This window comes from Bos taurus, chromosome 1 (genome assembly GCF_002263795.3).
Source record: "Bos taurus isolate L1 Dominette 01449 registration number 42190680 breed Hereford chromosome 1, ARS-UCD2.0, whole genome shotgun sequence".
Taxonomy (NCBI): Eukaryota; Metazoa; Chordata; class Mammalia; order Artiodactyla; family Bovidae; genus Bos; species Bos taurus.
In genome coordinates this window covers 81,133,498-81,277,676 of record NC_037328.1, presented here as the reverse complement: position 1 = coordinate 81,277,676, position 144,179 = coordinate 81,133,498, and the positions used below count along the sequence as shown (strand labels likewise).

Below are 144,179 nucleotides of genomic sequence, written 5' to 3'. Positions count from 1 at the left end.
ATATGGATTGAAAGACATCTGTAGGTTGCCTTGGGTAGTATGGCCATTTTAACTTTATTAATTCTTCCAATTTGAGAACGTGCACTTTCTTTTCATTTCTTTGAATCATCTTCAATTTCCTGTATTAAATGTTTAGTAGTTCTCAGCATAAAAGTCTTTCACCTCCTTGATCAGGTTTATTCCTAAAGTATTTTTTTATGCAATTTAAAAAGGGATTTTATTTTTGTTTTTACATTTCCTTTCTGATATTTCATTGTTAGTGTAAAGAAATGTAACCCATTTCTGTATATTGATCTTGTATGCTGCTACCTTGCTGAATGACTGAGTTTTTTAAGTGTAATACAAATCTTCTCAGACCACATCAGCATGCCAAAGTGAGAAGCTGAATGAGTGATTACAAAACAGTATTTGATGCTCAACCAGCTAAATTTCCCGAATCCTCTCCCCATGCCCAGCCAGCCCTAATTCCTCCTGATAATCCAAGAATTTTTCTAAGGAGGTGTCCTCACTTGCTTCCTCTTTATGGCATTTCTCTACCACCCCTAGTCAGGACCATGGGAGCTGGGGCCTCTGACTTAGACTGCATAGCTTATCTTTCAGTTTTTTTTTAATTTATTTTTTATTTTATTTTGGGCCCCAAGACATGCAGGATCTTAGTTCCCCGAACTGTGCCCCCAGCAATGTAAGTGTGGAGTCTTAACTACTGAACCACCTGGGAAGACTAAGTAGTTTAATTTCATGTAATCCTCACCACGTCTATAAGAGGGAGATATTACAATCACTGCCCCCCCCCCCCCATTTTATAAATGAAGAAACTGAAGTTTAGGGAAATTTTACAGTGTCCAAGAGGTAGGATTGGGATGGTCATACTCTAAAGCTTTGGTCATGTGTTGCACAGCTTTCTAGTTGTGTATTTACTGGGTTGAGTTAATTACACTTGGAAGTAAGAAGCAGACATAGGCAAGGGAGTGCACAGCTGAATGTTGAGAGCAGAGTCCTGCCCATTCTCTCATTCTTGTGGCTGGGCAGACCGAAAAAGCAAACTCTTCCTATCAAGGGGACCCTAAATAAATGTTGAGACATAAGCTTAGGATGCCTTCAAATTACAAAGAAAACGGCATCACTGACTTCTGTTTGAACACCTAGTCTCTTAATGGGTTGCTACTTGCCCTGGTAGGGATTAGCTTAGTTAAAAAGCTAACTTTTTTCCCGCACAGGACGAGATGGTTGGATGGCATCACCGACTCAATGGACTTGAGTTTGAGCAAGTTCTGGGAGATGGTGAAGGACATGGAAGCCTGGCGTGCTGCAGTCCATGGGGTCACAGAGAGTTCGACATGACTGAGCGACTGAAAAACAATGTGGTGGTCATTTAGATTGTCTCCAGGTGTTTTTTAAATACAAAAAATGCCATGGATTATTTATATTCCTTGAATTATATATTGAAAAATATATTGATTATATTCCTTGAATATAAATCTTTGTAATGGCACTGAGAACTCTCCATATGGCTAGGGTAAAACTATATGTAGTGTAGGATAGCAGAGGTATCATATATCTTTCTTGTGACATGAAATGGAAAGATGTGAATGATCAACTCTTCCAGTCTGAAGCAACTCCAGAATTTACCTCTCTGTTTCCTTGTGAGTTATACTATACAGGAGGGTGGGTGGGAGAACTGCTTCCTCTCACAAGGATGAACAGGCAGGAGTAGGTGATAGGAGCAGGAGGGTGGAGGGAAAGGCAAGGGGCAGACGGGCTGCAGGCAAGGGGCAGGTTACTCCCTGTTTTGGTTCCATCTTCACAGCCTTTTGGCAGAGGGCTCCAGGTAATCCTGTGCTATCTGCTGTTTTCAGCTCCTCTTCATTTGTGATGCAGAGTTTGTGCCCTACAGCTTTCCCAGTGACCTAACTCTACCAATTATTCTTTCATTCATTCAACAAATATTTAACCTGCACCTGCCATGTGCCAGATATAGTTGTAGGCACTGGAGATATATGCAAGTGAATAGAACAAAAACAGCCTAGCTCTGGGGAGCAGGGAGCAGAAATAAACATATGAGCAAATAAACATGCCTGTAACATGTCAGGTCATAAATGTTATCAAGAAAAATAGAGTATGGGGGGAAGGAGAGAGCCACCTTTAATCCACAAATGTGTTCAAGTCTTTCCTACTGAAATAAAACTTTATTGTACCTTATAACCACAGTCCACTCTTACTTCCTTTATAGCAAATTTCCTTAAAGGCGACATCCACATTTGCATTTGTCATTTCCTCAGCTCCCAGTTTCTCAACCAGCTGCAGCCCCAAACCCAAAGGTCCAGTTCTGAGCTCATTTCCCCCTGAGCCCCACTACTGTTCCTCCACTGCCAACCCCTGCAGTTGGCAGAGCCATTTTTAGTCCTTTCTCACTTTCCCTTCCCCCATCCAATCAATCATAAAGGCCTTCTTACTTTACTTGCTGAATGTCTTTCTCTTCACCCCCATTGTCACTGCCTCTGTTGGCTTGCTAGGGTTGCTGCACCAAAGTACCACAAAGTGGGTTGATCAAACTACAGAACTTTATTATCTCATGGTTCTGGAGGCTGGAAATCCAGATTTTGGTAGGTCTGATTCCTTCTGTAGGCTGTGAGGGAAGGATCTACTCCAGATCTCTCTCTTAGGCGTGTGGATGGCCACCTGAACGTTCACATGGCTTCTCCTTGTATTTTCACATTGTTTTCTTTCTGTGTTCAAATTTCCCACTTTCTCTTGATTGATTGATTGGCCATGTTGTACAGCGTGTGGGATCTTAGTTTCCTGACCAGGGATGGAACCCACACTCTTTGCAGTGGAAGCACACTCTTAACCACTGGACCACCAGAGAAATCTCCAAAATTCCCCTTTTTATAAGTAGATCAGTCATATTGGATTAGGCACATTCTAATGATCCCACTTTACCTTGACTGGACCTCTGTATATACTCTCTCTCCAAATAAGATCACATCCTGAGGTGTTGGGAGGTAGGACTTCAACCCAGGAATCTTGGAGGGGCACACTTTTACCCCAAACAGCGCCTCCATTCAAGCTTTTGTCACTTCTCAACTGTATCATTTCTTATTTGTCTCCTTAGGGGAGACCCTGCTTCCAGCAGCATCTTCTTTCAATCCATCCTCCTCTCTGCTGCCAGAGGATCACCTAAACCTGCGGTGGCTGCCAGGATAAATCCACAAACCGGCCCTCTGTCCTCTGCCTTCTGCCATCCTTCCCAGTCTTACTTCCCACCACTCAAGTAGCATTTTTGCAGCCATCTGGAGCCCTTCGTCATGATTACCCTGCCTGTGAGCTTGACTGTGTGTGGCTCCTCCTGCCTGGGATGGTCTCTCTTCCTACTCTCACTAACTGAACGCTTCATGGGGTCTTCAGGCCAGCTCCAGCGACATCTTTCCTCAGAAGCCTTCCTTAACACCCCCATTCTGGGTTTTGTGTTTTCCCTCCAGGACCTACGTTCCCTCTGCATTTCTCTCTGCTTTTCTTTTACTTACTAGTCTGTCTCCCTTACCAGAGCCTCTAGTTCAGTGCCTAGTATACCAAAAGTACTCACTACACATTTGCTGAACACATGAGTAAGTGAATAAATGAAACCTCCTTTAGAAAATTGCAGTGTCAGAGTGAGTTAGTTAGGTGGTGATAACAAAAGTTTTTACAAGGCAGGGACAAAGTCAGCGGTGGGTGTGGTAATCAGAAAGGTTTAAAATTCTCACACGCGACAGAAACTGCATTTCAGCTGCTGTCGCGGTTTGGAGGAAAGTACTGCTACTGCATTGATTCTTTGTTTGGTAACATGACCAGCAAGAAAATAATTGCAGTGTTTGGAGCAACAGGTAAAAAACTTCTTACTTTAAAAGTGTGTGCTGACTTGGCTTACTTTCTTGTTTTCCTGTTTTTAATTTCAGAGCCTGCAAGCATAAACTGAACAAAGAGCCCTTTGGAGAAAATTGAGAAAAGTCTATCATTTGCTTGCATTTCTGATGTGGTAAAGGGGCAGGGTGATTTGACTTGATTTGTTCAGAAATGATCTCAGAGGCACAAGGACATCTGACATAGTGTCTTGTTCTTGATCATGGGCTGATTTGTTGGTGTAAGTCTCATTTCAGCACAAGTTATCCGCTACAGACTTTTCTCCACTCGCTTCCTGACAAACACAAGGAGCAAATGTGAGAAGGCCATGGGCATGCAGAAGATAACTGCGTCCTGACCAGTACTGGAAGGACTCTGAAAGGACGGAGTGGGTGGGGATTAGGAGAACGCATGCCCGGACTTCTCTCATGCACAGCTGCCCGAGCCCTGAAACTGGCATTTCTGCTTCCACTCTGCCTCCCTCACAATCTGTTCTCCAACAGCTAGACCCATCTTTGCCAATCTTTCCAATCAGCTCACTCTCCGTCTGTCAGTTCTCATTCCTGCCTTTTGATGATCTATTTGAAACTTCAGATCATGGCAGGTCTCGGCTGAAAACCCCGTAACAGCGCCCCCTACATCACTCAAGTGAAACGAAAGCCCGACTATTGGCCTGCAAGACCCTTCTCGCACTTCCTCCTTTGCCATTCTCCCTCTGCCACTCTGCCTGTTCCTCACACTCCCAACTTAAGGCCTTTGCACTGGCTGCTCCCTCAGCCTAGAATAATCTTCCTTCCTTCGTCACCCACGATGTTTTCTCTCTCATGTCTTCCAAGCCCTCTCCATAACCGCTCTCCAGACTTTCCTTTTTTAATATGGCAACTTCACTCCACCCTGCCACCGTCTGACTCCCCTTCCTGCTTGATTTCTTCCTTTACCATCTTCTCTCCATACTAGGATAGAAGCTCTATGAGGACAGGGGTTTTGTCTGAAGGGAGGCAAGTGCTAAAGTGGGGAGAAAAGAGAAGTAAATTATCAAGAAACCAACAGCCATGGGCTTCCCAGGTGGCTCAGTGGTAAAGAATCTGCCTGTCAATGCAGGAGACACCAACCAGTTCAACCCCTGGTTTAGGAAGACCTCACATGCTGCAGAGCAACTAAGTCAGTTTGCCGCAGCTGCTGAAGCCTGTACCCTCTAGAGCCCATCTTCCGCAACAACAGAGGCCGCCAAAATGAGAAGCCCTCATACTGCAACTAGAAAGTAGCTCCCACTAGCCTGGACTGGAGAAAGCCCATACAGCAGGGAAGACCCAGCACAGAAGCTGCCCACATTGCCCCCAAAACAACTCCAAGAGCCAGGTATGACACTGACTTTAAAAGGAAAAAAAAGGCAATCAGATGAGGGGATGATTGTATATCGTATTAGGGCAATAGTGAAGTTGTTGGTTTTTCCTGAAAGAGATGAGAAATCACTGAAGGGTTTTGAGCAGAGTTGTGACATGATAAGACTTGGTGCTAAAGTTTCATATTGGCTTCTGTTTGGTGAAGAAGCTGTAGGGGGCAAGGGCTGAAGCAGGGAGACTTATGAGGCTGTTGCCCTAAACCAGGCATGATTGACAGTGACTTAGACTAAGGAGTGGTCATATCCCAATATGTTTTACGGAGCATTGACTTGGTTCCCTGATGGGTCAGATATCAGAGGTGAAGAATGACTCCTAAATGTTCTGGCTTGAGCAACTGAAAGAATAAAGTTGTGATTCACTGAAATGGGGAGGACCTGGAGGCAGCAGGTCAAGACAAGTCAGGAGCCCTGTTTCAGTCTCTTTAAACTTGAGTTGCTGCCTAGGCATTCAGAGTAGAAGGATGGTAAGAGCCTTGGGAGTGGCTCCTAAAGGAATCAGGTTAGAGGTGTTAAAGTTGAAGAAAGTTGACTTGCAGTTGGCTGAGGAGGTGTGCTGATTGCTTTACTGCCCAGTTTTAATCCTTTGTTCAATAACCTTGGATTTCTGGGTGTGTGTTTGGGAATTTGGGAAAGGGTTACTAGTTTGGCAGATAAAAATACAAGATGCCTAATTAAATGTGATAGGGAAAGTGTTAACCGTTACTTGTGGATGCGTTTGCATGTCAAACTCTTGAGCATCATCTCCAGTGTCTGCCATTAAAATGTTGCTCTCTTCATGGACTCACCTGCAAGGGAGCACAGCCAATATGGCTGAATTTGTCCCCTGGTTAGAGTCTTAATGAGACATCAAAGTGGGTGTGATTAGGAGAGCCAGTCCTGGTTTTGGTTCAACTCCTTTTATTTTTTCATACTTGTCCATATCGCTTGCTTCTCCATTTTATGTGGGTCCAGGCAAAGACTGTCCATCTGAAAGCTGAGAATGCAGAGCACAGAGGTTTCATTATTTGTACTTCCTTCATTCACTGATTCTTTCATTCAGTAAACAGATATTGAAAGCTTGCAGTGTTCCAGGAACTAATCTCAAAACATGATTGGCAAACGGGGATAAAGAGTAAACAATTTGTCTCCAAGGTGAACTTTAAGTTACAGTACAGTCATAAGGAAATAATTACAACAGTCAGTGTTTTGAGTTGCACCGTGTCCCTCCCCAAGTTTGTATGTTGAAACCCTAATCCCTAGTACTTCTGAATGTGACAGTATTTGCACATATACAATGTGTTATTGTATTGTTAAAGAGGTCATTTAAAGAGGTGGTTCAGTAAAGTGAGGCCATAAGAGTGGGCCACAGTCCAATCTGACCGCTGTTCTCTTGAGAAGAAGGAAGTTTGACACAGAGACACGAGGGGCTCAAGTGCGCACGGGAAAGCCCACATGAAGACACAGTGAGCAGCCTCTCTTTTCACAATCCGAGGAGAGAGGCTTCAGGCGAAATCAAGCCAGCTGAGGACACCTTGTTCATGGACTTCTGGCCTCCAGGGGTGTGAAAAATATGGGTTGGTTAAACCCCCATTCTGTAGAATCTGGTTATGGCAGTTCTAGCAAACTAATAAGGTCAACAGATTTTTTTAAATTGATTTTTAATTTTTATAGAGGCAGCATTTCAGAAATAGTGTTCTCAATGTAATATCTTCTCCAATCTCTGAGGATATTAATTCTTTAAAAATTTTCTTCTGTTCCCTGCCTTTTTTTATCTTTTCTTTTTTATCGGTTTGTTTATTTTCGTTTTACCTTTCATGCTGGAGGCTTTCCTCGAACATCTGATGAACTTTGGCTATCCATTCATATTCAGTACAAGAGCACAAAACTGGCTAAGGATCCAAAGGTAAAGTCCACTGAACGGCAGGCTGACCGGATTATCAATAATCTATCAGTTGGGGTACCCCCAAAAAGAAGTGCCACACTCTCTCAGAGAAGTTGAGAAAATTTAGTAAAGATGGGAAAGAACAGAAAGACCAAGTAAGCAACACAAAAGGACCAAAGGATAAGAGAGATGACCAAACCCTGGGAAGAGCAGCAGTGTGAAGGGGTCACCTCTGCTCCAACCCTTGGGTCCCCTGTTGATGCTCTCCTCTGGCCAGACCCAGACTGAAGGCAAAAGAGCCCACTGATGGAGTCCATACAGGGCAGCCTCTCAGGGAGCTAGGCAGGAGAGAGAACGGAAGATGTTTTTTGAACCACACACACAAAATTCAGGACAGATATGGGACCAGTTTGATGGAGGATCCCAAATATCAGTGAATGTGCAGAGTATGTGGCACCCCCCCCATAGGACATTCAGTAAATATTTGTAAAGTGGGTTAATCAGGTGAGTGATGATCATATCATGAACAGTCTTAAACATCATAAAAAGAAACTTCTGCATTTTCAACTTTAAAAAAAAAATAATAGAATAGGAACTTCTTTTGAAAGTAAAACTCTATGAAGAACCTAAAAAATGAAACCTATGACCGGTTAAGGCTTCTCTTGTGGCTCAGATGGTAAAGAATCTACCTGCAATGTGGGAGACCCAGGTTTGATCCCCAGGTTGGGAAAATCCCCTGGAGAAGGGAATGGCACCCATTCCAGCATTCTTGCCTGCAAAATTCCATGGACAGCGGAGCCTGACCAGTTAAAAGTAGAATTGCTCAGTGGACTCTGGGGTGGAGGCTCTGGTCCCCTGCTCCCCTGGCCTCCCTGTTGCCTCCGGGCTCCCCCATTCTTTCTCTCCTCCATGGCTTCTGCTAAGCTACCTCTGAGAACGCTGTGAGAAACCTAATTTGAAAACCACTCTTGCAAGCCATGGGAATGCCTCCTGAAGTAGTTAGAGCAGCAGTTTTACTCTGAGTAATTGGATTCCTTAATCAGCTTCTTTTAGTGAACATTCTTCCTGATCCTTTCTGTATTTTTTCTTCCCCAATTCTGCAGGAGCTCAGGGCGGCTCTGTGGCCGGGCCATGTTGGAGGGCAAAAAGTATGTGGTGAGAGCGCTGACCCGAGATGTGACCCAACCAAAGGCGCAGGTGCTCCGGGACCTTGGGGCCGAGGTGGTTAAAGGGGACCTGAATGACAAAGCATCGGTGGAGGCTGCCTTGAAAGGAGCCTATGGGGCCTTCCTGGTAACCAACTCCTGGGACCATTTCAGCAAAGAGAAAGAAGTGTGTCAGGTGGGACCCACGTTCAAGCCCTTTCTTTTTTCCTGCCTGGCCATGCTCCCCTCCCTGGAAGGGGGTGGGCCTCACCCCATCACTTCCCTCTGGCATTTATGAAATCCATGTACTTCAGGTGGATTATTAGGTGACTGTAAAATCAGTGTCATGTGACATCTGTCCAGAGGTGACCTTGGAGATCTGAGAGTGGTCGTGTAGTGAAGCCAGCTTTTAGAGCCTCTGATTCTTACCGTTTGTTGTCGATGGCATGTGAGGGTTGGCAGCAAGGACATCCCATGAATTAAGGTTACTCTGAGAGTGAAATGGGAAGAACAAAATGGAAGGACTATGTTTAGACTTCCGGCATAGAATTTGGAAATGAATTAGCAATGGGTACATAAGAAAAGAAGTAAGCAAACAAGCAAATGAGCCACAAGGATGAACTCCAGGGAAAATGAAAATTTGTAGAAAAGGTGAATGTGACCATAAAATATCGCGTGGGTCTGCTTCACCCATGTTAGCACTGATGAATGATGTAGCCCCAAATATGATATTCTGAGGATGAAAAAAAGGCAGTTGTGTATGTATGTGATGGTTATGGTGGTGGTGGGCTGTATGTGTGAGAATACTGTTGTGCTGTTGTTAAGATATGTCCAACTCTTTGCGACCAATGGACTGTAGCCCACCAGGCTCTTTTATCCAGAGGATTTCCCAGGCAAGGATACTGGAGTGGGTTGCTGTTTCCTTCTCCAGGGGGTCTTCCCTGACCCAAAGATCAAACTCGCTTCTCCTGCTGCATCTCCTGCATTGCTGGTGGATACTTTACCACTGAGCCACCAGGGAAGCCCATGTGAGAGAGACAGAGAGAGGGAGAGAGAGCGCTGATGATGAGGCTCATCTGTTATAGTAGAAATTTAGTAGATGATTCCTTAAACTGAGAAAAATCGAGAATTAGCAGTATAAACATGTTATTTAGAAATAAAAAGCAGCTAAAAGAGATGAAAATGAGCACGTAGAATATCAGGAATGAGCCCATAGAATTTCTGGAAAGTAGTTATCACCATGGGGGTACAGCGAACTTTTCTGTCATTAAAAGATCTACTTATAGTAGTATTATAAGATCCCTTCCCCTATGCCAGTACTATTTGCAAATTATACATAAGTTTAAATAGAAAATATGAAGATTAGATTTTTAAAATGTAATGAATGGGGTCAGACTTTTTCAGAAATGGTAAAATTCAAAAAAATTAAGAGCAGGATTGAACCATTTTAGGAATGTCTGTTAATTACGTCACTTACAGCTTGTCTTTAAGTGATAAATTTAGGAAGGGCTTATTTTAGGAACTCTGAGTTCTAATTCTGATATTCACTCACTGTGGAATGTAGGGGTACAAGTCATTTCTCTGTCTCACTTTCTCAACCTAAGCCAGATTAGTTATGTCTTCTCTGTCTGGTATGGGGTTTTGTGAGGAAAAGAAGGAAAAAAGAGAGAGGGAGAGGAAGGATGAAGGAGCTTTGAAAAAAATGGAACTAAAACTACAAAAAAGAAAATATATGTACATCCATGCATGCTTGTATGTGTGTGTGTGTTTATAAAAACCAATTATATACATATATATCTCCCTCCATTTTGCCCTCAGTATCCAAATGGTGAACAGATATACTCTATCATCAGAAAACATCACACACTGCTTTCTCAGGTATCCCTGAGCTTCTTATATATATATATATAATGTGGTAGTGGATCACAGAGTACTGAGCCCAGAGGCAGGGGCCGGATTCCTTACTGTTTGCACCAGAAGATGGGTTCAGCATTTTGACACAATGGAGCCTCTGCTCCTGGATCCTGGTGGCCTCTCCTATGATCTGAGGCTGGGAAAATCCCCTCCAAGGAGCACAGTAAGAGAAAGGCGGGTGGGTAGAGGACCCAGAACCAGCCCCCCAGTCTGCATGCAAATTCAACCTTCTCTATAAGGCGTCTACCTTTGTCCCTCAGGGCAAGGTGGTGGCTGATGTTGCCAAGAGCCAGGGTCTGAAGCACGTGGTGTACAGCGGCCTGGAGAACGTCAAGCGCCTGACAAACGGCAAGCTGGAGGTGCTGCACTTTGACGGGAAGGGAGAGGTGGAGGAGTATTTCTGGTCCATTGGCGTTCCCATGACCAGCGTCTGAGTGGCAGCTTACTTTGAAAACTTTCTTGGCCCATTGAAACCGGTGAAGGCCTCTGATGGAGATTACTACACCCTGGGTACGTGGAGGGTTGGAATGAAACTACCCTGACACCAGCTTTCCTGCTGCCCAGCCTCCTATTCCCCTCCTTCCTCTCTCCGCATGCCATCCGAGTGCCTGCTGTGTGGTTGGCTCTGGGTGAAGTGCTGACAGGGGCCCAGCATTGTCCTAGATTTCCCGGGAAGCTGGATCTTGGGCTGGAAACACCAAGGATTACACTTCCTGTCTCATCCAGCTGACGCTCCTCATATAAGCAGTGAGCCATGTGGCCTCAGGCCTCAGTTTCCTCATGTCTAATAGGAAAGTTGGACAAGATGACTTTCCCTTCTAGCTCATCTCTCTGCCCTTCTGTGGCCACAGGGAACACATTCTTCTCTTGACCTGGATCTCAGGGTCAGAATCCTGAGAGGGTCCATGGCCACCCTGAATGCACCCGAGCTTGTCTGATCTCAAGCTAAGCAGGATTGGGCTGGTTAGTACTTGGATGGGAGAATCCTGAGAGGGACACTGACTCCCTGGGAACGGGTTTCCAGCCCTGCCTGCAGAGTCTGGTTCCATAAGTCTGGTCTGGGGCCTGCAAGACTATAGTTCTAACCAGGACTCCTGGTAATTCCAATGCTGCCAGTCCACTGGCCAGCACTCCCCTGCCCTTTGGGGACATTTTCTTTGCCCATAGTCCAGGGTGGCTCTGTAGCATGGAGGGAGTGTGAGAGAATCAGTGACTGCAAGTCAGTCTTTCTTCCCTGCCGAATAATTAAGACTTACCAGGGACGTAACTCGTGTCAAAGTAGATCTGAGCCTGGAGTGCCTGCCACATGTCACGGATGACTTGGGTAATAGTTCAGCAGGTGACCAGATAAGTATGTAAATGTGATACATCGCTTCACCCCACTTCCCTTCTTCCTATGCCTCTACCAGATTTCAGAAGCCTGCACACGTGACATTTCCCAGGTTCTAAGCTAGGATATTATAATCTATGAATTAGATTGGCCCTAGGTGAAGAGGTGATGCTTTAAACTTCTGCTGGTATCCAGTCCCATTTGAGTTGCCTACATTTGTAAAAGGAAATGGCAACCCACTCCAGTGCTCTTGCCTGGAGAATCCCATGGATGGAGGAGCCTGGTGGGCTACAGTCCATGCGGTTGCAAAGAATAGGACACGACAGCGACTTCACTTTCACTTTCACTTTCTTTCATGTTTGTAAAACCCAGCCTCAGGTATCCCTGAGCCTCATCCTCTCCCTTCCGTCAAGCGCCGCCCCCTCCATAGGGAATAGCTCCCTGCCACCACCCCGCCCCCACCACACACACCATGCTATACTATGCTAAGTCACTTCAGTCGTGTCCGACTCTGTGCGACCCCATAGACGGCAGCCCACCAGGCTCCGCTGTCCCTGGGATTCTCCAGGCAAGAACACTGGAGTGGGTTGCCATTTCCTTCTCCAATATATGAAAGTGAAAAGTGAAAGTGAAGTCGCTCAGTCGTGTCCGACTCTTAGCGATCCCATGGATTGCAGCCTAACAGGCTCCTCCTTCCATGGGATTTTCCAGGCGAGAGTACTGGAGTGAGGTGCCATTGCCTTCTCCTACACACACACCATAGGGAATATCTAGCATTTACTGAAGACTTACTGGGTGTTTGGTGTCTGTTTCACAGATGGGGAAACTGAGGCACAGATAGATTAACTTTGCCAAGATCAATAGTAAGGTAGAACCAGAACTTGAACTCTGGTAATCTGACTCCAGAACCATACTCTTTTAATGGAAAAAAAAAAATTGTTTTTTTTTGGTCTCACAATCAGGCAAGTGGGATCTTAGTTCCCCAACCAGGGATTGAAATCGTGCCCCCTGAGGTGGAAGTGCAGAGTCTTAACCACTGGACCACCAGAGAATTCCAGAACCATATTCTTTCTTTTTTTGCAGTCAATAAGAAATTTACTTGTTTTAAAAAAATCCAAATGCCAGCATTGTCCAGAAAAATTTAACAGGTTTATTTATAATTGTTATAAAGTTGAACTGATGAGACTTGTTCACTGAAACATTCTGACATTCGTTAATGTTTTATGTCCCACATTTATATTAAAAATTCGCACACAAATGAAAATGGAAAAACTGCCAATACCTCATTTCTGTCCCCTATTTTTCCATTTGCAATCATATACTTAGGTACCTTTTGACCCCATGGAAAAAAAATATCTAACGTTCAGAACTACCAGTAGCAGGAAGAAGATAATTTTTTTTTAAAGACTGAAATGTTTACCATCTTAGTGGATTCTTAAGCACGTTCTCCACATATGCGGCATGCTAGCTGGATGTCTTATGGCATAATTGTTACACGTTTGGCATAGCACACAGGTTGGTGTCTTCAAAAAGGCCAACAAGATAGGCCTCATTTGCCTTCTGCAAAGCACCAATAACTGCTCTCTGGAAGCGCAGATCTGTTTTGAAGTCCTGAGCAATTTCCCACACCAGATGCTGGAAGGGGAGTTTGTGAATCAGAAGTTCAGTGGACTTCCGATAACGTCTAATTTCACGGAGTGCCACAGTACCAGGCCTGTAAAGATGAGGTTTCTTCACTCCTCCAGTAGAGGGCGCATTCTTGCGAGCAGCTTTTGTAGTGAGTTGCTTCCTCTGTGCTTTACCGCTGGTTGATCTGCCTACATACGAGCCATGGTATAGAGACCTTACTTAACCCTTTCTTCTTTGGCTGGAGCTAAGCGAGCTAGAGGCGACGCTGGCCGGCTGCGAACAGAATTCCAGAACCACTGTCCCTTAGCATCTTTTAAACTCAGCCCAAGAACTTCAATCTTCAAATAAAAGCAAACCTCAGAGTCAGAATAGACTTGATTCTGAATGCCTCAAAAACAGAGACTGCCTTTTTACAATTATAAGATGTAATTTATTTATAATATAATTTATTTATATTTATAAATTTATATATTTTATAATTATAATTTATATTTATAAATTTATATATGTTATAATTTATGCAGAGGAATGAGCAGACATTTTGCCTACCCAGATATCAGGTAGGAGATTAATTTTGCTGAAAAAAGACAAACTGTGACATTTAGTTCCTGGCTGCTAAACCTTAAGTCACTTTTACACTGGACTGGACTTCAGAGACCTTGACTCTTGTCCTGGCCTGTTGTTTTCTAACTGTAAGGCACTGGGTGAGTCAATAGACTTAGATTCTTCAGTTTAAAAACCAGCAGTGCTGGGGCTAGATCACGTCCACATTGGGTTCCAGCCTCAGGAGTGTGGGCTTCTGGGAATCTGTGAGAGGCTGTGCCCACCCGTAGGAAGGGCACAGAATTCGGAGTGATGGATGAGGGCTTGAGTTCTGCTGCTTGCTGGCTGAGTAACCTCAGGCAACTCCCTGATATTGCTATGTTTCAAGGTTGTTTTGAGGATTAAACCAGCCAATATGTTTGCTAACTGATTCATTCAATAAATATTTGAAGGCCTCCAACGTGCCAGTCACTTACTTTACTTTACTGGGGATTCAGTAATAAACCACTCAAAGCAGACAAAGCTCTGCCCTCATTAATGGAGAAGGCAATGGCAGCCCACTCCAGTACTCTTGCCTGGCAAATCCCATGGACCGAGGAGTCTGGTAGGCTGCAGTCCATTGGGTTGTGAAGAGTCAGACACGACCGAGCGACTTCACTTTCACTTTTCACTTTCATATATTGGAGAAGGAAATGGCAACCCACTCCAGTGTTCTTGTCTGGAGAATCCCAGGGACAGCGGAGCCTGGTGGGCTGCCGTCTATGGGGTCGCACAGAGTCGGACACGACTGAAGCGACTTATCAGCCCTCATTAAGCTCATATTCTGGTCGAGGAGGTAGACAGCAGAGAAGCATAATAGAGAAGTAAAATGTATTATATGTTAGAAAGCGATAAGTGCTCTAAAAAAATAAGGCTGAGTAAAGTGTATGTGGAGTGTTAGCAGTAAGCGTGGTGTGTGAAATTTAAATTAGGGGATTGGTGGGCTTCTTTGAGAAGGTGACATCTGAGCAACTTCTGATAGAGGTAACTAACTGGCTTTGTGAATATTCAGGGGAAGACATTTTCAGGCAGACAGAATAGCCAGTGTGGTTGGATCGGAGCAGGTTGGGGGCTTGGGGAGAGGGGAGTAGGAGGTGAGGCCAGAGGTAGTAGAGGGTCTGGTCCTGTAAGCCATGGTTTTTCTCCTGAGAGACACAGAGAACCATTGGAGGGGTCTGGGCAGATATGACATGAGCTAACTTTAGTTTTTACAGAATCACTCTGACTTTTGTGTTGAAAAGAGACTGTGGAAGGGCAAGAGTGGAATTGGAAATAAGGGGCCCAACTTTGCAATAAACCAAGTCAGAGATGGTGGTGGCTTTGTTGTTCAGTCGCTGAGTTGTGTCTGACTCTTTGCGACCCCATAGACTACAGCACACCAAGCTTCCCTGTCTTTTGCTATCTCCCAGAGTTTGCTCAGATTCGTGTGCACTGAATTGGTGATGCCATCTAACCATCTCATCCTCTGCCGCCTCCTTCTTCTCCTGCCCTCAATCTTCCCCGACATCAGCGTCTTTTACGAGTTAGCTCTTCTCAGATGGTGGCTTAGACTAGGGTAATGCCAGTGAGGATGGTGAGAAGTCTTCAAATTCTAGACACTATGAATACGACTACAAAAAAAAAAAAAGGATCTGGGGTGGGAGACAAATGTCAAGGTTGAATCTAAGATTTTTAACTTCAGAAACTGGAATCATAGAGTTGCCATTAACTGAGAAGGAAGTCTGTAGCAGAAGCAGGTTGTCCAGGAATTCATTTTGGGGCACAGTGAGTTTCTAATGTCTTTTAAACATTAAAATGTAAAATGTCATTAAACATTTAAGTAAGGATATTGAGTAGGACATGGGACAAATGCATCTGGAGCTGAACAGAGATATTGGGGTTTTTACACACAGAAGATGCTTCAGTTCAGTTCAGTTGCTCAGTCGTGTCTGACTCTTTGTGACCCCATGAATTGCAATACGCCAGGCCTTCCTGTCCATCACCATCTCCCGGAGTTCACTCAAAATAACATCCATCGAGTTATCTCATCCTCTGTCATCCTCTTTTCCTCCTGCCCTCAATCCCTTCCAGCATCAGAGTCTTTTCCAATGAGTCAACTCTTTGCATGAGGTGGCCAAAGTACTGGAGTTTCAGCTTTAGCATCATTCCTTCCAAAGAACACCCAGGACTGATCTCCTTTAGGATGGACTGGTTGGATCTCCTTGCAGTCCAAGGGACTCTCAAGAGCCTTCTCCAACACCACAGTTCAAAAGCATCAAATCTTCGGCACTCAGCTTTCTTCACAGTCCAACTTTCACATCCATACATGACTACTGGAAAAACCATAGCCTTGACTAGATGGACCTTTGTTGGCAAAGTAATGTCTCTGCTTTTCAATACGCTATCTAGGTTGGTCATAACTTTCCTTCCAAGGAGAAAGCGTCTTCTAATTTCATGGCTGCAATCACCATCTGCAGTGATTTTGGAGCCCCCCAAAATAAAGTCTGACACTGTTTCCCCATCTATTTCCCATGAAGTGATGGGACCAGATGCCATGATCTTCGTTTTCTGAATGTTGAGCTTTAAGCCAACTTTTTCACTCTGCTCTTTCACTCTCATCAAGAGGCTTTTTAGTTCCTCTTCACTTTCTGCCATAAGGGTGGTGTCATCTGAATATCTGAAGTTATTGATATTTCTCCCAGCAATCTTGATTCCAGCTTGTGCTTCTTCCAGCCCAGCATTTCTCATGATGTACTCTGCATATAAATTAAATAAGCAGGGTGACAATGTACAGCCTTGACGTACTCCTTTTCCTATTTGGAACCAGTCTGTTGTTCCATGTCCAGTTCTAACTGTTGCTTCCTGACCTGCATATAGGTTTCTCAAGAGGCAGGTCAGGTGGTCTGGTATTCCCATCTCTTTCAGAATTTTCCACAGTTTATTGTGATCCACATAGTCAAAGGCTTTGGCATAGTCAGTAAAGCAGAAGTAGATCTTTTTCTGGAACTCTCTTGCTTTTTCCATGATCCAGCAGATGTTGGCAATTTGATCTCTGTTCCTCTGCCTTTTCTAAAACCAGTTTGAACATCTGGAAGTTTACGCTTCACGTGTTGCTGAAGCCTGGCTTGGAGAATTTTGAGCATTACTTTACTAGCGTGTGAGATGAGTGCAATTGTGTGGTAGTTTGAGCATTCTTTGGCATTGCCTTTCTTTGGGATTGGAATGAAAACTGACCTTTTCCAGTCCTGTGGCCACTGTTGAGTTTTCCAAATTTGCTGACATATTGAGTGCAGCACTTTTACAGCATCTACTTTCAGGATTTGAAATAGCTCAACTGGAATTCCATCACCTCCGCTAGCTTTGTTCGTAGTGATGCTTTCTAAGGCCCACTTGACTTCACATTCCAGGATATCTGGCTCTAGGTGAGTGATCACACCATCGTGATTATCTTGGTCGTGAAGATCTTTTTTGTACAGTTCTTCTGTGTATTCTTGCCACCTCTTCTTAATATCTTCTGCTTCTGTTAGGTCCATACCATTTCTGTCCTTTATCGAGCCCATCTTTGCGTGAAATGTTCCCTTGGTATCTCTAATTTTCTTGAAGAGATCTCTAGTCTTTCCCATTCTGTTGTTTTCCTCTATTTCTTTGCATTGATGGCTGAGGAAGGCTTTCTTATCTCTTCTTGCTATTCTTTGGAACTCTGCATTCAGATGCTTATATCTTTCCTTTTCTCCTTTGCTTTTCGCTTCTCTTCTTTTCACAGCTATTTGTAAGGCCTCTCCAGACAGCCATTTTGCTTTTTTGCATTTCTTTTCCATGGGGATGGTCTTGATCCCTGTCTCCTGTATAATGTCATGAACCTCCGTCCATAGTTCATCAGGCACTCTATCTATCAGATCTAGTCCCTTAAATCTATTTCTCACTTCCACTGTATAATCATAAGGGATTTGATTTAGGTCATACCTGAATGGTTTAGTAGTTTTCCCTACTTTCTTCAATTTAAGTCTGAATTTGGCAATAAGGGATTCATGATCTGAGCCACAGTCAGCTCCTGGTCTTGTTTTTGCTGACTGTATAGAGCTTCTCCATCTTTGGCTGCAAAGAATATAATCAATCTGATTTAGGTGTTGACCATCTGATGGTGATGGCCATGTATAGAGTCTTCTCTTGTGTTGTTGGATGAGGGTGTTTGCTATGACCACTGCGTTCTCTTGGCAAAATTCTATCAGCCTTTGCCCTGCTTCATTCTGTATTCCAAGGCCAAATTTGCCTGTTACTCCAGGTGTTTCTTGACTTCCTACTTTTGCATTCCAGTCCTCTATAATGAAAAGCACATCTTTTTCGGGTGTTAGTTCTAAAAGGTCTTGGAGGTCTTCAAAGAACCGTTCAACTTCAGCTTCTTCAGCGTTACTGGTTGGGGCATAGACTTGGATTACTGTGATATTGAATGGTTTGCCTTGGAAACGAACAGAGATCATTCTGTCGTTTTTGAGATTGCATCCAAGTACTGCGTTTTGGACTCTTTTGTTGACCATGATGGCTACTCCATTTCTTCTAAGGGATTCCTGCCCGCAGTAGTAGATATACTGGTCATCTGAGTTAAATTCACCCATTCCTTCTTTACTAAGAAGATGCCTGCTGCTGCTGCTGCTAAGTCACTTCAGTCGTGTCTGACTCTGTGTGACCCCATAGACCGCAGCCACCAGGCTCCCCCATCCCTGGGATTCTCCAGGCATGAACACTGGAGTGGGTTGCCATTTTCTTCTCCAATGCATGAAAGTGAAAAATGAAAGTGAAGTTTCTCAGTCGTGTCCGACTCTTAGCGACCCCATGGACTGCAGCCTACCAGGCTCCTCCATCCATGGGATTTTCCAGGCAAAGTACTGGAGTGGGGGTGCCATTGCCTTCTCCAAGAAGATACCTAGTAAATGGTAGTTCTTTTTTTTTTTTAAATCAATACCCAGGTATTATGATATTTTCTCAAACAAACCTTATAATTGCATAGATGGTAGCGACTCAGTGTTACATGGTGTTCCCATACCTTTTGTTTAACTGGTTGATTAAATCAGATTGACGGGACCTACCAAGGATGTGACATAATTAGCTATTTTTATCTTTTTATTTTTTAAACTAGCACTGCCAATGGGGGATGTACCAATGGATGGTATCTCGGTTGCTGATATTGGAGCTGTCGTCTGCAGCATCTTTAATTCTCCAGAGGAGTTTGTGGGCAAGGCCGTGGGTCTCAGTGCAGAAGCGTTGACCATACAGCAGTATGCTGATGTTCTGTCCAAGGGTTTGGGGAAAGAAGTCTGAGATGCAAAGGTGAGTTTTTAAGAAACATAAACATGATCACAGGAGGTCACATCCCACTAACTTATAAATTCTGGGAGACTTTTCACAGATTTGAGCAGGGTTGATCTGAGGCTATCGGAAGAAATTGGAGAGGATTCCTGTTCCATGAATCTGTCTTCATCTGTTGGTGCATCTGAATCCTACCCTTAAGACATTATTGCTTTGGCTTCAGATTAATCAGCTTATTAAAATGCAATTCCTTTTGGGTGGAAAGAACTTAGACTCTGAAGACCAAGGTACAACGTTCTCATATACACCGTCCTATCCCTCCCCTCCCAGGGACTCATTGCTGATCAGGCCAGTGTGCCAGAGTTAGCCATCATCAGGCAAGGCACTTAGCCTCTCTGAGTTGTGGCCTCCTCATTCACAAAGTGGATGAGAGTATCTACCTGGGGCGTTTTGTGAAAATTGGGGTATATTCAGGGAGCTTAGGCTAGTGTTTGGCATATAACAAGCATATCTCAAGGACCTGTTATATACCTGGTGCTACCTTTGAGGACGTCACAGCAGAGTTGGGGTGAAAATCTCACACATGTGACGTCACAGTGATCAGACAAGAGCAGAACGCTGTGGTGCTTGATTGTGTTGCCCACACTCTCTGCTCTACGGGCGGTCAGAGAGGGTAGGAGAAGGTTTCACGGAAGGAGTAGCTTCAAGGTGGTCCTTGAGTCTGGGCAAGACTGCGTATGGGTGAAGGGAGCGATAGAGCTGGCCTGACAAGTTCTAGAATCAACAGGAATGAACTGGAGGCAGTCTGGGGAAGTGAGCAAGTCCTGGTTCTGCCCTTATCCCTCTGGGGACTCTTGGGAAGTTACTTAACTTCTCCATGGTTGTGTGTGCGTGTTCAGTCATGTCTGACTCTTTGCGACCCCCTGGCCTGTAGCTCACCAGGTTCCTCTGTCCATGGAATTCCCCAGGCAAGAATATTGGAGTGGGTTGCCTTTCCCTTCTCCAGGGGATTTTCCTGTCCCAGGGGTGGAACCCATGTCTCCTGAGTCTCCTGCATTGGCAGGCGGATTCTTTACCACTGAGCCACCTGGGAAGCAGACTTAACCTCTCCAGACTCCCTTAGTTGATATGTTAAAGAAGATTAGTACACCTGCCATAGGCTTGTTGCGAGGATGTGGTGAGACCCATGTGGGAAAGGCTAGCATTGGGTCTGGCATTTAGTAAGCCCTCGATAACGAACTGGGTTGGAATGGCCTGGGCTTGAGTGTGGCCACGACAGACCTTTTATGGAGAAGTGAGGGCAATGGTTCATCCTGAGTGCTTCCAGCCATTTCTCCAAGCAGCTGTTGTCCGAGGATGGAGAGAGAACAGTGTTTCTGAGAAGGAAGTGTGCATCTGTGTGTGCCTGGCCTGCACACTGTCGCATCTGAAAGGAGGACCCTACCTTCCCTCAGGCTGGCAGGCATCAACTAACACGGCCCTTTGCCTCTCCTGGCTGCTGTTCTCCCATCTGTGAAAGGAGAGTGTAGTCTGGATAGTTTCTCAGGTTCTGCCCAGCACTGACATTTCTCCAGAGCAGAGAGAGTCCCTTCCTTTTTACAGAGTTCGAGTCTGCTTTTGCAAATTAGGATTGATTGGAACACACCCACACTTTCGTTTGTGTATTGCCTCTGGCTGGTTTCAGGATACATTGGTAGATCTGAGCAGTTGTGACAGAGACCATATGGCCTAAAAGCCTTAAATATTTATACCTAGCCCTTCAAGAGTAAGTTTGGTGAATCTGATCTAGAATGTTTCCTAGAGTTAGGGGCAGAGGGTTGGTTTTCATTTTCATCGCATCTCTTGGGCCAGTGAATCTTGAGAGGCTGTCTAGACTCCCATTTCACCTGTTCAGGTACTGGCCCTGTGAGGAGGCCGACAGATATTTTGGGGAGAAAACTATTGTAGGTATCAATCCAGCTATAAAACCACATTTGGGGATCTTACTGAAAACCACTCAAATTTCATGGAGAAAATGTTACTCCCAAGCCCAAGAAGTCATCACTCATTCAAAAGATGTACTTATGAGAACATCTGCAAAGTCATCTATCCCTGGGTGCAAATTTACTATTTAGTGACTGACCCCTCTCCTAGTACTTTGCATTTGGGTCTTGTATTCATTTTGTCTGTGGGGTCTGAACTCTATAAAGAAGAAGGGGCTGCTGCTGCTAAGTCGCTTCAGTCGTGTCCGACTCTGTGTGACCCCATAGATGGCAGCCCACCAGGCTCCCCCGTCCCTGGGATTCTCCAGGCAATAACACTGGAGTGGGTTGCCATTTCCTTCTCCAGTTCTTAGAAACTACTTTGACTTAAAGCCACTGGTGCTTGTCTGGAGTAGAAAAAGGCTTACAGGCTGCGGTACTCTGGGGAAGGATGCATGTGGCCACAAGGTGGCGCTCCAGCCCTGGCAGTCTGACTTTCCCTGTCTGTTCAGAAGGTCGCTGTTTGCTTAATTTGCTTCAGTGACTACCCCTTCACCCCCGACCCCACTCCTGAACTCCCCAGAATAAACTCCCATCAGAAACTCTGATCTGGCTGAAACTGCCTGTCTAACTCCAAAAGGGACAGTGTTCTCTCAGAAAAGTGAGACACAACAGAGCAAATCTCTTTTCTTCAAAAACCTGCAGAAAAGAATCCCTTATTTTCCTGAGGAATATTAGTTACCAAAGTTACAGGATGAGAGAGTAACTCAAGGAGACAGACATTTTAGAAGTCATCTTCATGCTTCTTTGATGGTGTTCTATTTTCAAATTCACTAAAATTTAAAAATGTTTTCTGATTTCAAAAATGAGAAATGCTTATGGCAGAAAATACAGAAATTTATTTTAAAAAAGAATATAAAAGTCACATTGTTTAATCTATCAGAGATAGTAACTGTTAAGATTTGTACATTTTCTTCTAGTCTTTTCCCAATATATATGTAATAAAATTAAAACAACATGCCAAGTACCGTTTTGTATCTGGCTTTTTCACTTGACATTAAATTATGAGCATATATTTCTATTCAATTTTTTAAAAAATATTGACTGCATAATATTTCTAGTGTAGATGTACCATAGTTACCATAGTTTATTTTACCATTCCTCTATTTTTTGGATATGCAGATTGTTCTTGATTTTTCATTATTATAAATGGCATGACAGTCATTGTTTTATATGAGTTTGCACCTGTCACATTATTCTAAGGCCAGATAGAGGTTAGAGTTTTCGGAGCGAGGTTAGAGTTTATTGCTGGAGGCTAAAGACTGATTATATTGGATCCAATAGTTAGAAATGTTCTTAATGGGAATCCCATGGTGATCCAGTGGTTAGGGCTCTGAGCTTCTCCTGAAGGGGGCAAGATTTTGATCCCTGGTCAGGGAACTAAGATTCTACATACCATGTATCATGGTCAAAAAAAAAGAAGAAGAAGAAAGAAAGAAGGAAAGAAATGGTCTTAGTTGATGCAGATGGCGTCACTATAGATCCACTTAGTGTCAGAAGGGTTTTGCAGAGGGTGACAGAGGGTGACTCAGTGGGTGTGTGATGGGCAGTGTTTGTTGGGCCTGGCCCTGGCAGAGGCTGCATGGCTGAAGTTCAGATGCTTGTTTCCAATCAGGAGGGAAGGATGGAGAGTCTAGTGCCTTGATGCTTCATGGAGGGCTTGATGGGTTGAAGATCTCCAAGGAATGCTGAGGAATCCCAGGAGGAAATGTATATGAAAACTAGTCAGATAAAGGGGCTATACACCCATGGTACCTTATCCCAAGTGCTTGTGGCCAGAAGCAATTCAGCTTTCAGAATCTTTCAGCTTTTAGATGGGTTTATGTCTGTATCACCATCAGGGGCTGGGGCAGGACCCTATAACCAAACATATCAATATCTCTGCAGAGAAAGACAGGGCAATTTCCACTAAACAGGATGAAGACTATAAATAACTTCTCATAAGTTTAGATAAGGTTTTGCCTCCAAATTGGTTCAGGAAAGTCAGTATGTTGCCAAATTGCCCATGAAAAAAATTTCAGTGTTTCTTGGGTCTTGGGATTAGGCAAAAGAATTTGGATTTGTATCATCATGAAAGTGAACAAGTTCTTCTCCAACTGCTTTAAATGAGGGCTATAACATTTCCTGTTGTTTCTTTTCTTTCCTTCTTTTTTAACTTGTTCTTAAAAGATCACCCCAGAGGCTTACCAGAAGCTGGAATTTCCTGGAGCAAAGGAAATGGCCAACATGTGTCGGTTCTATCAAATGAAGCCAGACCGTGACATTCAGCTCACCCACCGACTGAATCCCAAAGTCAAAAGCTTCAGCCAGTTCATCTCAGAGAACCAGGCAGCCTTGAAGAGCTCCTAAACTGTTCACACAGGCCTCTGAGAATGCAGTGTTCTTCCTCCCAGATCCTGGTCTTCTCTAGAGCACTAAATCTATGTTTATAGAACAGATAGCTTAGAATACAGTTGTTGTACCCTGAAGGCTTCCCTGGGTTGGGTGTGGGGCGGGGGCCGGGGCGGGCGGTAGGACGCTGCAGAGCTGATTGACGCAGTAATTGACCCACAAGTAACGTTCCAGCTGCTAATAAAGGTAGCACACTTGTCAGGCTAAGTGAGAAGCTCCCAGCCTGCCACCCTTTGTAGTTCTCTCTTCCCAACCAACAGCCATGTTGCCTTGAAGTCTCCGGCCTGAGCAACTTGGAGCTCCTTCCCTCTCACAAATCAGTGGGGATGGGGGGACCCTCAGCTTTCTCCTTCATAAGTGACCTTGAGGCCTGTTTCTGGAACTCTCATAGACAACTCCAGTTTTTTCAAGCGCGTTGTCACTTCTCTGTGAGGTTTTAAGTGATTTTAATTTTCTTAAAAATCTTTGTAGAGGGTTTTCTGGGGAACTCGGTGTTCAGTGAACAAGTGTTGGAAATGGAAATTCAGTTTTGCTTCAAGGTTGGAAGCTCATCTCTGATTCAGTCATTAAATCAGCTGTTGAATCATCACTCAGTTACTCGTCTTTTCACTCACCCACCCCTCATTTATCCATCCCACAGCTTTCTTTTCAGCACCAGCACCAATGGTACATTTGTAGGCCTTGCTCCCCTCCTGTTTTCTTATTGGAGTGGTCCATTCTCCAAAGGTTGCCATGGCCCCTTTTCAGTTTGTGGTTGGGTTTGTGTCATGCCAGGGCAAGAGGGGGGCTATGTCACTACTTAGCGACAAGTGAAGCCCAGAGCCTGTGCAGTGGGTAAAGTCCAGGAGCTTGAGACCATGTCTGGCAAAAGGTAGTAAAGTGGAAAAAGAAGGTGATGGAAGTGCCCCCAGGGTGTCCTTTTCTGTTGCTAGCTTAGCATTTTTCTTTTTTTTTAGCTTAGCATTTTTCTATCCCATATTGTAATTGTCTTGCTTACTAGCCTTCCTCTTGACTGTGAGAGATGTGGACCCCTTTTTACCCCAGCACCTGGCACATGGTAGGCGATCAATAAATGTTGATTGACTAAATGTGTGCATAAAGTTAACTGATCATACCATTACAAGGAAAGGGAAATAAATAGGTGCATGGGTTGGAGAGTGGTGAGAACCAGCAATTGAAACTTAAAGTGCAAGAGGCTGTCCACGTCCGGGAGAGGGCTTGACCCCTACTACTCTGGGGCAGGTAGCGGATGGGGCCGAGCAAGGACAGGGTGATGGTGCCTGTGTGAAAGGGCACAGTGGCCTGGGACCTGGCTCAGAAGAGGACACTCAGCAATGCCAGACGCCAGCCTTTCTGTCTCTTAAGGCATCCAGTGGTGTTTGTTGAAAATGATGGAGGTTATTGCAGACAAATTTTGATTCTTAAGGGGAAATCAGTCAACTTGAGGACCATGCTCCTTTCTGAAGGGCACTCTCCTTATTCCCCAAGGGAACAACTCGATTTGGCCTAAGTTATCAACCCTGAGAAATGGGTATGGATAAATTTCTAAAACAGGAAAAGAAAAACAAAGCCCTAAACTAAAAATAGATGGCTTATTACTCATCTAGTGGGCCAGGCAGGAAGAATGGCCACTGCTTCCTAAATAAACCTCAGCATCCCCTAGGTGGAAGTGTCTGTAGGCCAGCGGGTCCCCTGGGCTCCCTGTGTGTTCACTGGGGTGGCAGGCTGGTTCTTTTAGCCTTTGGTACAAGGCTAGGGTAACTCTGGGCCAGCCACACGCTTATTCCTGGAAAGCCCAAGAAACCCATTCTGGGTTTAAAATATTTATTTATTTATTTGGCTGTACCAAGTATTAGCAGCAGTACATAGGACCTTGGATCTTTTTTGCAGCCTGTGGGATCTTTAGTTGCGACATGCAAGCTCTGAGTTGCAGCACGTGGGATTTAGTGCCATGACCAATGACAGAACCGGGTCCCCTGCGTTGGGAGTGTGGAGTTTTAGCCACTGGACCACCACAGAAGTCCCCCTTGGTGGATTTAGAAGCAAACTTTACAGTGGCTGATCTGAAACGAGTCTGCCTTTTAGAGATCTTGTTTGCATCTCCATCTCACACAATTAATAAAGGGAAAGAGCTGTTAACGTTGGCCTAAAACATTTTGACACTTGTGGACAGTAGATGAAGGGCTCTACTACCACCCCTGCCCCTTTCCTGCTATGATCTCCAAGCCTACGGAGAGAAAAGCTTCCCTTCCAAGTTTCTCAGAGAAGAGACTTGGGGACCCACAAGAGGCACAGCAGGTGGAAATGAGCTATGCACCTTAGGAAATGCAACCACCCTCTGTGGTCCAGGGAATGGGGTGGGTAGGGGTGAGGGTGGAGATGCAGGAACAGAAGGGGTGCAGGGGGTGGTATCTCTCTGTGATTCTATAAATGTTCCTAGAAACGTTGGCTATAAAGTCACACAATGCTGGGTTTGACTTCTGTCTGTGCCACTGACTAGTTGTGTGGATTTGGCTTCAGTTTCCCCATCCTCACAGGCGCTGCTGGGCTCCGGCTACAAGATTAAAAGTGGAAAAAGCACTTTGGATAGTCTTTGGCAGATAGTCAGTGCTCACTAATTATTATTGAGAAAAATTCCTGCCCTCATCCCCTTTGGGCTTCCCTGGTGGCTCAGATGGTAAGGAATCTGCCTGCAATGAGGGAGATCCAGGTTTGATCCCTGGGTCTGGAAGATGCCCTGGGGAAGGGAATGGCAACTTACTCCAGCATTCTTTTTTTTTTTTTTTTAATTTTTCTTTTTTTTTTACAGTACTAATTTTTTTTTTAAATTTTATTTTATTTTTAAACTTTGCAATATTGTATTGGTTTTGCCAAATATTGAAATGAATCCACCACAGGTATACATGTGTTCCCCATCCTGAACCCTCCCCCTCCTCCCTCCCCATACCATCCCTCTGGGTCATCCCAGTGCACCAGCCCCAAGCATCCAGTATTGTGCATCGAACCTGGACTGGCAACTCATTTCATATATGATATTATACGTATTTCAATGCCATTCTCCCAAATCATCCCACCCTCTCCCTCTCCCACAGAGTCCAAAGACTGTTCTATACATCAGTGTCTCTTTTGCTGTCTCGTATACAGGGTTATTGTTACCATCTTTCTAAATTCCATATATATGCGTTAGTATACTGTATTGGTGTTTTTCTTTCTGGCTTACTTCACTCTGTATAATAGGCTCCAGTTTCATCCACCTCATTAGAACTGACTCAAATGTATTCTTTTTAATGGCTGAGTAATACTCCATTGTGTATCTGTACCACAGCTTTCTTATCCATTCATCTGCTGATGGACATCTAGGTTGCTTCCATGTCCTGGCTATTATAAACAGTGCTGCGATGAACATTGGGGTACACGTGTCTCTTTCCCTTCTGGTTTCCTCAGTGTGTATGCCCAGCAGTGGGATTGCTGGATCATAAGGCAGTTCTATTTCTAGTTTTTTAAGGAATCTCCACACTGTTCTCCACAGTGGCTGTACTAGTTTGCATTCCCACCAACAGTGTAAGAGGATTCCCTTTTCTCCACACCCTCTCCAGCATTTATTGCTTGTAGACTTTTGGATCGCAGCCATTCTGACTGGCGTGAAATGGTACCTCATAGTGGTTTTGATTTGCATTTCTCTGATAATGAGTGATGTTGAGCATTTTTTCATGTGTTTGTTAGCCATCTGTATGTCTTCTTTGGAGAAATGTCTATTTAGTTCTTTGGCCCATTTTTTGATTGGGTCGTTTATTTTTCTGGAATTGAGCTGTAGGAGTTGCTTGTATATTTTTGAGATTAGTTGTTTGTCAGTTGCTTCATTTGCTATTATTTTCTCCCATTCTGAAGTCTGTCTTTTCACCTTGCTTATAGTTTCCTTTGTTGTGCAGAAGCTTTTAAGTTTAATTCGGTCCCATTTGTTTATTTTTGCTTTTATTTCCAGTATTCTGGGAGGTGGGTCATAGAGGATCCTGCTGTGATGTATGTCGGAGAGTGTTTTGCCTATGTTCTCCTCTAGGAGTTTTATAGTTTCTGGTCTTACGTTTAGATCTTTAATCCATTTTGAGTTTATTTTTGTGTATTGTGTTAGAAAGTGCTCTAGTTTCATTCTTTTACAAGTAGTTGACCAGATTTCCCAGCACCACTTGTTAAAGAGATTGTCTTTAATCCATTGTATATTCTTGCCTCCTTTGTCAAATATAAGGTGTCCATATGTGCATGGATTACTCCAGCATTCTTATCTGGAGAATTTCATGGACAGAGGAGGCTGGTTGGTTACAGTCCATGGGGTTGCAGAGTTGGATATGACTGAGTGACTAACACTCAACCTTCTTCATATAGCACTCTGAGTTCGGGGGTACCTATGGGATACTAACCTGCCATGCACTCATGGCCTCCTGGAGTGCAGATTCATCTCGCTCTCCCCGCCCTCTGCCGGAGGTCTGGCCCCTGCTGCCATCTCCCTTTACTGACCACTAGATGGCAGGACGAGTCTAGCATCTAGCATGGGAAAGGGTCCCTGCAATCTCATCGAAGCTGGCTTCTTCACCAGCATCCATTCTCCTGCCCAGGGCACACTTCCAACTCTGATGTCCCACTAAACTGCACAAGGGGCAGAGACGATTCCCCGAAAGGAATTCGGGGCACTGTTAGGAAAAGGAAGTGTCTACTGGACCAAACACTGTGCACTCTCCAAAGCAGCTGTTCCCTGGCAAGAGTCAGCTCCTGGAGTCCTCGCAGAAGTGAGCAGGAAGGCAAGAGCATAGACTTTAAAACTCCCCAGAGTATAAGCTGTTAGACTATTTCTGAAGGGCTATTCAGCTAACGGTTACAAGAGGACTAAAAACGTGCACACCCTTTGACTTGGCAATGCTTCTAGGAAACTATTTTAGGTAAATAAACACAAATACAGATAACAATTAAATTTCCAGGATTTTATATGAAACTGTTGCTCATGAGTGAAAAAATGGAAATAAGCTAAATGTTCAGCATTAAAGGAATGGATAATTTAATTATTGAATAGTTTTAAAGTTCCCTTAAATTTTAAATTCTTAAAAGCTAGAATTTGTAAATAATTTTACTGGAAAAAACTTATTATGTTTCAAGTGAAAAATGTTGGACTTCCCTGGTGGCCCAGTGGTTAAGTGGTTAAGTGCTTAAGCAGTGGTGGCCCATCTGCTTCTAATGCAGGGGGTCCCAGGTTTGATCCCTTTTTGGCCAATTAAGATCCCATATCTGCAGAGTGTGGCAAAAAAGAAAATATTGTATGTAAAATAATGTTATACCTAGCTTAATTCCAGTTGTGTAAAGTATGCAAGTATATGGTAAAATATTGAGAGGAAAACCACCAAGACATTAAAAGTGGTTTTCGTTGAACAGTGAGATTTTGGTTGGTTTCTACTTTCTCCTTTTAAGTTTTCCCTTTTTTCCAGGTTTTTGTAATTAAAATATGTTAGACATTAAAATTTTGTGTAAAAAAGTTCCTTTTAAAGTTTAACAAATATCATAGATGATCTTAATTCTTCCTTATGTTATGACAACTATAATAATTGTTATTTACTATGTACTAGCCACTTGCCTGGAAAATCCCATGGACAGAGGAGCCTGGTAGGCTGCAGTCCATGGGGTCGCTAAGAGTCAGGCACGACTAAGCAACTTCACTTTCACTTTTCACTTTCATGCATTGGAGAAGGAAATGGCAACCCACTCCAGTGTTCTTGCCTGGAGAATCCCAGGGACAGAGGAGCCTAGTGGGCTGCCGTCTATGGGGTCACACAGAGTCGGACACGACTATAGCGACTTAGCAGAAGCAGCCACTATGATAGGAGCTGTATGAACATTCTTGCACTAAATCTTTACACAAACACTATAAACAAGATTATCTTTCTCATTTTACAGATAAAGAAACATATTTTGAAGAGTTTAGGTAATTTGCCCAAAGTCACACATTACTAGGTGGCAGAGCCAGGATTTAAATTCAGGTTTGTATGTATGCAAAGTCTGTGAGCTGTCCTGCATATCAGGACTTTGATCAATGCAATTCTCAACTTAAGAAAGAACTGGGTCATCGAATTCATTCAGAATTTAGTTGTTTGGAATTTGGGGCATATTTTTCTCTTAGAAATACTGTCACAATGCTAACCCACAACACTGTATAAAGGCCAGCCTCCAAAACCGGTGAAACCACATTACTCATTTACTGTGAAACCACAACTTTTGATAAGGTGTTTCTTGCTAACCCTTTCCCCCAGATGTACAAGCAAGTGAGTATAGGGGTGAGGACGAGGCAGTACTTGGGGATGTCATGAAAAGGCTGTCTCAAGCTGTATGTGTGAAAAAGGAGAAAGCAGACTCAAGGTGTGACCCAGGGTACAGCAAAAGCCATGACGTCTGAATGGCTGACTGTGTGAGGCATCCAGGATAGGAGGGGTGGGCCTGAGGGACAAAGCCCAGCCTAGAAACCTGGGAACCCTCAGGAGGGCTGGCTGTGTCAAATCCAAATGTTTCCTGGAGCCAGGCAGGTAAATTTATGAAGCAGCCAGATGTAACACGATAAAGGACGCTGGGAACCACAGCAGTGAGAGCCTGGGTGACCCAACTCCAGGGGTTAAGAACAGAATTTAGGAGAAACACAGTGTCACCAAGCATCATTTCTTCAACTGTTCCTAACATGATGGTTTTCTGACTTTAGGGTTTAATAGCTGAATCTTCCTATTTTGTAGAAGGAGAGGTACCTGGTGAGGCTATAAGGACAGATCATGAGAGGAAGGAGCAGAAACAAGACTCTGGGGTCTCCGCTTTGTCAATGGGGAAAATGTCAAAGGCAAGGGCTGTGGGGGTCAGGGAGGAGCTTGTTGGCAGTAACTGCTCCTGTTTGTATGTCATTACAAATGAAGCTTTCTCTCATTGCTTCCAGCAAAATTTGGCCATGGGGGAAGAGAAAGAAGAAAGGAATTAACATTTGTTGAGAGCCACACAGTTTCAAAATCATCTCTTTTAAGTCTTACTATCTCCCTGAAAAGTTGGTATACGTGGCAAAGTCTAGCTAGATGTTTACCAAACCTGTTTCCTCATCTTCCTGGGCACGCAGCTGGACCTCATTTCTAAGTGTTCTCTGCAATTCATTGCAGTGATAGATGCTAGCCTGCAAGTGGAAGGGATGCAGTGTGTTTCTAGGCCCAGAAGAAAACCTTCCACTTGCCATAGTCCTACATTTTCTCCCACCTACCTTTGGCTGGACATCTACAAGGCTGGTGACCTTGAAAGCCGTGCTTAGAAAATGGTGAAGTCAGATAAAGAAAGGATGCAGGCACCTATCTCCTCTCTTGGAGAAGAGCAGCCCAGAGACCAGGAAAACCTGTTGTGGACTTTCTGAGCATCAGAAATCAGTTTCTATAATGTTAGAGCCAATGAACTCTAACTGTGTGTGTGTGTGTGTGTGTGTATCACAGCCACTAGCATTGCTTTAACCAATACAGCATTTTAAACACCCATTTTACAGATAAGTAAAATGAAGGTCAGAGAAGCCAACTAATTTGCCTAAAGTCACAAACTGAAAATGAAAGAAGTTGAACCCAGGTTTATCCTGTTCCCAAGCCCAGGCTCTTTCTATAAAAACATACTGCTTCCAAGAGAAACGATAAATGCCACAGTCATAATTTGTGATTTCATACCTTATTTTAACCAGCACACCCACCCCCCAAATCTGATGGGTGCCTCCAAAATGCAAGCGAGTGGGAAGAAATCATGTATGACTCACCAAGATCTCGCTCTACCATCAAGTTGCAGAGGGGGCAAGGCACAGGCAGGTCCCGGGTCTTTCTCCTGAGAGCCAGGCCGGCTGCTGGCAGAGCAGCGTGGGGCCTGACAATCCCGGGGAGGTTTTTCCATTCCCAATAGCGCTCTCGCTTGGTCCTCTTGTTCATTAACATCTGTGTCCCCTCCAATTTGGGCTCTGGCTTGAACTCTGTGAACTGCTCAAAGAGGCTCTTGCTACCTCTTTGTTCAGACAGACAATGGTTGCAGTAACAAAGAGGAAAATCAGATGCAGGTGAAAGTTTATTTTTAACGTTTCCGAGGCCAAATGGGGATTTCACATGAAAATCAGAGCCCTCACTTCCGCCTGCTCTCTCCGAAAGTGGCTGGGGTGCTTTGGGCTGGCCAGGACTCCAACACGCTTGGATCTTTTCCAAGCAAGTGCACCATGGATGAGGTAGATGGTTCAGTCTTTCTGGGGCCTTCGTTTGGCTAGAAATAGACATTTTGTTTGAAGATGGTGTTCAGCTTTGGCTGACAGAATGTGATAAGCCTAGGAAAGCAGGCATGCTGCTCTGGCCACCCAAATACATGAGGTTTCTTTACATTTTAGTCAAGTCAGACTGAAGCCTGAAAAAAATGTGTAATAAAGTGAAAATTCTTGGAAATCAGTAGATGAAAAGCTCCCTTCGAAGTGGGCCCCTAACTCATCCCTCCTCTGTGGCTCCCCTAGAGGCCTGCAGGGAGCAGAGGCTGGGAGGCTCCTGGGAGAAACGTGAAGGGCCATCAGAAGTAGCTCTTCAGGGCACACCCACATTGTGCAAAGAGCTTGACTGTGTTGCCTCCTCATGTCATCTCGGGAGGTAAGAGTTATTGTCAGCTGTGCTTGATCGATGAGCGGACTGGCTCTGAGAGGCGATGAGCCAGCCCAGTAGTTGCAGATCACACCTGGGATTATACGACTCCAAACTCGCACACCTTTGGGCAATTGTCTACAGCAAAGGAGGCAAGAATATAGAATGACTGCAAAAACCATCTCTTCAGCAAGTGACGGTGGGAAAGCTGGATAGCTGTGTGTTAATCAACGAAATTAGAACACACCCTCACACCATCTGCAAAAATAAACTCAAAATGGTTTAAAGACCAAAATATAAGACGTGACAACATAGAAGAGAATGTAGGCAAAACATTCCCTGAGGTAAATCTTAGCAATGTTTTCTTAGATGGGTCTCCCAAGGCAAAAAAATAAAAGCAAAAATAAACAAATGGGACCTACTCAAAAGCTTTTGCACAGCAAAGAAATCATCAATAAGTTGAAAAGATGACCTACAGATTGGGAGAAAATCTTCGCAGACAATGCAGACAATAAGGGGTTAATATTCAAACATACGAACAGCTCATACAACTCAATATAAAAAAAAAACACAAGAACAAAAACAAATCCCAACAACCCAATCAAAAAATGTGCCAAAGACTTAGACTTTTTCCAAAGAAGACATACAGGTGGCCAATAGGCACATGAAAAGATGTTCAACATGGCTAATTATTAGAGAAATATAAATTAAAACCACAATGAGGTGTCACCTCACACCAGTCAGAATGGCCATCATCAAAAAGTCTACAAATAATAAATGCTGGAAAGGGTGTGGAGAAAAGGGAACCCTTCTACATTATTGGCAGGAATGTAAATTGGTGCAGCCACTATGGAGAACAGTATGCAGCTTCCTTAAAAAACTAAAAATAGAGTTACCATATGATCCTGGGTATATATCAAAAAGACCCAAAAACATTAATTCAAAAAGATACAGGCACACCCATGTTAACAGCAGCACTATTTACAATAGCCAAAACATGGAAGCAACCCAACTGCTTATCAACAGATGATTGGCTTAAGAAGTATGCTGTGTATATGTGTGTGTATATGTGTATATATGCATACACGTGTGTGAATGCTCAGTTGTGTCCGACTCTTTGTGACCCTATGGACTGTAGCCTGCCACGGTCCTCTGTCCATGGGATTCTCCAGGCAAAAATTTTCCTTCTCCAGGGGATCTTCCCGACCACCCAGGGATTGAACCTGCTTCTCTTGTATCTCCTGCATTGGCAGGTGGATTCTTTACCAACTGCGCCACCTACTGTGCGTGTGTATATATATATGTATGTATAATGTATATACACACACAATGGCGTATTGCTCAGTCATTAAAAAAAGAATGAAATATTATCACTTGCAGCAAAATGGATGGACCTAGAGATTGTCATACTAAGTGAAGTCGGACAGAGAAAGACAAGTACCGAATGATATCACTCATATGTGGAATCCAAAAAATAATGCCAGTGAATCTATACACAAAACAGAAACAGACTCACAGACATAGAGAAAAAATTTATGATTACCAAAGGGAAAAGGGAGGGAGTGGAGGGATAAATTAGTAGTATGGGATTAATAGATACAAATGACTATACACACAATAGATAAGCAACGAGGATCTACTGTAGAGCACAAGGAACTATAACGTATACTTTATGATAGACTATAATGGAAAATAATCTGAAAAAATATATAACAGAATCACTTTGCTATATACTTGAAACTAACACAATACTGTAAATCAACTATACTTCAATAAAAAAAGATTACTTGACTCCAAAGTAAATTTTCCCCATTGACCCATAGTGAGGACAAGCATTAGCTTTTTTTTTTTTTTAATTCTTTATTCAATTTGTTACAATATTGCTTCTGTTTTTTTTTCTGTTTTTGTGTTTGGGCTGTGAGGCATGTGGGATTTTAGTTCCCCAACCAGAGATCAAACCCGAGTCCCGAGCATGTGAAGGCAAAGTCTTAACCTCTGGACTACCAGGGAAGTCCCACTTTATTTTCTTTTCCCTGATTTTTCTACCCACCAGAAAAACATGCAGAAATGGCTCTGTGCTTGCACTCTCTGGAGCCCCAGCGGTCATAGTTTTCTTGCAGAAATGAGGAAACCAGAAGTTGTGAGTTCATAGTAGCCGTGACTGTAATAGAGTGTTTCAAGAAAACAAAACAAACGCAAAACGGCTTGGTCTTCTTTTTCACTAAATTCACTTTACATTAAACTGGCCTTCGGGTACAAACTGGCTTTCCTTTCGGATGTCATTCTTTCACTGGCAGGTCTTGGGTGGGGTGTGGATTGAGGAAGAAAGGAAGAGGAGAACAAGCAGTCCCAAGGGCTAAGAGGTGCCTTCTTTTAGGACACTCAATGAATGTGCCTTCTTCTTCTTGCTTGTATTTTTTGTTTTTCTTTGTGAAGCAGGGGAAAGGTGGGGTGACCACCCAAGGAAAGGGAAGAGCAAGGATGGGCATCATGAGGAGGTAGGGTGGAAGTCCAAGTTTGGGGAGGGCCAAGTGCGTGTGTGTGTGCTGTCTCTTCAGTCATATCCGACTCTACGTGACCCTAAGGACTGTAGCCCGCCAGGCTCCTCTGTCTGTAGGATTCTCCAGGCAAGAATACTGGAGTGGGTTGCCATGTCCTCCTCCAGGGGATCTTCCCGACCCAGGGATTGAACCCATGTCTCTGCATTGTAGGCAGATTCTTTGTCGCTGAGCCACCAGGGAAGGCTGGGTAGGGGCAAGGGTTGCCTGTAAAGCCAGCTCCATGAAGTGGGTGGGGCTGCCTGAGGCAAAGCTGACAGCTGGGGAACACTGTTACGTCAACGGGGGTTATTGCCATCTACCTGCTTCCTCTCTGCTCTAAGCACCCCCGACTGTCAGTCCCTCCTGCCTCCTGGTGCTAGCTCCTTTCCCAGGAAAGAGGCACTCACTGAAGGTCACCAAACTGGTTCTTCCCAAATCCCCAACTCCAGCCAGTACTTTTTTACCACATAGTGCCCCCTATTACACCATTTTCCTCACCGGCAACTTTTGTGAAGCTCAGCAAGGGCAAAGTCACTGCTGAATCTTCTCTTACAAGCTAATTTCTCCTTCTTTTTTCCCATTTTAAAAGGGCCATTGCCAGTGACCAGGAACCCTGGAATGGAGTCCACATTGACCCTTCCTTTCCCAGGAACTCCCATAGTCTCATTCACAAAATCCTATCAGTCCTGTCTCCCCCATGCCTCTTGCATTTCTTACTTCTTTTTACTCTTTCTGCTTCCATCCCGAGCCAGCATCTTGTATCTGACTCTTGCATCTGCTCCTTGGCTGGTCTCTCTATAGACTCTTTCCTCTTCAGACTATCATCCCATATCTATTTATTATTCATTCATCAAAAGTGTATTTATTGAGCACCCACAAAGTGCCAGGTAATGTATTGGACACAAGATATATCAGGGAGTAAGACAAACATGGTCCAGTTGCAATTGTCAGGCAATTACAGTGCCTGAGGGTGAGTGTGTTGATGGAGCGGGTACAAGCTGCTAGGGAATGCCTCAGGGAGTCCAAGTCCAGATGGGGAGAAGTGTTAGGGAGGTCTGCACACTGCTGCCAGACTTATTTTCATAAAATAACAATTTTATCCTGTTTTAACCACAATGGGCCTCCGATTACTTTTGCTCCTTCAGGTCTGCAAAGGGATGAATGTTTCCTAACCCTCAAATTCATGTGTGGAAACTCTAGCCCCCAGTGTGATATTATTAGGAGGTTAGGGCCTTTGGGAAGTGATTGGGTCATGAGGGCGGAGCACTCAGGAAAGGGATTAGTGCCTTTGTAACAGAGACCCCAGAAAGCTCTTTTGCCCTTTTGCTGTCGTGTGAAGACACAAGGAGAAGTCAGCAGTCTGCAACCCAGAAGAGGGCTCTCAGCTGAAGCTGACCCCATGGGCTTGCCAATCTCAGACTTCCAGCTTCCAGAATGGGGAGAAATAAATTTCTGTTGTTTATAAGCCACCCAGTCTTTGGTACTTTATTGCAGCAGCATGAAAAAACAAGGTTCAAACTTTGCACACAGAGATCCTAAGCCCTCCCTCTTCAGCCCAGCCTTATCCCCAGGACTCTGCTGGCAGAGGCAGCAATCATAGCCATAGCAGAATAGAGAAGCTTCCTTGTGACTATATACGCCTCAGGTCCTCTTCTAAGTGCTTCTCCCACGCTCATTGTCACCGCATTCTCTTGGAGGGCGACACAGTTCCTATCGCTAGTGTCTCCTCATTTACAGGTGAGGAAATGGAGACATGGAGAGGGGGCTAAATGGCAGAATCTGGGTTCAAATCTTGGCCATGTGGCTCCAGGTCTGACACACGACCACAATGGCCCTGCCTGTGGAACTCGGCCCCATGGATCTTAGACTTTCTATCAGTTCAGTTCAGTCGCCCAGTCGTGTCCGACTCTTTGCAACCTCATGGACTGCAGCACACCAGGCCTCCCTGTCCATCACCAACTCCTGGAGTTCACTCAGACTCACGTCCATTGAGTTGGTGATGCCATCCAACCATCTCATCCTCTGTTGTCCTCTTCTCCTCCCACCTTCAATCTTTCCCAGCATCAGGGTCTTTTCCAATGAGTCAGTTCTTCACATGAGGTGCCAAAGTATTGGAGCCTCAACTTCAGCATCAGTCCTTCCAAAGAATATTCAGGACTAATTTCCTTTAGGATTTACTGGTTTGATCTCCTTGCAGTCGAAGGGACTCTCAAGAGTTTTCTCCAACACCACAGTTCAAAAACATCAATTCTTCAGTGCTCAGCTTTCTTTAAGGTCCAGCTCTCACATCCATACATGACTACTGGAAAAACCATAGCTTTGACTAGATGAACCTTTGCTGACAAAGTAATGTCTCTGCTTTTTAATATGCTGTCTAGGTTGGTCGTAGCTTCTCTTCCAAGGAGCAAGCATCTTTTAATTTCATGGCTGCAGTCACCATCTGCAGTGATTTTGGAGCCCAAGAAAATAAAGTCTCTCACTGTTTCCATTGCTTTCCCATCTATTTGCCATGAAGTGATGGGACCAGATGCCGTGATCTTAGTTTTTTGAATGTTGAGTTTCAAGCCATTTTTTTTCACTCTCCTCTTTCATTTTCATCAAGAGGCTCTGTAGTTTTTTTGCTTTTTGCCATAAGGGTGGTGTCATCTGCGTATCTGAGGTTATTGATATTTCTCCCAGCAATCTTGATTCCAGCCTGTGCTTCTATGATACACCCTAAATTCCCCTTGGGGGCTTTTCCCCTGGTCCTCTCTCTCCCAGGAAAGCCCTTCTCTCTCTTAGCAACCCCTCTGGCTTTTTCAGAACCACCCTGTATAGGAAAAGAGCTAAGTCTGGACTCAGTTCTGTGTTTCAGTCCCAGTTTCCAGCCGTCAAACCCCTTCTTCTCCCTGACTCTCAGTTTCCCCTTCTCTACAAGGGGAACATTACTGTCCTCCTCCCAGGGCCTTTCTGAGCACGATGTGAGAATAACATATGTGAGTGAGCTTTGCAAACTCTGAGCCCTATGCAAATGCAAGGGAGTTGACAGCATTTTCACCTGTTTCCCAAGGTAAGACAATTTCTGTACAGCCTGTACTTCATTATAATGACATTTGATTATATATTCCCTTGGGCGCATGCCTTCATCTTTCTGAACTTCAGATGCCTCATCTGTGAAATGGGCATAATATCTGCAGCCATATTGGATGATTGTGGGAATTAAATGCAACAGTGTTTTTTTTTTTTTTTGCAACAGTGTTTTTAAAGGATTAGACACACAAGAATGTGCAATGTTTATCTCCCAAACCTTGACTTTTCTCCAGCTGTTGGGGCTAAATTGTTTATGTCTCTAACTAGAAGAAGGCTGTCCAAAATCATTCCTTCTCTTTCCCTCCACAATTTTTTTTTTTTTAATAAAGGAAAGGCACCTGTCTCCTTGGAGCTTCGGATTTAATTCAGCATCAACATTTGGAATATTTATTTACCAAAGAAAAATACTTTCCATGCTCCTTTTGACCATGTCGCCCAGATGCACCGCCACCGGCGACCCAAAGCCCATTCTGAAGCAAGAGCATTTTGTGAGCACAGCAGTGCTCTGTGACCCTCCAAGTGCTTGTTCAGCTGAAATCACTCGTGTCTGGCACAGACCTTCTCTTTTCATTTTGGCAGAACTTCAGGGAGTGAAAAGCTGGGTTAGTGTTAGGGCTGGGATTAGAAATTGAGACTCAACAGATCATACTGTTAACACTTCTCCTCTTTGCTAACTTTATGAAGTTCGAGAAAAGCTTTCTGGGGAACGCGACACCAGCTTATTTGCCAAAAGCTGACATGGGCCAAGGAAGATGTAGTCAGCATTTGGAATCTCCTTGCCTTAGAATATAACAGCCAAGGAGGGAAGAAGGATGCTGGGGAGCTGGGAGCCGGGGGCTGAGGGGGTAGGTGTGTGGAAAGGAATTGGAAAGATTCAGGATGCTGAGCGGGCTTGGCTCCTTGTGATTCCACCCCCACAACACAACATCTCTTAAGCCATTCCTTCCTCTCTTTCTCTAGCTCAGCCCCTGTCCTGGTCCTCATCACCCTTACCAGCAACAGCGATACTTTCTAATCTACCTCCTTGTCCCTCTTGTTCATCCTAAACACGGTTGCCAGTTTTTATTCCTCTGCTTAAAAACATTCAAGGCTCCCCAGTGCTTATTAAACAAAAGCCCCACTTTTAGGTGAGTGCTCAAGCTCCCCTGTACCCCCACCTTCAAGCAGGCCCCAAACTGTCCCCTGACCTCATCTCATCCCTCATCCTCCACAGAGCCTCAAACACCAGCTAGGTAGACACGTGGTTATCCACTGACTTGCCAGTACAGTACCTTCCAACCTTCCAACCTTTTGAGCTTTTCCCCAGGCTGGTCCTTCTGCCCGGATGGCTCAATCCTAGTTCCCACCTTCACCTGGATTCCTCTGCAGGCTCCAAGACTCAGTTCAAGGACGGCTCCTTCTACAAAGCCTGTCTCAGCTTCTCCAAGCAGAGCTGACACCAGCTCCTCTCTGCTCCATGGGACAGTGTACTGCACTTGTTCACGTGCACCACTGCGGGGCCTTGAAACTGGACTAGACCTTGTCTGTGTCTCCCCCACCCTCACCTAGTGCCTTGTTCGGCTTATACTCTGTTACTTGGGTTTATGAAAGCTGATGAGACAAACTCCCACGATGCCAAGGAGAAGCCAGAGAAGTACACTGAGTTTTTGGCTGTGTCAGGCTCATGGGTTCTGCCTGTCCTAATCTCCAGAGCAGTGCAGTGTGCTAGGGAAATGCCTTCTCGTTTACTCTGGGTTACTGCTCCCTGAGAACATGTCTCCAAGACAGTGTCCCAACTGGCAACTACTCCAGCTCAGTTAAGCTCCTGGAAGTGATCCCTAGTATGTGGCAGACCCTGTGTTTGACTCTGGGGACACACAAGTGAGTGTGATTCTGTGCCTGCCATGGGGGTCCTCACAGATAGACACATACATAATTTCAAGACAAGACAGAAGCTTGATGGTATGCTCAGTCCAGTCTGGGAGCATCAGGGTAGGCTTCTTAAAGGAGGTGCTACTGGACTGAACATTAAAGAATGTACAGGAGTTTGACAGGCAAAGACAGTGAGTCTAAACAACACAGCCTCAAGCTACCATGAGCATTCAGGACTGAAGGTTTATTGGTGGGGTGGGGAAGAGGATGACAGGCAGAGAGAGACAGTGACAGAGAAGATGATGGCATTTGAGCTGGACTTACAAAGATGAGAGTTTTGGATGTATAGAGATCTGAATAGGATAGAGGTTGAAGGACAATCTGGGCAGAGGAAGAGCTTGAGCCAAAGCATGGAGCATTGATGTAACTTGCTTTAAGTGGTCAACTCCAAGAAAGTTATCACTGGAAAAGACAAAAGCTCTAATTTGAAAAGATACATGCACCCCAATGTTCACAGCAGCATTATTAATAGTAGCCAAGACATAGAATGAACCTACGAGTCTATAAACAGTTGAATGGAAAAAGAAAATGTGGTGTGTGTGTATATATATATAATGGAATATTAGTCAGCCATAAAAAGAAAGAAAGGATGCCATTTTCAGCAACATGGATGGACATAGAGATTATTATACTAAGAGAAGTAAGTCAGACAGAGAAAGACAGATATTATATAATATCATTTATGTGGAATCTAAAAAATAGCACAAATGAACTTACTGGGTGGAGAGCAGATAAGGCCTTCCCCAGTGACTCAGCAGTAAAGAATCCGTCTGCAATGCCAGAGGTGCGGCTTCAATCCCTGAGTTGGGAAGATCCCCTGGAGGAAGCCATGGCAACCCGTTCCAGTATTCTTGCCTGGAGAATTGCATGGACAGAGGAGCCTGGCAGGCTATAGTCCATAGGGTCACAAAGAGTCGAACATGACTGAAGTGACTCAGCACAATAACAGATATATTATACATATATATACTTTACATTATATTCATCTTCATTATGTACAAGAGGCCAAATAAATTTGTCATAACTTATCTAACCAATCTCCTATTATTAGAGACTTTGGATGTTTTCAATTTCTTCTATGATAAACATCTCTGGATATGAAGTACTTTCGCCCACATTTTGAGTTATTTCCTTAGAATAAATTTCCAGAAGTGGAATTACAGGGTCACAGGATACAAAGTCTTTTATGGTTCTTAATACATTTTGCCAAATTTCTTTTAAAAGATTTGTACCGATTTACACTGCCACCAGCAATGTGTGAGGGTGCCAGTTTTCCCACATCTTTGGCAGCTTTGGACATTTTAATTAAAAAAAAAATTTGTTTTGCCAGTTTAATAGGGGAAGAACTTTACGTTGCTTTAATTTGCATTTTTATTACTTTGCCTAACATTACTTAATAAATGTTTCCCATGTTGCTTCAATGGTCTTAATAAGCTCTTTTATGATCACAAAACTTTTTGATGGTTGGGATTTGATGACTGAATATAAGAATAGGGCATTCCAGTTTAGTGACCACCATGAGCCAGAGCAGAAGGTCAGAAAAGCTCCCAGATAGGGGGTCCAGAGCTAAACTCCTTGTTTTCAACACTCTCTTCCTTCTGGGCTCTTCATCTTGGTGAATAGCACCACCAGCCATCATGTCATTCAAGCCAAAGTCTGAGTGTCATTGTTGACTTCTCCCTGTGTTTACTGAACCATACTTGGGTCCACTCTCCTGTATGCAGTCAAGCCAATCTACTGACCCCACGATGTAGTGAAGTAAAGTGCAGTGTTTATTGCAGGGCACCAAGAAAGAAGTCCAGGGCAGCTAGTGCTCAAAATACTCAAAACTCTCCAATTGGTTTTAGCAAAGCATTTTTAAAGGCAAGATGAGAGAGGGCTCTGTGATTAGCTTGTGCATAAGTATCTGATCGGCTGATGGTGACATAACAGGGTGGTGTCACAGGGCTTAACATTATCAATCCTCAGATCCCTATAGGCTTGAGGGTTTGTGCTCATGGTCATCAAATAGTTACTGTCTTTCTTTTGGTGGGGGTTTTTGAAGCTGTAAAACAACTCAGGAAATGTATATCAGATACTGTTATTTAGGTACCTCAGAGAGGATCTAAAGCAAAGGATATGGTGGAGGGATTTCCCCTTCCCAAGGACCCAAGGGGTACTGCTCAGTTTTACTTGCCCTTCATCACCTACATTTAATCAATAACCAGCTCCTCTAAATCACTCTTGAAGCACTACTGCTATAGATACTGAGTTCAGATCATATCATCTCTATCCAAAACAATTGCAGAAGCCTCCTAATTGATCTTGTTTCCCTCTAAACCATGTTCCACATTGCAGGCAAAACTATCTTTCTTACACCCGAATATGACTCAAGTGTGTTAACAAGTCCTGTTACTTTTGATGAAGTCCCCAAATTATATGCTACTTAAAACTATTTTGCAGGATTCCCAAGTGGCGCTAGTGGTAAAGAACCCGCCTGCCAGTGCAGGAGACATAAGAGATGCGGGTTTGATCCCTGGGTCAGGGAGATCTCCTGGAGGAGGGCATGGCAACCCACTCTAGTATTCTTGCCTGGAGAATCCCACGGACAGAGGAGCCTGGTGGGCTACAGTCCATAGGGTCACAAAGAGTCGGACATGACTGAAGCGACTTAGCACAACACAACACAGTCCCTTTTGCAAGCCTGCCGTGATCTGAGCCCTGCCCTTTCTCAGGTGGTGCAAAGAAGCCTGTGTACTTGTCTCTCCCCTGGAGCTGTACGGAGACCATGACCTAGACCTTTGAGGACCACAACCACATCCTCAAAGTGGCTGACTGGGGCTGGGGTTAAAAGATGGGAAGCAGGACCTGGTTCAGATGAGCAGCGTTACTGACAGGCCCTACATCCGGACCAACCACCAGGGTGGTGCTTTACCTGGGTCTTCTTAAAGTAGCTCCAAAATTGGTCCATGAAATATTTGTTACTGGTTCATGATGGGGTGAGTATAGGAAAGAAAGCATGCATCTAGAAATTATTATGGAAATTTATAGGGTAATTTTATGTTTGGTCTTCCTTTGGTTTGGCATCTAATCATAAAAAATTGTATTTTGTTAGTCTTTTAAAAATTTCACTTGTCTATTAATTGAATTTATTGTATTTTAAAGTTACTGGCCTACAATCTGGTGAATTGGAAATTTAAAAATAAAAGCCCTTTGACTACAGACTGTGGACTTGAATTCTCTTGGAAAAGTTCAGTCTGAAACAATCTTCCCATAAGTTTGTAAATGAACTTTCTGGAGTAAAGAGATATTTGCATGCCCAGCTGGGAGAGTATGTTTCAAAGATGGAAGAAAATTCACAAAGAGAAAGAAATCACAACTTTAACTTATATCTTAACTTCGTGATTTTCATAGAGAAACTGTTTAAAAATAGAAAGTTCTGGCTTTTACCAAGTCAAGTTGTAACAGTCCTGGATATATTGAACAGGATGGTAACTTGGAACGCTTAAGGACGAGAATTGGTTTCAAGCAACTCCTTATTTTCCTGGTCTATAAGATGAGGGGGTGGGATGGAAAAACACCTTTAGTGTTTCAGCTCTAAGACCTTGTGCTTTCATGATTCTACGCTTGACTATTTAGTTTAAAACTTTGCTAATAAAGGTAACCACTGCTGTGTGACATGGAGTAACAAGAGGGCTTGATAAAAGAAGCAGATGGGTAGTAGTTATTTAATCTTCATTGACTGTCTACAAATTCACCACCTTTTTAACAGAAGAAACTGCCAAATATCGAGGCATTTAACAGAGACCTGTGTTCTCAACCACTGTGTGACTGAGGACCAGGTGGCTTCACTTATATGTACCCTGTGCTTTGTAATGAGGAAACTGGACTGTAGCCAGCATCCCTAAAGTGTCAAGAGGTCTCCCAGGGGTACAGAGGAGAAGGAGCCAAGCACGTTGGGTACTTCTTGGGGTTTTCCCCACTCTCGGCCAGAACAGCTCCTGTTTAGAGATCAGGTCTTTGTGTAAGACTTTGTTAGAAGAAATGCTTCACTGCTCTAAAGAGTTTGGAAAAGCAATCAGGTGATACAATTGCTAATGTCTGTTTCAGTTTTCTGTCTGCTGATAGGCATTGTACCATTTAGTGGCCAATGCCTGACTTGCTGTCATGATGTCTAGATGGAGGGACTGAAAGCTGAAATGCATAGCAGGCAAGCTATGGAAATGAAAGGAGGAGGCTTGATGTCAGCTCAGCAGGGAACCATAGAGAGCATGGTGAGCTGGAAAGTGCACGTCTTGTCTAAATGAAACCTCAGAAATTCAGCTCCTTCCCACTGTTGCCTTGTGGGGATGTGGGCACCTCTCTAAGTACCCAGTACATATTCTGGGAGCTAAATGTGACTCATGTGCCTCCACATTGTGGCTAACCTGAATTTCCCAGAATTTTTTTAATACTTATTTTTATTTATTTATTTGGCTGTGCCAGGTGTTTGTTGCAGCATGCGGGAATCTTTCAGTTGCATCATGCAAACTCCTAATTGCAACACATGGGATCTGGTTCCTTGACCAGGTATCGAACCCATGCTCCGTACACTGGGAGTGTGGAGTCTTAGTCACTGGACCCCAGGGAAGTTCCTCCTAGAATTTTTTTTACGCTAAATAGTGGCACATATGAACAATCGGTCTGGTAGGCCTAATTATCTTCCCAATTGTTTGGCACTGTATTTGGCACTTGGTCACCAGACTATGGATGTTAGCTATCATTATTATCAACATCATCATTATTACCTAATAATGATGTAGCAGACTTGGATCTGTTAATAATTGCAATTGAATTTTAACATGATTATACAATTTTGTGCTATTCAAGTTTAATTCCTTTAAAAGCCGTATCATGAAACTGCAGTGTTTTGGAGAATTACTGACAAGAAGAAAAAGGAAATAAATGATGCTTCTCTGTGAACTTGAGTCCTGTCCAAGGTGGGTTCTATGCTACCCTGCCAAGTGTGGGCCCTTCAACCTCATCAAGGCTCCTAGTGAAGTGTGTGGGTGTCCAGTGCTACTGCACACTTGGACATGTGTGCTGTGTGTGTGTCTGAAAGTCAGACCTATTCCAGTGAAGATACAACCACAGTCACACTCGGAGAGCCCAGATTGTTGACTTCTTTATTAGTGCCGTGATTACTGTAGCTTTAAAGGAAGTTATCATCTCTACAGAGATAGGCCCATTCCTTAATTTTTTTTTCCAAAAAAGTCTTGGATTGTTTATCAATTTATTTTTCCAGATAAGCTTGCCGGCTCATGTGGGATAGAAATGTCTAGAGGCTGATTTCTGATAGCACACTGAAACCTTGCCCAGGTAATTGGGGTTCTATCTAAAAAAAAATTGTAAAACAAAACACAAAAGAAAGTAATTTTTAAATGCTCAGTTCTACCAGCCTAACAAAATGATTGTCATTTCTCTACATTCTCCCTCACACATATTTGTACATTGTTAAGTAAATTAGATAATCATGACTTTATTGAATTTGTTGGCGGCTGGTGAAGGGGTAGGTGGTTACAAAAATATAGGATATATAGGATATAGTTTTTACCCTCAAAGGGAGGGAGATGGAGAGGTAAAAAGAATCTTAAAATGGAATAAATCAAGCAGGGGATGACAAGAGTGGGAGGTGGCTAAGGAAGAAAGAAACATAAAAGAGAAGGGTGCATTAACTCTGACTATGAAATTATCTGTCTGAATGTTCCCTAAACCGTTTTGAAACCTGTTTTAGCTGAGGGTTTTTCCATTGTGATTTCTTTATTTTTTTAATTTTAAAAAATTGGTATTGAGGTATAATTGTTTTACAATGTTGCATTCGTTTCTGCTGTACAATGAAGTGAGCCAGGGGTGTGTATTCATATACCCCTTCCCTCTTGGACCTCCCTCCCAGTGGAGGGTTTTTAATGCTGGAGTCCTAGCTGGGTCTGGAGGCTAGAGTTATATTTATTATTATGTACAATGTTGTGTTTTTCTTTTATTAAATTTTATATTAAGAAGAAAACCATTCCTCATGTTATGACCGAGCCTTTATAATTATTTTTTGTACTCTCCTAAAACATTCCTCTTGTATTAGGTATTTATGTTATATCCAGTTTATCCCTAATGCAAATAACAGTGACAGTAATATGTAATAACAGTAGAAGTAACAGTGGCAAACATCTTTATACATACAGCTTTTTTCTTTCATTACAATTATTGTCGTAGGATAAATTCTGTGGAATTGAGAAGCTCGGTTTTAAAAATATGATATTTTGGGGGAGGGCACACCACCCAGCCTGTGGGATCTTAGTTCCCTGATCAGGGATCGAACCAAACCCCCTTTACTGGAAGCATAGAGTCTTGACCACTGGACCACCAGGGAAGTCCCTTAAAATATAATTATTATTTTGACTTGTGTCATATTGCCCACTGTCTTCCTAGAAGTTTGCATACATTTATGTTGCTACTGGATTAAGTGAATTTCAATTTTTATGTAGACTTCTGTGAATTGGATTTTATTCATTTTTGTTTTTATTGTTTTGATTTTTGTGTCTTTGAAGACCATTAAAGTAAAGGATCTTTTAAAACTCCTATTTATTTACTTTTGCTGTTATCATGTTAATTACCTACCTTGGTCTGCTCTCATTTGTCTAATGGGGTTGAGGTGATGTTCTTATATATATTTTATCCATTTTTATACAGTGTAAATGATAGCTCTTGGAGAATTATTTTTACAAATGGTTACACTGGCCAGCTGTTTTCCTTTTTAAATCTTAGTTTAACTGCTGCTGCTAAGTCGCTTCAGTCATGTCCGACTCTGTGCGACCCCATAGACGGCAGCCCACCAGGCTCCCCCGTCCCTGGGATTCTCCAGCCAAGAACACTGGAGTGGGTTGCCATGTCCTTCTCCAATGCATGAAAGTGAAAAGTGAAAGTGAAGTCACTCAGTTGTGTCCAACTCCTAGTGACCCCATGGACTGCAGCCTACCAGGCTCCTCCGTCCATGGGATTTGCCAGGCAAGAGTACTGGAGTGGGGTGCCATTGCCTGAGTTTGTGCCAAATTTACCCTGGGCTTCCATGTACTTTGTTTCCATTTCATTCTGGTGCCTACCAAGCTAGACTGCAATTACTGGTTTGTATGTCACTCTTCTGGTGATCCATCAGTTCCTTTCTATACCCCCAACACCTTACATAGGATTTTTTATATGATATTTGCTCAAAATTGCTTGTTGAGGTTTGGAAGAAAAAGAATGCTTGAGTGAAGGAATTAAGTGAGGGAATGCTCTGCAGTGATACTGTCCTTTTGAATTTCTAGAACTAGAGGGTGTCCCGAGTCTTTCTCCTTCAGTCAGGAAGGCAGCAGGAGACCTCTGGCTGACCCAGTGCAGAGGCCTATGAGTTGGAGTTCAGGTTTTCCTCTTTTCCTTGGGGCCTTACCCAAGACTCAGGTCCTACACGGTAAGTCCCTGGGGGTCTGGTTGGGGAGCTGCTTTCCTTTGGCATCACTTTCTGGGCAAAAAGTTCCAGTGTTTGGATTTTATTAGCCAATAAAATTAAGGGGAAAACGCTGGAAAAAAATCACAGCACACAGTTGTTACTCTTGTGAATGAATCACATAACTTGCAGCTAGACTATTCATGTCTAAATGGATTTTCTGTGCTCTAAGCCAAAACATATTTCATAAAGTTACACAGAGGTGGACAGAATCCCAGTTAATAAAAACAGTCATGGGTGAAAGATGCATGGTCTGATGGAAAGGGAGGTGATGGATGTTAGGTTGCTGGGATTGTTATATTTAACTACGATTTTATTTATTTTTAAAGAAAAATGAAACATTTTATTAAATAGTTGAACTTCAACATTATTACCAAACCCTAATCAGTAAAGGGAATTTATTGAGTGTTTGGAGATACAAATATGCTGATGGAACTTTATGAGGCGTTTTGAATAATTTTCAATATTGTATTATCAACCAGTTTAATTCAATCCTAGTTTTTCTCTAGTCATAGTAGGAAAGTTTCTTTTCCATCCACATTTATTTGTTGATGTAATATCCCTCCCAGAATTGTTGCAAAGTCCTAGAAGTTTGGTCAATACTTGAAAACAAAATAAATAACTCTACAGATTCTGACAGCTATGGATATCTTAGCTCAAAACATTATTTCTGTGATCCTTTCCCTCCACAATATTTTGTGATGATATATTTCAGAGCTTAACTTCTTCAGAGCCTCCATCATAGCCAGAGGAGAAAAGAAAAAATGCAAGTCATTGTTCTGAAAGCTTAAAAAACCCAGGACTTTGATCTGAAAAAGGTAACTTTTCATTCTATTATTAGAAATCTTCCCTGCTCCAACAAATCTCATTATTGGTGATCCTTGGCTGCTGGCTGGTGGCTGGATTTCAGCTGAAATTACAACCACCTCTTACAACAAGGCTATTTGTAACAATGGCTAGGAAATTTGTGGCATGGACACAGACTGCTTGGCAAAAGTAGTTACAGCCTATGTCTAACATATATCATTTTCCTTTTCTCATATATATAGTGCAGATATAATGTAGAAAAGTGAAAAATATGCAAAACAAATTTGATGTATATGCAGAATTGTACCAGATGTGAACAGTGGGTTACTTCTGGGTTGCAGAATTGAGAGTGACTTATTTATTGTTTGTTTGCTTGTATTTTTTTCTTGCAATAAGCCTGCACTTTTTAATAGTAGGGAGAAAAGAAGCTATTTTTCCTTTTTTTTTTTAAGTTTTGGAACATTTTGAACAAATATAAAAATAGCAAAACTAGATTAGTAAACCTAGACCATTACTTAGATTTGTGCACTGGGTTTCAGACTTGGCTTTGGACCCGTGAGCCACTTTTCCCCTTCCTCTTTCTCCTTTTTGGACTGGAACTATCCATACCAGGCCTGTCCTGGCCCGCCACTGTGTTTTGGAAGGACGTACTTGTTTTCTGGTTTCATGGGTTCACAGATAGAGAGGAATTTTGCTCTAGGAGGTACAATATCCATAAGTCGTAAATGATTTAGATGATGAAATTTTTGAATTGATGATTTTTAGATGAGATTTTGGACTTAAGAGTTGATGCTGGAATGACTCTGGGGGGTGCTGGGATCAGGTGAATATATTTTGTACATGGGACAGATATGAATTTTAGGGGGCCAGAGGGCAGATTATACTGGATTGGCTAGTGTCCCCAAAATTCATGTCTTTCCTGGAATTTCAGAATTTGAACTTATTTTGAAATAAGGTTGTTGCATATACAGTTAAAATATAAGTTAAGATAAGCTCATGTTGGAGTAGGGTGGGCCCATACTCTGATATAACTGGTGTCCTTATAAGAAAAGATGAACACAGAGACACACAGGGAAAAGACCATGTGACAAAGGAAGCAGAGATTGGAGAGATGTGTTTAGAAGCCAAAGAATGCCAAAGACCAGACACCAGAAGACACCAAAGTCACAAAATGGGTTCTCCCCTAGAGCCTTTAAAGGGCTTCCCTGGTGACTCAGAGGGTAAAGAACCCATCTGCAGTTTTTAATTATTTTTGGGTTACATTGCACTGCATTGCAGTAACTTGGTTCCCCAACCAGGAATCGAACCTATACCCCCTGCCATGGAAGCCCAGATTCTTAACCACTGGACCACCAGGGAAGTCCCCAGGTTTTTTTTTTTTTTTTGACCACACCACGTGCCATGAGGAATAGTTCCCCTACCAGGAATCAAACCTGTGCCCACCACAGTAGAAGCTCAGAGACTTTGCCACTGGGCTGCAAGGGAAGATTCCACACCCCGCCACCCCCTCGCCAACGCCAACTCCAATATTCTTGCTTGGAGAATCCCAGACAGAGGAGCATGGTAGGTTACAGTCTATAGGGATGCAAAGAGCTGGATGCGACTGAGCAACTACACATGCATGCATTAGAGACGTTAGAGAGAGCATGCCTCTGCCCACACCTTGACTTCACACTTCTAGCATTCAGAACAGACAATAAATTTCTGTCGTTTTAGGCTATGTAGTTTGTGGTGCTTTGTTACAGCAACTCCAATAAACTAATATAACTCAGATATGTGTTACTGTATTGGGATATTATGCATATTATAAAATATATATAGAAATAGGTATTTAAAATGTGTAAAAATAGAAAATGTTTAAATATAATTTTATCTTGTTTATTGCATGTAAAGAGTTTGAGAGCAACAATATTGAGTATTTTCTGTTTGAAAATTAATTTATTTTGGAATGATTTTACAGAAACATTGCAAAGATGGTGCACAGAGTTCTCCAGAATCTTGCCTGGTGTGGGCCAGGTAGGAAGCGCAGTGCCCTCCAGATCAACAGGCAGCCTGACACCTTACAGCACTGACCTTGGAGTAGGAGACCAATGTGAATGGTTAATGCTGCTGTCCACCATCCTCCTGCCTCAGTTTCCTCATCTGAAAACAGAGATGATAATACTTCCCTCATAAAGTTGTGCAGATGAAGTAAATCCTAGCTTGTCCTTGCTAAACGACCCTGGAGAAGACATCTGACTCTTTAAGGCACAGCTTCCTCTTCTGTAAGTGGGGCGAGTCATACCCTCCCTACAAGGTTACAATGGGGTGTGAAATCGGTCAACTCTAGGCCACCAGGTCTTTGTTCTTCCCTTTACCCCTCAGACATGTTTTCTTGGCGTTTCCTTTAAGAGAGTACTTGGTTACAGCTGCAAACATGCCAAAAGGAAGATCAAGTAACTACATGGTCTGTTAGGACCTGCAACGAAAACTCCCTGTGAAACTTAAAAGCCTGTGGCACTATCGGTATTGAGGTGCGTGCACGTCGGGGCGGGGGTGGGTGGGGGGAGAATAGCGCCCCTTTAAGGACCTTCCAGTCTTGAGTTTCTTTGTACCAAGATAAGCCAAAAATCTAGGCTTGATGCTTTTATGCTGGGAGTAGTCCTCAGCTCTGTCTGGAAAATTCCAGGAGGAGGCTTCTTCAGTACATATGTCTGAGAAGAGCTGACTTGTTCTAAAAGGAGCAAGTGCGTGGGCTGCTACGCAGGGCGGCTGCTCGGCGCCTCCCCTCGCCCCCACTTCTGTCAGCGCCAGCCCTGCTCTCAGCTGAGGAACCTCTGCCATCCCTGCTCCTTTACCCCTGAGACTCCCTCAGGGGGAGGGCACACCCCCCAATGTCTGGACTTCAACCCTTTTCTCCTTTTCCATAATGACTAAGACCACAGGGTACTCATTTTAGAGCAGGTTGTTCTTAGATCATTTAGTAAACGTTTCTCAATCCTGATTATACTTTAGAATCTCTTGGGGAGCTTTTAAAGCATACACACTCCTGGGTCACACCATCAGAGAGGCTGGAGAGAGCCAAGGGATTGATATTAAAAAAAAAAAAAAGTCTCCCCAGGTGAGTCTAAAGTCCAGCCAGGACATAGAACCAAGCAAGTGTTTTGGACCATTGCTTACTGAAGGCAGAGGTCTTGTTTCTCTTGTTTACCACTGTATCCCCTAGCAACACAAATATTTGTTGAAAGAATAATTAGAGTTACTCCTTGGAGTCCTGGGCAGTCTGTTGGATGCCACTGATGGTTGGGGGAGATGAGGGCCAATTTACTGGGCACTAGGTCCTCATTTTTATCTGTTAATTTTAAAATATATACTTCCAGGTAGGATATGGAAGCTTGTCATATACTGATCAAGTCTGGTTGTTTTAGACAAATGTGTGCTGTGGTCAGTTGTGCCTACTCTTTGTGACCCCATGGACTGTAACCCTCCAGGTTCTTCTGTCCATGGAATTTTCCAGGCAAGAATATTTGGAGTGGGTTGCCGCACAAAAGAACAGGAAAAATTTCTCCTGATGCAGCAAGATGGCCTAAGAACAAGTAGCCTCATGATAAAATTCCAACACATATTCATTAAGAGGAATAATTTAATTATACATTTATGGAGTTCAATACAACACTAGAGCCATTTTTCCTACTAGACTTTATTTTTTAGAACAGTTTTGTATTTACAGAAAAGTTGTTAAGACAGTACAGAGTTTCCCACATACCCTGTACCCAGTTTTCCCCTTCTATTAATTTCTTACATAAATATATTTGCTATAATTCGTGAGCCAGTATTGCTACATTAACTAACTAGTGAAGTCACTCAGTCGTGTCCGACTCTGCGACCCCATGGACTGCAGCCTACCAGGCTCCTCTGTCCATGGGATTTTCCAGGCAAGAGTACTGGAGTGGGTTGCCATTTCATTCACTAAAGTTCATACTTTATTCAGATTTCCTTAGTTCTGACCTAATGTCTTTCTCTGTTTCAGGATCCCGGCCAGGACACCACGTTACATTAGGTGTCATGTATCCTTAACACTCTCTGTGGTTGTCACAGTTTCTTGAATTTTCGTTCTTTTGAAGACTTTGACCAGTACTTTGAGGGGTACTGGTCAGCTCTTCTAGGATGCCCCTCTGTTGGAATTAGTTGTTTCTCTCATGGTTAGATTGGGGTTATGAGCTGGGGGACAGAAACCACAGAGGAAAAGTGCTGTTCTCTCATGTCATATCCAGGGTATGTGCTGTCGACATTGCTTGTCACTGTTGATGCCAACCTTAATCACTGGCTGTAGTCATTTGTCACCTTTCTCCACTGTCCTCTTCCCAACACTTCCCTTTCCTACTGTACTCTTTGGAAAGGAATTTCTGTCAGGAGCCCACCCTTAAGGGATGGGGAGTTAGATAACCTTGCTTGAGGGAGTGGTAACTACATAAATTATTTGGAATTCTTTGACTTAGAAGACTTTTCTCTCCTTCCTGCCTTCCTTTCTTCTTCCCACCTCCTTTTCTTCCTTCCCTCCCCCCCCTTACTACTTATTCAATCATTTATTTATATCAGTATGGACTCTCGATATTTATACTTTGGGTTATAACCCAGTATTTTTACTTTTTTTTTTTAACTTTTTTGGCTATGCCCCAAGACATGTGGGATTTTACTTAGTTCCCCAACCAGAGATTGAACCCATACCCCCTTCACTGGAAGCACAGAGTCTTAATCACTGTACTGCCAGGGAAGTCCCATATAATCCAATACTTCTTTATTTTTGTTGCTCAAATTGTTCCAGCTTTGGCCATTGGTAGCTTTTCTGGTCAGCTCCTGTGTCCCTCTGACAGATGAACATCTTTTTTTTTTAGTGTGTCTTTACTTTCTGGCATAACAACATGCTACAGGCTGATTGTGCATATTTCCTGGTCCAGACTGTAGCCATTTAAAATGTATTTGAATTGTTCTTGTGTACTCAATTTCAGATGAATGTATGTTTTTCTCAAAATAACTTAAAAATTTTTTTAAATTAGAGAAATGTGTCAGACAGATATGGATTTTGTGATGTTGGTCAGCTCTTAAGAGTTGTAACTTGTGATTTCATTCCACGGTTAAAATAAACATAATTTTTGTACCTATTTCATATTCATGATTTTCTGTATTTTTCTTTTAAGAAGTTCCCCTAATTATAAAAGTTTTAGGCCCTGGTGAGCCCATGGTATCCCTTGACTGCCTAAGTGAGCCAAGACACTTAGGAGCAGAGGGCTTCAATAGTCAGGATCAAGAGAAAGAATGACAAAATATGCATGTGGGAAAAGCTGGCCCATCCTGTGGCCAGGACAGCTGAACCTTCCCTTAAACAGACTGCTGACCACGGCTTTTGCTAAGATAAGAGGCCTGCTTTCCAATAATGTAACTTTAATTGTTTATTTGTTATTGTACTAAGCACATGGTACTAGTGATCCACTCAATAAATATTCAGTGATGACACCTTCTCCGTGTTAGGCATCTTGTGGGCATAGCTGGAAATAATACAACAAAGTTTTAAACTCCAAGGAATCTACACTGCTGAGAAAGTGATAAGATAGAAAGGTATATGGATAATTACAAATGGAATGGGACAGGTGCTCTGGGCCATAAAAAAGACTAATTCTTTTTTGAGGGGTCGGAGAAGTCTCCAAAGAGCAAGGGATATTTGGATTGGGTCTTGACCTATGAGTAGAAACTTATATATAGCATCATATTTAATAATACAAATCTCAAAAGAATCTCGGAGAAGGCAATGGCACCCCACTCCAGTACTCTTGCCTGGAAAATCCCATGGACGGAGCAGCCTGGTAGGCTGCAGTCCATGGGGTCACTAAGAGTCGGACACGACTGAGCGACTTCACTTTCACTTTTCACTTTCATGCATTGGAGAAGGAAATGGCAACCCACTCCAGTGTTCTTGCCTGGAGAATCCTAGGGATGGGGGAGCCTGGTGGGCTGCCGTCTATGGGGTCACACAGAGTTGGACACAACTGAAGTGACTTAGCAGCAGCAGCAAAAGAATCTAAATTTCCAACCATGGTGGATTGTTTAGACAAAGCGTGGTATATTCATTAATACAATAGAATGCTATATAATGATTAATAACAATAAAATTACATTTGTGAATATGAAACAGTACTCATAGTATATTACTGAGTAGGGATAGGAGATTACAAAAGCAAACTAAACAATATGAGCCCAGTTTTGTAAATTATGTTTGTATTTGTGTGTGTACACATACATTCATGTATGTTTATATATGAAAAATTTGGAAGACTTTTTATAAATTGTAGATTATTTCAATTTTCTCCTTTTCCTTCCTAATTTCTCTATATTGCATATACATTAAATATATAAAGACAAAAATTTTTAGAAAGCTTACATTTTGCAAAAAATGTTTTTGAAAAACCATAAAATAGCAATGAAAAGAGTTCCCTATTAAAATGCTGATATTTATGCATGTATGGGTGTATATATGTGTGTATGTGTGTGTGTATGGTGTCAATATTTTAACATTTTGTTGTCTTGTATTGAATGGTCTTTTCCTAATCATTGTCTCATTTAATCTTTAAAAGACTCTTACTCCTTGGAAGGAAAGTTATGACCAACCTAGACAGCATATTAAAAAGCAAAGACATAACTTTGCCAACAAAGGTCCGTCTAGTCAAGGCTATGGTTTTTCCAGTGGTCATGTATGGATGTGAGAGTTGGACTGTGAAGAAAGCTGAGCGCCGGAGAATTGATGCTTTTGAACTGTGGGTTTGAGAAGACTCTTGAGAGTCCCTTGGACTGCAAGGAGATCCAACCAGTCCATCCTAAAGGAGATCAGTCCTGGGTGTTCATTGGAAGGACTTATGTTGAAGCTGAAACTCCAATACTTTGGCCACCTGATGTGAACAGCTGACTCATTGGAAAAGACCCTGATGCTGGGAAAGATTGAGGGCAGGAGGAGAAGGGGACAACAAAGGATGAGATGGTTGGATGGCATCACCGACTCGATGGACATGGGTTTGGGTGGACTCCAGGAGTTGGTGATGGACAGGGAGGCCTGGCGTGCTGTGGTTCATGGGGTCACAAAGAGTCAGACAGGACTGAGTGACTGAACTGAACTGAACAGTCCTGGGTTAGAGGCTAGACTGGCAGTATTGTGGGTGAAAGGCGTAAATATTCATAACTGATGCTCATAGCTTCAGTGTTACCTGTGTACACACAGCTGGCAACTGGTTGAGCCAGAACTCACCCATAAGCCTGTTGACTACAGGAGCCAGAGCATTCTTCCCTATTATTCCAGAGATTATCCTGTGCGTCCATGCTAAGTTGCTTCAGTTGTGTCCAACTCTTTGCGACCCCATGGACAGGAGCCCACCAGGCTCCTCCGTTCTCAGGATTCTCCAGGCAAGACTACTGGAATAGGTTGCCATGCCCTCCTCCAGGGGATCTTCCCAACCCAGGGATGGATCCTGGATCTCTTTTGTTTCCTGCACTGGCAGGTGGGTTCCTTACCCCTAGCACCACCTGGGACGGGAGGCAAGAAACAGCCACATTAGTATCCCAGAGCTTTTTCCTGATGTCATAGCCCTTAAAAAATCATGCTGTAGAATACATTTACGTAAAAAAAATTCCTAAATGAAAAAAGCAAGTTACAAAAATATGATCCTATTTTAGTAAAACACTAGAATGTTTGCATAAACACATGGAAAAAACCTGAACTAGGATATATTGTCAAGTGCAAAACACTAGATGCAGTACATGTAATATGCTGCTTTTTATAGGAAGGAAGGTGTAAGATGAGAATTTATGTTTGTACTTGTATCTGCATTAAGAAACATAGGAAGGATACACAAATGATCAAGAAGAGTTCACTGAAGAGGGTGGGAGTCAGCTTCCCTGGCAGCTCAGACAGTAAAGAGTCTGCCTGCAATCAGGAGATGCAGGTTCAATCCCTGGGCCAGGAAGATCCCCTACAGAAGGTAATGGCCACCCACTCCAGTATTCTTGCCTGGAAAATTCCATGGGCATCGTGAGCCTGGCGGGCTGTAGTCCATAAGACTAGTGACTAACACTTCAAGAGGGTGGGAATGCACAAGAAACATGATAGATGGAGGCAGGTTAGCGACAACACTTCTTAAGGAATATCTTTTTAATACCACTTTGATTTTGAACTATTCAAAAAACTAAAATTAAAAAATATTCTAATAAACAAACCAAAACGCTAATTTTTTTGAGTGCTGGAGAAACAGGTATTTCCTCTTCTTGGTACATCTGTATTTTATGTGTGTAAGACAAGGAGTTACTTTTAAAAGTTTTTTCCAAATTTATTAAAGTCTTTGTACCTTTGGTTAAAAGAGGAATTGAATTTCTGGAGGGTATGGGGAGGGAGGAGGGAGGAGGGTTCAGGATGGGGAACACAGGTATACCTGTGGCGGATTCATTTCGATATTTGGCAAAACTAATACAATATTGTAAAGTTTAAAAATAAAATAAAATTTAAAAAAAATGAAAAAAATGAAAAAAAAAAAAATAAATAAAAGATTTTGTGGAAAGGGCAGTCTGTAGGATACTGTAAATGAGAATCCTTTTTTCACCTGAAATTCTTTATGACTCCAGGCCACCAAGATACATTCTGAGCCTGGTGTCCATTATAAGAAAAGCAGTAGTCCCGGAACTCCTCTGGAAGTGTGTTCAATACAAGGCTCCAACTGAAAGATGAAATGCATATTTCCCACCAAAGGCCAGTCCTCCCCACCCTCCACCCCCCGCATGTTGATTCAGGTAATGCTTTAAAAAGAAGCCCACACCACCTACTCTCAGGGAAATGGAAGACGTCTCATCCAAAGATACTCTTTGAGCTGTTAGCATTTTTGATTGATTGTGAAGTTAATATATTTTTAACTCAATTTAAGTGCTTCTCTCTCAAGAGACTGCTCCTCTGTTTCTGGTCTGTGGTGCCTGAGTTGTAGGCAGTGAAGTTTGGCTGGGTGTTCGTGGACACGTTTTCTGGGCAAGGCAATTTGAGAGATACTGACATTTCCCCTAGCTTCCTCCTTAGGCATCAACCCAGTTTCTCTCCCCATCCCTGTTGGGTATCCTGTCTCTTTCTTGGAAGACCAGACTCTGCTTTCGTCTTCACAATCTCTCTCAGATTTTTTTTCTTTCTCTTCTCCAGACTTGTCTCTATTCCACAGCTTGGTCCTCTGCCCAGCCAGCTTCTGAACGGTGCTGTCTTCCCAAGCATAGAGGCCTCTGCTTCAAATTCGGGAAGGACCTCAGAGACCTTTAGTTTGCGAATCAGGAATTTACCACATCTTTGCTAGATAGTCCTCCAATATCTTCTTAAACACCCTTAGTGACAGAGAGCTCACTACCTTTCAAATCAGTTGGCCGTCTATTGTTCATGTCAGAAAGCTGTTTCGTAAGGAAGCTGAGAGCAGGCTTGAGGTCATTTTGTTTGTTCTTAAGTTGATTTCTGATCCAAGTGAAAGGAGTGGTCTGAGAGAAGGAGGATGGGAAAGAGAAGTACTCAGCTTGACCAAAGGGAGCAGGTTCGAGACTGGCACTTGTCCACAAGGCAATGGGGGACAGTGTGAGGGGACCTGAAAAAAGCTGTGAATTTGATTTCAGGAGACAGGGCTTCAACCCAGCTCCATCTTTAAAATGTGGGTGTGTGTTAGTTGCTCAGTCGTGTCTGACTCTTTGCGACCCCAATGGACTGTAGCCCACCAGGCTCCTCTGTCCATGAGGATTCTGCAGGCCAGAATACTGAAGTGGGTAGCCTATCCCTTCTCCAGGGTATCTTCCCAACCCAGGTATCGAACACAGGTCTCCCACACTGCAGGCAGATTCTTTACCATACTAACTTTACCATACTAACCACCAGGGAAGCCCCATCTTTCAACTACTGACCCATTTACTGGGGCAGGTCATTTGTACTCTGAACCTAGTCTCTTTCATTTATAAAATGGGACTTGTAGTAATAATGATTTCACAAGGTTAATGGGAGGATTGAATGAAATAATGCATATGAAAAGAGTTTTACAAACAAGAGAATAGTTACCACCTAAGATGCTAGATGCCTAGTTTAGTGAATCTGTGAACCATCCCAGCCCAAGGAGGCTACAAAATGGAGGGTTTGGGGACTTAGTAATATTCTGCCTGCACCTGTGTGTCATTGGCAGAATCAGCTCATAGCCGCTGTTGGCGTTCTCTGAGGAGCCAACCGCATGTGATGACAAGTCAAAGACTGAAGGATGCGAGTTTCCTTCTACTATAAAATGCTCATTTTGAAGATGGATGAGAAGGATTGAAGACTTGCCCAGTCACATAGCTCAATACTGGTGGCCTGAACCTTGACTCCAGAAGTCTGATTTCTAGGCACAACTTCTGGAAGGTTTCCTGACAGAGGGGGAGTTGGTGCTTTGGACAGTGCTCTTTTCGTTGTGCACATCTTCCTGGCTGCTGTAGCAAGTTTAACATCTGTTCCCCATCCACTAAATGGCAGCAGCATCCCCTTGTCTTATGACAATCAAAAAGGTTCCCACACACTCCATGGCATCAAGGGCACAGTACCTCCCTGTTGACAAATTCAGTGATGTGCTAGCGCTAAATTGCTTCAGTCGTGTCTGACTCCTTGTGATACTACGGACTGTTGGGGGTTAGAAAATGATGTTTGCCATTAACTAGCTTTGTGATCTAAAGAATGTAATTTCATGTCTCCAAGCCTTTGTTTCCGCATCTAAGCAATGAGGGAGCAGCTCCAGAGGTCCTCTTAGGTCTCCTCCATTCCTCCGTGCTTCCAGCCTCCTCGCTTGCCTGCTCCCAAAACGCCTCCATCAGTGAGCCTTGGTGTTTAGCTCTTGACGTCATGGTTTGTATTCTTTTACAGAAGCCCTTTTGCAGCCTACATGTATTCCACACGTATTGTTTTTCATGGTCACAGCCATTGCCTTATCTTTCATTCGTTCTTTCCCTTTCTTGCTCTCATGCTCTTTCTCCCCGTGTCACCAACATCTTCCTGTTTGTATTTGCCCGTGGCAGCAACATCTTCCTGTTGGTATTTAAGTGTGCTCAAGTTTCTCTCCTTCAAAAAACCAAAAAAAAAACCCAACCAAACCAAACTCCAAACTTTGACCAACTTATCTCTCCCCTTATCACAATCAAATCTGTTTAAAAATCACACAAATAGTACAGAGAATTCCCACATACTCTTTACCCAGATTTCCCAAATGCTTGCATTTTATAATATTTGCTTTCTCTAATATAAATGCATAAACATGTTTATATGTATATATTTATCCCTTTATTTCCTTCATTATATCTTTGACTTCTTATTTCTAGTATTTTCCCCTTGTGTTTTCTAACACATGGATTTATTCATATATGTATTTTCCTGAGCTGTTGCATGTAGGGTTCTCCTTTACCCTTAAATATTAATACTTCATTTTCTATAAATGTAAGTATAATTATCAAATAAGAAAATTAATATTAACATAATATTATTTAATCTGCAGACCTTATTCAGATTGACCCACTGTCCCAATAATGTCCTTTACAGCAAAGGAAAATTCTGGATCATGCATGCTTTGTATTCATTTGTCATGTTCCTTTAGAAATTATTTTGGTTTTTGTAGTTTTTTTTTTAATCTGAAACAGTCTTCAGTTTTTTCTTTGTGTTTCAAGACACTGACGTTTTAAAAACTGTAGGGACTTCCCTGGTGGTCCAGCGGCTAAGGCTCTGTGCTCCCAGTGCAGGGGATCTGGGCTGGATCTCTGGTCAGGGAACTAGATGCAGCTAGGAGCTTGCTAAAGATTCGGCATGCCTCAACGAAGGTCGAAGATCCCTCGAGCTGTAACTAGGACCCAGTGCAGCCAGATAAATAAATGTTTAAAGAAAAAAAAAAAGTAGAGGCCAGGTTTTTGTTGTTGTTGGTTTTTGTTTTTTTTTCTTCTGTATAGGAAATCCCTTAATTTAAGTTTGTCTGATGTTTTCTCAGGATTAGAATAAGGTTATACTTCTTTGGCAGGAATACCACAGAAGTGGTATTGTGTTTTCTGCGTGTATCATACCAAGAGGCACATGATGTTGATTTGTCTTATTATCTGTGATATTAAAGTTCATTACTTCGTGGTGTTAACCACGTCTTTCCACGTTTTTCCATTGCAGTTATCTTTGGGGAGATACACTGAGACTTTGCAAGTATCCTGTTAGTCCTCAAACATTTCATGTACTAATTTTAGCACTCTTGATGATTCTTAGCTTGAATTAATTATATTATCCTAATGATTCCCAAATGATGATTTTAGAATTTCTTCATTCCTTTTACATTTATTATGATTTAAATGCATGCTCTTTTACTTTTGTCAAATACCTTTTCAGTGTCTATGGAAATGATATTATTATTCCTCTTAGGCCTACTAATATAAATTATACTGATATAATTAATATAAATTATACTGACAGAATATGGTCCACTGGAGAAGGGAATGGCAAACCACTTCAGTATTCTTGCCTTGAGAACCCCATGAACAGTATGAAAAGGCAAAATGATAGGATACTGAAAGAGGATCTCCCCAGGTCAGTAAGTACCCAATATGCTACTGGAGATCAGTGGAGAAATAACTCCAGAAAGAATGAAGGGATGGAGCCAAAGTAAAAACAATACCCAGCTGTGGATGTGACTGGTGATGGAAGCAAGGTCTGATGCTGTAAAGAGCAATATTGCATAGGAATCTGGAATGTTAGGTCCATGAATCAAGGCAAATTGGAAGTGGTCAAACAGGAGATGGCAAGAGTGAACATCGACATTCTAGGAATCAGCGAACTAAAATGGACTGGAATGGGTGAATTTAACTCAGATGACCATTATATCTACTACCATGGGCAGGAATCCCTTAGAAGAAATGGAGTAGCCATCATGGTCAACAAAAGAGTCTGAAATGCAGTACTTGGATGCAATCTCAAAAACGACAGAATGATCTCTGTTCATTTCCAAGGCAAACCATTCAATATCATAGTAATCCAAGCCTATGCCCCAACTAGTAATGCTAAACTAGTAGAAGCTGAAGTTGAACAGTTCAATGAAGACCTCCAAGACCTTTTAGAACTAACACCCAAAAAAGATGTGCTTTTCATTATAGGGGACTGGAATGCAAAAGTAGGAAGTCAAGAAACACCTGGTTGCTGCTAAGTCATTTCAGTCATGTCCAACTCTGTGCGACCCCATAGGCGGCAGCCCACCAGGCTCCCCCATCCCTGGAATTCTCCAGGCAAGAACACTGGAGTGGGTTGCCATTTCCTTCTCCAATGCATGAAAGTGAAAAGTGAAAGTGAAGTCGCTCAGCTGTATCCGATTCTTAGCGACCTCATGGACTGCAGCCTACCAGGCTCCTCTGTCCATGGGATTTTCCAGGCAAGAGTACTGGAGTGGGCTGCCATTGCCAGAAACACCTGGAGTAACAGGCAAATTTGGCCTTAGAATGTGGAATGAAGCAGGGCAAAGGCTAATAGAGTTCTGCCAAGAGAATGCACTGGTCATAGCAAACACCCTCTTCCAACAACACAAGAGAAGACTCTACACATGGACATCACCAGATGGTCAACACTGAAATCAGATTGATTATATTCTTTGCAGCCAAAGATGGAGAAGCTCTATACAGTCAGCAAAAACAAGACCAGGAGCTGACTGTGGCTCAGATCATGAGCTCCTTATTGCCAAATTCAGACTTAAATTGAAGAAAGTAGGGAAAACCACTAGACCGTTCAGGTATGACCTAAACCAAATCCCTTATGATTATACAGTGGAAGTGAGAAATAGATTTAAGGGACTAGATCTGAGAGATAGAGTGCCTGATGAACTATGGACGGAGGTTCATGACATTGTACAGGAAACAGGAATCAAGACCATCCCCGTGGAAAAGAAATGCAAAAAAGCAAAATGGCTGTCTGAGGAGGCCTTACAAATAGCTCTGAAAAGGAGAGAAGTGAAAAGCAAAGCAGAAAGGGAAAGATATAAACATCTGAATGCAGAGTTCCAAAGAATAGCAAGGAGAGATAAGAAAGCCTTCCTCAGCGATCAATGCAAAGAAATAGAGGAAAACAACAGAATGGGAAAGACTAGAGATCTCTTCAAGAAAATTAGAGATACCAAGGGAACATTTCATGCTAAGATGGGCTCGGTAAAGGACAGAAATGGTATGGACCTAACAGAAGCAGAAGATATTAAGAAGAGGTGGCAAGAATACACAGAAGAACTGTACAAAAAAGATCTTCACGACCAAGATAATCACGATGGTGTGATCACTGACCTAGAGCCAGACATCCTGGAATGTGAAGTCAAGTGGGCCTTAGAAAGCATCAGTACGAACAAAGCTAGTGGAGCTGATGGAATTCCAGTTGAGCTATTTCAAATCCTGAAAGATGATGCTGTGAAAGTGCTGCACTCAATATGCCAGCAAATTTGGAAAACTCAGCAGTGGCCACAGGACTGGAAAAGGTCAGTTTTCATTCCAATCCCAAAGAAAGGCAATGCCAAAGAATGCTCAAACTACCACACAATTGCACTCATCTCACATGCTAGTAAAGTAATGCTCAAAATTCTCCAAGCCAGGCTTCAGCAATATGTGAACCGTGAACTTCCACATGTTCAAGCTGGTTTTAGAAAAGGCAGAGGAACCAGAGATCAAATTGCCAACATCCGCTGAATCATGGAAAAAGCAAGAGAGTTCCAGTAAAACATCTATTTCTGCTTTTTTGACTATGCCAAAGCCTTTGACTGTGTGGATCACAATAAACTGGAAAATTCTGAAAGAGCTGGGAATACCAGACCACCTGACCTGCCTCTTGAGAAATCTGTATGCAGGTCAGGAAGCAACAGTTAGAACTGGACATGGAACAACAGACTGGTTCCAAATAGGAAAAGGAGTACGTCAAGGCTGTATATTGTCACCCTGCTTATTTAACTTATATGCAATGTACATCATGAGAAATGCTGGGCTGGAAGAAGCACAGGCTGGAATCAAAATTGCCGGGAGCAATATCAATAACTTCAGATATGCAGATGATACCACCCTTATGGCAGAAAGTGAAGAGGAACTAAAAAACCTCTTGATGAAAGTGAAAGAGGAGAGTGAAAAAGTTGGCTTAAAGCTCGACATTCAGAAAACGAAGATCATGGCATTTGGTCCCATCACTTCATGGGAAATAGATGGGGAAACAGTGGAAACAGTGTCAGACTTCATTTTTGGGGGCTCCAAAATCACTGCAGATGGTGATTGTAGCCATGAAATTAAAAGATGCGTACTCCTTAGAAGGAAAGTTATGACCAACCTAGATAGCATATTCAAAAGCAGAGACGTTACTTTGCCAACAAAGGTCCGTCTAGTCAAGGCTATGGTTTTTCCAGTAGTCATGTATGGATGTGAGAGTTGGACTGTGAAGAAAGCTGAGCACCGAAGAATTGATGCTTTTAACTGTGGTGTTGGAGAAGATCCTTGAGAGTCCCTTGGACTGCAAGGAGATCCAACCAGTCCATCCTAAAGGAGATCAGCCCTGGGTGTTCTTTGGAAGGACTGATGCTAAAGCTGAAACTCCAGTACTTTGGCCACCTCATGCGAAGAGTTGACTCATTGGAAAAGACTCTGATGCTGGGAGGGATTGGGGGCAGGAGGAGAAAGTGATGACAGAGGATGAGATGGCTGGATCGAATCACTGACTCAATGGACATGAGTTTGAGTGTACTCCAGGAGTTGGTGATGGACAGGGAGGCCTGGCGCGCTGCAACTCATGGGATCACAAAGAGTCAGACATGACTGAGCGACTGAAGTGAAGTGAAGTGAAGTGATACTGATTGGTCTGCTAGTATTGAACCATCTGTGTGTTCACAGAGTAAAAGTCACATAGGCTTTATTATTATTATTATTTTTTAAATTCTGCTGGGTGTATTTGTTAATATTTACTTATGACTTTTGCATTCATATTTATAAATTAGATTTATCTCTCTTGTGCATTCTGTCTTGGTGTATTGATATTATATTTTTATTATGAAAAACATTTACAAGTGTTCTTTTTTTCCCCGAAGCTGTGGAATAGTTTAAATAACACTGGCAGTATCAACTTGAATGGGTGGTAGTAGCTCACTGATAAATTTCTCACCTCTTTTTTGTGGAAACTGGTCTATTTTTATTTTCTACCTGTTCTTGGAGTTGATTTTAGAGAATTGTATTCTCCTAGAAATGTATTCATTTCATTCACATTTTTAAAGTTATCTGCATAGAATTAACAAAGCAGTTTCATGATTTTTAAATTTTCTGTAATGCCAGGTTGGAGAAGGCAATGGCACCCCACTCCAGTACTCTTGCCTGGAAAATCCCATGGACAGAGGAGCCTGGTAGGCTGCAGTCCATGGGGTTGCTAAGAGTTGGATATGACTGAGCGATTTCATTTTGACTTTTCACTTTCATGCATTGGAGAAGGAAATGGCAACCCACTCCAGAGTTCTTGCCTGGAGAATCCCAGGGACGGCGGAGCCTGGTGGGCTGCCGTCTGTGGGGTCGCACAGAGTCGGACACGACTGAAGTGACTTAGCAGTAGCAATGCCAGATTTATTTCTCCCTTGTGATTTCTTACTTTGTGAAGTTTCACTTTCTCATTGAATTAGTTTTATTGTTGTTGCTGCTTTTCTGCTGTAACAAATTACCACAAGCATAGTAGCTCATCATCTTAAATTTCAGAAGGTCAGAAGTCCAACTTGGTCATCACCAGCCTAAAAATCAGGATGTCCACAGGGCTGTGTCCCTTTCTGGAGGCTCTAGAAGAGAAGCCGATTATTTGCCTTTTCCATTTTCTAGTGACCACCTGTGTTCCTTGGCTTCTGGTCTCCTCTTTCCATCTTCAAAAACCAGTAATGGCAGGACAAAGTCTCACATGTCTCTGATCCATCACTTACCTCTCTCTCTCTGTTCACAACCAGGAAAAGTCCTCTGATTTTAAGGACTCATAGATTAGGTTTAATCCACCTGGATCATCCAGAAGACTCCATCTCCAGGTCCTTCATCCTAATCATATCTGCAAAGTCTCTTTTGCCACGTAAGGTAACATAGTCACAGGTTCTAGGGGTTAGAGTGTGGGCATCTTTGGGAGGTCAGTATTCTGTCTGCCATATTCTTTTTTTTCTTAAAAAGATTGGTTAAATTTTAAGCTATTTTTTATTTTTTTCTTTTATTCATTTCATCTTGATTTATTCTTATTTTTACTATTTTCCATTTCCTAACACATTGATTTGGGCTTCCCAGGTGACGTTAGTGGTAGAGAACCCACCTGGCCAATGCAGAAGGCATAAGAGATGCAGGTTCAATCCCTGGGTCGTGAAGATCCCCCGGAGGAGGGAAGACAACCCACTCCAGTATTCTTGCCTGGAGAATTCTATGGACAGAGGAGTCTGGTGGGCTACAGTCCATAGGGTCGCAAAGAGTTGGATATGACTGAGGCCACTTGGCACGCATGCAACACATTGATTTATTCTTCTTCTTTCTACTTCTCTATTCTTTATCTTGTTCTTTTTATAATTTTGGGGTCATATATTTAAATTGGTTTCTCTTCTATCTTATTTATCAGTACAAATAAAGATATGGAATTTCCTCTTCACATTGCTTAGTTCTAGGTTCTGATATGTTGTTTTCATTATCGTTTCTAGACAGAGTGCACTTTCAGTTGTTGTTCTCCCTTAAGCCCAAGAAATGTTAAAGATAGAATTTTAACATTCTTTTTTTCTGAAAGTGGAAGGATTTTTAGTTTCTCATTTTCTTATTGTTGCTGTAGTCTTTCTCTCTTTTTTTCTTTTTATTGTATATTGTTCTGAGTATGCTTTCTTACAGCCTAACACTTCATGGAATTTTGTGAATGTTTCATGGGCCCTTGGGGGAGGGAGAAAGTATTTTTTTTTTCAGCGTGCAGAGTTGAAATTTTGTCTATCAGGTTTCCTTACTAATACTTATATATATAAAGGATCTTATCCATCATTGTTTAGCCTCTTGACCTGTCATGGACTGAGAGAGGAAAATTAAAATTTCCTACTAACATGTTTGTGTTTATTTCTTCTTATATCTTTTATAATTTATGGCTGTTTTACATTACATTGTATATAGATTTTCATAACTATTATACCTTCATTGTGAATCTTATCTCATTCAGTATACTTTTGATGTACAAAAGCTTTTAAGGTTTTTTGTGGTCAACTTTTATCAGTATCCTCTATAGTTTCTGTGTTTTGTGTCATGCTTTAATAGACTGTCTTTACTTTCAGCTTTTAAAATTATTTAGTCATGTACTTCTGTGATTTTGCTTTTTACATAAAAATTTTAAAATCATCTGGAATTTATTTTGATGTAAAGAGTAAGTAGGTGCCTCTCTTCGCTCCCCGCTCCCCAACCTTGGTCTTTTCAGATGGCTTATCAGATGTATAAACATCTTTATTGAATAATCAGTTTATGGGAAACATCTGTTGTTTTTGCCTCCTGCCCAGAATTCTTTGCCTCTTTTTTTAATAGCGGCCCCTTGAGCTTCCTTGGGGAACCTCCTCTTAGTCCATATGGCTTGTTTGGAACTGACACTAGCTCCTGCTCCAGGGTTGGGTATGTAAATCAACCTTAGTATCATCTCCCTGCCCACGGATATTGGTTCAGGGCTGGGGGATGACCCAAGCTAAGATGATCAGAGTCAAGATGACTCAGCGTTAAGACTTTCATTGGTATTATTTTAGAAGAGATAGTTTTTTTCTGTTGGACTTGAAGCTGTACAAGTGTAAACCTGGGTTTTCAGGGACTTCCACCATGTGTAGCCCAAGGATGAAACTAATACAATGAAGAAGCAGAGTCTTTGTGATGGAAAGAGACTATAGATACTGATGAAAATATCCTAGCCTATGGATCCAACTGTGTCTTACCCCTGGACTTTTCAGTGACCTGAGCCAATTTATACATACACAGTGACAGTTTCCATTTGTCAGCAAAAGACCCGTAACTGAAAAAATCCACTGACTTGAAATATTTTTATCATATATAAAATTATGATATGAATGTATCTCTCTAATCTTTTTCATTGACCTATTTATCTGTTCCAAGTTTCGTAAATTAGAGGAAATTTATTTTCAGGTAACTTTCGCTTAGTTGGCTCAATGTTTTAAACATTTCGAATTTGAATGTGCTGTGAGTGTTGGCTGGTAATAATTTTTAACTGCCCTCTTCTTTAGAGAATTGCTCTTGGTCAAACAGGAGAGCCCTCCTACCAGGGAGGCTATGCCCCCTGGGCCCCCCAGACTCTGCTAGTGACTGACTGTCGTATAATTGAAAAAGGGCAATTTTCTTTTCTTAAAGTAAGGCTATGTTCTAGAGCAGCAGTCTCCAACCTTTTTTACAGTAGGGATGGTTTCGTGGGAGATAATTTTTCTATGGACCAGGACGGGGGTTGGGGGGTGGATGATTTGGGGATGATGCAAGCACATCGTTGGTGGCTCAGTGGTAAAGAATCTGCCTGCAATGCAGGAGACACAGGTTTGATCCTGGGTCGGGAATATCCCCTGGAGGAGGAACGGCAACCCATTCCAGATTCTTGCTGGGAAAATTCCATGGAGAGAGGAGCCTGGTGATTCCATAGGGTTGCAAAGAGTCAGACGCAACTGAGCGTGCAGTCAAGCATGTTGCGTTTATGGTGCTCTTTATTTCCATTATTATTACATCAGTTCCCCCTCAGATCATCAAGCATTAGATCCCAGAGGCTGGGGACCGCTGTTCCGGAGCATTCTTGCCTAGCCTGCCCCCTTGCCCTTTTCAACTGCTTTTACTTCTCTCCTGAGAATACTTCCCAATAAATCCCTTGCACCGAATCCCAGTCTCAGGCTCTGCTTCTGGAGGACCTGACCTAAGAGAGAGGGAATTCTTTTCAGATGTCCTCAACTCTCATTCCTAGGATCAATCACTATCTGGAAAGAGTTGCCTCTCTAACAACTGAAGCAATGCAGATTAAGGATATTAATTTTTAAAATGTATCTGCAAAGTTTTCTGGATATACTCACCTTTCAAGACACATCAGAAAATCAACATTAGGCAAAAACCAATGTGTATATTTATTTATTCAGCCAGGTTATCAGAGGATAATAACATCATTGGGTGAAATTTAGTTGAGGAACAGGCTGCTTATTAATTATGAGTAGGGAACCAAGTACTTTTATAGTTCTTTTTGTTTTGGCATCTGTGCATTAACCAAGTGACAAAACTCAGCATCACTTATATCAGGGTAAATTGACGTCATGCGTCTGTTGAGGTGATGTAGTAGGAAACACAGTAACACGTAAGTAGCAGTCCTGCCAAAAATGTTTAATCTGGATGCAACCATGAGAAAACATCAAGTTCAGCTTGTGAGACAATCTACTAGACAACAGGCTCAGAAAATGTCCATTCACTTAAGAGCTTGCACTTCATACACTTTTCACTGAAAAGTATGTAAGTAGGGAGAAGGATAGATGAATTTAAATGAAGTATTTACTTGTGTTCATTATATTATTTTTACAACTTTTCATAGACTTGAAATAAGACAAATTTGCAAAGGAAATATTTCATATAAGCCCACAAAATATATTCTTATAAAAAATCTCACGTGTTTGCAAATTTGGTGTGCATCATTCAATTAAATAGTTAAAACCTATTTTGTCAAATCATATTGTGAAATGTGCATTATGATTATAGTCAATACTCATCTTATTTCAGCTTATAATAAGATTTTCCAGCTGCTATTAACTAAAAATAAAATTATATGCTAGCTGCCAGGCCAATTAGTTTTAGCAATATATATACCTTTCTTTTTAATTAAATACATGGGAAATTTAATCATAATGTCTAATGAAGTAAATGGAGCTATTTTGGCTTTTTAATGCATTATTTTATTGCATTATCCCCAAAAACTGTCCACTAGAGTTCAACATTCACATGAACACACATTTACTGAAAGAGCACATTGCTGTCAGTAACACTCATCCCATTAATAATAACTGATAACTTTAGCCACATATTACACTAGATAATTAGAAGGTAATGAATACTACCATTATCATCCTGCTTTGATAACTCTGATATGATTAATTATATTAGCTCTGCATCAATTTGATCTTGACCTGCTTTTAGTAATCTTTCTTACATTATGTGCTACAAAACATATTCCAAGCTTTTTATATTGTTTCTTAAAATTTTTACTGACACATTGATTTGAAAAATGACATCATACTGTTGCTATTAGAAAGTAGTACGTAGTCATGTTGGCTGATAGGTTTGATCATGAGTTCCAGCTCTGCCAAAAGATGTTCTAGTAAACGTTTTTCAGAATGTCTAGTATTGAATGTGGAAAGGCAATGGCACCCCACTCCAGTACTCTTGCCTGGAGAATCCCATGGATGGAGGAGCCTGGTAGGCTGCAGTCCATGGGGTCGCTAAGAGTCGGACATGACTGAGCGACTTCACTTTCCTTTTTTACTTTCATGCACTGGAGAAGGAAATGGCAACCCACTCCAGTGTTCTTGCCTGGAGAATCCCAGGGACAGAGGAGCCTGTTGGGTACCGTCTATGGGGTCACACACAGATACATTGAAGTTCATTTTTCAATATTGGAACCCTGTCAGAAACTGTCAGATTAAATACAAGTCCAGGTGAAAGAATCACAGACATAAGGGGCAGCTTGCATCAGAAACACCTAGAGGGCTTGTTGGTAAAACACAGATTGCTGGTAAAACACAGATCCTGCCTCCAGAGTTTCTGATTCAGCAGGCCTGGGGTGGGGCCTGAAACTGCATTTCTAATAAACTAGCCAGATGATGCTAATGTAGCTCATCTGAAATCCACATTTTTTAGAACCACTGATGCAGAAGCATTTGGTAAAACCTTTTTGGTATACGTATAAAAAAATGAAAAAATGATTAGATTCTAATAACTGGTAACTTTTACTTTTGTCAAGTTAAATTGCTTTCAATCCCTTATTTTCAACAATTGAAGGAGAGCCTAATAGAGCTGTTAGTTGTTAGATAATTTCTGATGAAAGATCAGTGTGTGAATTTTGGCATAGAATTTGGAAAGACTTCCAAGAATGGAATGGCATTTCTATTAAAACAACAACCACAACACATACACACAACCCCTTCCATTCCTCAGTACTTGTTTAAGTGACCAAGGTGTATTAATTAGGGTAAGTTAAACTGCTATTACAAATAGACTCAAACATGGTTCAAACATCATCACTGCTATTTCTTAGTTGGCAGGAGTTCTGCAGGTGGTGAATCAGAGACCCTGGCTTCTCCCACCTTGTGCCTCCATCACCCTACAGTATCTTGTCATCATCTACATCCAACTGGAATAGTGCGTGGAGGAAGGACACACGCTTTCTTCATAGCCCTAGTCCAGAAATTGTTGTTTAGCCGCTAAGTCATGTCTGACTCTTTGAGACCCCCATGGATTGTAGCCCACCAGGCTCCTCTATCCATGGGATTTCCCAGACAAGAATACTGAAGTGGGTTGCCATTTCCTCCTCCAAGGGATCTTCCCGACCTAGGAATCAAACCTGCATCTCCTGCATTGCAGATGGATTCTTTATTGCTAAGCCACCAGGGAAGCCCAGTCCAGAAACAGCACACATTATTTCCCCTGAGAGAGAACTAAGTAACATGACTACCGTGTCTATCTGAGTCCACTCAAGAGAGAAGCCACAAAGTAATCTGAATAGGAAGAGTTTATTAACTGTGATAGGAGATTGAAATAACGAGATTGGTCATTCAGAGGTAAAGAAATAGCAGATAAAGAGCAGGTACTATTCATAGAGCTGAGATGGAGTGCCCAAGGAAGGGACCCTCCTTCTTCTCCACCCTCGGGGCTGAGTCACACTCGTTGGAGAGGTGTATTTGAAATCACACCCAGGTTCAGTGATTTGTGAGAAGGACTCAAAGAACTCAGAAAGGCTACTGTACTCTGGGTTATGGTTTATGAGAGTAAAAGGATATAGATTAAAATCAGCAAGGAAAAAGGCACTAGGCAGAGTCCAGGGGAGACCCTGTGGCAAGCTTCCGCTTGTCCTGTTCCAGGGGAGTCATATGAACAGCATTTAATTCTCCCAGCAATGATGTGTGAATATATTTATGAAGTACTGCCAATGACAGAAGCTCACCCGAGCCTTGCTGTCTAAGGCTTACTGCCCACATGGGTGACCTTGGTCGCTCAGTCTCCAGAGGTCAGTTGATACTGTGTGGTCCAAGGCCCCCCCCTACTGCCCCACTATAAGTCACATTGTTAGCACAGACCACCAGTAAGGCCCAAGGTCCTAGGTAAACAGAGTCACCCTTCTCAAGCAGAATATTCTAAGGGCTTAGAGATTATCTTCCAGAAGCCAAGCAAAGGTGAAACTTTTTTTTGGAATGTGCAGGGTTCAGACAATGTAAAACTGCAATAGAGGTCATGGCTACGGCTCACCAAAAGGCAGAGAAATGCCTGACTGGTGGAACTCGTTGGAAATCTACCTTTGCACTATGCTAACTGCCTGGGAGGGAATGATGCCAAAGGAGCTGCTGGTTCCTGGGTACTGCTGACTACTGTGTATTGCAGGAACCCTCACAGGCACTGGAGAAGCTCTGAGCATAGCAGGAGTCAGAGGCACTCTGCTACAAAATCACCCAAGGTAAGTGGTACCATAGAAAGCTGCTGGAAGCTGGCTACTGTGCCCTGCAGCAGCTGGACGCTGGGGAACCTTGATCACGTCAGGAGGCTGCATACAGGAACTAGGAATTAAATCCTCTTCCCCTTTAATGTCACACCAGTGCCCTCTGTCGACAGAGATTCAGTGCCAGCTAACAAAGGAAAGATGTTTAAAGGGCCCAGATCTGTTTCACAGAGCAAACAAAAAGGATAAATTTGAGCTGAGAGGTAATACATTGATAACTGCCCTAGCCCACTACAAGGGATGCTGGGAAATGTAGTCCAGCTACTTGTCTGCCTGCAATCTTATTACCAAGGAAGAAGAAAACTTGTTTTGGTGGACAGCTAGCACTTTCTGTTATATGATATTTCTTAGCACTTACTTTAAATTGAAAATTAGAAACAGAACTGATGCTAAACCATGTCTCATTCTTGAAGTGAAGAAATGGAAAAAACAATAACACTTCTATCCCAATAAGATCACTGAGAGTTTTTCTTTTCTGACAAATTTTTACTTTTTATGTTTCATAATTACATATCAGATTTGGCTATATATTTATGCTGTTTTGATAAATTATGAACTAATAATTGTAGTAATCACTCTATACAGCATAATTTTTTAACTTGTAAAGCCTTACCACCAAAGGGAATTATTTAAAATAATGTGTCGTATACAAGGTATGATATGTGTACTCAGTTGCTCAGTTTTGTCCAACTTTTTGTGACCCCCTGGACTGTAGGCTACCAGGCTCCTCTGTCCACAGGCTTTCCCAGGCAAGAATATTGGAATGGGTTGCCATTTCCTTCTCCAGTGGATCAGATCTTCCTGACCAAGGGATTGAACCTGTGTTCAGTTCAGTTCAGTTGCTCAGTCATGTCTGACTCTTTGTGACCTCACGACTGCAGCATGCCAGGCCTCCCTGTCCATCAGCAACTTCTAGAGTTTACTCAAACTCATGTCCATTGAGTCTGTGATGCCATCCAACCATCTCATCCTCTGTCATCCCCTTCTCCTCCTGCCTTTAATCTTTCCCAGCATCAGGGTCTTTTCAAATGAGTCAGCTCTTCACATTAGGTGACCAAAGTATTGGAGTTTTAGCTTCAACATCAGTCCTTCCAATGAACACCAGGACTGATCTCCTTTAGGATGGACTGGTTGGATCTCCTTGCAGTCCAAGGGACTCTGAAGAGTCTTCTCCAACACCGAAGTTCAAAAACATCAATTCTTCAGTGCTCAGCTTTCTTTATAGTCCAACTTTCACATTCATACATGACTACTGGAAAAACCATAGCCTTAACTAGATGGACCTTTGTTGGCAAAGTAATGTCACTGCTTTTTAATATGCTGTCTAGATTGGTCATAACTTTTCTTCCAAGGAGTAAGCGTCTTTTTATTTCATGGCTACAGTCACCATCTGCAGTGATTTTGGAGCCCCCCAAATAAAGTCTGACACTGTTCCCTGTGTTTCCCCATCATTTTGCTATGAAGTGATGGGACTGGATGCCATGATCTTTGTTTTCTCAATGTTGAGCTTTAAGTCAACTTTTTCACTCTCCACTTTCACTTTCATCAAGAGGCTCTTTAGTTCTTCTTCACTTTCTGCCATAAGGGTGGTGTCATCTGAATATCTGAAGTTATTGATATTTTTCCTGGCAATCTTGATTTCAATCGGTGCTTCATCCAGCCCAGCATTTCTTGTGATGTACTATGCATATAAGTTAAATAAGCACAGTGACGATATACAGCCTTGACATACTCCTTTTCCTATTTGGAACCAGTCTGTTGTTCCATGTCCAGTTCTAACTGTTGCTTCCTGACCTGCATACAGGTTTCTCAAGAGGTAGGTCAGGTGGTCTGATATTCCCATCTCTTTCAGAATTTTCCAGTTTATTGTGATTCATACAGTCAAAGGCATAGTCAATAAAGCAGAAAAAGATGTTTTTCTGGAATTCTCTTGCTTTTTCCATGATCCAGCAGATTTTGGCAATTTGATCTCTGGTTCCTCTGCCTTTTCTCAAACCAGCTTGAACATCAGAAAGTTCATGGTTCATGTATTGCTGAAGCCTGGCTTGGAGAATTTTGAGCATTACTTTACTAGCGTGTGAGATGAGTGCAATTGTGAGGAAGGTTGAGCATTCTTTGGCATTGCCTTTCTTTGGGATTGGAATGAAAACTGACCTTTTCCAGTCCTATGGCCACTGCTGAATTTTCCAGATTTGCTGGCATATTGAGTGCAGCACTTTCACAGCATCATCTTTTAGGATTTGAAATAGCTTAGCTAGAATTCCATCACCTCCACTAGCTTTGTATGTAGTGATGCTTCCTAAGGCCCACTTGACTTCACATTCCAGGATGTCTGGCTCTAGGTGAGTGATCACACCATCGTGATTATCTGGGTTGTGAAGATCTTTTTTGTACAGTTCTTCTGTGTATTCTTGCCACCTCTTCTTAATATCTTCTGCTTCTGTTAGGTCCATACCATTTCTATCATTTATTGTGCTCATCTTTGCATAAAATGTTCCCTTGGTATCTCTAATGTTCTTGAAGAAATCTCTAGTCTTTTCCATTCTATTGTTTTCCTCTATTTCTTTGCACTGATCACTGAGGAAGACTTTCTTATCTCTCCTTGCTATTCTTTGGAACTCTGCATTCAGATGGGTATATCTTTCCTTTTCTCCTTTGCTTTTGGCTTCTCTTCTATTCACAGCTATTTGTAAGGCCTCCTCAGACAGCCATTTAGCTTTTTTGCATTTCTTTTTCTTGGAGATGGTCTTGCTCCCTGTCTCCTGTACAACGTCATGAACCTCTGTCCATAGTTCATCAGGCACCCTGTCTATCAGATCTAGTCCCTTCAATCTATTTCTCACTTCCACTGTATAATCGTTAGGGATTTGTTAGGTCATACCTGAATGGCCTATTGGTTTCCCCTACTTTCTTCAATTTCAGTCTGGATTTGGCAATAAGGAGTTCATGATCTGAGCCACAGTCAGCTCCTGGTCTTGTTTTTGCTGACTGTATAGAGCTTCTCCATTTTTGGCTGCAAAGAATATAATCGATCTGTTTTTGGTGTTGATCACCTGGTGATGTCCATGTGTAGAGTCTTCTCTTCTGTTGTTGGAAGAGGGTGTTTGCTATGACCAGTGCGTTCTCTTGGCAAAATTCTCTTAGCCTTTGTCCTGCTTCATTCCGTATTCCAAGGCCAAATTTGCCTGTTACTCCAGGTGTTTCTTGGCTTCCTACATTTGTATTCCAATCCCCTATAATGAAAAGGATATCTTTTTTGGGTGTTAATTCTGGAAAATCTTGTAGCTCTTCATAGAACCGTTCAACTTCAGCTTCTTCAGCATTACTGGTCAGGGCATAAACTTGGATTACTGTGATATTGAATGGTTTGCCTTGGAAACAAACAGAGATCATTCTGTCGTTTTTGAGATTGTGTCCAAGTACTGCATTTCGGAGTCTTTTCTTGACTATGATGGCTACTCCATTTCTTCTAAGGGATTCCTGCCCACAGTAGTAGATATAATGGTCATGGGGCGTTAAATTCACCCATTCCAGTCCATTTTAGTTTACTGATTCTTAAAATGTCGACGTTCACTCTTGCCATCTCCTGTTTGATCACTTCCAATTTGCCTTGATTCATGGACCTAACATTCCAGGTTCCTATGCAATATGGCTCTTTACAGCATCTGACCTTGCTTCCATCACCAGTCACATCCACAGCTGGGTGTTGTTTTTGCTTTGTCTTCATCTTTTCATTCTTTCTGGAGTTATTTCTCCACTGATCTCCAGTAGCGTATTGGGCACCTACAGACCTGGGGAGTTTATCTTTCAGTGTCCTATCTTTTTGCCTTTTCATACTGTTCATGGGGTTCTCAAGGCAGGAATACTGAAGTGGTTTGCCATTCCCTTTTCCAGTGGACCACATTTTGTCAGAACTCTCCGCCATGACCTGTCCGTCTTGGGTGGACCCACACAGCCTGGCTCATAGTTTCATTGAGTTAGACAAGGCTGTGTTTAAATACAAATAATTACACTTGAAAATGTCAGAACTTACAATATACTGGAAATTATGTATTTTCAACTTTTAATAATATGATGGAAATTTTCAATGTTAACTTAAAATAATGCTAAAGGCTACCTTGTTTTTCAAAATTCTTTTATAGGATGTATAAACAAAAAATATAAAAACTAGTCATCTAATTCACTCGGCTTTGTACCTGATATGTAATAGGTACTCAATAAGTAACATTTGAATAAATAATGAATAGATAAGAATGGCAAATAGACATGTAAATGTAAATAATGTCCAGTGTGGACAAATGTTGTGAGAACCAAGTAGTCTCCTACTGACACAGATACAAATTAATCATTTTTTTTTTGTGAGCCTTTTGCAGTAAATATGAAAATCCTTAAACTGTCTGTACCCTTTGCCAAAACAATCCATCTAAGAAATTATCCTGAAAGTCATAAATGAATAAAGATACACTTACAGTGCTTACTTGTTCAACAGATGTTTTAAAATCACCTATTTGGAGAGAAAGCAGCAAAACTGTATGGTCCCGCCTTCATGAAATTTACAGCCTATTGGGGAAAACAATTAACTAATTTTTCAAATAAGTGAATAATTAAGAATTGTGAGATGTGCTGTGAAAAAAAGATAATGAGTGCTGGAAAATATATAATGGGAGAAAAGAACACATCTAGGAAGGCAAGGAAATTAAACTTATTCACTTGTTTGCAGGATTAGCCGATTGCCTCTGGGGAGACCTCAGAATTGAGATTAGAGTATGTGTGGAGATTGAACTGGGCGGAGGTTAGGGATGGATGCAGAGGCAGTGTGGCTCCCCAGGTGTCTCGGTGGTAAAGAGTCTGCCTGCTAATGCAGGAAACGTGGGCTTGATCCCTAGGTCAGGAAAATACCCTTGAGGAGGAAATGTAGCTTGGCAGGCTACAGTCCAAGGGGTCGCAAAGGACTGAGCATGCAGAGATAGTGTTACATTTCAGGTCCAGGGAACAGTTTGTATCAAGGCTGGAGCAAGAAGGAGCAAGGTACAGAAGGCCGGGGCACTGGAGCATAGAGCATAAGGGAGTGAATTGGTAGTGGGTAGCTGAAGAGATAGGCAAGGACTTGTCTTGTAAGGCCAAGTTAAGGATTTTGGTTTTATCCCAAGAAATGACTACAGATATTTTTTGGGGGGGAAATTAGCATAAAATAAAATGCCCATCCATCCCTTGCTACCACTTATCCTTTGCTACCTTGCTACAACTAGGAATATCATGGTTCATTCTTTCTTTTTCATTGTTGAGTAGTATTTTGTGGTATGGATATGGATACCACTCCTGTTGGTGGACATTTGGGTTATTTTGGTAGCTATTGGGAATAAAGCTTACACAAATGTTCTTGCAGAGGTCTTTTTGTGAACACATGTTTCTCTCTGTCTTGCATAAATACTTTAGATTGAAATTGCTGGATCACAGAGTAGAGGCATGTTTACTTTGATAAGAAATTGCCAAACATGGAAGTGCTGCCACATCACGCCATGCCATGCGGCTTTCGAGGAGGCACTAAATCTTTCTGTACCTTGAATTCCCCTTCTGTAGAATTGGGTCAATACTACTCACGGCACAGGGGTGTGTTGTGAAGACACAGAACAACAATGTCAAACGTTTTTAATACTTAGGTAAGAGAGGTGGCATAGATGAAACCAGTGCTGCCTGAGTTACACAAAAATGGATATTTGGTTTTCTGTCCCAGATACCAGAAATGCATGTTCAAAAAACATTTTACCAACTCAAAATATTACTTGTTTCTAGAAAAAAAGGAATTATCAAACAGATATTCAGAGTGGCTGTACCATTTTACAGTCCTACCAGCATTGCATACTTGTCAACATTTCATGTGGTTAGTCTTTTTAAATTTTAGGTATTCCAGTGGGTGTCATTAAAGTCTCAAGAAAGGGAATGAGTTGGGCTAAAAAAAAATCACTCTGACTACAATATGGAGAAGAGTGGGAATGGGGTAAGAGTAGATGTGGTAAGACCTGCTAAGGGGTGCCAGCAAAAGTGCAGGTGAGAGATGATGGTGAATTGATTATGACAGTGACGATGGTGATGGATTTGAGAAATATTAATAGAAGATAAAATTAATAGGAGTTGGCTGCTAATTGGGAACACTAGGAAAAGCTCAAATTATTATTTTTTGTTAATTTGATTTTGAGGGATGGACATCACTTGGCTTGATTTTGGATGTATATTTGTGGTGCCTTAATCTCCAATGAAGGGGATTGCTTAAATATGTCATGAGACTTGTGAACTTAGGGATAGCATGTGGTCAGGAATTATAAGAGAATATTTCATGATATGGAAGGATGTTTAAAATATATGGTTAAAAATAAATTTCAAAACTGTGTATAATATATGGTATAGCCACATTTTCCATTTGAATAACATTACAGAGAAAAGCCTTCTGAAAAGATGTAAAGTGTTAGCTATGGTCTCCATGTTGAGTTTTCAGAGTAGTTTTAAATTTGGGCTATGGTTTTTTCTGTTTTTCTACAAGGAACATATGCTAATTGTGTAATATGAAAAAAAGTTATTTAAAAAAACACTTAACATTTCAGAAAAAGAAATTTAAGAGCACAAAACAAGAATAGAGTCCCATTGGGATGGGAAAGGTGTTGGTAACAGCATCTTCTTCTCTTTTATCCTCAAATGGCTCACCCTATACCTTCTGGGCAGAGTACTGGCCAGGATTCCTAAGCCTCTCAGATTTTGAGAGTTTGAGAATGGAAGGGCTTAGTGAGAGAGACTGGGCTGAACTCAAACCCAGGATTTTGGAATCCACGGAGCTTTTTTTGATCTCTGCCCCCAACTGAGACTAAATGCAAACCTCCTTTGGCTTTCTAGTAGCATCAGTCTGCTCTATTATCTCTCTTACTCCATAGAAATGGCCTGTGCAAGTAACCCATGAACTCCGTGTTGTCAACTCAGTCCCCATCCTCACCCTGCCTGACACATCAGAAGCACCTGCTGTAGCTGATCTCCTGCCTCCTGGAAATACCCTCCTGGTTATCCCTACTTCACCAGCCACTCTTTTGCAGTCTCTTCTGATGGTTCTTCATTTCCCCAACCTCTTAATCTTGGAGTGTCTCCGGGATTTCTTTTTTCTATCTAGACTTACTGCCTTAGTGATCTCATCCAGTCTCAGTTTTAAATACTCTCTCCACAATGATGGCACTTAGTTTCTCTTTCCAGTCTGGATCTCTCCCCTGGACTCCAGACTTGTATATCCAAGTCGACATTCCCATTTGGATTTCTAATAGGCGTCTCAAAGTTATTATGTCCCAAACAGAGTGCCTCTCCTCCCTCTTTCCCACCCTGCATTTGTCCTCCTCAGGCTTTCCTATCTCAGTGAACAGCGCCTCACACTTCCTTGTGCTCAGGCCCAGAGCTTTGGAGTCGTAACTGACTCCATTCTTCCTCTCACTCTACACATTCAAAACCTATTGGCTCTACCTTAAAAATAAATGCAGATTATGATCTCCATGTGCTGTGATCCAGAACATCCTCTTGCCCCATCTGGATTATTGCAACAGCCTACTCCTTGGTCTTGCTTCCTTCTTCACTCTCCTGCAATTGATTTCAACTCAGCAGCCAGTGATCCTTTAAAATATAAGTCAGATCATGTCACTTCTCTGCTCAAAGTCTCTAACAGCTAAACATTAACAGAGTAAATGCCAGAGTTCGTAAAAAACCTACAGACCCCAGATGATACCCACCACCCCAGTTACTTTTTCGACTTTCTTACCGTGCCCTGTCTCACTCCTTCTAACCCTGTTTCACAGGCCTTGTTATTCCATAAATAGTCCAAGCATGTTTAAAGTTTCGGGGTTTTGCTCTTCCCTCTGTCTACATGCTTTTCCTTCAGATAACCATCTGGCTCTTTATTGTCAAGTCTTTGCTCAACTGTGAGGTCTTCCATGATCTTCCTATTTAAAATTGCAACCCCCCCATCCCCACCACTCATCACATCCCTTTCTTTGCTTAATTTCTCTCCATAAGTTACTCAACATTATCTAAAAAATGCTATCATTTGTTTCCTTTTTTTGCTCCCTTCCCCAGATGTAAGAGCCTTGAGAGCACAGATTTTTATCTGTTTTTTTCCCCCTCCAGTAATCCTAGAGCAGTACCTGGCATAGAATAGGCACTATGTATCGGATGGTGGTGGTTTAGTCGCTAAGTTGTGTCTGACTCTTGTGACCCCATGGACGGTAGGCCGCCAGGCTCCTCTGTCCATGGGATTCTCCAGGCAAGAACACTGGAGTGGGGTGCCATTGCCTTCTCCAAAGCATTCTACTCTCAGGTGGACAAATGTTTCCCCACTAGCCTGTGAGCTACTTAGGGGGTGCGGGTTTTCACTGGGTAGTCCCTACCCACTGGGTGGTCCCTGCACAATAGACACTTGATATATGTCCATTAATGGAATAATGGAAGCAAAGAATCACCCACCCACCTTAGGTACGACGAAACCAGGACATACTGGTGTTAAATGTCACAGATCTTGATGCCTGCTCCTGAGCCCACCTGAGTTACTGCACCCGCCATTACTGCCCACCACACTGAATACTTGCTCTTCTTCCCTTCCTGTAGGAATTAATTGAAGGGTTGGCCTCCCTGGGGATGACCCTTAACCAGTAAGGGCAGGAGTTGGTGGGTAAATGTCCCAGCCTCCTCAGGCTCTGGTATGTGGTCTGAATAAGATGATGCCAGTGGTGCTGCAATAGGAGCTAGTGAGTAGAGCACTTAAACATTTATAAGGTCAAGAATAGGGATTTATTTGAACATGTCATCCTAAACCTTTATTTTCCGTATCCAGAAGTTCCTGGCATCTAGTAGGTGTTCAGGGGATGCTTAGGGAATGAACAAACATATGCCTTTAATTGTGGGGCTGAGCAACCTTCAGGGTTTGTTCAAAGATGAGATATCTGTTAAATCTGCCAACACACACACACACCCATCCTCCCAACCCCCAACCTCCGCTTTGAGTTCCCAAGGAATTCCTTTCTCCTTTACCTCCTAAGGGATCTGGGAAGTAACAATTCATTAGGGGCTTCATCGATGTAGGAGGTTAGGCCAGGATGGCCCTCTGAGATCATCTAGTCAAATCCAATCAATCTCTGAGCTGGAACCAGAACCCCTATGTTCCACCTCCGAGTGTCTAGCTCTCTTTCCATAGTAGCCACTGAGAACGTTCCAAGAACATAATTTTGGAGGCCAATAGCCATGGATATTTTCAGATTTAATTTCAGCAAAGTGTAACCATTTAAGAAAGCCTGCCAGAAAGATAATGCAGATAAAAATGTACTGTGTAAACTGTGAAGTGCTATCCAGAGGTTAGTTATCTGAGGTCCACTGCCAAGGTCAACAAGACCTGGGTGTAGGGCCAGTTCTTAAATCAGAGGAGGAAAACAAAAGTTGGTCATTCAAGGGCCCCTTCCAAATGGGACACTGGTGTCTTTGCTGGGACCAGAAGGACACAGGGGCTTGTCTCTCACCCCCACCGGCCGAGTATAATACACTCTTGCTGAGTAAGATAGTTGGATGCTTATGTTATGTATGTGTTAAAACATAATTTTAACACATGATGATTTTCTGATCTTTCCCCCGTTTTTGTGTGTTTTAGAAGCCATATACTAAGCTCCAGCCACCTGTACCACTGGGCATCGACCGGCTCTCCAAGGTTTCCGACTGTGTACGTGAGTGTTTTTCTGCCACATTGGTTTACACTGGTCCCAGCTGCACTAGAATTTAGATTCTGTGCATACCCTGGCTCTCAAAACCACATTCTTTTGCCCTCACACTACTTCTCTGTCATCTAACCACTGAAAAAGCATTGTTTTACTGGCCTGGCTCAAGAAAGGGGACCTCGATGAAGAGTAAACTTCCCATTTTCTAGGCTTTCTTATCCTAGTGCTCTACAGAAGGGCGGCCCAGTGTTTGGTGACCTCCTGCATTAGGTTAACAATCTGGATCTGGGCCCAGGGGGATCATGATCCTGTGAAGAATGGGGAGCCGATTGTTAACGTCTAATCGTGGTAAAGCTGAGTGGCAGGGCTTACTTTGTCCTGGCTCCCCAGCCTTCTCCCCAAGCATCTCTTAAGCTGTTGAAGCCAATGGGTTTATGTGGCAGGCATTCATTCCTCACGAGCTCCGATTCAAGCGGCTGTGCACTGATTCAGGCTCAGATGTTTCTACACTTAGGGCTTGTAAAACAGTGAAAGAAAGATACAGATAACTCACAGAAAGCCTTTTGTTACAGACTAGAAAAAAGGATCTACTTGTTTCTCTACTGTAATAGAAGCCTTGAAAAGCCCAAATTAAGGTGCAGAAAAAGGGTGAAATAAGAGCACTAAAAGCTTAATACTGCACGGATGCACCTAAAATTGTGGGTTAAATTCATTTCACCTGCCTTCCCTAATCAAGGTTGTTTAAAGACCTGCATGTCCCCGAGCAGCATGTGGCTTAAACATGTTTGCTCTCCCACTGGGCATGCACAAGTGGGTGATCTTTTGATTTCTGAAGGCTGCAAACTCCACCCTCACAATATGCCTGTATCCTGGTTACACCTGTGCAGAATTTCCATCCCTCCTCTTTTCCCAATCACCTTTCCCCGGGCTCCCCACATCTCACTCTACCCTGATGTTTTATTCCTAAGCCTTCCAGGAGGCAGTTTTCAGGCTTGTTTTCCTGTCTCCTCTTTTTGCTGCAAACCTTGGCATCTCAGCATTTTGGCTTGCTGAGTGTCAGGCAAAATGAACCTGGTTCGGTAACAGGATTCAAACTCAGAAGAAAGGTCTTTCTTCTCTATGGCTAGAAAAAACAAAAGAGCCACGATCTTCCTAAGCTGTTATTTTTTGAGGGAACTACTAATAAAATTTTTATTTAAGGTCAAAATCTGGGGAGAAACTAGGAAAAGAGGTGGTCATCTTCTGTCTGGTTTTCCAAGAATTCATCTAAGGGGCTGAGCCAGACATCCTGGAACTCAAACTCCTAGCCTTAGTTAGTGATCTTCTCACAATGAACCCAGGGCCTAAGGAAAGCGAGCTATGCTTTAAAAAAAAAAAACAAACTGAGTTGGCGAGTAGGTGGGTTTGACGGGAGGGATGGGATGGTGTCAGCTCCCCACTGGCTGGGAAAACCTCTCTGCTTTCTACTTTCCTTCTACTCTTTTGGATCAAATGTTTAACCAGAGTTTGAGAGATGAGATTAGAAGAGAGAAGCTGTGCGCAAGTTGACTCTCAACTCTACAGTCATAAGGCTAGATAGCTAAGAGGGGGAGAGACAGGGAGAGGAAGGTGCCAGGTGACTTCTGCTTACTTTAAGATGGGGGCAAAAAAGATGCGGGTTTCAGGCACTCGGTAAACTGAAAGCAAACTTCTTTATTGTACACAGTACAGAATATAACGCAGCTTGGCAGGATGCAAACAGCCCTGCGCAGGGGAAAAGTATTTCAAATCAACTGGCAGGTTAAAGCCTTTCTGCACTGTAGATTTTCCACACTCTGGAAAAGAAGCAAAAACGAAAAACTGAAAAACCCCAAATCATCAGGGAGGTGCATGAGTCCGATGGGAATGCAATGGTGACGCCGCCATCCTGTGTCCCGAGACCGCACGGGCCACGTGGCCATAGCGGGGGAGGGGAGCTCAGGCTACAGACGATTCTTTTCATACTTGCTAAGACAGCATAAATCCATCAAAAAAAAAAAAAAAAAAATCCCAACAAAACCCAAACCCAGATAAGAAAGGAAAAAAAAATCCTATACAGCATTTACAACAAATTAACCTCTAGCCAGCTTGGGGTAAAATATGCATCTATGTATAGACTATGTGTAGGTTAGAAAGCTATAAATACCATTTGGAAAGAGTCCTTTGATTAGAATACAATGCTAATTAAGGCCCAAGCTACAGGTGCAATACCTTTGTGGGCTAATTAGCTTCCAAGAGGGAAACCTTGTATTTCCACAGCTATGAAATGCACCCCTTATCTGTGACCCTCTTCACAAATGTGCTCCTGGTCACCTGGGGGACTGTTTGAGACTGCAGAGCGTTCCATCAATAGAAAAACAAAGCACTGTCCTTTGTGTATGAAGAGTAGCATAATCATTGTTTCTGTGCTCAGTGTCAGGGGAAGCACAGAACTCTCTGAACAGCAGGCACCAAGGTGCTACCACTTTCTAATGCCTTTTCCTCTACTTTGAGCTTTCATGTAGCTTTAGCTGGGTTATTTAAAACTCTTCCAATAAAATCCAGCGATCAGAGAACTCTTTTGTAAAGTGGCAGGAAACTAAGGCGCTAGCACTGTTTTACCTGTTGGTGTCGCGCATACGTCTCAAACCCTATTGAATCATATGCAGGGTTTAAAGTCCGAGGATTTAAAGAAAAAGGAAAAACAAAAATGGATGAAATGGAAATTGTCATCAGTCATGCCCAGGGAAGACTCCCTAGGGTTTCCATCAGGTGACCAGGTTTCAAATGGACATGACATGTATTATGTACATATGCTTTCCAGAGAGGGCATGGGAGGGAACATTGGGGACTATACACATAGAATCTAAACGGTGTGTCCAGGCTGCCCTGCACACCTCAAAAATGTACAACTCAGGTGCAAATGTTCCGTCAGGCTGTCTGGTGCAGAAAGCACAAAGCAGGCAATAAAGAGGGCTTGCACTCAGCCAAGGGGACGCCCCCAGCAAAGCCCCTTTCAAGCTGCAGCGTCTTCAGAAGTCGGCACTGCCCTGTTTATAGGACACAGTGCACAGTTACCAAAAGGTTTGTTTTTTTTTGCTTTAAATACCAAAACTACAAAAATCAGTTTATAAACTGGTTTTCCAAAACAAAACAATCCCCCGAATCAAAGCAAAACAAAATACTGTCAAAAGTGTTAATCACCTTCTCCTAAAATTAAAGCCATCCACACACAGCCATGTGACTGGGAAGAGAGAGGGGGCTTGCTCTACTTGGTGACCACATGGCCAGAAGGTTCCCAAAGTAGCAATGGTTTATTTGAGAACCGTGGAGTGGGTAACAGCTATTCATCCTTTTCCCCTTCTTTCTAGACCAAGGGGAAACATTTCAGTGGGCTGCAAGAGCTGTCCAAGTTTTAAGGTAATACTTGGCAACCCTTCGTGGTTTGAGCCTCCCCAACTTAGCCTACCTCCTGTTCTATGGGTTTTGTGACTCACTTTTTCAATAAATTGTGCAAATCAGAGCCCTTCTATGTAAAGGCATTTAGTAGTCCTTGATCAATGCAGATTGTCACATACTCTGTCCTGGTTTGCGGGTACCAACCTGAACAAGGTATTGCTTTGCATATATATTGTCCATGGGAAGGAGGCTCCATTTCAATCGCTTCCCAGAAACCTTGTCAGGATCAAGAGCTGAGGCACCAGCTTTTGGGTGGTTTTCTGCCCCTCCCTGTTCCCACTCCCCCGCCAAAGTTTCTGTCCTTAAGGGTGCCAATCCGGAGACAGATTGGATTCTCTATCTCCAGAGACAGATAATACTCAAAGGGCAAGCTTTAGGAACAGCCAGAAACACAAACAAAACCACTGTTCTCGTTTGCCTGAATGGGAACTGCTAGCTCTAAGGTTTGGCCGCTCAGCTGCTCAGAAACTTAGTAAGCAAAGCCTTCGGCGTAGGGGAGGCTGCCGCAGCGGTCCACATCCAGGAGATAAGCAGGGTTGTCCTCAAAGTGGGTCAGTGGCAGGGTGTCCTCCTCGCTGAGGTGGCACTCAGACTCTGCTTTCAGGAACGGACGCTGGTTGTCAGGGAAGGCCATGGAGAAAAGGGCATCAGGGTCGCAGACAAACTTGTAGACGTATCGTTCCCCAGCCACCTAGAGAGAAAATGTACCTTATGAGGCCCGGTTGGACCAGGGCATGGGGTGTGGGCACCAAGGGAAGAATGAGATATCTATTAAGCCACCAAGCTCTTGGGCAACCTGGGACCAGAGGCTCAATGGTAGTTGATTATCCAAATCCTTCGATTTATTTTGATAAATCATGGGTATGTGTTACCTGCTAAGTGTTTTGACACCACAGCTTAGCATCTGAAAAGAATATATGAATACCAAATTCAGGTTCTTCTTAAAAGAACATCCTCACTGTTAAAATCAGTCTAGAAACAACGGTTATGCTGAGGCTGGTGTTATGAGATATAAGGATTGAAAGATGCAGGAGTCAGCCCATGTGTTCAGTTTCCTCAAGTTTACAGTCTTCACAGGACAGCTTTGTTGTCCCACAGGGCTAGGAATTCAGAAGCTATGTGGGATTTTATCAGCTTGTTCCAAAACCAAATAGAACTGCTTTTTGGCTTACCTGCAGTTGAAAATGACTCATGTCATGGTTTTGCTACACTGAAGGAACTGCAAACTACCTTTATATGAATTTTATGCATTATAACATTACTTGAACCAACTAGTCTTGATTAAGGGTGGCAGGTGTATACAATCACTCATTCCTATTTGGGTTTTTTAAAAGCCAATTTACTGTTAAATCTCTGGTTCCCCAGCCAGAGTCAGCTCACATGTGGGAGAGCTAGGCAGGAGGATACAGTGATGATAATACTAGCTCTGAAAGTTGAGCGAATGGCTTCTAGCCCTGGCTTGGTCACTGCTGCTGCTGCTGCTAAGTCATTTTCAGTCATGTCCAACTCTGTGTGACCCTAGAGACGGCAGCCTACCAGCCTCCTCGGTCCCTGGGATTCTCCAGGCAAGAACACTGGCGTGGGTTGCCGTTTCCTTCTCCAATGCATGAAGGTCGAAAGTGAAGTCACTTAGTCGTGTCTGACTCCTAGCGACTCTATGGACTGCAGCCCACCAGGCTCCTCCGTCCATGGGATTTGCTGGGCAAGAGTACTGGAGTGGCTTGCCATTGCCTTCTCTGGCTTGGTCACTAGCAAGTCTCAATCTCTATGAATCCAGTTTTCCCTTTCAAAACCTGAGGGTATGGAACTAATGCTTTTCCGAGTCCCTCCCCGGATCAGTATGCTACCACTCCTCTTTCATTTAGTTTTCATTTCTTATAGGTCACATAATAAAGCAATGATCTCTTACACTGGATAGCATGTTACTATTTCTAGGACATTTTCACATATATATTACCCTTTTGAGATTAGATCCAGAATTATTAGCTACACTTTCATTGGAGACAGGCTTTGAAAGGTTGACTTTCCTTAAAGCATAAATAGGAGTGTTAGGATCTGAGCCCACCCAAGTCTCATTTCTATGCCTTCCTCTGTACTACTTTATGCTTAATTCTCAGAGTTCTCTTCTTTCTTAGAAAACCTAGGAAGTTCACAGGTGCAATTCATTGCCGTTAGTTCAAGTTAACTGTCTTGGTTACATTCCCTTGGATTGGGTCTGTATTTAGGAACCACAAAGCCAGTGGTTTCTTTTCTGCTGGCCCTCCTTCCTAAGTTTCGAATTCTACCTGGTAGTGTTAACACTGAATGGGGAGAATGTGTGAAGCTTGCACTGGGGAAAGGGGTAGTGACTGCTAATGGGTTCAGGGTTTCTTTTTAGGGTGATAAATTGTTCTAATGGGCTTCGCTGGTGGCTTAGTGGTCAGGAATCCACCTGCCAGTGCAGGAGACATGGGTTCAATCCCTGATCTTGGAAGATCCCCTGAAGAGGGAAATGGCAACCCACTCCAGTATTCTTGCCTGGAAAACCATATGGACAGAGGAGCCTGGTGGGCTACAGTCCATGGGGTTGCAGAGTCAGACACGACTTAGCAACTGAACAACAAAATGTTCTAAAACGGACTGTGAGTGACAGCTGTACTACTCTGCATACATATTAAACCCCCATTGAATTGTACCTTTAAAAAAAGGGGGGGGATAGGTAGGGTGGGGTGATAACCCATTTTAGAGTATCTATTAACTATGCCAAGCACTGAAGTCAAATTCTCAATTTTGCCCTAAAGGAGCTGATATTCCTGTGGCAGATACTGACAAGCCAGGGAGTGATTTGCAATACAGAGAGTAGGGAAGTGATGGAGATGAACGCAGGTGCTCTCAGATGCAGATGGGACCACGTAACTCAGCTTGAGAACTTCAGATTCTTGGAGTAAAGAGGTGATTGATAAACAAGTAGGAGCTGGCCAGGTAATGCAGGTGTTAGGAATGTTCTTAAGTAGGATGGTAGTTTAATAGGTGTTTTTTCATTTTATAATAAGCTTGATAACTTACATGACTGACAGTGTTTGTTCACCAAACAATACATATTAAGAGACAGATGGCTGTGGTAGTGGAAGCAGACAAGTGCAAGTGAGGAAATGATGGTTGGATGGTGCCTTAGAGCCTGTACGAAGCATGAAAGTCTGAGTTTTATCCAGAAGACCATCCATGAAAAGTTTTAATAATTTAAGGAGATGAGAGGAATATGGGGTCATATTACCACCTGCCTATGAGAAGATAAGCCTGATTTTAGCACAAGACAAGTTCTCAGCAACAATGACCATATAATTCTGAGTGCATCTACCATGTAAAGACTGCCTAAATGTATAAATGCTAGAATCTGGGTAACAGTACAGTATAAAATCTGGTTAAGAAAAACCAAAGATTTGCCATCTTCATCTTCTGCTTATACACGGCTTTTAAGATTTTGGTCTTTCACCACCTATCACAATAAGGATTTTGTTCTGGCTTCCTCAAAATATGCTTCATCCTTTATTCTGCAGCTTGTTATCAGGCGATTCTGCTCCCATTTTGCAAATCTTGGCTTTTTAACTTGTAGTTTCCAGTTTTTGAAAAAGATTTCCTTAGTCCTAACACTTAAAGAGTATTAAACCAACATATTTGGAGGTCTTGGTGTCTTAACAACTAAAGACTTCAACTAAGCTCTTGTGGGAGCAGAGACCTTTAAGTTGATTCTCTCCCTGGCTCCTTTATGGATGTAATAGTTGGCCTAAGTATCTGGACAATTAAAAAATTTTTTTCTTTGGCTGCACTGGGTCTCTGTTGCTGTATGCAGGTTTTTTCTAGTTGCGGCAGGGTGGGGGGCTACTCATTATGGTGGCTTCTCATTGCTGAAGAGCATGGGCTCTAGGCGGAGGGGCTGAGTTGCCCCACAGCATGTGGAATCTTCCTGAATCAGGGATCGAGCACTTGTCCCCTGCATTGGCAGGTGGATTCTTAATCACTGGACCACCAGGGAAGTCCTATCTGGACATTTCTGTAAGTCGAGACGGTTTATTTCTCTAAATAAAGCAGAGGAGGCTAGTTTTCCTACAGAGTCTTCCACAACCTCTGGTTTTCAGGTACCCGAGAGTATTAAAGGTGCTCTTTGTATCTCATTTAAACTCATTTTTCCAAGATCTTTCCTACCACAGAATTATGAAGCTAACATTTCCTCGAAGCCATTAGTCTTATTACAGAAGCCCTGGACAGTTTCTCTGAGAGTGATCTTAATTGTCTCTCATAATTGTTCACCTTCTGCATGATGCCCTTTTCATAGTAATAGCGTAGAGATCGGCTGAGCTTGTCATAGTTCATGGCTGGCCGGTTCTTCTGAATGCCCCAACGCCGAGCGACCTGAAGAGACAGGAAAGCAATGGAAACTCATTCCTTGGGTCTAGTGGGTTTCCTCCCAATCCCAGGAGAGCGTTCTAGAACCCAACTGCTCTGGTCAGTGATCCATTTCTCTGACCTGAATGGAAAAGCACTTAATTCCCTTAAGACCAATATTCAACAAAGGTGATGATTCAGTCATAGATGCTAAGAGGTGAGACCTGGAGGTGGAAGAATCCTAGCATTTTAAGATTGCAGAGGGCTTGGCTAGCGTCCCAGAGGAAGCAGGCTCTCTACTGTTTCTCCACATATGAATTATTGACCAATACCCATAGACCATTAACATGTTGCCATTAAGTGCTATGGTTTCTGTAGCAGTCAATAAGGAATAATTAGAATGGTCATTCCTGAAACATTAGAAACACACTAGTGAGTTGCTAATGGGCCAGCAGAGCAAAAGTTCAATTCTAATAAGATTGGAGAGGGGCTGGGAGATGTTTACGTATTGCAGCTCAAGGAGTAAAAGGGAATCAGATCATTTCAGCCTGCTGCCATCCAATCCCCTGCTCCCAGTGGACTTGCAGAATGGACATTAAAACATGTAGCACCATTATCCATTTAATGAAAAATTAACATGGCTTCCCAAACAGTTGTGAAGTGCATTATATCTAACCCGATCCACCTGAGGTGCAGTGATGGCGGGTGTAATTGGAACTCTGGGCAAAGAAGCCTTAAAGCAAGACCACTTACTAGTGGAGCTCAGCAAGACAGTCAAGCAACTCTGCTCAAGTATCCAACATCCCAAGCCCTACGTATAAGATGACTGTCAAGGCAGATTAACCTTGGAAATATGAGGCCTTTAAATGCATGCAAACCAGCGATCATATTTGGAACATTCTGGGTCAGTTTTGGAAACTTAACCAAAATAACTACATTCGTTTAAAAAAAAAGGTAAACATGGAATGAGAAGTAGGGAGACTGCAAATAGAAAGTGAAAGTGAAGTTGCTCAGTCGTGTCTGACTCTTTGCGACCCATGGACTGTAGCCCACAAAGCTCTTCTGTCCATGGGATTCTCCAGGCAAGAATACTGGAGTGGGTTGCAAATGGAAAAGTGGATCATAAAGCCACATTTCACTTAAAGTATTATTCAAAAGTATTTGGGGCAGAATGAAAGCAACATCTCAACTCAGGATTCAAGATGACCTTTAATAAATATCAGAAATGATCTGATAAGGAAGAAGTGCATCTGTCCTAATTATATTACAAAAATTCAACAGTCATGATTCCATTTTCCCTTGTAAGAAACTATGTGAAGGTTAAATTTCCATTCATTTGCTTCATGCCCCACAGCACACGATACCCTGGTTCTCTGCCTTTCTCCATATTGCACCCATTCAACTCTTTGAAATGACCAAAAAGGCAAAATTAAGCAAAAACACATCCCCTGTTTAGAGAAAAACAGTTTAAGCCAATAGAAATAGTGGTAAGAAAGAAAAGCTGGTAAATCAATACATGTCCATTTTTTTTTTCCCCAAAAGAAATAACACCATGAAGGTATTATTGAACTGCTGTTGGCCACAAGTGATGCAGGAACCCTTAAAAGAGGCCCAGCCTCACATTTGACTGTATTGCAATGGTGGAAAACAGTTCTTGACTATTTAACTTCAGCCATGGCCTTTCTTTGCTGTCACTTGCATATGCAGTAGCTGTACTGGAGAGAGGTTTTGTATATGTGTAGACTTCAAAGCAGCTCTGGTAGCCATAGTTACTGACTCATCCTCTTGGGCCAGGGCCCTGTGATTCAGTAGCCCTCACTGGGGCTGCTCCTAATGCAGTAATCATGATGCGGCACAACTGCAGAGCAGCTGGGAATAACGGCTGCCCCATTTTTGGGGGGGTGGAGGGAGCAGGCAATAGCTCGCTGCCAGCTCCTTCTTTCCTTCGTCTTTCACATTTGTTACTTTGATAGCATCTTGAGGATGGAGGCCGAAGGAGTTAAAAACAAAAGCCCAAACTCACATCTCTCTTCCTCTCTTTGTAAGAGCGCAGCCACAGCACAGGGAGCGGCTCTTTCTAAGCAGCACGTCCTTTTAAACCTCCCGATGGCATCAGTTATCTGCCACATGTTCAACAAACAACCCTACCCCCCAAAATATTCATTAATGCAGATTCACAGTTAAAATGGCTCCAGATTAAAGCCGAGTCAGTCATAATTGAGAGGGTGCTAAGCTGGATGACTATCAAAAGACATTTGATTAGGGGGCCTGCCAAAACGCAGTTCTAAAACCACAATTTCCATGCACAGTGTAATGGATATTATGGATAATTACCCAGAGTGCACTACTCAGCCACACAGCTGCCTACAATTACGTCCCAAACAGCTTCCTCCTCCGCTTCACCCTTCAAGCTCCCCCCATGACAACTTCTTACAGCATTTTTCGAGGAGTTGGTATCTTCTTGACACTACCAAGAGGAGGGCCTGCCAAGTTATACAAGGATTAGAGAGTGGGGAAAAAAGTGCTGCATGTCCTGGGGCCAAAGCGCACAGAGAAACAGAGCTGATCCTGGGGTTAAGGGAATGGAATATTTCAGAGTTCATGGAATGCTCGGGGATTTCAAGCTGCGGTGGCAAGAAGTACTTTCTGAAGAAACAGAGCTGTTTAATCAGCTGAGAGAGGCGCAAGGCCACCAGGAGACTCCCCTGTGACTGGGCAGCTTGGCATTTATGTGAGCATTCTGGATTAGCATTAGTTTCTTTAAGAAAGCCGGGGTCCTTTGCCATCTGTTCATCATTTTCTTTACCATTGGTTGGAGAGCAACAGATTCAATAACGGCTTTACAAAGGGTCATAACCAGGTTTACCTGCAGCTGTATAGCCTCTGCTTAGGCCCGAGGCAGTGGCAAAGAAGTCGTAAAAGCTCCTTTTTGTGAAATGAGATAAATCAAAAAGGGCTGCTCACATGACAGACTTGACTTTCAAAAAGCCTCAGTGAGTCTGGGCGACATGCTTTCCTCAAGCCTCATACAAACCAGGCCACATTATGAGGAAAAGAATGTGGGGTGGATGCTTTTCCGTGTGGCCGGAAACATGGCTCCATTTCTACACGACTTAGCCAAAAGACACCCTCAGGAGAACACAGCAGTACCAAACTTTGGCTTTGAAGGTAGAACAAGTCTTAACAGAAATTGTATATGTATGTACATAAGTATATCTTCTCTAACGGCCTTTAATGAAGCCCGCCTTCCTCTACCAGTCAGGATTCTCCTTAAGCCTCCAATTCACACATTCTCCTTTGCTCATCTTAACTTTCAGGCCATTTTCTCCCTCCAATTTCCTGCCGTCAACCCCCATGCCCACCTGTCCCCTTGGGTGTACTAAAGTGAGCCCTGGACCTGACTGAACATCTACAACCACAGTTCCTGTTCAGAGGCCTCCGAGAGCATTGTTCTCATTCTAATCACACCAACCCAAAGATACCTTTTTGTTCTGCTGGCTTAATGTGTAACACTCAAGTATATGCTACCAAAAGAAGCATATGTCAGACTTTTAGGGAAGTTATTTCTTTTCCATTTCTAACCTCTAGATTCTAAATCAAACAAAAATCAACCCCTTTGAAATAATGGCAAGCCCAGAGCCTGACTTAATTTGCTTTGTGATATTTAGGAAAGGGGAGATTCTATGATGTGTCCTCTCCTTTGAAGAAATGGCATTGGTTCTGTCCACTGGCCTTTCTGTCAATCTGGGCAAAAAGATGGTAACAATGTTTTTTTTCTATTAACAAAATAAGGGAGGTTTTTTCTATTAACAAAATAAGGAAGGTTGGCTATCTCATTGTAGTACTTTAAAAAAGAGATAGTAAGAACCTGATGACATTGCTGCGCCAGTTTTTCTCTAGTTGAGGTGAGCAGGGGCGACTCTAGTTACAGTGCTTGGGCTTCTCACTGCGGGGGCCTCTCTTTTGCGGAGCACAGGCTCTAGTATTCGGGCTTCAGTAGTTTTGGCCTGTGGGCTCACCAGTTATGGCTGACTCTCGAGGACAGGCTCAGTACTTGTGGTGCACAGAGCTTAGTTGCTCTGTGGCATGTGGGGATTTCCCAGACCAGGTATTGAACCTGTGTCTCCTGCATTGGCAGGTAGATTCTTTACCACTGAGCCACCAGGGAAGCTCCTGTGATATTACATTAAAACAAAACAAAACACTAGGTTTCTGAGATTGAGATTGACTCATCTCTGATAATGTTATTTCTCTAGAGCCATTTTAAATACACCATAGGACGGTTGCAACCTATATTACCAAAATGTCTTACAATCTGTTCACATAATCTCTGACACAGGGCTTGTGTCATATGAGGGCTTGCACCAAAAAAGAGTTAGTATCACTGAAAGCACACTTGAAAGACTTTCCAAAAGAGAAAGCAGACCCTTTTAGAATGTAAGTCTTCATGGCCTCCCTCCCCAGAGTTTGCAGAAGGGTTACTAATACTTTTTACATATTTTGCAGTACAGAACTTTGCCTTTCCCATTAATAGAAAAAGCACTGTCAAGCCCATTGGCCAGGCCAGAATCTGAATGAGAAGAGCATATCTGACACAGTAAAAAGGCTAGATGGAGAACTAAATAGGAACAAACATCAACAAATCAAAAATCAGCACCCAGTGCTTACCTCTTCGGGTTCTATCAGCTTGAATTCCATGCCTCGGCCTGTCCAGGCAATGAAGTGGGCGTTGGCTGGGTCGTCAAGAAGGGTAACCAGGAACTGCCACAGCTGAAGGGAACCTCGCCTCTGGTAAGGGGGCCCCTCCCGATACATGGTGGGCTCTTGTTTCACTTTGCCTGTTCAGGATAAAGATACATATGTGGTACTTTAGTCTCAAGTTTCTCACCTGATTTGGGCAAATGTTGCCAACCTGGCATCAAGACGACTGACAAAGGTGCTCTGACACGGTAAGAATTCCAGCTTTGCACAAAACCAGATGGGGCTACTTACCTTCCAGTCTCTCGGGAACGACACAAGTGTCGTCAAAGTACAACCGGGGATCCTTCTCATATGAAAAACCTGAAAGAGAATTTAGAAAGAAGATGTTGCTTAACATGGATCTCCGCTATGAGAACTCTGAAGGACTAAAACAGAATTTTCTATCATTTCAGGTCCTCAGTCCAATGAACTGCTGTATCTATGCCAGACTGAATTTGCGAGAGAACTTCACAAGAACCTAGGTGTTTGTGTTCTGATGCAACTGCACGTTCTGCAGTCAGAACGGCATCGATTCCTGCTATTAGAGCCGAGACTGCAGGGAGGCACTGAATCACCAGAACGTTCCTGCACATCTTACTCCTGAGGTCTGCATGGATCAGTGACTAAGCCTTTATATCTGAAATGATATCTCATCTATTTCAGCTGGCCTCACTGGGGGGGATCTAATTGACCTATATGTGGTCTTGCCGTTTCCCTTTTAGCAAATATTAATTTCAATCTTTCGTACAGCTTGTCCATGCTGCCCACACACTTCATTCAATTATGAAAGAGCTTGGAAGGTAGAAAATGATGCCAAATGAGTAAAGACTGTGACAAACAATAATTTGAAAGGTAAGCTGGAGGTATCATCACCTCCAGACACTGTGAAAGGAATATGAAGAGATATTCCAGCAGTAACACTTATTGCATTGTTAAGAAAAGAGGGGAACTGACTGGGCCAACAACATATGTAAGTGGAAATGAAAGGAAGGCAGGGCAAAAAGTGGAAGGTGTCCAGGAGAAGGAAGGATGATGGCTTAGCATTCTAAACCCACTAATCTGGGACTTTCCTGGTAGCCCTGTGGTTAGGACTCCAGGGTCCCAATGCAGGGGGCACCGGTTCGGTCTCATTGGGGAACTATGCCACATGATAGTGCCAAAAAAGTAAACCCACTAACCCCTAATATGGGTTCAGTGCTGACCACCAGGTCAGCAGGCACCCTGACGAGGCCAGCAGCTCAGAGCAAAGCCAGTTAATAGACAAGCATGGTGGGACCACACCCTTGCTTGGGGTCCAGCCTATTTCAGGGGTGAGCATCCCTGTGTACTCCCTGCTAACCACATGCTTCTCAAGAGGAAACACCAGGAGCTCCTGTTTGCATGGCGGTACTCCCCACACTCAGTTCTCCGGTCAACTCGTCTGGCATGTGGACCAGGCTTATGAGTGTCAAGTATGTGGTCCCGGCAGGCAGGGGAGGCCATTTGCAGTGAAGAATGAGCACTAGATTTTTGAGAGGGATTTTCTATGACTTAAACTCCCTGGTAAAGGCTCCAAGAAATAATCTGTTCATTACAATCAGCTTGGATCAAGTTCTTCTTGGCAGGATCAGCACAATTTTAAAGAGGCCTGGGGTTGGGAAAACACTGCCCAACTTGGAAACAGATTGTTTTCAGGTTTCGTATTATTCATTTTGTTTCCTCAGCCCCAAGCATTTTTTTCTCTGCTTAACTACAAAGAAGTATATTTTTATGTAATCCAATAGATATTTATGCTGGGCACATGTTTGCGCTAGAGAAGAGGGTAGACTCGGTGCTTGCTCTAATGGAGCTCGCATCCCAACTGGTGGAGACAGATGACAAAGTAGGCAAAAAAAAAAACAACAAAAAACATGGTGTAATGTGAAGAGCATGGGCCCTGAAGCCAGACTGACTGGATCTAGGTTAACTGTGTGGCCTAGAACAAATTAGTCTCTCAGTGCTCCATTTTTCTCATCTAAGGATTTGGAAGATAATTCTTACCTCACAGGCTTGTTAGTGAGAATTTAATGAGTTGATATATATTCTGTTCATTGACTGATTTATCCTTACAACAGAGAGCTTAAGAATAGCTCCCAGTACATCGATGTGCAATGCAGGATAGTTAAAAGAAATCAAGACAGTAAGGACTTGCACATTATGATAAATCTCTACAGTTAATCTCTTAATAGCACTTACCTTATTCTGTCATGGAATTCTAAGTTTCTAGAGGGTAAGGACCATATTCTGAATATCTTAGCATCCTTACTGCGCCTAGTATGTAAGTGTTCTATAACTATTGGAATAAATATGAAGGAATCTACAGTTTTCCATTAAAAGATTTAAGAATGCAATGCTAACTTCTCGGGGACTCCTATAATTTTCCAGTTTGGTACTAGGAAACTGACTTACAACAAACTGTCACAATGTATATTAAGAATTGCATAATCCATCAGGCTTTGTATTTTCTGCCTTGGCTGTTGGGAAGCTATGTATTTCCTGACTTTCTACATGAATTTTGCTACTCTGATGTTTTAACAGCCTTAATATAAAGTCAAAAGTAAACTACAAAGTTTACACACCTGCCAAAATTTCTATGTTATATTTAGAGCTTTTCTTTGAGCCTAATACACTCACAGTATATAGGGGAAAAAATGTAAACCTAGATTAAATTCTAGGTTTGGTTTTCAAACTAATCAGATGAAGCCCTGCCCATGAGTATCGTTCTGGTATATTTTGTGGTTTCTAGTCATTGCCACATGTGGTTCTCTAAAACATCTGGAAGATGCTGTTGGTTTAAGTGAATTTGTCAGTTGAATTTGCACAGCAGTTGCCATCAGTTGTGGTCACAACCATCTAGTCACTCAAAGGTGGCAGGAAGGAAGAACCTGTTTGAGGGGCAAAGTGGAAATGAAAGATTCAAAATAGTATGTAAAGATTCCAGGTGAATGCTAAGGCAGGATGGCTATCTTAGTAATCACAGATGCCAATCAGAGACACTTGTCTCACTAACTTTCACGGGCATCTGTGGTCAAGCCTGTATAAGGAGAGAAAAACTGTGTCAGAGTAATTTAGAGCAATTAAGAATGCAGATATCTTTGAAACTAACTTCTTTGATTCAGGGAAGAAGTGGGGGAAAAACACAAGCTTGCCAGATATTCTGTGTGTAGTAAGCAGCCCCAGTGCCTTACTAAAAGTATTTCCTTTAAGAGCATGCACCTCTTTAAATGTTGTAGTTATGCAAAGTGTTTTCCTCTTTCCTAGTTCACCTGCTACAGACATCAACTGCTGCAGAAACATTTGGGAACCTGGAAGAGAGCCCTACTACACATGTGTGCCCATCACAGAGGTCCAGTAGACAGCCCTTCCTTCCCAGGGCTGGACACTCACTCAGAATATCCCTGGGTGCCCGTGGCAGCCACACTTGGTCTCCCTTCCAACCAAGTCATTGGGAGACAGCCACCCATAGAAATCACTCTTGTGAACCAAATCACTCATAATAACCAGCTAGTGCTGATTTACCAGCTCTTTCAAACTAGCTCTAAAACTCTAGAACAGTGGTTGTCATCCTTGGACACAACAGAATCACCCAGGGAGATTCACAAACTACTAATGCCCGAGCCCCATCCTAGAATTTCTGATTTAGTTGCTCTGGGTGAAGCCTGGACACCAGAAGTTTTAACAGCTCCCCAGGTGATTCTAGGGATTCCCAGGTAGCGCAGCAGTAAAGAACCTGCCTATCAAAGCAGAAGATGCAAGAGATATGGGTTTGATCCCTGGCTCGGGAAGATCCCCTAAAGGAGGAAATAGCAACCCACTCCAGTATTCTTGCCTGGAGAATTCCTTGGACAGAGGAGTCCGGTGGGGTTGCAGAGTCGGACATAACTTCGGGACTGAGCAATTTGCACACAGGTGATTCTAACATGTAGCCAAACCTAAGCCTTACAACTCTAGTAGTTCTCTCATGAAATTAAAAGACGCTTACTCCTTGGAAGGAAAGTTATGACCAACCTAGATAGCATATTCAAAAGCAGAGACATTACTTTGCCAACAAATGTCTGTCTAGTCAAGGCTATGGTTTTTCCAGTGGTCGTGTATGGATGTGAGAGTTGGACTGTTGAAGAAGGCTGAGCGCCGAAGAATTGATGCTTTTGAACTGTGGTGTTGGAGAAGACTCTTCAGAGTCCCTTGGACTGCAAGGAGATCCAACCAGTCCATCCTAAAGGAGATCAGTCCTGGGTGTTCATTGGAAGGACTGATGCTAAAGCTGAAACGCCAATACTTTGGCCACCTCATGTGAAGAGTTGACTCATTGGAAAAGACTCTGATGCTGGGAGGGATTGGGGGCAGGAGGAGAAGGGGACGACAGAAGATTAGATGGCTGGATGGCATCACTGACTCGATGGACATGAGTTTGAGTGAACTCCAGGAGTTGGTGATGGACAGGGAAGCCTGGCATGCTGCGATTCATGGGGTTGTGAAGAGTCGGACATGACTGAGCGACTGAACTGAACTGAACTGAATGTGAGGGTGCATCATGGTTGCCTGGAGGGCCTGTTGGAATACAGAGCTGGGCCCTAACCCTGGAGACTGATTCAGTAGGTCTGGAGTGGGGCCTGAAAATCTGTATGTCTAGCAAGTTCCAGGTGAAGCTGATGCTGCAGGTTTGGAGAATCACACTGCTCTAGACACTTACAGAGATATGCATGATAGGAAATAAGACATACTTCTGAGGAACCGTTCTAAGAAAGAAAGCCTTCCCTGTTTCAGTGTTTAAAAGAAGCCCTGAAGGTCATGACGTGGTTCCTAAGTTCCATTTTAGATAGTGTTATCTACAGCTGTATGGCCGCCTTGCATGGAAAAGTAGAAACCAGGCAGTTCACTTTCTTTCTTAAAAGTTAGGGTCATTACTACTGAAAAGGATGGCAGCCCTCACAGGTCAGGGGCGTGCCTCAACTCTGTGTCCGAGATGACTGGGGATCACAATCAGTGAGTGCTTGTGTTCACGAGCTAAGGAAGGTTTGAACTATGATCTCAAATCTTAGCTTGGAAACTGAGCCACTTTGGGCTTCCTTGAATATTATAATTTCTTAAAGAGCTACTTACCTTCATGGCTACCGGAGAAGTAGCCCCCTCTCATGTAGGACTGGCAGTTAGGCACTTCTGAAAGAGAAACACACTCCTGTCAATGGTCTCTGCAGCTGAAACTGGCAGAGGGAAAGCCCTTAAACCTCCAGCCCGGAGGTCATGTCTTTCTGGCCTTGTCTTGGGAAAGGGGTACCACCCATTTTTTGCACCCCCTACACTAAAAAAAAATCTAAAATAAGGGGAAATAAAGAAGAGGAAGCAGAGACATTACTTTGCCAACAAAGGTCCACTAGTCAAGGATATGGTTTTTCCTGTGGTCATGTATGGATGTGAAAGTTGGACTATGAAGAAAGCTGAGCACTGAAGAATTGATGCTTTTGAACTGTGGTGTTGGAGAAGACTCTTCAGAGTCCCTTGGACTGCAAGGAGATCCAACCAGTCCATCCTAAAGGAGATCAGTCCTGGGTGTTCTTTGGAAGGACTGATGCTAAAGCTGAAACGCCAATACTTTGGCCACCTCATGTGAAGAGTTGACTCATTGGAAAAGACTCTGATGCTGGGAGGGATTGGGGGCAGGAAGAGAAGGGGACGACAGAGGATGAGATAGCTGGATGGCATCACTGACTCGATGGATGTGAGTTTGAGTGAACTCCAGGAGTTGGTGATGGACAGGGAGGCCTGGCATGCTGCGATTCATGGGGTTACAAAGAATCGGACACAACTGAGCAACTGAACTGAACTGAAAGAGGAAAGAGTTTCTAAACGTGCAAGCTGCAAAATTCCCACTCTTTCCATTAATGATCTCATTTGATAAGCTTGGCCTACAAGATGGGTAATCAGTGAATGTGTGGGTGGGGGTAAAGAGGACCCCCAAAGACAAATGGAACTTTGTGTTTAACTTTCTAGACAAGAAGCCCAAAAGCAAACAATAGGTGTTTCAAGATGTTATACCTCTCCCTGTGTACACTGGCAGCTGAAGGACACAGGAATTTTCCCAGATGAAAAGTATTGCAACAGAGTAGTGACTCCTATGAAGCAACCAACAGGACAAACTTTTCCATGGCATACCCAGATCCCATACAGCCATGACAAACCAGATACTTTCTCAGAACACTATTCAACAATAGAGTCCCGTCCTACGTGTGGACTCTCCTATACTTATATTGGGAGTTCAATGGGTCATTGTATTCAAAAAAGGTCACAAAACTAGAGGCAGGACTAACATGCAGAAATATCCTTTGTCCAGTGACTTTAAGATAACAGGCCTTAAAGGGCATTATGAGAAACGCTGGGCTGGAGGAAGCACAAGCTGGAATCAAGATTGCTGGGAGAAATTTCAATAGCCTCAGATATGCAGATGACACCACCCTTATGGCAGAAAGTGAAGAACTAAAGAGCCTCTTGATGAAAGTGAAAGAGGAGAGTGAAAAAGTTGGCTTAAAGCTCAACATTCAGAAAACAAAGATCATGGCATCCGGTACCATCACTTGATAGCAAATAGATGGGGAAACAGTGGCTGACTTTATTTTTCTGGGCTCCAAAATCACTGCAGATGGTCATTGCAGCCATGAAATTAAAAGATGCTTACTCCTTGGGAGGAAAGTTATAACCAACCTAGACAGTATATTAAAAAGCAGAGACATTACTTTGCCAACAAATGTCCATCTAGTTAAGGCTATGGTTTTTCCAGTAGTCATGTATGGATGAGAGAGTTGGACTATAAAGAAAGCTGAGCACAGAAGAATTGATGCTTTTGAACTGTGGTGTTGGAGAAGACTCTTGAGAGTCCCTTGGACTGCAAAGAGATCCAACCAGTCCATCCTAAAGGAGATCAGTCCTGGGTGTTCATTGGAAGGACTGATGTTGAAGCTGAAACTCCAATACTTTGGCCACCTGATGCGAAGAGCTGACTCATTTGAAAAGACTCTGATGCTGGGAAAGATTGAGGGCAGGAGGAGAAGGGGATGACAGAGGATGAGATGGTTGGATGCATCACCGACTCAATGGACACGGGTTTGGGTGGACTCCGGGAGTTGGTGATGGACAGGGAGGCCTGGCGTGCTGCGGTTCATGGGGTTGCAAAGAGTCGGACACGACTGAGCGACTGAACTGAAGGCTGGGTGCCAGCAATCTTCAGGTATGGACTCCGGTATACTCTGCGTGACATCTGAATGTCTATTGTGCTTCCTACCATTTGCATGACTTTTCTGTTTTGTATTAAGTTATGCATAAACATGTTTGCTTTAGTAGCTCCTAACTTCTTTGAAGGCAAACTTTAGAAAACTAGTCCCCAAAGCCCTGCATACAGAAGGCACTCAGTAACAACCAGACAAATGAATGAGATGATGAAGAAAAGAATCATATGATGTTATGCTCACCTGAATCAACGCAGTAATCCCGGGGCTCCTGCTTGATTCCCATTGGTGACTGGAACCCATGTGCTGGGGGACCAGGCATGCCTGGGACCCCATGTTCATAGAGTGGGTCATGGTATTCTTGTTTGAATCCCTGAGGGGGTGGGGGAGCTGCAGGAACAATAGGTTCTGACATTTGCCGGTGGTAATTAGGGCGATTATCTCCAGGAACTCCTGACTGAGGAGGGAAGGGGTGGCAGGGTTCAGACAGCTGTCTCTGAAATCTGCAAGAAGACAGTAGTTACACTGTTTAAGTAAATATAGGATGAGTATCTACTATGATTTTAGCATTGAGGATTACAAATTCAAAGTACTCATTAATGCTTGCTTCTGGATATTTCATCCTTTTCTCCAAAATTATATCACACATTTTAAACCTCGTGAGTCAGGGACTGGCCCAAAAAAAAAAAAAAAACTACATCATAGTTTATTTTCTGTGCATGTTTACTTCATGCACAGTCTGTGTGTAGAGTTGAGCCAGATTATGTATCTGAATATATAAAACCATCTATTTGCAAATATCACTAACATTAGATTATGTTTGTTCATTGATTCATTTGCTCATCTGTAGACAGAATTAATTTTTAAAGACCAAAGAGCATTTAACCAGAAATTAACCAGTTAGAAAACATAGTTCTAAAAAAAAAAAAACAACCATATGTAACAGCAATCAAAAACAAAATCCCTAAGAAAAATCACAAAATGTGTAGGCTATACAACAAAACTTAAAACTTTTCTGAGCAACAGATCTAATTAAAGATACAATGTTTAGGACTTGGAAAGTCCTGTTTTATACCATATGCCAAAATAAATTTTATATAAAGATTTCAATGTGAAACCATGATAGTAAACATATACGAAGAAAAAATAATCTTGGGGGGGTGGAGGAAAAACCTTTCTATATATCATACCAATAGCAGAAATCAAGATAAACATGGGTATGTATCCTTGCATAAATTTCTGTAAGTCAAACAACAGAAACAAAACCTAAGGAAAAACAAACTGCGGGAGTAATTCTGTAATAGTTAGGAAATACGAGAAATAAGACCCAAATTAAACTGAAAATCTCTAGCAGCTATAGCAATGTTCATACGGTTTGATATAAGGGCCATGCTTTGTATTCTTAGTAGCCTATAGAAAGAAAACCCACCCCCAACTCAAGAACGCTGCAAAGCAAAAGAATAAAAGAATACAGACTGCGGTGGGGGAAATTAATAAAAGATGGACATGCCAACAGAAAAAAATGGGTAAAGAACACAAATAGGAAAATCACTAAAGAAATGCAAACAGTCATAAACAAAATTTAACTTCATCAGTAATAAAAATAAGTCTAAAAATCAACAATGTAAGCCTATAAGGTCTTACTCTCTACTTTTAGTTTGAATCCTATCAATAGCTTGAAGCAAATAACTTGATCTGAATCAATTTGTGACATCTAAGGGCCAACAGATTTCTAGAATATCAAGATTTAAAATTTTAGTGAAGAGATTCGTGTGCAGAATAAAACGTTTTAAATCAGGGCTCGCTCTCTGAGTCTTTACTGTCTTACCAGTAGCAGTACCACAAGATCCTTTATAACCGGAAGATCCCCAAACTATTTTACATACATTTATCCTTTTATACCAAAAGCTCAGGATCTGCCTGATGAAATTACTGAAACAAGTTTTATGAACTCTAAGGATCAGGGGGTACTGAACACTGTGACAGTGGACTGGCAATCAGGAAAGCTGATTTTCAAGGTTACTGCTATTTCAGGAAAGCCTTGCACATGGTCTTCGAAGTATAAATCTGAAACTTGTGTTTAGGCTTGACATTTAGAATACAGGCACCAGCAACAGGCTGCAAACCTGATTTTGTAAAGAAAATTCTGAAGTGGGCAGGAAAGTAAAGATATTCTTTAGGCTTATTTTCATTAAAGTACCCAGAGCTTATGCCAGCAAGAACAGTAACAAGGGCACCCACTGTCCATGTTTTCTCCCCTCCTGCCTCTGCAACCTTCCTAGCACCTTCCAAGGTGACCTCCCCAAATCGCTTCCTTGATGGCTCTGAGATGGCACAGAACCAACTCTGCTCTGTAACCAGAGCCAGTGCAGCTGGCAGGCCCATCACTTCACTTCCGCTCAGAGCTCATCTTCTCACTTTCCAGAATGAAACTCTAGAGTTGGCCTAGTCCGATGCCCTCAGGAAAAGGTGCTTCCATGTGGGTACCAGCCAGCAACCTTCATCCCCTCCCTGCAGCATAACTTTAAGGATGTATGAAGCTTACAGGCCTGGCATCTGTGGAACACATTCTACAACTGGGATTGGCTTGTCCTGGTTTGTTGCAAAGGGCAGCTTAAGGGTAGGTCATAAAACCAGCATATTTGGAAGAAAGATTTCTCTCCGAGCTTGCTGCCGATAACAGCTTTTATTTGCAGAGATTAGTAAAGTAATTCATTTTTTGTCCTCAAAATACACTCTGCACTTCAACCACTGTCTTTCATTTGAACCCCCTTCCCGCAATCCTTTTGAAGTAGCTTAGAATGTGTTGTATACATAGTACAGCTATGACAGAGATGCCTGTTGTTTACTGAGGCAGGCAATCATTTTCCAAGGAGGGAAGGCTTGGTTCCTAACAGACCTCTTCCTACCCCCACTAGCCACCCCGCCCTCCACCCCCACCCGTTATCCCAACAGAGCTCAGGCCATCATGAGCTCACAGTTGGTGAGCAAAAGGACACTTCTGACTACTGAGCAAGCCTATATTCAATAGGTTACAGATTAAGGCTTTCTCAGTGCCAGTTTATTTAAAGAACCAGTTATTTATTTATTTGTCAGATTTATATAGCGCCTTTCCTCCCAAGAGCTCACCCACGCTACCAACATTTGGTTTACATTATGAAAACCGTTAGATGCTTTTTCTGCATTTCCTTTTTGGTTTCTGCTGCCAACACAGAGTAAACACAATACTTAGAGAAAAAAAGGAGAAAAGTGTGGATTCAAAGAAGGCTACACAGTGGCTTTGGGTGCCCAGTGAAGGAGTGAGCAGTTCAGAGGCCAGCTGAAATGATATGGAAAACTGGCCAAGAAACCACCACCACGTACTTAATATTCCCGTTAGAGCAAAGAAAAAATTGACAGCGAAGCAGCACAGCTCAGTAAAAGAGGCTCTGGCTGCGAAGTTGGCACATCCTGGGCTGAAATCCAATCTTTATCACTTACTGACCCAAGGTCACAGAGCTAGTTACATAACTGCTCTGAACCTCAGTTTCCTCATCAGGAAAGTAAGAACAATCAGGTTACTTGTCCCATAGATCTGTTGTAAAGGTTACCTAAGACAACCCATGTAAAAGGTCCCAGCACACTGCTAGGTTCTTAGATACCATTACTCTCAAACATCAACTATCCAACCTCCTCCCCACAGCCTGCCATAAGCTAAATTCAGAAATTATGCAAAATGGTAGGGAAGATCTTAAGGAACTGGGAGACTTTCACGCACACGAGTTCCCTTGCTATCTAGACAGCCTCTAGTCTCCCTTCTCAAAAAGAGAATGCTGATTTTTATTCCAGGTGGTACCATGCCACCCAATTTCAATTAATATTTATTTTCCTGCCATATACCAAGAGCCAGGCACTGTTGCAAAAGAAAACCCAAACACTGTCCCTAAAAGCCCACCAAAGAGCTCTGAAACAGCTCTCAGAACTTTGTGTGAGGCCTGTCAGCAATTAAACTCAAATTGGCCCATCCAAACTATGATAGAACACAGAGATGAGAAACCAAGTATGCCTTTTAAAGGCCTAGATATTTGATTTTTCAAGATCAAATATGGAAGGTGATATAAACACAAGATCTTCCCAGGAGATTAGACGGTAAAAGTATTAGTTTTTTATGTATACAACATTAATGAGTCTAAAGATGAAAAGATTAGGGGTAGAGAACTTTACATTTTTAAAACTTTAAACAAAGAGCTAAAAGTGTATAGGTAATAGTATCTATATCATTTTAGGAAGATTCCTTTAGTAGTTTTCTTTATGGAACATAAAAGTGATTTTTAAAACAAGATTGTCATGGAAGCTAACATTTGAGTACTTTCCCTATGCCAGTGTGATTAAGTCACCCAATGATTCTATGTGGTAAGTATCTAGTAGTCTCCCATTTTCAGATAAAGAAACCAAAGCTTGGGAAAGTTAAATGCCTCCCTGAGGTCATACAGATAGGAAGTAGCAGAGTTGGGACTCAATTTCAGATCTGTTAATCAGTTCAACTCCAGAGCCTATATTATTCATACAATTGTTTCAATAATTGCTTTTAAATACCTTCTTGATGACATTTAAATATCATACAGTCCAGGCAGCTAGAAAACTTAAGTTTGGAAATTCAGAAATATACACTTGAAGAACTCTAGGATTGAAGAAATAATAAATACTTGAAACTGAATTTTTAAAATACCACAGGTCAGAACTTGTGGGGTATAGCTAAAGCAGGACTTGGTAGGGAGATCAAATAATCGATTACTTGTAACCAGGGTATTTTGGGGAGTAAAAAGAAAAGCTATCAGGAATTACTTTCACAAGCTATGTGACCCAGGAAAAACTGAAGGTATGGTCACCCCAGCCTTAGGAGAAATCTTATTTGGTCATGTATTTAGAGTATAAAGAAGCTACAAGTTAGCCAACCAAAGAAGCTAAAACAGAATAAACAAAAAATATAGAAAATTTCAGTAGGAGCAGAAACCAATGAAATAGAAAGTATCCAATAGAACAAGCAAATCTAGAGTTGATTTACTGAAAAGACAAGTGATATAACCTGCTAAGACTAACACAGTCTAGATAAATAGAATAAAAAATGAAAAATGGATAAACAGATGATGCTATAGAGGTTGTTAAAAGGGCACTTTTGTTCAGTTGCTCAGTCACGTCTGATTCTTTGTGACCCCATGGACTGCAGCATGCTGACATTAGGAACAGCTTTATGCCGATTTTTATTTCTTCATTTTTAATGCACATGGGCTTAGTTGTTCTGTGGCATGTGGGATCTTCCCAGATCAGGGATCGAACCCACGTCTCTTGCATTGGCAGGCGGATTCTTTACCACTGAGCCACCAGGCAACACCATGTGCCAATTTCTAAAACTTGTGAAACAAATTCCTAGAAAAATTTGTTAAATTCACTCAACTAAACAGAAATCCAGACCAAGACCATAAAAGGTGAGGATACTGAACCAGTAATTAAAAATCTTCCCACAAAGAAAATATCAGGCCCCAATGGCTGTACTGGTAAATTCTTCCAAAATTTCAAAGAATAAAAAACCCCAATTTCACACAAGCTATTTTGGAATATATAGAAAGGAAAATATCATTACTCATCTGGTGAGAATAACCTCAATGCTAAAACCCAACAGGGATAATATAAGAAAGGGAAATTATATATCATTCTCAATCATAAATACAGATGCAGGAGTCCTAAATACATGTTGGAAAACCTAGCCCAGCAATGTATATATGATTATATATAACAAAGTTTAGTTTATCACAAGAATACAAGATTGGTTTCATATAAAATCAGTGTAATTCACCACATAGAAAAATTAAAGGAGAGCTATTCATTTGATCTCAATAGAGGCAGAAGAAGCATTTGATAAGATTCAACATGTATTCATATTAAAAAAGAAAACCAACAAAACCCAGCATTCTAGGGATAGAAGGAAATTTTCTTCAGCTTAATAAAAGGTATAACAAAAACAACCCTATTTTAAACATAAGGAAATGCAGAAAATGAGCCCTCTTAAGATGCAGAACCCTAAAAACTTCCCATACTGGAACTGTTGTTGTTTTTAGTTGCTAAGTCATGTCTGACTAGAAGTACACAACTCAGTCTGCTGAAGATTCCATTAAGCATCTATGAAACTCAGTTTCGGACACTAAAGTGAATTTGTGCTGTCACACATAACACACTGTTAACAGAAGTGCATGAAAGGGATGTGTCTGACAGGCTACAAGTGTGACTCACTGTCAGGTTCTTCCCTGTCTAAAAACTAGAAAATGTGAAGGACAAAAATGAACAATTAGGGTAGACCTGAGAGAAAGGAGAAGAGAAAAACCTGCATATATTATGTCTCTTTAGCATCTTCAGGGAATAAGTAGTTTTCTACTAAATCACAATTATAGAAAATGTAAGCTCATCCTCTAAGCTCTAAAGTTTTGATCACAACCACAGAGAGAACCTTCTCAACAGGCCATTCAGACAACAGACCCTTTCTTGATGACTCTGGGGACTGGGTTCTGACTATCAATTTCAGCGTGATAGCCTATTGCAATACTAATGCCCGTAGGGAGCATCAAGAAGTAGAGGATTTTTAAAAAGGGAATTTTTAAAAAAATTGTTGTGCGAGAACCTTCTCCAGTTGTAAGTGAGCAGGGGCTACTCTCTTGCAGTGCGTGGGCTTCTCATTTCAGGGGTTTTTCTCATTGCAGAGCACAGCCTTCTAGGCACGTGGGCTTCGGTAGTTGTGGTGCATGGGGCTGAGCTGCTCCAAGGCATGTGGGACCTCCCCAGGACCAGGGATCGAATCCATGTCCCTGCACTGGCAGGTGAATTCTTTACCGTTGAGCCACCATGGAAGCCCGAAGCAGACGATTTCCCCATCAGGGTTATCTTCTTAAATTTTGCTTTTTGATTTTTTGCTTCTTGCTGTCACGTGAGTGTGCAGTGGATTTCAAAATTCCTATTGAGTCGCTAAGTCGTGTCTAACTTTTTGCGATCCCATGGACTACAGTACACCAGGCTTCCCTGTTCTTCACTATCTCCCGAAGTTTGCTCAAACCCATGTCCATTGAGTCGGTGATGCTATCCACCCATCTCATCCTCTGTTTCCCCCTTCTCCTCCTGCCTTCAATCTTTCCCCAAATTTCTAGATGCTGCATTTCTTAGAGGAATCTCTTCAGTTGAACTGCGGGGACTCAACTTGAGATGGAATGACAGTTTTTCTTTATACCATATCTGGCTAGTACTATGGGCATAACATAGGAAGATTTTTGCGCACATTGTAAACAGCACAATAAACTCCTATGAGAGTGGGAAGGTTGAATGAGAAGCAGTCCTCCTTTTCAAGGAGCAGCTGGTCTTTAAGGGTAAATGAAACATGTCTGAACATGCCAAATTACATGGCATTTTTTTCCTCTTTGGGGGGAGGAAATCACGAATATAAATCATGGCTTTCAAATATAGTATTTATCTCCTAAAGCAAATTTTGAGTTGTAAAGAATTATATACTGATTATATAAAACATTAAGAATATAACTGACTAGATTATATAGTCTTAGCAAACAATCACTGTCAATAAACACATTGAAGACAAGATATTGAGCAAAATATGGTCTAAAGAAAGGGGTATACATCATGGTTTTTAAACCTCAAAAGAACTTGTTCTACTCAATTGAAGGAATAAGGCACTCAGCAAAACAAAAAATAAAGGTGTGACAACATGGGTTTAGATAAATGATGTAGGAATTAAGTGGGATTTTGTAGTTTTAAGAGAAAGTCCTGCTAGTTTAAAGAAACAGATGGATAAAATTCAAGGTTGAAATGATTTTTCAAGGTCCCTTACTTAGCTTTTAGTACATTGTCAGCAACCCCTCTCCTGTAAGCATAACCAAAGTGGGGTACTTATGTTTTTGGTTTCTAAAGGTAGGACCTGGTATTTGGCTATGTGACTTTTAGGAAGTCCTTTAGATGCTCTGAGGTCTAATTTTTTTTTTTTAATCTGTAAGATACATTTTGTTTGTTTTTATCTTGCCTTTGTTACAGAGCTATTTAGAAAATCTCAGATAAGACTAATTTCCTTCTATCCTGCAAAATACCACATTTTTGTTATGGGGCTAATTTTGAAGTAACATTCCCTCTAACTTAAAAGCACAAGAAAAACTCCAGTTACTAACTAATCTACTCCAGTTTCAAGCAGGCATAAGTTATTAAATGTGTAGTTACTAAGCTTATCATGCTGCTGCTAAGTCACTTCAGTTGTGTCTGACTCTGTGCGACCCCATAGATGGCAGCCCACCAGGCTCCCCTGTCCCTGGGATTCTCCAGGCAAGAACACTGGAGTGGGTTGCCATTCCCTTCTCCAATGCATGAAAGTGAAAGTGAAGTCGCTCAGTCGTGTCTGACTCTTAGCAACCCCATGGACTGCAGCCTACCAGGCTCCTCCATCCATGGGATTTTCCAGGCAAGAGTACTGGAGTTTATCATACCTGACTGCAATTTCTATTGTGTTGTTAGTGGCTCAGTTGTGCCCGACTCTTTGTGAGCTTATGGACTATAGACTGCCAGGCTCCTCTGTCCATGGAATTCCCTAGGCCAGAATACTGGAGTAGGTAGCCATGCCCTCCTCCAGGGGGTCTTCCCAACCCAGGGATTGAACCTGGGTCTCCCACACCACAGGCAGATTCTTTACAGTATGAGCCAGAATTGGACTACAGATCTTAGTTTGTCTCATTTTCTGTGTGCAATCCTCTATCTACAAGCATAATCACTTGTCATGTTTTTGGTGTATTTTGCATCACACAGATATCATTATCTCAATAATAGACAAGCACAATAAGAACAAAATTGAGTACTGGGCACTTGATTCTTAGGGGAAAAAAAAAGTTGTCTAGGTGTGGGGGTAGAAGACAGGGGTACACCATGATTTCCCAAAGTACGACAGTAATATTTCCAGGTCCTGCCCCAGACCCACAACTCCATCTCTGGAGTAGAGCAAGAAGTCTACACTACTAATAATCCCCCGCTGAGGACTCCTCTAGTACACCTTCAGATCTGATAATACAGTGCTCTGGTACAGAAGCCCAAGAGCCCATGTTTGTTTGTGTTTTATCTATGCAGGCACCTGCCCTTCACCTCAGTTCTGTTAAAGATCTCAGTATCACTCTGTGTGTGGGTGAGGTCTTGATTTCAGACCCACCACTCCTAAAGGCGGAGGGGTAAGGGGAGGTGAGTGCAAGATGGAAGGCAGATTTCAGGGAGGAATTGCCCCCTAAAAGAAATATCTACTTTCTGGCTCCTGCCTTTGGATACCTGAGGACAGACACTCAAATCGCAGGGATCAAATGTCCTCCTTTCGGGAGGAGGCCGGGTAGCCTGGAGACAAAGCTACTCTATCACTGAGACTAAGGCATCCTATCTTCCAGGGCTGCAGGAAGATGAATAACTACCAGCAGAATTAGTAATAGGAGATTCTCCCCCAGTTCAGTGAGCCATTGATACAACCTGTTTACACAGGCTCTCTGCACATGAAATGGATTAAGGGAAAATATGAATAAGAGATTTAACACAAAGTGATTTCCCTTTACATATGGTATAACAAATTAAAGTTGGCTAATTATTTCAAATACAAAATATATACCCCACCTCAACCCGCCTCTTCAATTACTAATCTCTGCATACAATCAGAAAAGACAGTTTAAAAACACAAAACCGAAATTATTGAAATAAAAATGGTATCCAGGCCTGCGTTCACAAACTGGCAGGCCTCAGGGGTGATTCTGCCCACAGATTTTGTTTAGTCTGCAAAGTATTACTGCTGTAATACTTTACAGCAGTAAAGCTGAATTAGTTGCCAGCTTTAAAAAACAAAAACAAAACCCCTGGAATTTCTACACTAAAATTCCAAATTTCCAAATTCTCTTAAAGAAGTACAACTGTTATTACAAGCTAGTGACTAACACACACTTTGAGGTACCTGCCTCCTTCAGATGAAGCGGCTTCCTGTGGAAACTGAGGCCCACCACTGAGCCAGCCAGTGGTCAGCCAGCCAGTCAACACTCTCTCCCCTCAGGCCCTGTATACCATTGGTGTTCACGGCCCCTGGATCAGCAGGGGGATAAACACTAACCAGACAAATTATGTGGTTCTTTATGGTGACTTTCACCGCAAAGGGGGAAGGGAACTGGAACCAGACAAGAGTACTTGCTTTTTTCTGCATTTCATCTAGAAATAGTGACCTCCAATTAAATACCAGCAGGCATCTGGGTTGGACCAGGCCAGAGGAAGATAACTTATATGTTCTTCCTCTCCCCCAAGCAGAGCAAGAAAGGACAAACAATAGTCATCACCTTGTAGCCATTGGTAACCACAGATAACTACCTGCCTACCTTATCACTTCATTCCAGAGGGACTGAAACAAAAAAGGCCCCCAGAATATCCTGTATTACGGGAAGGCCACAAGCACGCAAAGTTCTAGAATACCACAGATAATGAACTTCAAAGGCTGGGACCTAAGAGGTTAAGTTCGGTGCTTGCAGAGTAGATTCCTTTTACATCTTAGTTTTTCTGAGAATGAATCACTTTGGACAAGTTATTCTGATGCCTCTATTTCCTTATTAAGAATGCAGAAATACCTGGAGTGAAATCAAGATCTCTATCTCAAAAGTAGAAAATTAAAAATACAGTCCAAAAAAAAAAAAAAGAAACAGTCCTCAGGTAATCCCCCTACTGTGAAAATGTATTAAAATCAAATGAGTAATAACACCTCCGATAACTCAGCAATCTTCCCTAATACGTAAGTAAAAAGGTAACAAAGTATTAATGGGTAGCATAAATCAAGGTATGATTCTAGCAGGTGGTATCCAATGAGGAGCCAGCGAAGCTGCCCTCAGCCAAGGTCAACAGACAGGGTCAACATCCTGAGCAGGTCCGTCTTCCTCTGCTTCTACAATGGGGAAGAGTACCAGCCACCTCTCCCATACCTACTTCATAAGGGTGTTGCAAGGCCTATATCCCCTCTGCAGTACCTTAGGAGCAGGGTGATACGTTGTTTAGTCGTTCAGTCGTGTCTGACTCTGTGAGACCCCATCAGGCTCCTCTGTCCATGGACTTCTCCAGGCAAGAATACTGGAGTGAGTTGCCATGCCCTCCTCCAGGGGATCTTTCTGACCCAGGGATCGAACCTAGTCTCCTGCATTGCAGGGGGATTCTTTACCACTGAGCCACCAGGGAAGCCCCAAAGTGATAACATAAACAGGTCATATTCATATTATTAGTAGTCTTACCTCAAAACATGCCTCAGTGAAATGAGAGCTTTATAGGTACCTGGCAAATGACTACTACTTCCCCTCGCCCTGGGAGATAGAGGGGTGGGAGGAGGTGGTAAAGGAAGCCCAGATCAGCACCCACCTCTGTTCTGATGGATACTGGTTTTCAGGCATCATCTTTGGCATCTGCAAGGGCTGATGTGGCGGCCGGGGGACCGCAAAGGTTTGCTGCTGTGGTCCAGGTTCCGGAAGCGAATGAGGGGTGGGGGTGGGGCCCACACCTGGGACTGGGCCAGCTGCAGGGGCATGTGCCGCCGAGGTGGGCAGAGTTGCCTGAGGTGGGGGAAATAGGGAATTCTGATGGGTGGGAGACAGCGGGGTGGTAGGAGGGGTTAATGGCTTGAACCCAGAGGGAGGCTTCCTATCATAGGCACTGTAAACAGAAAAAGAGAAGGAACCATTTAGCCGCAATGAAGCCATTAGCGTGGTCACCAGGTCCAGCAGAACTTGAGGTTGCAGCCCACGGTTGCCAGGAAATGACAGCATTAACATAGTTAAATTGCTGGCAGCCCCGAGGGAATATTTGTACCTCTGAAAAGTGACAAGCACACTGCGTCACAGGGACTTGTTTAACACTTCTAGTGATTCTTCTCAAAGATAATTTTAGCCTCAGCTTCCGGTTTCCTTTTTCCCCTTTTCTAAAAGAATTCTCCATGTATGCGCGTGCAGGGGTGGATTGATGAGGGGAGAAATTAGGTCCTGGGGGAGTTTTCTGGCCCCCTCTCCCAAGAATTCCAGGGTTCCCAGGAACAAGAACCTTTGAATTTTCTGCTGTAACATCACTTAACAAAGCTTCTCCTCCCCTTTTCAGGCAGATCTATGTTTATCTTCTAGAGCAAAGAATGATTTAAAATTAAAGCTTCATTCCTGGGGCTTGGATATTCTTAAGTAAAGGGCACTGGCATGGGGATTTTCTTCATATATTCTGATGTGAAGATTACTTCTTTGGTGCTTAAAGTTCACATTAACATATGATAGACATGAAGGAGCATATAGTCCCTCCCTTGAAGCCACAGATCAAATAGCCCAGCATTCAGGGTTCTTTCCCTTGGGAGGGCTCAGGGCCCCATGAAATCAGTCCCCTGCAGGGCTGATTTAACAGTTCTGCACGTTACATGCAGACAAAGCCCATTTGGACTGGCTACAGCTAGAGGATCATTATACTGCCACCAGAGACGGGTGTGCTACACTGAGCGTCTGCTGAATAATACTGGAAACAATCAACGAGCCGGCCACTTCCTGGCCAGCCTTTCTCTGGCTCCACTTACCAATAGTTGTAGAGGCACTTTTCTCCATAATTAGCACCGAGAGCCTGCTCGTGGCTACAGGACGACAGCTCAGAGGAGGGGCTGTGTAGCTCCCGTTTGATCTTGGTTGGAGGTGGGGCATGAAGCACCACTGAAATCAGAAGAGGGATGAGGGGAGGGACAGAGAGGACAGTGATTAACAGGGAGCACAATGCTTCCTTCTGCAAACCCTATACTAGCTGATTGTTCTTGGAACTCATGTCCAGTCACACGCCAGAGGAAGCCAAACACTTAACACAGAGCCTTCCATCTAAAACCAATGAAAAGTTCTTTAAAGTCAGAAATCATCATCTGACACTTTAAATTAGCCAAGGTTCCCCACCCCCACCCCCGCAAACTTTTTCTATGTTGGGTCCACTGTCTGGAGGCTCTGAAGCCCTTAAAGATCCTGTAGGTGATGGTGCTTCAAGAAAAACACAGGTGTGATAAGAATGCCAAGGATTGCAGACAAGAACAATTCTGTTTCGGAAAAGGACAAAACACCCAAAAATATACTGGTAGACATTACACGTTAGCTTATCTAAGGCTTCAAATTGCCATGGCAAAGAAAAAAAAATAGAGGCGTATATACAAACGAAATATGACTTAAAAAATATGATTTTAAAGTCCTTCCTCAAGCAACTGTAAATATCAGCTCTGAGTAAGAAATACCCAATCTTTAGGGGCACTTCAAAAACTTTTAAATTTTATATTGGAGTACAGCAGATTCACAACATTGTGATGATTTCAAGCGCACAGCAAAGGGACTCAGCCATACATATACAGGCATCCATTCTCCCCCAACTTCCCTCCCATCCAGACTGCCACATAACATTGAGCAGACTTCCCTGTGCTACACAGTAGGTCCTTATTGGTTATCCACTTAAAATACAGCAGTGTATACACGTCAATCTCAAATTTTCAAAAGCAAAGGAATACAACGATGGACCCCAAACCACAAACGAGGAGAGGCTAGCTGCATACGGGAGGCCTGGAAAACCTCCATGCTTGTGTCTGCTTCATGCCTTTCCAGTGCCCTACCAGGAAGGGCAGGCGCTCATAACCAATCCTTTCACAGATGGTGCCAATTACTCTTCCTAAATTTATAGTATACAGAGCTGCTGCTTTGTATGGAAGTCGATCGAACATTCCATATGTGATGCTGAGACAGCAGAGGAGTTAAGTTTTTCAAATGTATCTAGGAGCTAACTCATTTTAAAGAGGGTGCTTTACCCAAAGTAGAAGGGCAAACTCTTAGAAGACGCTGTACTGTAAGGATTGTCTTCTGGCTGTGGGAGGGAGAGGGAAAGGAACGAGTTAAGCTTCTCTACCGGCTGTTATCCACTGGATTGCAGTTCTCATTAAATGGCTAACAGTGCTTAGTGCTCTGGTGACCACCGAATTTTTCTGTTGCACTCAATGTTTACTCCTGAGCCATCTTCCAGAAGCTTAGTTTTCTTAGTGATTTATATTAGGTAGAATTAGTGAAATGACAATTCTTTTCTAAGACTGAACAATCTTTCTGCCAACTGGTTTCTCAGGTGCTTCCTCCAACCCTGAATTCTGGACTCAGAAGTGAACAAATGAGACTGAAGACTTGATCACAGATGACAAGTTTATAAAAGCAAAGTCCTGCCAGTGACTGACTGGCAAGGGCAGGTTTTCATAATTCCTTTCCTACAAAACGCCAACTGCTTTTCCCAAACACACAAAATAAGTTCGGAACTGGCAGATTATATTTAGAAGTCATTAGAGTCTCTCTCGTGATTTTTTTGATGGTGACATCATGGCAGCCAACCCTCAATTGCTATCAAATGTTTTCAGACATTCAGACACAGAAAATGGCTAAGCTTGCTCTTGTTAGAATGCTGTTGGTAAACGAGAAGGGAGAGTCGGGTATGCAGGGGATGTTCTGGTTCTCGGCACTGCTCCTGGGTCATTGCTTCTCCTCTTACCAGTCTTCTGTCATAAAAGTTTTGGACTGGTGATGATGCCCCAACATAAGCAGCAGTTACATGTCCTAGAAAGTACTTTTCTGACTTTATTTTAAGAAAATAATTTATAATCACTGTTTCTCCTAAGTTTGGAGAGTAAACAGCAATAGCATTGTTCAATTTTCTCATTTCAGGCTTCAGAAATGTTTTGACATTTTCACGGTATTATAAAAGTTATCAGTTCTACTGACAAGATTAATACCAGAGGGTAAACCAAAGTTTTCCAGAAAGCAAACTTTTATAATGTCTGCAGAAATACCATATACCCATTTTGAAAGTCTTAAGTTTTGGCTAACTCTGATATCTGTGGGCGCTCAGTTGTGTCTGACTCTTTGAGGTCCCATGGACTATATAGCCCACGAGGTGCCTCGGCCCACGGAATTCTCCAGGCAAGAATATTGGAATGGGTTGTCATTCTCTTCTCCAGAGGATCTTCCCAACCCAGGGAAGAAACCCACGTTTCTTGCATCTCCTGCACTGGCAGGTGGATTCTTTACCACTAGTGCCACCTGGGAAGCCCGATTCTGATGTCTTAATTTCCTCACATCTACATGGCACTCCTAGTGTGTACCACACCATTTGGGCTCTACATTATATGGTACCTTCTCTCATACCATAACTGTCCTATTACCTGGAATCTTATGTTCTCTATCCAAAGGAGGAGTTCAAGAAGTAAATGAGTGCTGTGGTTTGAATTGTTGTAACCTCCCAAATTCATATGCTGAAATTCTAATGTCTTATGTGATATTAGGGGGAGGGGCCTTTGGGAGATGATTAGATCACGAGGGCACAGGTGTCTGAGGACACAAGTCAATGAAGGGGAGCCCTCACCCAGCCATGTCGGCACCATGATCTCAAACTTCTAGCTTCCAGAACAGTGAGAAATAAATTTCTGTTGTCTATTGGCTCCCCAGTCTGTAGTATCCTTGTTTAGTCACTAAGTTGCATCTGACTCTCTGCGCCCCCATGGACCGTAGCACGCCAGGTTTCATTACCTCCTGGAGTTTGCTCAAACTCATGTCTATTGAGTCAGTGATGCTATCCAACCACCTCATCCTCTGCTGTCGTCTTCTCCTTTTGCCTTCAATTTTCCCCTTCAAGCTCTACTAAGATTCAGGGGTTATATTTCGAATTAATTTTTAAAATTTGATGGCAGGGTCCACATTTACCTTTGAAGGCTAGACATGATGTTAGTCATATTTTTTTCCCCTTGGGAGTCAACCATTCGAAGGAGGGAGAAGAGAGGGCAATGTGGCAGGAATGAGATTTGGAAGTTTCACAGATAATGGACAGGAAAGCCAAGAAGGGGCCGTTTGAGGGGTAAGGAAGGATGCTCAGTCTCCACAGAGAGGTTGCTGGGTCAGAGGATGTATGAAAGAGCCTGATAGTCATATGCATGTGTTTTAAGTAGGAAAGTAGAAGCCCAAGGAATGCTCGTAACTTTTAACCTGTTCCCTCTTTGTAAAATGAGATATATGATGCTGCCTTGAGAAGGCTGGACTGTGAAGAAGGCTGAGCGCCGAAGAATTGATGCTTTTGAACTGTGGTGTTGGAGAAGACTCTTGAGAGTCCCTTGGACTGCAAGGAGATCCAACCAGTCCATTCTGAAGGAGACCAGCCCTGGGATTTCTTTGGAAGGAATGATGCTAAAGCTGAAACTCCAGTACTTTGGCCACCTCATGCGAAGAGCTGACTCATTGGAAAAGACTCTGATGCTGGGAGGGATTGGGGGCAAGAGGAGAAGGGGACGACAGAGGATGAGATGGCTGGATGGCATCACTGACTCGATGGACGTGAGTCTGAGTGAACTCTGGGAGTTGGTGATGGACAGGGAGGCCTGGCGTGCTGGGATTCATGGGGTCGCAAAGAGTCAGACACGACTGAGCAGCTGATCTGATCTGATCTGATCTGAGAAATAGAGAAAATGGCACAGCATCTTGCAGATGGTGCTATGATGTTGTATAATCATACACTATGGTTTCAAAAATAGAGTACTTACCTTCACACAGGTGACTTACTAAACCATGACAGAGACTGAGGACTATAAACCATGGCAATGAATCACAATTAAAAGAGGAGCATGAACTCCTGAAGAAGTTTAAGAAAAAAAAAAAGCTGTTTGACTATTTGAATTGATAAACATTTTCTACAACAGAAAACTTGAGTTTAATTAAGGTCAGTTACAGAAGATGGACCCATAAAGCCAATGATGTCCTATGAACAATTTCTGGCAAATATGGGCCACCTTCCTTATTGTAAAGATTTCTTTCATTCATTCATCCATTGATTCATTTGTTGAGCATCTTCCATGGGTCAGGTTCCTGAAGGTGCTAGGGATATGCTGGTAAACAAAACAGACATGGTGGTCCTTTTCCTCATGGCATGCATAATTTAGTGAGGGATCTGACTTCTAGCATCTTCCAATAAATGTAATTAGAGTTGGACTAGAGTCTATCTGATAGTCCACTTAATTTAGGCCTTTACAGTTATGGATAAGGACCCTGAGGACCAAAGGAGTTAAAGGAATGGCTTGAGGTCTTGAAGCTGCTGATACTGGAGAGGAAAGGAAGGAAGAGCGCCCCCAACTGTCATCTCAGTCATCTACCACATTGTCAGAAATGGGCGATACTGCACTCACCCACTATGTTCATCAAAAAGAGGACATAAACCCTGTTTTCAATGAAAACAACAAAAATACCACATTACACCTTATTAAGAGAAAGTGTTCTAGAACAAAAGAACAATGGATAACTAATACCTCTGGAAAAGAACCAGGTAGACCAAGAAAGAGGCAACCAGACGGATCCCTTATCATTGGCCCTGGCTAGTTTACTTAACATTATTTTATCCAATCTTCCGAACCCAGTGAGAAAGCTGCTTTCATTGTCTCCATTTTAGAGATAAGAAAAATCAAGGCTCAAAAGGTAATCTGCCAAAGTCTCATAGCTCTCAGTGGTCAGTATACCCATCAGTTGTCAGTCATTCCATTATATTGCCTCCCAAATGGAACCTGAGCAAAAAGGACTAAATCAAAAAGGGATTAGAACAAATAGGGAAAGAGATGGAGAAAGAAGACAACTGCAGAGAAGCAGAGGAATGCTCTTTGCCAGTTCTCGGGGTCTGTATCCTCGAGTACTCTACTCTCCAGCTGCTGACATGCCTGACACATCTAAAGCCACTCAAGGACTTATACTTTCTCCTGTCTCTAGGTCCCCAAAACGCTCAGGTTCCCTCCCTCCCTCCTACTAGCAACAAACATCTCTTGATTCTAGTGGTTTCTACTTCTTAGTCCTTGCCTCCCGTCCTAGCATTCCATCTAATAAGATCTCATTCCCCCTTCTATTGTCCAGCTAATCAAAATCTTTCCAGATAGCTGAAGGCACTGTGGAAGACCTGGCATCTACAGCCAGTCATTGACCAGTCAGATGCCACACTGTTGCTGTGGATACCCTCATGCACCCCCCAAATGCCCCGCCCCTCCTGAAGCTGTTGCTTGACAATTCCCTCCTAAATGCCACCTCTGAGACAAGAACACTGTGAGCGGGCTCTCTGGACCTCTACTTGACTATCAGAACTCTGTTAAGGATCCATACACAAATGAGAGTCTCCACTTGTCAGGGGTAGGAAAGATGGGTTGGCTGGCTGATAAGATATGTCTACATCCGTGGGCATGCACTACAAAGTACAATGTGTTGCTCTGTAGACCACCATAACACCATTTAAAATTTACATAGGATGTTCACAAATCAACCAACTTAATTTCATAGTTCCTTTTCTTACTAGGAAACTCCTTAGAAGATTTTTCTATCTGACACCATGATCAAAAATCAAGCCTGATCCTAGCCAGTGTAGTAAGTTAAGAAAAATGAATAAAAGGAAAAAAGAGAAGGAAAAATACCTCAATCACTTATTGCCAAGGGGGTACATAGAAAATATGAAAGTATCCACCAAGTATGAGAATCAATAAGCTAACTTACCAAGATCCTTGGCTACAAGGCAAGTACATAAAAAGAATGACTTACATACATAGTAACCTAAACAATGTGAAATTAAAGAAATACATTTAAAATAGCAACAGATAGCATCAAATACCCAGGAACACATCTAATACCTAGGAACACATCTAATAAAAGACATGCAAGGTAGCTAAACTGAACTATAAAACCCCGAGGAAAATCAAAGAATTCTAAATAAATAGAAGAATACATCAGTTCACAGGCTGGAAGGCTTGATACTATAAAGATATTAATTCTTCTCAAATTTATCTATGGGCTCAATATCAAACAAAATCTCAGTTCAGTTCAGTCTCTCAGTCGTGTCCGACTCTTTGCAACCCCATGAATCCCAGCACGCCAGGCCTCCCTGTCCATCACCAACTCCCGGAGTTCACTCAGACTCACGTCCATCAAGTCAGTGACACCATCCAGCCATCTCATCCTCTGTCGTCCCCTTCTCCTCCTGCCCTCAATCCCTCCCAGCATCAGAGACTTTTCCAATGAGTCAACTCTTCGCATGAGGTAGCCAAAGTACTGGAGTTTCAGCTTTAGCATCATTCCTTCCAAAGAAATCCCAGGGCTGGTCTCCTTCAGAATGGACTGGTTGGATCTCCTTGTAGTCCAAGGGACTCTCAAGAGTCTTCTCCAACACCACAGTTCAAAAGCATCAGTTCTTCAGCACTCAGCTTTCTTCACAGTCCAACTCTCACATCCATACATGACCACTGGAAAAACCATAGCCTTGACTAGATGGACCTTTGTTGGCAAAGTAATGTCTCTGCTTTTCAATATGCTATCTAGGTTGGTCATAACTTTTCTTCCAAGGAGTAAGCGTCTTTTAATTTCATGGCTGCAGTCACCACAAAATCTCAGTACTCAGAAATGAGAATGAAGAAATTACAATCAAGCTTTAACAGGGAGTCTCACAAAAACCAAAAAAGCCAGATACTACATGACCCCATTTACAATAATATTCAAAAGGAAACAAAATTATTCTATGGTGTTTCAAGTCAGTATGGCGGTTACTCCTGTCTCTAGGGGTGGTGCCTCTTTAGGGGGTACGTAGAGTTTCCTCACTTTCATAAATTCTAGGTCTTGATCTAAATGCCTGTACCATTTGTGAAAATTTATCAAGCTACTCTTGTCACACATTATTTCAGTTGTTTCTATTTAAACAAACAGCCCTGGGACTTCCCTGGTGGCCCGGTGGTCAGGACTCCACACTACATTTGATCCCTACATGCCTTGGGGCCCGGCCCCCAAAAAAGGCAGCTCCTGTCCTGGTCAAACAGCACCACTGAGTTAACACTAAGATTTCTTCAAGCTTTAGAAAATCTTTCTTCGGTGATGGTGCAGAAGCAGCCTTTCAAGAAATAACCCAATTGTTTCAAAATAGAAATAAGTAGACAAACTAACCCATTCAAGAGAAATAATAATTCCCTCTGACAAAATCTGTTTCCTGCCCACAAGTACAGGCCTGTGGCTTCTGTCCAAGGCAGCTACGATGCCAGTGCTGGCAGTGAACTTCACTATTTCAGCGCAGAGGAGCAAAACAAAGGAAAACACTTTTGTTGAATGTTACGATAAATGACAGCTGGAGTCAAAAGGAATTTTTTCAGAAAGACAAAAACCACCTTGTCTAATAAGCCTTTCCTTTGGTGCCTCATGATCGTCAAAGTTTCAATTTGCCACAGCCTTTGTTGTGAATACATACAGCATTTTTGTAATAGATACTGAATGTTAAAGAAACTGCCAATCCGTTATAGTGCGGTCTGACCGGGGAGAGACTAAGCCAGTCCTGCGTCTTTGGCTTCACACAGAGGCCTCCTTCTCTTAGGTGTTGCTGTTAAGGTTTTGTTTTGGGGTTTTCCTCTCCACCTTCTTCAGTTTCATTTTCATTACCTTCATCTAGAGCAGACTCATCTGTCCCAAATCAGCATGCAGGCCTGACCTCAGGGCAGACCTTATTTGGTTACGCCTGACAGCCATGATCTTACTGTACATGGAAGGTTGTGTCTCATGATGCAAGTTGACCAGAACACCAACATCTGCCTCCACATGGCACGTCTTGCGGCTATGCCCCAGTGCCAGCCCATGTCTCCAGAGCCTCTCATAGCGCTTGTAAACAAACGTGGTGCGGATGTACATGGCCATGGTTGAGAGACTTTTCAGGATTCCCAGAGCCATAATCCTACAAAGAAGCTTCATCCCTCAGCTTACTGCTCTCTCTGCCACCAGCGGTGGGTCACTGTTCCTTTCCCAGACCACTACCACCACACCTCCTTCTCCGTAAGGAATACGTACTGTGTAGTTCCAAGAATGGTGGCAGGGGGAGCCCAAGACACCTGCCTGTACTGCTCTTTGGTTGTGGCGGCGAGTAGAATGCCAGGAAAGAAGACAGAGGGACATGTCAATTTAAAAATGATGTTGGCAAAATAGAGCATGTGTGGTCTCTACTCCCCTGATTACTCCTAACTTGTCAGGGTGCCACTGGCAAAGACGAGAGGGGGCTTTAAGTCACTAGATGTGGTGTCCCTTGAGTTCTGCACACAAAGAAACCCCAAAAGACCTACTTTCCAACATACTGCTGACTTTCCTTAGTCCTGGCCTTCCTTGGACAAACTCTGAGACAAAGCATAGTCAGCCAGTTAGTAAGAAAAGGATAGACAGGCTGAGGTTTATTTAAGTTCTACCATATTACTGGAAGTTGGAAATCAGTCTTTATTTTAGTTTTCTACTACTTTGTGTAGATTAGAAACCATTTCAAACATAAAACATATTCCTAATCTTGGTATTTCTTGTAATTGCTATAGCAAATGACAAGGACAGGCCATAATTCCCTGTTCTGGGAAAGAAAAGAGGTTCAAGGGAGATTAAGTGGACAGGTTCTGGCACTTAAAAAATATCTGGAAAAATATCTGGATGCCTTTTGGATTTCTAAACCAAATAAGAGACATGCTCAAACCTGTTTGAATGGATGGTTAGCACTGTTTCTGCCTGGCAACAGTTTCCAAAAATAAAAATTTGAAATGTTATCAAATTTAGGGGCACAAGTTCTAAAAGTAGAATTGGTGGAGATATGGAGGACTGCCATTTTCTCTAATATCTGCCAGTGCTAACCTTTGTAAGCATAAATTAAAAAATTGAATGTAGCAAAAATCATCCATAAATAGTAAAAAATCAACTATTTAGTAAGCTGTGCTAAAAACTGTAAGTCCCTCAAAAGCCTTCTCTTCAAACGTGCACAAACCTCTCCATTTGACTCACTCAGTTCTTTCACCACTGTTTTAAGGTCAACAAAATAACATGGATATGAGGTGAGAAAACCCACAACATAGGGAATTTCCATGCCTAAGGTCAGCATTTCTGTATATTTGTGTTTCTACATATCCTTTAAATATGTACCCTAAAAAGTCAACTACAAAATAGCTGGCAAGGACTCTTCAAAAAAAAACAAAAACACAAAACAGTCAGTGTTACTGGGGGGAGGAGGGCAAGGTGGGCAGATTCTTGTCTGATATAAGAGATGTAACAATAAGCTTGATGTACGATTCTTAAATTCTAGATCAAAAACAATATTGATATCAGTTATAAAAGACAGCTGGGAAATTCTGAGTATTACTGAATAAAAGTTAATTTTCTTAGACTATGTAGAAGAATGTCCTCAGTCTTTTGAGATGCACACTGAAGTATCTGGGGGTGAAATGTGATAAAGCTTGCAACTTTCCAATAACTTGGGAAGAATATATAGAGAAATGAAGTAAATGCAGCAATATGTCTTGAAAAAAAAATCAATAAAATGGCTATTATATCATCTCCTCTGAGATACTTGGAGAAAAAACCCTATCTTACGGTTGACTGAACAGGTCAGCAGACGTGCTAACAACTTCAAAACCATGCCCTTACACACGAAGGAAGTCACCCCTGGCCTATTACCAAACCTGAAGAAGACCGTCCTGTTTATCTGTACCTTTTACCATGTTTGGATAATACAGCCCCAGGAATCTAAAATTACACAAGGACAAATGTTGTCATACTCTAACATCTAAGCCAGTGGTTCTCAAATATTTTTTTGGCCCTGGCCCACTTAGAAAGGAGAAGGGAACACCTGAGAGGGAAAAATAAACTGCCACTGTTATCACCATGACGACTGTCCATGCCACCTCTACAGCTGCTGGGTAAAAAGACCGCAATTACACAAGTACAAAACAGTAACAAAAGTAAAATCAACCAGTAGTTTCGTATACACATTAATAACACATTCAACAGGAACTAAAACAGAAGCTCAACTCAAGATCACAAAGCATTTTTGGAAAAAATAAAATAGAGAATGCCCACTCCTTGTGAATGTACGTGCATAACAGGTTTAGAACACAACCAGAAGACAGGACAGCTCAGATTCCATCCCCGGAGTCCTCAGGAGGGCAGCCTGCAGCCATCACCAACCTGTGCTGGTGACAGAAGGAATGCAAGTTCTCTTCCCCAGTGTTCTCCTTCATGTTTCCTTCTAAGCAGCTGGTTTGGTTCCTTCTGCCCAAAGAGGTTAAGCACGGCCAGGGCCCAGAGAGGAGGTTGGGATTGGGTGACCTGGTCTTTTGGGGCCCTGAGCACCTGGGGGTGGGGAGAAAGGCACAAGAGTTTCTGGGGGCTCCAACTGGCCCAACCTAGCTTATTAGGATAAGTGATCAGAAAAGGGTGGAGCTTAAGACCTAAATTGTGTTAAGTTTGTTGGCTTAGAGAATCCTCTGTGCATTTGTCTTGGGAATCAAGAATGGCAGCAGGACTCTGGGCTGGAAACAAGGCTCTCCATATAACTCATGGGAAATATGACAAACGTCTGGTGCAGCCAACACCTGGGTGAGCAGACCACATCGAGGGGCTGAGATTTCCGGGTAGGTTCATTCTGAATCTCAAACAGCAAGAACAGCTATATTTGTCCTGGGCAAAGTCCTACATGGAGAAAGCAAGGTTTCTGTTCTGGGATAGAATTTAGTATCAGTAGGTATAGAAACGGAGAAGGCAATGGTACCCCACTCCAGTACTCTTGCCTGGAAAATCCCATGGATGGAGGAGTCTGGTAGGCTGCAGTCCATGGGGTCGCTGAGAGTCGGACACAACTGAGCAACTTCACTTTCACTTTTCACTTTCATGCACTGGAGAAGGAAATGGCAACCCACTCCAGTGTTCTTGCCAGGAGAATCCCAGGGACGGGGGAACCTGGTGGGCTGCCAGACGTCTATGGGGTCGCACAGAGTCGGACACGACTGAAGCGACTTAGCAGCAGCAGCAGCAGGTATAGAAAAAGATCTCTTCATGATTGTCACAGCAATAGTATTCAAGATTTTAAGTAATCTGTTTTCCATCATACTAATAAATTTACATAGTTTAAGAAATCAAATAGAACTACAAGGTTTATGGTGAGTAACAATAATATTCAGGGTTTTAGACTAGAGATTAATCATGGTGGTAGGGAATTATGGTGTTGATTATTCCAGTTTATTACTTCCTTGTTTCTCAGTGAGGACCAAAGGACTGGATATTAATTACCCTCGTGGTATATCTCAGGGCCCTAGGGTAAAGAATCAACCCTGAAGTAGCAGAATTCATCAATTAACAACTATAGAAGTCCTCCCTATATGGCCAATACCATCTTCTGTACAATAAATAACACAAGAGCCAAATTAGAAACTGATAAAGCTAGTTCCTAGAACATCTGGTGCCAGGAATCAGATTTCTTCCACGCTGCGGGAAAAACCTACAGTCAGCATAAGACAGGCTTCGGGAATTGGGGTGTGGACAAAAAAAACCCAACAAAACCACTCTACTTTTCATGATTTAGAGCTAGAAATTTGGGGTAATATGGGTCAGCTTGAGAAAAATGTCTTTGAACTTATTATCGTGGTATGGACTACGGGAAAAGGCTATCAGATCCCAACAAATAGGGTTAGAATTACACAGTATTGGAACAGAAACAACCCAAGAGCAAGATTTGAATCTTGACAACTCTGCATGAAGATGGCTAGGGAATACCAGAGCGAAATAATAACCTGCAGAAGCAGAGCTAGGTCTTGCTACAGTGGAAAAAGAGGTGAGGGCAGAAGACACTTCTCTTACTCATAAGAGTAAATGAGGTTATACCAAGTATCAATACTTGGAAATTCTAGGGCAGGAACCTTTGGGGGAATATAAGTCCAGGAATACTTTGTTGGTGAGTTTATATAAAAAATGATAGGCACTTACTTGAAAGGTGGTATGCATTGGGAATTTGGGATTAATGCATGTGTGTGTGTATGCATGAGTAGTCTCTCAGTTGTGTCTGACTCTTTGCGACCCCATGGGACTGTAGCTGCCAGGCTCCTCTGTCCATGGGATTCTCCAGGCAAGAATACTGAAGTAGCTTGCCATTTCCGCCTCCAGGGGAATCTTCTCAACCCAGGGAACAAACCTGAGTCTCCCGCATTGCAGGTAGATTCTTTACCTGCTAAGCCACTGGGGAAACTGAGGATTGGCTGTGTATATACTGCTATATTTAAGATAGATAACCAACAAGAACCTACCATATAGCACAGGGAACTCTGTTCAGTATTCTGTAATAAGCTAAATGGGAAAAGAATTTTAAAAAGAATAGATACATGTATATGTATAACTGAATCCCTCCGCTGTACACCTGAAACTAACATTACATTGTTAGTCAATTATGCTCCAATATAAAATAAAAAGTTTTTAACACAGGTATGGAGACTGTCTCCAGAGAGACCCCTATCAGTTCACAAATGGGATGGGCAGAAAAACAGGGTTAGCAGGGACATGAGATTACTTCAGAATTCTGAAAATGGAAACCTAGAGGTCTTGAATACAAGTTTAGAAATGAAAGGGAGAAAAAGGAGCTCAAAAAGAAAAAAATGGCCCAACTTTGAAAAGGTATAAATAGCATCAGTAGAGAGCAGTATCTGAAACTCCTGAGAGGTCACCTGCAAAGGCAGTGGAATTTCTCCTGGAAGACGGGAATTAAGGGTTATTGATAGAATGTCTCCCACCTGGGTTTTAAATCAGACAACAGAATTGATACCACGAAGAAGTTAAAACCATGCTCTGTAAGCCCCTCTTCCATTTTGTTTACCAGGGATGACCCTAAATCTCTGCTATGGACTCAAGCTGACAAGAGTGATACGGGTCTAGGTTGTGTCCTAGCCAAGTACTGGGCTTGCCAAACGCTGCTGTCTCTGGGGGAAAGGCTTCACATGGGGTTGGCTTCAATGACAAGAAGCTGCGATGCTCATACTGGCTCTGGAGAGTAACATGCTGCCAACTTGTGTTTGGGCGGGACTGGTGTTACGGTATTTTATGCTCTTACTATTCCCTGGAATGTAAAATATATGACACAACATATTAATATCTTGGAGATATTAGATATTAATATATTGGAGTTCTCAATGGAGAACTCCAGCTCTGAAGATACCAAAGCTCTAGCTTCAGGGGCCCCCAGGTTGTAGCTTCTGTTAGACCTCCAAACAAAGCCCTGCGGCTAGGGTAAAAGCAGGAAAAGATAAGTGGCAGTTTTACTTATAAAGGGATTTTAATTTCTCTGTGGAAAAGAGGAACTGACTGGACAAGGGGGTTATACTTTATAGGAAAGGGCTTTATTGGGGGCATTTTTACTAGGATGGGATCTTATTTGAACTAGAATGTTTATATTTTCTAGAGGCTTCCCAGGTGGCGCTAGTGGTAAAGAACTTGCCTGCCAATGCAGGAGACATAAGAGACATGGGTTGGGTCTGGAAGATTCCCTGGAGGAAGGCATGGCAACCCACTCCAGTATTCTTGCCTGGAGAATCCCATGGACAGATGAGTCTGGTGGGCTACAGTTCATGGAGTTGCAAAGAAGCGACTTAGCATGCATGCACGTTTATGTTTTCTAGTAAATTCATATAATGGGGAGGAGAGGTGGGTGATTTGGAGGTTTGCTTCTGTTAGGCCCAGCTCAATGACTAATTGCATCATCCCACCAAGTTTCCTTCCTCTTCCACTGCCTCTTCCTGCAACAGCAGCCGCTGGCTGAAATACCATTGGGCAAAGATGAACAACTAAATTTTGCCCGTGGAAGTCAGTTTGGCAGGTATTAATGTACGCTTGCAACCCAAAAGGTAGAACTGCACCACCCAGGCTGACCACTCAAAATGTGTGTGGGGTCCTCTAGTCTCCAGGGGGTGCTCCAGGTTCCCCCTACCTCTTTATTCCCCCCTCCAGAGAGGAAAAATCATGACCCAAGTCAAGGAAGATGCCCAAGTCCTAAAGGGTGGGCAGGGGGCATAGCTTTGGCTAGGAAGAGAAGGGGGCCTCAAGGCCGTCTATTTACCTCTTCTGCAAAGGGGCTGAAAACGCTGGGAGAAGCTGGGAAGAGGTCAAAGTGATGGGCTAAGCATAGGGAAGACTGAATGGCCAAGGAGTCCTCAAGGGGGACCTGTGGGCCAGGGGCGAGTCTGCCAGGGTAAGGAGGTTGCTGCTCATGTCCTTGGTTATCGACTAGGAGGACCAGTTTCTAACTGGAATTTAGGATATTGGCCTTATCCTTTCTTCACCTCTACTAGTACTAACAGTAATGACAGGTGATTTTTTTTTTTTTTTTAAGGGTTTCTATTCTAAGTCTGGCTAAAATAGATGGGAAAAGACTCTTTAATACTTTTTTCTCCTCCCAAAAGAAGTGGTCATGTTAGTAAGAGGAACCCACCTTGGATGAATGTACTAAATCAGGAATGTCCTGACTCACAGAAGGGAATTGCAGGTCAGAAAGAGGACCTATTACTGAACAGCTACATGTGCTCAGCACAAAACTGCATCTTTCAAATAGTCATTTCTAAACACAAAACGGGTGTTCTCAAACAAGGAAGATAATCTAATGCCAATGGTAGTAGACAGGTTGATTTTTTTGACCTAGATGAACTAGTTTCAGATTGACTTCCTTCAAGTTCACACTCTTGCCACACTTCAGCATTATTCTTGAAACAGCTTGGGTTTGTGTAGTTCCTTTTCTTCCAGCGACTCATTTATCCTAACAATTTAGGGCTGTTATTTTAGAATTCTGAAAATGGAAACCCAGAGGCCTTGAAGAGTTAGAAATGAAAGGGAGAAAAAGGAGCTTAGAAAAGAAGAGGCCCAACTCTGACTGAAGTAGGTTGCATATTAGTAGATTCGGGGCTCTGCCATCAGAGAATGTTGCACAGTACGTGTATTCTAATTGCATCAGAGTGTCACATCCGCAAACTCTGGGCTGTGGAGAAACCAATATGATAGACAACTTCTTTAACTTTCACCATCAAGAGAGAGAGGCCTAGAGACAGCCCTGTTCTCCCAGCTCTGTTGGAGGCGAAGGGCTGGCCTCCCTCACTGTAGGCTTTCCGTCAGCCACAGCAGACTCTACCATGAGGGGCTGCTCAAGATGGAACACACAGTCAGGAAAGAGGGAAACAGGGCAATCCTCCTGCATAGAGAAAAAATGCAAAACAAGCCTTCTTTAACAGCCCTTCTATAATTTATTCCCAATTCATTTGATTCTCATCCAAACTGGCATTAAAGCAGCAACAATACTTGAAGTGGGATTTAATCACTGTGGAAAATTTTACCTTCAAGTTTAAAATTCATCTTAAAAATGTAACAGGAGGAAACTCAAACCCTAAGGAAAGTGGCTTCCCCTCCGAGAGAATCATTCCTCTTTATCTACAGCTTTGCTGCTCCTAAACGCAGAAACGCATCAAGTGTGTGAAGAGGGCCTACAGTGTGACTTGACCCCTCGCACAGTCTTACTGGGGTACAGCGTTAGCTGCACAAAATCTAGAGGCAGCCTGGGAAGACTTGGGTAGAGTTTGCATTTTAACAGAATCAGAAAATGAAAAATGGCCCTAGCTCGTTTTTTTCCTATTCACCCCTTAGGTCACCCCAAGGACTCTTAGAACTAATGTTACAGACTTACCTCCCTGCAGGCTGGAGGCTGGTGTTGGGGGCTGCTGAACAGGGTAGGGAGGCAAGAGAATGGAGTGGTGGTGAGCAAAATACATTTCCCCAAGGGTTGGCTGCGTGCAGAGAAGGATGCCGTGGCTCAGACAGAGGTGAAGAAACAAAAGACAGGGGTTCTCTGCTTTTGGACACTGAGAGCCTAAGAGAAACTGGTTGCTTCTTGCTTCAACAGGAATGTGAATTGAGAAGCGGGGACTATGTTTAATATGTCAAAATACAGACTACATTAAAGCCCTATGTTGCTATTTCCTTATTCCCCAAGAAATAAAGATTTCAAGGCTGGTGGGGAAGGAAAGAAAAGGAAGCTGGGGAGAAGCAGAAATGTTCTGACTCTGAGGGTACCCCCAGCACAGTGACGTGATCACCACTGAATTATTCTCTACTAAAATTCAGATTAGGAAACGTGGGGTAGGCCTTCCAGGATCTGGTCTTTACAGTGGGCAGCTGAGTGGAGGAGACATCCCCCCTCTCCTTCTATTCTACCTTTTCTATGGGAAAAGTATAAAAGACCCTCATTAAGTGCCCTTTCAGGCAATTACAAAGCATTTCCAGGCACTCAGCTGAAAAGTGTTTATGTAAGCTAAGTCCTCCTCAGCCCCTCTGGAGAAGCAGCACAAACATCAGCATCCTCTTACACAGCAGATATCTAGGGTTACCTCCTGAGAGGTTTCAAACTCTCACAAAAGGACAATCTGCCCAGGCCTGTTCTTTTTTTTAATAGGGAAAGGACGACATCCTTGGAAAACCAATTTATAGCAAGGGAAATATTTCAGAAAAAAAATCCTTAGAGCAAAACACAAATGCAAATAGCCTCGTTAGGAAGAGCAGGAACTAAGAGATCTCAGTTGAAAACCCTGAGAAAATGGCACCGGATCATTACTATCAAGTTTTGTTTTGGTTTTTAATGGACTGTCCTTTATGCTTATCAAGCCCAGCCATGGTCTAGCCCACACAGTCCTTTTTGGGGTGGGGGTTGTCTGTGAGCTGTTAGCCAAGAGCCTGGGAGATGTTTAGGGTGGGCAATACTGAGGCAAGTGTACCCCTAGAAGCTGGCCTAGTTTTGGAGTGAGGAGGCCACTCTGATTTGGGGGTTCATCAGAGGCTGGGTTCATTCTAGCACTTCCTGAGATGTTCATTTGACGAGGCAAGGCATTTGAGTGCCCAGTGGGAGAGTATACCTGAGGAGCAGTCTGGGAAGGGTCACTTTAAAATGATATGTTTCTGGCCACAGTGGGAAATTAAATGGGGGAGAGACTGCCAAGGAGTAGAGAAGTTATAGCTGGGTCCTCCCATGTTAAAAGGTACATGTGAGTGCTGTGGCAGGCAAACACCCCACCAGTTCTTCAGGACTGGAATAAAGACTGGAGAAGAGGAGGCAGGAATCTTCAGTGGAGAGATAAAGCCTCAGCCCCAAGGGAACCAAGAGATAAAAGGGTAATATTCTCAGATCAAGTCTCAACACCTCTCTCCAGGGAAGCTAAACCACCCTCTCCCATTATCACTCCCTTTAGACAGCTTCAGTCTAAAATGAGAGACAAAGGGGTGGGGGCAGATCGGAGGGTGGGCAGCAGCCCTTCCGCCTAAGCCCAGGCCACCAGCCTGGAAGTTGGAGGGTTAAAAATCAGCACTTAAAAGAAAACTCAAACCCTATTAAGCCCAGGCTTGGAGAACAGGGAGCAGCAGGGAAGCCAAAGGAAACTAATTTTGGAGGTTCTCCAAACTGCCAATCACAAGCATATTTCTAACAGTCCCAGTGTTGTTTGAGTTGGTTGTTTTTCCACAGGCTGCACAATGGGGTCTGGTTATTCATTGAAAAAGTCTGCAAGGGAGCCCCGCCCTCCATTCACAACCAATTTGGAATGCTCCATTCAGGCAAGGGGGGGTGGGGAACTCAGCAGCTCAGCTCGCTGGGGCAGACGGAGCAGAGCCCAGCTGTCGCCGCAGGGACGCTTGCTCGCCCAGCGCGCAGTGTTTATGTAAGAAATTCAGACACTGCAGGCGCCTGCCTGCTCCACACTCTCCCTAAGACTCAGATGGCCGAGACCCTGGCTGAAATCCGCAAGGGTGTGCAAGTCAGCTCCAAGTGAGGTCGGCAAGTGCCCTCTGGCAAAAGGAATCTATCTCGCGCTGCCCACTTCAGAAACTGACTGTAGCTACCAGCTGAAACAGACTTCAGCGGTATTTCTCCTGCCCCCAGGGGTGAGCTGGTTTGCATTAGAGGGCAGCTCTCTCTGGAAGCCAGCCTTTCCAGACTCCTTGCTTTTCCATTCCTGTAACAGTATTGGGAGCCACCTCCCCAAGGGAGTGGGTCTCTGGAGACACTACAGGAGTCTGGCTGCAAAGGGGGGAGGGGTCAAGCTATCTATTATGAACAGTTTCACAGTTCCTTTTCCTGGCTTTGCATCCGGCCTGAAAGGTTTATAATACTCCCCCTGAATGCTCATGAGACATCAAAAGAGAAGAGAAGATCTATCGTCTGTGGGTGAAACCTACTCCAAGGGCAACACAAAGTACAAGGCTAAAAACTGGTTGGGTTTCTACTCTTTTCAAACCTTCAATAATCACCCTAAGGAAGATGTTATGAAGCCAGTCTAGTGTAGACTTCGTTTCAAGGGAAGAATATGCTGCTTCAGGAAAACCAGATCCACGGGATAAATGTTAGCACGTGGGTTTTCCCTCCTTTTCAAAACATATTGGACTATTTTCAAATGTCTTATGTGGACCGCTTCTCACTGCCTGCCCCCACTGCCACAAGCCAGTGAACTCAGATGGTTGACCACTGGAAGCATTTCTCTGAATATAACTAACCAGACTCTCCATTCAGTGCCTTGGCTACTCTGCAGAACAGTCTGAAACTCCTGGCTAGATCTTATCCTGCTCCCTGGAATCTTCACCCTCAGCTGCAGCTTTCGTCTAGATGCCTCCTCCTGTTAGGCAGGTGTACCTCTTTGCTAGGCAGGGCCCCTTTATGAAGGGACTCTTCTCAAGTGTAACATCTGAGTTTCTGAGTTGCTAGTCCACGGTCATTTACCTGCCAAACTCAAAGGTGGACTTAACCTTTTGGTTACACACTCGCACACTCATGTGCGCACCCACTCAGACACACTAGGGGCCTAGTGTCTTTGTGTCTCCTTTATTTTAAGCTGAGTCTTTTACAGGAATGGGACAATGATAGAAACTGACGACCAAAGCCTCTGTTAAATGAGCTTGATGAGTTCACAAAATGGATTTTTAAAAAAGAAACCTAATCCGGTACTGGCATCAGCATGCCTGGCGCTTGTCCAAGAGCTGGGAGCTGCAACATGACAAGACTCTGAGCTCCTTGGACTGCAAGTGGAGAAGCGCTATGTGCCAGGGCACAGATGGGGCCCAGGCTGCCTCAAGGGCAGCCATGTGCCCAAGGGGGGGCTGTCAGCCTCTGAGCCCAGATGAGCTTTATCACAATTAAAACCCCAGAAACATGTGGAGGAACAGTCTCTGGGTAGAGGATTACACATCCGACCCTACCCCACCCCACCAGTGGTAATGTTTTTTCTAGGACTGAAGTTAAAACAGTGATACTAGGTGGGTGAAATGGCAGATAATAGAAATTCTCAGCTTTATCAGACTACCCACATCTTAATCTTAAGGCAGAAGAATGCTGAAAAACAGGGGACAGACTGTAATTTCGTGATGCTGGGATTTTGTTACCTCTGGAATCTACAAAAGTGATCTGCCCAGCAGACACAGGTGTAATTTTCTATCCCAAGTCTTTTGCACCAAACATGGGAGACTGGAAGGGTTACTGGGTTTTATTAGAGGACTGAGAGCAGAGAGACATAGAAGAGGAAGAGAAAAAGTCTGTTGTTTTTAATAAGCCTAACTGAATTAAAGTTAGATGAAAACAGATTTTGTGTAAACACATGGCTCTGTTCAATAAATGGGAATGCTAGGGCTTTGGTTCTTAGGAGTCCTGCATTACAGGGATTTTGGAGGCTATCAAGGAGAGGATTTCAAATCATTTAGCCCTTTCTCAGTGGTAAGGTAGGGAGTGGACTACCTAACAAAGACACTGAAAGGTTTCTAAAACTTGGAGTCAAATAACCTCTAGCTTTCCTGCTCTTGCTTTAGCTCTCGTTTCTCCCACCTTCAGAGCTATAGGCTCTGGCAAAGGATTAAGTAAGAGCCTCAACTCCCTCAAGCCTCTTATTTTTAAAGTGCCTACTGTTGTCTTTTTCACCTTGTGCTAAGAAAGACTTTAGGATGCTCCTTTCATATACAAATGGCCCAAGAACAGAAAGCAAGTAAACGGAGAGTTTGCTACAGTGTGTCTGGGGCCAAAATGACTGCTCTCTCCCAAAGGAAGTCACCCCTCCCCCCACCATATCAACCTCCTGAGCAGTTAAAAAAAAAAAATCCAGATGAATAATCTCATATTGAAATGGGATTAAGATCAATATACTTTAGGTTCAAGGGCTGCCATAACAGTTAATCCTATTTCCCAGCCATCTATTGCAAATGTCTTTATGAAAAGTTGATTTTATCAGTTAATTAGCCAGTCTTAGGAAATTACCCTTACTTCCTCCAGTCAGTCCATTCTTTTTGAAGCACAGATCTAAAAAGAACACTTCAAGGGGAAACATGGCCATTTGGATTTTAAAACCATTCTTTAAACTATATTTGTTTAGAGATCATGTTTTAAAATAAGATTTTACCGTGTCTTCTCCTCAACGTAAAATATTTTAGTTCTTCAAAATGCTGACAGGTATAACAGTCACAGTATCACACTGAAAAGAGTGAAATTTTAAAAACTCAAAACTTAAATCTGCATTTAAAAACACTATGTATATATGCTAGAACCTAGTAATACCCTAGGTTTCCCTGAGGGCTCAGTGGTAAAGAATCCACCTGCGATGCAGGAGACACGGGTTCAATCCCTGGGTCAGGAAGACTCGCTGGAGGAAGAAATGACAACCCACTTCAGTATTTTTGCCTGGGAAATCCTATGGACAGAGGAGACTGGTGGGCTACAGTCCATGGGTCCCAAAGAACCAGATTGAGAAAAGAGACTAATACCCTAAGATGCCCAAACAATCAGTTCAGAAAACTGAATATTAAGGTGTCCAAACAAACAGTTCAGAACACTGAATTATCAACTCCTACCCCTAACCCAACACTAAGCACTTTGATTTTCCATTATTATCCTCGGTTTCGATTTGCAGCTAATTCTGTAAAATGTAGTACACACTTATTTACTGGCCCAGATTCCGTGGCTTGGTAGCTCTGTGTGTTACTGCACACGTAGCTAAACACATTTGTAAAACACAGGATACATAGTGTGTACACACACAAACGTCTTTTGGAAAACATGTCAGTTTTCTGATTTTTCTGTTTTATCATTTCTCTTTCTTTCAAACCCTATGCAAAAAACTCAAAGCACCAAGGTACTGAGCAAGTTTCTTGGGACTGTAGAATGAAGAGAACTATGGATTAGACTGGGCAGCCCACCCTCAACCAGGCTTTCCTGAAGGCCAGCTCCAGGCATCTGAAATCATGAGGGAGCCTCTGAGTGTGACAGTGCCCTTGGCTCTGCAGCTTTGTGACAGCTTCTTTAAGGACAGGATTTTATATACTTTTCCTCCCTCATTTTACTTAGCCCCTCCCATTTGCCCCTAATCACCAGTGTATCTCCAGCTGTCTGGACCTTATATTATCCCCTTAATAAAATGAAAGGGTTAGGCAAGACCATCTCTAAAAGGGACTTGTAGCTCAAACAATCTGGGATCTTCAGGGTTATTTATCAGGATCAAGGGACAATGGGTGGCAAAGGCAGAACCCCTATGTCTATAGGTGGCACTTTTTATTCCCTTGAACATGACCTTTAAGAGATTCTAGGGGGGATACTTAACTAACTTCTGTATTTGTGAAGTAAAGGGAAATCTATACAACTAGAAGTAGGCTGGGCGTTTCTTTAAGACTTAAGAAATGTCTCACCTCTCTTTTAACTCTTAAGAACAGTGGTGTCATTTATTAAAAAAAAATTTATGAATGGATGCCTATGGGTAGGAACCAAAATCTGGAAAATATAGAAAAATCTCTTTAGAAGCTGAGCTGATAGCGTTTACCAAAAAAAGTAAGCCATCATCTTCAAACCTGACCTTCTAAAATAAGTTACCCACATTACTTGGTATTTCTTTTTCTCTCACATACATACCAAAACTCTCACATTCAACATGGAAAACTAGTCAAGTCAACAGTAACAAAAAAGGTAGACTACTACTCATGGCAGGTCACATAAGAGTATTTGTTACAAATGTTTCAGCCACCCTAGGGGAGAGATTTGCTTTACCCCGCAAGTGCAAGTTTGGTTTCCAGTTCATTGATCCAGTGATTTAAACCAGTTCGTAAGATTTTATTAAATTTGCATGAGCTTCTCCTACTTCCCTGGAACAGTCAGGGCTCTTCCAGAAGGGGGCTGGAGTGGAAGCTGATCCTCAATAGACTGTGAGAGGTACTCACAGAGAAAGGGTCTGCCCAGCCCTGGGCTCTGCCAGCTCCCGTGAGTCTATACTGCCTGTCTCAACTGCAGTGAAAAGTCACACATATAACAGCAAAGAGACATAGTTCAAGAATACACCTCCCCACATCTGTGTTCCTGCCTAACCTCTGTCTGAATCTATCCTTCTTTCGGCTCCATCTCTAGAAAGAAGAGTCGGGGGTGGGTGGGGGGAATTCTCAAAGACTCTCTGAGGCTACTCAAACATCTGCTTTATCCTTAAAGACAGAAAACCCCAACCTTAAGAAGTTAAAGCAAAAAGCAAACAAAGAAACACATCACACTTGGTAAGCAGAAACATCTCCCAAAGCAGCTCCATTTTAGGTATGGCACTTTAAAGAACTTAGCACGTTCTATTTGCCGAGCAGGAATTATTTCTAAGAAGCCAGAACACATTTATTGATTCCTTTACTGAAGCCTCTTCCTGCAGATAAATATCTATCCAAATATCCTGTCTGCTGACATCTTTCTCTAAGGAACCTACCTCTGCTTCAGCACATGAAATCTATCTGAATGCAGTCATCTCACCTCCCTTCTAACTCTTTTGGGTTATAGAGAAACAAACAAAAGTGTCATAAAAGCATTTCAAAGAACCTCTGCCAAGAAAGCCTCCCAAACAGACTGCAGTTTATGCTGCTCTGAGCAAGAACTGGAAAGGCTGGGCCAAACTGTCAACACAGAACAAAGTAGGATTACAATCCTGTCTTTTATCTTGCAAACACATGCGCGAGCGTGCACACACACACACACACACACTCACTCACACACTTTAGGTTATCTTTCTTTAGCCTTTCAGCGGCAAGTTTCCCAATCATTTGAAAGCAATCAGAGGGCAATAATTAACATGCATTTACTTTCCTATAGAAAACATCCACACCAAGCTGTGACAAAGCTAAGGTAACCCTGCATCTGTGAGTTACACTTTGTTCCCTTTTCACATTTCCTAGCATCTCCCCATGAATATGAGGCCTATCATTAAAGAATGTTTAGCTAGTACCTCTGGCCTTTCATGTATTGATTTAGAACACACAGCTTTTACTTAGATCCAAAGATATCCTCTCTCCCAGTGGCATTTTTACATACACACACACAAGATAAAACAAAGCTCGGAAAAATGTGTTGGTGCAAAATGAGAAATCAAATCCTTGCCTGGCTCAGGTGCTTGCTATTATAAACTATGACTAAGACACAAATTTTTCTATGATGCAACTCTCAAGAGGCAGCATTTTCTCCAGGCCTCTCTTCTAAACCTGCTCATTCGCCAGTGACTAATGCTCTCTAGAGCTGCCCTGTGCTGCTCAAATTTCATCAGCCAGCTTTGTCCTTGATAGCTCTGCCTGGACCATAAAAGCTCCCAAACCTGTTGAGGACAGCCCCCAAAGATCAGTGCAAAGCTAACTGTGCCCTTGCCAGTACCCTAGAGCTGTTTTCTGAGCTTCCACAGCATTTGTTATCTCAGTGATATGAGCACTTAAAGACCATTTTAAGTAAAGGTTTTTACTCTTTGAATGATAGTCTTGACAACTACATGAAAAATAAGTGTAAATCAGGTCACTTCTGTGACCATTTTTTGGTCAACTTTGAGCTAGAAAAGAAATTGACAACATGTTGGGTGAAGCCACAATTAACTGGAATCTTTCATTAACTATTTTCTGCACCTTTAAAAGAAAAAAAAAATGTCAGGCTTTCTATCAAGGACCTAATTTATAAAAACCGAAAAAAACCACTGGAAGAGAATGTCTGATTAATGGATGCTTGGTCCAGTAACTTATATATAACTTTAGTTAACTTGAGAATTAGGATTTTTTGAGCTTGAAGTTTTGCAAAATTCTTTAGGCACAAATTTTAAGATAAAAACATGTTTGGTAAATCTTACCCGCAATAAAATAAAAGCACTTTAGAAATAACTTCAGTAAGGAACGAAACAAGAGTTTGGGGAGGGGGTTAACTCTGAATTATTAAAAGAAACCAAACACATACCACTGGCCAAAGAGGCTGGCTACAGCTGAAAAGTATTCTAGACACGGATGATCAAGGACCAAACACTCTCAGAACACATGTGCCACCACCAGAAAGGTACTTACAGTTATCAGACTGAAAATCTGGGACAAACTGTTCGTCATCAGGAACTTGTGCTAGAAAAGAGATTTTTTATTTTAGATCTTTAAGTTTTATTAAAAAGCACAGTAAAATGTTTTATGTGGAAAACAGAACAGCCAAGAAACTTGCCTTCAGCTAACCAAGCCTCTTGAAGTTGACTGAGATCCTGAAACAACTCTGGAATTGAAAACAGAAGACACCAGAATGAGGAGAATTCTCCTAGGGGGAAGAGGGAAGAAGCTGGCTGTGTGCTGCAGTTTTCACAGGGAGCCATATGAACAAGCCACAGCAGAGGGGAGAGCTGCACTACCTTCAGAATCATGAGCCAGATCTGTGTCCAAAAACTTCCTCTTTCTGTCAATCACAGGCCGCCCTCTACTCTCCTCTGACCGAGATTTCTGAAAGAGGCCAATAGACAGTTAAGACGTAAGTGTAGTAAAGGGGTCCAAAGGGGGCTGTGCCATAAGACTCACGTTCGAAGAAGGAAGACAAAACAAACCAAAAGCCACATAAACTTACCCCTGGGACCATAAAAGGGACTTGTTGATCATAAAACCCATCCATGGTGCTTCCAGCGTCTCTAATATCACTTTGGAAGTTCTCAGCATTGAGCAATTTCTGGGGGGAAGGGGTCCTCCTGTAATAGGAATTTGGGAGATTTTAGCCCAGGTGAGGGGAAAGAAATGAAGTGATTTTATATTGCTTGTTCTTTTAGCAATGTTCTTTTCTGTGGGAAATCATTCACTTTCTCTGAGGTACTTAAAGACCACCACTCAAGGTGTAAGCTTTATAGACTAACCTGGGCTTGATTAAGGGCATCAAAGATGCATGGTACACTTAGTGCCAAATCCACTCACCTAGTCATTCTTTTAATCTTTTTTATTTAATTATTAAGATTATAGGTTTACTATCATCTGTCTCCTACCAAAAAAAAAAAAAGGACCTTATTTTCATCTAAAAAGATGATTTCAAGATTCTTTCTGTAAAAAGATTCCCCAGGGTGTTTGTAGTGTTAGGGTTTTTTTGTTTTGTTTTTTTTTTTAAGACAATTTAATTTTTGATAATACAGTGACAGGAAGTAAAGAAACTGGGTTTAAGCATACCAAATTATTTGCAATTAAGAATCTGACATACATAGTGCTTCTAAAAGTATTTTGTAGGTCAGTTGTAAAGAACTATATATAGTTCCAAGAATACAAGGATCCAGAGATATACTTATCTTCAGATACAACTCTTAATTAAAACTTAAATCTTTTGTCCAAACAGATATAGTGTTGGTAATGTCACAGATCTCTCCATGGCAACTCACAAAGAAAGCTATAACATTTCCAACTTTTAAAAGAATAAAATAGCTAAGAAAACTAATGCATAAAGTTAACTAAATTCCATTATACATATTTTAAATGCATGTCTACCACAGACCTTTAAAAATCATTAAAAGTAAAAGTTTCATGGAAAGAAAAATCTGTTTATTATAGTGAAATCAATTTTTCTTACATGATTTAGAAAATTAAACTGTTTCAGCACTGTCAAGTATTGGGTTTTGGAAAGAGAGGCTGGGGATCCAAATGGACAGGAGAGAACTGTTTCTAATTTGGGAGGTATAAAGTAACAATGTCAGGAAGGTACCATTCTTCAAATAAAAATGAAGTTAGGTCAATAAAATGGGAGAAATATTAATTTTACTCACCCCAGCTCTAAGCAATTCAAAATAATTAAGGATAAATCTTTTTAACTAGTATACAAATTTTAAATAGGGAACTTTTCTCAGTGGGCAATGGCACCCAATTTGCTTTTCATACTATGTGAAGCATACCAAATTTTTGTATGTTAGTATACAAGGAAACCCTTCACCGCCAGCCTCCCCTCCACACCTTAGTCCAAGTAATAAAATATTTTCAAAGTCAGAGGGAGAGAAGCAAAACTACACACTTCGTAACTTCCTAGAAAAACACTCCAGGTAGCTTGCCTGAATGCCTTTCAAACAAGCGCTAAAAAGTTCAACATAAAGTTTTCTTCCCAAATGTCACCAACCCGTAAACAAAATCAGAGAGGGCATCAGCAGCGAGTTGAAGGGCAAGAAAACGAGTTCTCTGTAGCCTTCAAAAATTTGTCAGTTTAAATAAATCATGGCCTTAGAAAGTCTATAAACGTCTATAGGAGAAGTGGACAACGGGTAGGAGATCGGAGGGGGAGATATTTTCAGAGACTCACAATGAAATACGACGCAAAAATACTTCACCATGAAGAGCAAAAATTGTTTTTAAAAAATTAAAAAAGCTGTTATAAGCAAACCCAAAAGAAGAGGTATCGAAGGTCTTTAAAGCAGCTCTCAAAGTTCAAGGGCTAGAAAAATCGCGTTCAAAGTATACATATTTTTTTAAGCTTGAAGGGAAAGCTCGAATTCATCCAGGAGTTTAGACCACTTCCTTTGTGCCCCCCCCCAACCCCCACCTCCCGGTACCCCCAGGAAAAACTTTAACACAGCTTAGCGGCGCGATCGAGGCCCCTCCCCCGCGGCGCGCAGCGAGCCCGGTTTTATGAATGAGAGAGCGAGCCGCAGCCGCCACATCAGGTAAAGGCTGTAACTGGATCCCTCGCACTGGGCCCCATTCACAAAACAAGACACACTTCCACCCAATTCCCAGCCTTCTCCATTCATGAAAACTCCTTCAGATGAGCCCCCGCCCCCACTCCCAACGCAAGCCCTGCCTCCGACGCAGGCCCCTCACCCCAGCGTTTTAGGAAGAAAGCTCAATGCTTCATTCACAAAAAAAAAAAAAAAAAAGGAAAAAAAAAAAAAAGCCGCAGGGAGCAGCGAGCCAACGAAAGAAACCCGCTTCATTCATAAAGTCACCCACATTCATAAAAACGAGCTGCGGCGCCGGGAGCTACCAACCGCCTCCAATCCTTCCCCCACCCCCAAAACCCTTCCAAACATCTCTCTTTGGCACCCCTCCTCAATCAGGAGTTCGGCTCCCCCCTAGAGGTCCCCTCCCCTCTGAAATTCGGTCAGATCCCTAATCCAGCTCGAAGCTCCATCGTCTCTCCATCCCCCTCCGCACCCATCTTTTTCTTTTCCATCATCCCCAGGCCGCGGTTCTTATGTTCCCCGATTTCTCCAGAATCGCCGGCAACCTGACGCCCTCAGTCTGCTGGGGGTGGGATGGGGGGGATTGGGTGTCCGCTTTCCACAACCTGAAACTTGCAAGGCCTGCATAAGTTCCTGGCCGACCCCTAACGCCACACGCTGCACATGCCTATGTCACTTAACCCCTCCTGGTACTGGGGTGGGGGTGCATCACCTCTCAAACATTCCCCCTAAGCTGCTTTCTCCCTCATCCTCCCCACTGCAAAGATCGGCGGAGTGCCTCTTCTCGCGAGCCTCCAAGTCCCCTCGAGGTTCTCAGATCTCCAGAGACTGTAAAGACCGCAACTCCGCACCCCTCCATCCCCACCCGGGAGCCCCCGCACCTCGCGTTCCCGCCGGCCTCCCCCGCGACGTGCGGAAACCCGTTCTCCTCGTGCTCCGGAACCGTTAGCCGCCCCCGTCCGACGCCTCCCAGGAACCGAACCGGACCGGGCCCCGGGAGGGGAGGGGGGAGGTGAGCTCCGCGAGGGAGGGGGGCCCAACCTCGATTTAAAAAGTGCACCCCGACTTTGAGGATTCTGAATCAGCCAGTGAACTCTAGGCAGCTGGGCCCTTCCTGGACACCCCCCTCAGAAGCCCCGGTTGTCCACTTGACGCCCCCTCACCTGAGGCGGCGGCTCTCCTCCCCTTGCAGCGGCCCCGGGGCGCAGGCGCGCTCACGCACGCGCGCACCGGGCCTGGGAGCCTAGGCTAATGGCTGGGCCGAACCGCTCCGGGGACACTGAACCGCTCCGCGCACCAGCGGCTGGACTCTGCGCCGCAGCTGCCAACCAGGCTGGAGCGCTGGCCCGGCCCCCAGCGGCCTGCCGCTCCGCCCTCTGCTATTGGCCCGCGGCTGTAGCCCAGCCGCGTTCCCATTGGCCCGAGGCCGCTCCAGCGGCTGTCCATCGCTTCTTGTTTACCCTGTCTGCGGGCAAATCCAGCCAAGCCGCCCCATCAACTCCGGTTCCCATTGGTCAACAGCGCGTCCCTCCCTACCCCTCAGGAGTCTGTTTTGCATAATTTATGCAGTGGGGGACCATTGACCAATCAGCTCAGGCTTGTTTATATAATGAATATAAGGACGTTTTTCATTCATAAAAAACGCGACCTGAGGGGGAAGCTTAGCTGAGTCAGTGAAGCACTTAAAGGGGCAGAGAGCCTCGAGGAGCCGCCGTTCCTTCCTCGCAGCTCTCTCTCAACTTTTTAGCGAGGTTTGGCTCTTTCCCCTTTCCCATTCACTCCTACTTCTCTCCCCCAATACCCCCCACTCCCAGCAACACCCCCGCCAGGATAGGGCTACTGGGCGCCAGTCGTTCGCAGCTGCAGAACCAAGAGAAGCTATCATTTTAGGATTCAGGCGAGAGGAATCCGTCATTCCACCCAGAAAGAAACTCGCTGACCGACCTGGGCGTTCGGCCCACAGAAACACAGAAAACGGAAACCGAGCTCTCTAATCTTAGTTACCTTTAAGAGAGGCCTTAATTTCCTTTAACTAGGTTTCCAGTGGGGGAAGAATAAGCAGTATCTTCCTTTTAAAATCTGAGCTCTCAAACAGATTTCAGTTACTATTTTATGCTGGCAGGCCAAAGCCCAACCAAATCTCGATTTCTCTCCACGTTTAATTGCAGTTTATAACCGCCAGAGTGGGTTTTAGGACCCGAGATGAGAGAGGGTCGGCGCTCAAAGAAATCCTCTCCAGAGACGACGCCAGTCAGTCAGCCGACCTAGAAACATAAATCCCTCCGAAAGGGGCTTACAGAGGTAGATCGCCTGCCTCCCTCCTGGGGCTGCTGTTTTCCATTTAAGTGTTGAATGCAAGATGGTGTATTTGCGAATTAGATCCCGTGCAGCTGGGAACGAGGAGAAGCTACTCTGCTTGCCAAACGACCGGGCACTAACTGCAATTGCTGAGATTCTTAACACAGTGTTCCAGGAAACAAATAAGCAATCCTCTCCCCTCTCCGCCCGCTCTGTCCCCTCCTGTGAAGGCCGTGGGGCAGCTCTCTATTCTCCCAGGATCCTGGGGCTTGTGAGGGAGTTCTTCTGTTCTCGTTTGTGTGCCCTGCCATTCACCTCATGTGCCAGGGGTGGAGAGGGAAGAAGCCAAATATCAAGAGAGAGCCCCTAATAAAAGGGGGCCCTAGTCAACTCTGGTGCTGCCTCCTACCACCATGGGCCTGGAGTGTGGATTTTAGAGAAAAAAAAATTTTTTTAAGTCAAAATTTGCCTACTTTCTTTTCTGCTTCCACTTAGGGTTCTTGTCAGTCACTCAGTCAGGTCCCACTCTTTGAGGCCCTGTGGATTGTAGCCCACCAGGCTCTGCTGTCCATGGGATTCTCCACATAAGAACACTGGAGTGGGTTGCCATGCTTTCCTCCAGGGGATCTTCCTGACCCAGGGACCAAACCCAGGTCTCCTGCATTGCAGGCAGATTCTTTACCATCCGAACCACCAGGGAAGCCTTGGTCTGTTGTTTATAGCCAAGAAAGATCGAATTTCACCAAGGGAAACCTGGAATTCCTAGGCCCAGTGCTGACAAGGCATGAACCTTTGCAAAAGAATGGGATGGGCATGTGGGT

General features: G+C 42.9%; 1 protein-coding gene and 1 pseudogene across 1 annotated transcript; one reads left to right on the top strand and one right to left on the bottom strand.

The window, feature by feature from the left end:
* The first annotated feature begins 2,597 nt into the window (after window positions 1-2,597).
* Window positions 2,598-24,026, top strand: LOC616971 (nmrA-like family domain-containing protein 1; annotated as a pseudogene).
* A 59,051-nt stretch (window positions 24,027-83,077) lies between these two features.
* On the bottom strand, window positions 83,078-142,372 carry ETV5 (ETS variant transcription factor 5). Its single transcript, NM_001192834.2, has 13 exons — window positions 142,224-142,372; window positions 138,987-139,104; window positions 138,778-138,865; window positions 138,597-138,644; window positions 138,452-138,502; window positions 113,815-113,944; window positions 112,629-112,919; window positions 101,445-101,704; window positions 99,085-99,141; window positions 94,216-94,284; window positions 93,892-94,061; window positions 89,149-89,250; window positions 83,078-85,552 (listed from the first exon to the last, which is right to left on the bottom strand). The coding sequence occupies exons 2-13, from the start codon at window positions 139,029-139,031 to the stop codon at window positions 85,331-85,333; spliced, it is 1,533 nt and encodes a 510-aa protein (NP_001179763.1). The 5' UTR covers window positions 139,032-139,104; window positions 142,224-142,372; the 3' UTR covers window positions 83,078-85,330.
* Window positions 142,373-144,179: the final 1,807 nt, after the last annotated feature.

Bases quoted from the DNA above. Each gene is read 5' to 3' on its own strand.
- ETV5 (NM_001192834.2), bottom strand. From the start codon at position 139,031: ATGGATGGGTTTTATGATCAACAAGTCCCTTTTATGGTCCCAGGG. The intron at 138,866-138,986 runs GTAAGTTTATGT...GGCCTCTTTCAG, and splicing joins TCCCTTTTATGGTCCCAGGG to AAATCTCGGTCAGAGGAGAG. The intron at 138,645-138,777 runs GTAGTGCAGCTC...TTTCAATTCCAG, and splicing joins TCTGGCTCATGATTCTGAAG to AGTTGTTTCAGGATCTCAGT.